Raw genomic sequence first — 144,179 nt, forward strand, 5'->3', positions numbered from 1 at the left:
TTTTTTCACACGTTTGGTGTAACTAGAACCAAATCAGCGTTTTTCACTTTATTTGGTGTTTAAGTAATCAAATCGCATATTCAGGTTAACTTGCTCAAATGGCAGTGCACAGGTGTGTGTGTGTGCAACGGGTAGGAAAGTGTGAATCTGCGTCTCTCCTGACTCATACATAACACTCACATTAATTGGCCCAAATTGCACTTCACAAGATTAGAGTACTGTATATGTCAGAAAATTTAGGGTTTTTTTTTTCTCCCTCAAACCCAAATGAGACGCAGGACTCAGCATAATTGGATAGATGCTCCACTAAATACGCTGAGGACGCTGTTTTCTCCGCTTACACACCTGAAGTCTAAAAATAGAGAAGTAAAAAAAAATTAACCTACCTGCAAATCTGCAATTGAATGTTTCGTTCTCTAAATTTCTTAATCACTATTTTATTTTGAGTATTATTGAGTATTTTCCCTACTAAGTAAAACCTCTCACTGGCTGTGTCCCCACATAGAGGTGAGTTACCACACATTGTGTCAGAGGGAACAAGAGACAAACTGAAAGAGAAAAAGACAGCACAGATAAAAACATACATGTGACCAGAGCAGCAGAAAAAAAAAAAAAGTGACTTCACATCTGTTTGTGTTTCTGCATGTTTATGACTGTATGTTTACATGACTGCACAGAGCAGCCAACTCCACAGTTCAACAGCCCACGTGTCCTGTTCCATTTACTGTGCGCACATTTTTTGTCTTCCATACACAGGGTGGGTTTTACATATGTGACATTGAGTAATTGAGAGTAATTGCGTGTGAGGTTGGAAGAATAGAGAGAGCAAAAGATAAAACATGGATAAATACTAAAAGAAATCCTGAGCCGGGAAGCATCCCTTTGAAAAGGGAGATTAGAAGAGAGAAGCAGTGGATGAATTAAACATGTTTCTGCAAAGAACACTGATCAGAAGTGGAGCATATGGATCTAGGGATAGCTCTGTGTCTTTTTGGCCTTTTGCTTGCACGTTCACTTTGTCCTGCAAAGGACACTGATCTAATTCTTCTCTCCACCTGCTTTTTCATTTTGCTGTCAGTTTTTTTTCCTGTCAGTTGATTCGACTTTTCACCTTTACATTTATATCCTCGGTGCTTCGCCATGTTTACTAATTTTTATCCTTCTCATTGATCCTGTTATTATCTCATCTTTTTTTCAGACTAGAATGCCTGGGAATGACATCAATACTGGATTGGATATTGATTCTGTACCTGGTGATTTGTGTCCAGTGCCAATATTCAGTGATAATGCTTTGTAAGTATTTTAAGGTTGGTGTGTATCGATGTGTAGAGTTTCTGATTTTCACATACAGTAGGAGACTATAGCCATACACTGTACCTCTTTCACATTCACATCCTTCTAGTTGCCATAAATATCTTGCCAACATTTTAGAAAGGCTTTCAAATACACTGGTATTGCTTATAAAAAGTGTGGCCGTCATTGACCACAATTTAGGATTTTCCATAACTTGTCAGCGTCATTGTTCTAGTTTGGGTCATTTTGTTTATTCCCACTTTTCCATTTTGATTCCTTTCTTAGTTCCTCTTTACCATTTTCTTTTATCCAACTCCCTTATCCCAACTTTTATCTCCATTATCCCTGCTCCCTCTTCTACTCTGTTTTGTCTTCCTTATTTTTTTTATCTTATTCTTCACTCCTGCCTTAAGCCATCCTTTCCTTTCATCTTATCTTTACTTAGTCCCATTCTCATATATTGTCTCATTTCTTCTGCTGTAGTTATTCTAATCCATACTAACTACAGCCGTGTCTATTTTAGACATGAATACTAATGTTAGACCAAAACACCTTGGACCCAGTTTCTTAATATTATTATACATTCCTTCTAACTAGCTGTAAGCTCCTTAAAGCATAAGCCACGTTATGTGTTAATGTGTTGTGCTGTGAAGGTTTCAGGTTTCCTCTGCCAGTGTTTTTTTTTTTTTTACCTGATTTTATTGCTGACATTTGCCACCATTTACTGCTAGTCAGTGTGGGAATTTCAACTGAAGTATACTTGCAGAATACCATGTGATTTAAACAGTGTGTTTTTGTCTTTGTGTGTTTTTGTAACAATGTACAGACAAATACAGTACATACTATATGGTAACACAGTTAAGGGGGGTAACAAGCTGGGAAGTAGAACTAGAAGAACAACTAAAATCCATGGACGATGGTTTAATGTGTTTCAGTGGGGATCTTATTTCCAAATTACAATCTACAGGCTACTTACCAACTTACTGAAAGGAATGTCTTCTAACCTGGGCGTGCAGGTTGGAAGGCTCCAGGGAGCTGTCCATGGTGCTGATCCACAGCAACAACATAGTCTACACATTGTCTTCTTTAATTTCATGTTTTTCACCACTTCAACAGAGCTGAACTGCAAAACTGCCAATAATGCATGCATGGCTTGAGGGTTTATCATGACCAACACGCTACAAGTTCTTTTAGGCTGGTGTTTTCTCTAGAGATTGGAAATTACATGGAGCAATACATTAAATTACAGCTGGCATTTTATCTACTCTGTAATGACATGGAACAAGTGAGCAACCAAACTGAGGAGCCAAGAGAAACAAATATGGGATTAAAAATGTTTTTTAAACTTGCTTTCAGAGATGGAAAACCAAAAACAATCAACTGAACTTTGTGACATATGAATTTTCTATGCACTGAGATCCACATGTTGCATTTATCATTTTACATTTGTACTTTATTTCCTGACGTTCAAAGTCATGCACAGAGGTGAATATGTAATATTGCTTTTCACTGCAGTGCAAATTCCTGATCTCCTATGGCGTTCAAGCAGAAGAATACTAAAATACATGTGCTAAAGATTAACATTATTTTAACATGTCTTATGTGTTTTGTGTCTTATTACATGTGTGGGAAAAAAAAAAATTGCAATCCATGAACTGAATGCTGTTTTTTTTTTTGTTTTTTTTGTTCCACAGGCATGATGCTCTCTGTGAGAAGGGAGTCAAAGTGAGTGAGCAACTGAGTTATGAGGCCATGGTACATGCTCCTGTTATGTATTCATTAATAAGTCCAGTTTCTGAAGGGTTATGTGAGGTTGAATTCAGGCAGGGGTCTACAGGACTCCAAGTCTGCATTGCGTTGAACTTGTCCATTTTCAGCCTTGGTGTTGTTGTAAATTGTCCAACCTGCGTCATTAGTTTGCTTTCACACTTTACTTTTCTGCGATGCCATGCTGTACTGAAGTACTGCACATCACCTGCATTACCTGGAAGATCATAGCAATTGTAGAAACTGCAATGTCTCACCACCAGGATATTTATATCGTAGTCGTGACAAAGGCGAACTCCAGTATAGCATGTGCTGTGTACCAGCCTTGTATTGTCTCTGTTCATGTTCTGGTAGCTGGTAGTGAATTTCTGTAGATGAAAAGATTGGAAAACTTTTTAACACGCATATGATTTACAGTATATCTATCTCCATACTTCATACTAAATGTGAAACAAGAACTATAAACATCAGGGTCAATTCAATTAAATGGGCGGCAAGTTACAGCAGATACAGGAAACTAAACTTTTAATATGAAGCCAGTATTGCTTTGATAATATGATGAGGTATTTTGAGGTAATTCCAAAAATAATCACGTACATTTTCAGTAGAGCCAATTCAGGTGCAAAGCAGTGGTCCATTTGCTATATTTTTTTCCCCACATAATAAAAACATGGAAATACAGATTTGCACCAAGTATAAAAATAAATGAAAGGGATTAAAAAGTAAATTCTGCTGATCCCAGAAAAATGAAGTCTGCTTATTATTGTGAACAAGGCATCTTCTGCTTCCCGTGCTCCCACAATTAATTCAGTATGTCATGTGAAGTCTTAATTCTGTCTTACTGTAGCAAGCCTCCTATATATATATATATATATGTATATATAAATATATGTTAGAGTGGTGTCGACAGGCATGCATGCATACACACGTATGTACGCCCACATATGGCGTCTACGTAAGCACACCACTCCCTGTCATGCCCCATTATCATCATGATCATTTATTAAACGTGGCTTCTGCCAGAACAAGTGAGACTAAGAGTGAGGGAGCTCAGGGGAAGGAGGGATTGCTTTCTTAATTAAACGAGAGGAAAAAAAAAAAGAAAAGGAGCACAGTGCCACAGGCTGAGCTCCTTTGAAGAAAAAACATTTATCTCATTCACTGCATTCCCTTGCTCCTCGTTTCTCCCTCTCCGAGTTGGCTTAGTTACTCTGTGGCAGAGAAACGCACACACACACACACACACACATACACACACTGCGGCGCACTGCGGCTCATTTTCTTTGTAGAAGTGTAACATGAGCATTGTTTCTTTCCAGGTCATATAAAACCATTCTAAATGATATAACATCAAACATTCCTGTACACCTGCCAAGTTGGCTACATGTAGTGTTAGTCTCGCTTTTCTCTCGCATACACACACACACACGCACAATTCTTAGTGCTTTTGCCTTGGAGGACCAGCACATGTGCTGGTACTACTGTTTTGTCAACTTTCCTTGTATGTCATATGCAGATGGAATCAACTAAATGCCAAAATAGTCTTTCATGTAGTCACAAAGGATTCAGTGTGAAGATCCACTGTGATGTGAGGATATGACTTCTGTTCGTTTCCTACGGGCTTGTAAGACATAGGATAATTTGCTTCTGAAGACATTGTCGCATAACAAGCAGCACAGGATGTGCCCCAAAAATGGAGAGCTTGAAAGATTGTAAAAAAATGTTAAAGGCTACTTTACGATGTGTTCCGAGGTGGTAAACTGATTGTACTGTCTATGAGTCACCAGTTTGGCTGAAGTCACAGCCAGAGTAATAGCCAGTTTGACAGCGAGGACCTTAAATGAAATCCCCTCAGTTTGCTCAAACAGGACTCCAGAGATCCTTGAGCTGCACCAGAAGCTCCTACTGAGAAGATTTAAACACACACTGTGTCCTTCGCTTCACTCCCTGCAGGACACGTGTTAGGAAGGAGCCATTTTTTTGCCAAAACCCCAAATTATAAGAGGAATGACACAAACACCTGACTGTAGAATGTGACTAGCCTCTGTCCTGAGAAGTAGAAGCTGGGAAATTTCCCTTTAACCCTTTAAGTCCATCCGTTTACCATTTCTGGACGTTCAACAGCTGTTTGATAAACTGCTCATACAGTCTGGCTTATTTTTTTTCTCATGTAAATTATACACTATTCTCTCTGCTGCATTGTGCGTCTGTGTGCAGCTCAATCCACATTAGTGTAAGGAGATCTTTTAAAATAGGATCGCTTCAGTCAAACGGAGTCTTGAGATAAGGTCATCCCCTCTGTTGTGCCATTGTGGGCACATTTGGTTTGGTCTTTTCTAGCTGCTATATTTTGACATGCAACAGAAGTTGGCAGGAAAATTACTGGACCGGGCCATTTGCCAGAACTATTAAACGCTATCCCTGGGTACCTGTCAGATAATGATTAGCCTATTGGGTGATGGTCTTCTCACACCCTGTCTAAATGCTCTACCCTGATTCTGGCTAATGCAGACTGTTTGACAGATCGTAGACAGCACTGTCCCCACAGGTTGGCAGATGGCTATAAATGGCTTCAATAATATGGCCATATGAACACACACACACACACACACACACACACACACACACACACACACACACACACACACACACACTGACTAATGCTAATGTGTCTTTTGCTACACATACTGTACAAAAACAGATCTAAACACATTTATAGACTTTGGCATCATGTGTCCTTTAATACGATTTTACTAAATGAATGTCCTCGCAAAATCCCATTCTGTATCTCCCAGTGAGGTCTCTTAGTCAGATCTGTGCCATCTCCGTCTTTCTCTTCTGTGATCCTGCCATGGGCCAACATAAAACATCTGGGAGTTCACACTATGTGCATGTGTGTGTGTGTGTGTGTGTGTGTGTGTGCTCACCCAGAGAGTGCACTACATTTGCTGACTTTGTGTGTGCATGTTCGTGTGTTTTAGCTTCTCAGCAACCCTGCCAGGCTAAGGGTCCAACATCTGTGAGTTCAGATGTTTTCTAATGATATGCTAATGGTGCTGGAGGGAGACAAGCACAGAGGCTAATGTAGCAGTCACAAACCTCTGCCTCCATCTCTCTATCTCTCGCCCTCCACGCCAGTATGACAGTCTACCCATCCCTGACTCTGTCCTTTATTTTTCCCTTTCAGACTTATTTAGTCGTAGCCGGAAAACATGTAAAAAAAATGTAAAATGTTCATGTTTTCTGCAAAAGAGTAGATGAAAACATTCAACTTTGAGCTTCTATTTACTTTACTTATTTACTTTATTTCATGTTCTGTTTTTAACGGATGCATGCATGTATGTGTATGTGTATGTCTAGTAGTTACACACACGCTCTGTCGGCTTATGTCGGCAGCAGTCTAGAGATCAGGAAGTTAGCATTTTGAAAATACAAAAGAATGCTACAAAACTTATTAATTAAGCTGAAATGATTGGTTAGAAGAAGATTAAGTCTAACTCAAAATCTTGAATGGATGTCTCTGCACTGCCGCCAAATTCCTCCTCTGGGTCACAGGAAGCTTTAACGGCACCACTTCTTCACATTTTAGTCAGGGGAAACACAAAAAGTTGCGGAAATTGTGTTTTTTTTTGTGTATGACATGAAATGCATGACAGAAATTTGGCATTTACACTTCATGGTAAATTAAAATTTACAAAATAAAATGGCAGGCCACGAAAAGAACAGGAATATTCGCCTGGGGCTGTGGACATTGGCGACTGTAGTGAGAGGAGACAGATGATGATGAGAATGGAGAAGATGTGAGAAAGCAGGAGTCTAATGAGCCGGTGAAGGATCCATGAGAAAGTGATGGAGAAATGATGGCTGGAGATGATGAGCGGGAGAACGATGCCTGGCAGAAGACCCATGATGGAGATGAGAGATGATGCCGAAGCTGAGAGTGGAGCGGGGAATCTGGTGAACCCGATGGATGACTCGGCGCTGATCTGAAGAAACTGGCTTTGTCATTTGAGCTGTGAATTCAGCTGTCAGCTGAAATGACAACTGGCAGCAGGAACAGGTAGAGTATCAATCACAAAGCACATTTCTGTCTCAACCTGTCTTGAGCCTGAGAGTGTAGTGGCCTAATTTAACCCAAACCCTACTCATTTGAGTTTGTGTCGAGCTTTTCTGGTATGATCCTTCTTTAGCTCTTGTCCTTGACCTTTGGAACAAAACGTCTGTCTCACCTGATCATTAAACAAAGCAGATAATTGAGTGTCACATGCAGTGGTGTTTCGTAGTTCTCTGCATTAATTTGTCATAAAATGTGATCTGATCTTCATCAAGAGCTTCCCCAAGTGACAGCCAGTGATTTGAAGGGATCATTTGAACTGCCAAGTTAAGATATGCAGGTCTGAGCCACAGCTACAGGAAGCACCTGGTTGAGGTTATTGGTGCCAAGTGTTCAAGCTTAAAGTTCGATCTACCTGAGGCATGCTGTATTATTTCTGAAAAACATGTTATTGATTAAGTATGATTTGTTACTCATAAATACAGCAAAGTGTTGGTACTGTTTTTTTTTTACATTTTTCTTGTAAGAACTTTTGTTTAGACCTACACTTCAAATTATAATTTATTAATTATAATATACTTTATTGAAGCTGCAATCTAGTGCTAGCATGAGACTCAAGTTCAGTCCTGCGCAGCCTTTCCCTCCCTCTGCTTTACTAGGTCCCGCTATACTCTGCACAGTACTTCTGGCATTCATTGTCATGAAATTATAATATATGAGAACTTTTTAATTAAGCAGAAAAAAGGTTACCTGAGGTTAGAAGTGGGAGTCTTGCTTCAAAGGTTTTGGAAGCAAATATTTCAAGTAAAAACCAATAGAAAAAGGCTGCATACTGTAGCTTTTAATTCTTTTGCTGTCACTAAACTAGATTTTTGGTTCTCTATTTAATGAACTTTTCTGCCTTAGCACTTGTTTGTTTGTTTGCTTGTTTGTTTGAGATCTTGGCTCCGACCTTCTCAGCAGTCATTAAAATGAATACTTATTTAAAGAGCAGATGTTAATCAAAATCTGCGCCTACCAAATTTATTACTTTTTCTCTGATCATCTCTGTGTTCCACACCCCCACCTTGCTCCAAAATAACCCGAGGCTTAACCCCAATCATGGCGTACAGCTGTGTGCATGTACTGTACAAGTGAGTGAGGGAGGAATGATTTTTCTGTCATGTGAATGTGCCTGCGGAGAATTGGCCTCAAAGAAATTATTGGATTGTAAGGGGGAGGTGGAGGTCTACATAGAGGCTTTTGTGTCAGCTGGAAATGACTTGTGGTCTGTGTGTGAGTGTGTGTGTGTGTGTGTGTGTGTGTGCAGATCACATAATATGTCATAACCGCATGGTTAGTTACTTGTTATCAATGTCAGTGCTTGTTTATGTTTATGACACTTCTGCATGATTAATGAAAGCACTAACCGCAGCTATGATATGGGTGATGTTTGTGGGCAGAATTAAAAACTATTAACAGTCATTAACATAAACTATACAAGATGCACGTTGAAACAATCTAGAAAGCCTAATGTTCAGACTTTGACGTACACACCAATGACACTGTTGACCTGTACTGTATTAAAATTCATCTCCTCAACCTGCTCTTCAGTACAATCAATCTTTATTGTTTCCAAAGGTTAACACACAGGGCTCTTGAAATGATGAGTAAATATTGCAACAATCCCAAACAAAATCAGTTTTAATGGTAATCATAATGTCATCAGAAGTCCTCATATGGAGTTTATGGTGTCTGGGCTAATATTTCTTCATAATGTTGATAGGTGGAGCCCTGTGGGAATTAATTCAGTGCACAAATGAATATGTGTGATGGTCCCTTCAAGCAACGCTGCCCATAATTTAGGATTTCTAAAAACGTGCATTGTAAGCAAACTGCTGCTTTACAGGGGCCAAATGGCAGCTGAATCCTGATAACTGAAACAGGCAGCGCCACGTACCCCCTTCTCCAATCCTGCTGCACACAGATAAACCACATTTGGAAAGTGCTTATGACTGCTGGGGCAAAACATCCACTAGTTGTGAATATGACCAGGAGTGTAAACATTTGAAGCGATAATGTCACTTAAAAAACAGAGTGAGGGGATGTCTGTTCACATGTCACAACCGTGTAAATACTGGTAAGCAATGTACAATTTAAAAAAGGATCTCATTTTTTTCAGTAATAGATCAGTATGATTGCTTATAACGTGTGAATAAAATTTGAAAAAACAACTTTCTGCATAATTTCATGTCCAATATATCGTTTTTATTTTGCACAGTAATTGTTTTCCCACTTTCACTGCACATCAGCAGAAATAAAAATCTAAATTTCTGGTAAAAAGGTGAATATCCATATGGTTTTAGGCAATTTTCTATATTTTTAATATATTTTAGCATAAATCTTGCATCTTATGTGGTTCAACTTCAACAAAACATACTGCATACAAACGCACGCACGTAAAAGTACAAAGTCTAAGAGAAACATATACTGTATATGTTTGTGGTGTGGCATTGTTGTGTTGGTGATCAAGTATTTTTTAGAAAACAGGTGCTCATGAATATTCAAAAGAAGAGAAATGGCCCGAACGTCAGCTTTTTAACCTAATACACAAACCATATATCCATGCACAAGTGTTAGGAGGTTGGAGCTGTTTTTAGTGTATATGAGGATGCGGAAATGTGAACAAGCTATGTCTGCTTATGCCACTGCGTGTGTGTGTGTGAGTGTGCATGTGTTTTCTTGTATCAGTGCTCTCTTCTCTGTCTCTGCATCTTGTCTCTCATCAGTATGCAGAGTCAGCTTCATCATGGGAAGCTCAATTTAGCAGGAATTGTCTGCAACAGTCTTTAAGACTGTAGGCAACTGTACGTTTTTTTTTTTGTTTTGTTTTTTTTTTTGTCCCTGTAATGTAGCAGTTATTCAAATATCTTACGGTAATATACCTCTCTTATGAAGTAACAAAGGATATTAATTGTGTTTGTGACAACCAGGTATGGACCCCCGTAAAAGCAACTCAGCTCAACAATGTGGAACCAGCTGTAGATCAGTTATGGACAGAAAGCAGTTATGTGCAGTGGCGCCCCCAGAAATTTCCCACAGGGGTAACCAGATGGGGCCAGTGAAAATCTTAGGGTGGCACATGAAATCCCTCCTTATGCAGATGTTTCATAACCTGTTTAATGACACTAATATGGCAATGACAACTGAAACATTAGCTAAGAAAAAACTACAGAATCACATTATACTCTGCCTATCTAACAAAAAAGTCACCACCTTGATTTAACTAAGCAAATAGTTAAGAGCCTCCCGCTGGATAATTACTGCATGGATGGTTATGTTTCAGCTGGCAACAAGTTATTTAACTCTAACTGATGCAATGAGGAGCTTCTCATTTCTTAAACAACCATGTAGAAAGACACATTATGTGGTTGTGGAAAAAGATAGTTAATCTGTTTCAGAAGGGTCCAATTATTGGCAGGAATCAAGAAAATAAAACATCCCTATCCCAAAAGATAGATACGGACAGCGGCACTGAGTAGAAAGGACTTGCGGACAAAAAGTCTGTGCAGCTGTTAATTAAAGGTGGAGGATTTTCACAGAACTGAACAGACCATGTGTTAAAAGGAAGGGAGCAATCAATGTAGTGAAAAAATAATAACAGAAATAATATATATAATCACAATCATACTGTAACATTGGTGAGTTATTGGGATTTTAATTGTTGATAAACCTCTGCCTTCATACCCAATTATGCATTAAGAGGAGCGGATCCCCTGATCCAACATGGCCGCTAAGGTGATGCATTGGCACCAATGGACAGAATCTATGTTCAGCAGGCTAGCAAGCTGCTAGCATCAGCCTGCCTCTGTGTTGTAGTTGTAGCAGGCAGAGAGAAGGTGCGGTGGGGCAGTGGGGCAGCAAGCTATTTCCCAGGGATGCCCCCCCCCCACCACCTTTTGTGTGTTGTGTGTGTGTGTTACTATAAATGCACTAATGGGATCGAGCACATTTGTCATTTTCCCTGTGTTGGTGTCATAGAACACAGAAACAGAGTTGTTCCCTTAATCGCCATCAATAATGAAACACATGCCTGTTTTCACTTTAAACAGCAGGAAAACACGTCTGTGGTCCACACGTGCTTTGAAATGTACTGAGGGACACACGGGGAGAGAGAGAGACTGTAGGTTTGTGTGCAAAGTCTCACATTGGAATATTTTATGCATGGCGGTCATGATGCAAATTAAAGGGATTAAATATTAAAGCTCAGTTTTGTATGTACTCTACAAGTTTGTGCAGATGTGTAAAAACTGCCAAGTTGTTTGTCTGTGTGTAGATTTGATGTTGATACACAGAGTCGTAACATAAAGGTGGAAGCATGTTGTGGAAAGGCGTGAATGTAGTTCAGACCTGTGTGTGTGTGTGTGTGTGTGAGAGAGAGAGAGAGAGGTGTCTGCCAGCAACTCAAGATTCTTGAAGAGCACTTTCTTTGTCTCCTTGGCTGTGGTTTAGTTGGAAACCTGTACCTGTCTTTTTTGATCTCTGTGTTTTTGACGTTTTTCCCTCTTTGTCAAGTCCTTTGTCACTTCACCATTTGCCATAAAAGCTTTGTATCCGCATTTCATCTCTTCATATCTGTCACTCGCCTCCTGCTTCTTTGTCTCCTACCCTCCCTCTGACTCTGCCTCTCTTTTTTAGCATTTAAAACAACACTTCCGTACCCGTTCTCTTGCACGCGGCGTCACATAATGACACTTTGTCAAGTCTTTTTCATCTCATATCGACACTACGACTCTAGATGTCCTGTTGCATCAGTGTGAGGGAAATCCAGTGTCCATTGTGTGTTGCGGTGTTATAACCAGGCAGTGTTTGTTGTCTAATCATTGTTATCCTAAAATATTCATTAATGTTCATCCTTTTGGAGAGTTGATCATATTTTATGTGCATAGCTTCTTCTTTTCTAGATATGAGGTAATAGCAGTCCACAGGTGGAGCCCTCTGATCAGGGTCCATTAGCTTGGCTACTCAGCTTTCTCTGTGCACACAAATTTGAATCTATGAGTAAAGCCTTTCAGGACAAGCTTATGTCACATCATAGGGGCTGATCTTACACACTGAGGAGCAGCTTCATCTTTCATCATCCACTAAGAGCCACTCTCATACTTGAGTTTGGACCTAGATCCATCTCTTCAATATATACATTTTTAAATCAATACGTGTTTCTATGCATATTAGAAGTAGGTCTCATCTTTGTACAGTACAGTGGTCCTATACAGCGTTGTGTAGCAGTAAACAAAAGTGTGAGAAGGAGCTACAGAAAATGAATTCTAAACAGTCTTTTAATAAATCATAGAACCATGTCTGATGAAAAAACCTGTTTGGAGAGGACTTTGTTGGTTCACTGGCAAATCTTCATATTAATCAACAGGATCAACAATATACAGAGGAAGACACCAGATGGATGAGGGAAAATATCTTAAAAGAAAAGCCGTGTTTAAACTCCACAAACATGTTATACAGGATAAACATTAGCAACAATGAGCTGCTCTGTATTATCTGGTCACTAGCTGTTTGTGTCGTTGAAACTGAACTTGATGTTTGCTATTTGTCGCATATAAATCATATAAAAGCTACAGTATTTATGAAGCATTGTGTTTGCTAAGCAAACGGTTTCTTCATTTCCACTGTGGTGTGCTCATAAGTCAAAATATGGGATGCAAGGAGGACGGATACAGTTTATTTATAGACCATGGATACATCATATGGTGTTTTGACTAGCGGGGAAAATTCTCACAACAGTGCTATAGTACACGGTGATCAAAGTGTGATCATAACTAATTTTAACCAACGGCCATGCAGATGAAATACGGAGTTTACAGCAGAGTGTTGAGCAAGTCTTTTATGTTTTACTGTCTCCATTCAGATTCATAACAAGAAATAGTGTGGAAAACACTGTCTTAATACCAAAATTTAAAAGATAAGAAAGAACAGATAGAAAATTTAAAGACAGAATATATTTTTTTTATTAGAATGAATAATATTTTATTGTTTGTGCTAATTACAATACAATTTTACACTTATTTTATCAATATCCTTTGATCCCTGAAGGTAATGTCAGATAAGCTGAATTGCAGGACCCTGGCCTGAATGTTCCAGGCAAAGGGGTGAAAATATGAAAATACCCTTCTTGAATAATCTTTTGCCAGGAAGTTATATACCCCTGGCACCCCATAACCGCGTTGGAGTACTTCCACGAAAGCAATACTGCGGCTCTCAGACCCTGTGGCATTGGAAACTATGTGGGGTGCATGCAAAGAAGCAAAAAAACGAAAAAATGCATTTATACTTGGACAGAAATTGTAACATAAAAAGTGGGACTGCACAAAGGAGGTAATCAAAACAAAAGCTGATGTGTCAGGACCTGGTTGTAACAATTAAGCCATCTGCTGTGCCTGTCTAATTTTAAACCATTCAAGACTTTGGATGTGCACTACTGGAGGCGTGGCTCTTCCAACTGCCTGCTGTTATTTGTGCGGTGTTTGATCATGTTGTACTCTTTTCATTATCAGTCAGTGAACTGCTGTGTATTCTGTTAAAACACCAGGGAGTAGAAGCTTTAACTGACACTACTACTCAGCTGAATAAAACATCATATTTATAAAGCATTTTAAAACCGCCACAAATGTATTTCTCTTTTTACTGCCTCCACCTAATGTCACTCTTTCTCTCTCTTGCACTTCCTCTGCTTCCTAGTGTTTCAAACGTAGCAATTGCGAGGAAATATGTGTTAATAAACAGTCAGATATCGTGAATCCCTCAAGAGACGCCATGCACAGTGAAAATGGTAGTTTAGCTCTATCCTTATGTCTAAACACATCTGCCTCTACGCACACATCAACACCCAGCCATGCTTAATTAGTTATTTCCGGAGGTAGTGGGGAGCTGAATGCCAACCATCCGTCAGTGGTCTGCTGTGTGAGATGCCCTCCCTCTCTCTTAACCTCCTCTCATCTCTGCTTTCTTCTCATTTATGTTAAGTCTCTCTGTCGATCTCTCAGGTGCCCTTGCTTGCTCTTTTTCTCTACGCCGTCCCGATGTTCTCATCATTCATCTTCTCTCTCACCCACACCGGCCTTATTTTTTATGCCCCCCCCCTCATCTTCCTCTCTCACTTTTTCTACATATCTCCTCATTTCGCTCACTCTCTGACAGTGAGCAGTGGAAGAAGTCACTAACCTTTCATGACCTTTACCTCCAGTGCATTATGATATATGTGTGTGTTTGTATGGCTATCACTGTGTGGACCAGCATGATTATTTAACCATTGGACTGAGAACATTTTTATAAAGTGAGGACAATAGTGGTCTAGGGAATGCACTATGTCAATGAGTGTCCTCACACTGGCTGTCATACCAAAATGTGTGTGCGTGCAGATTTATTCTGGTAAATAAATAACAAGAATGTTTTGTGTGTTTAGCATTTTCAGCTGTCAGGGATAGGTGCAAAGCTCGGGCACAGTACTGTATATCAAATGTTAAGAAGAGCAGGGAAAAACAAAGAAAAATGACAATTAAAATACAGTAGCTTGATTGTCAGACATATTTGCCTTCTTATTACTACATGGATAAAAGTTTCTACTTCTAAGTCTAGAAATTTAACTGCAAACTGCTTCAGCACTGAAAGTGTCTCACTTACCATCAGTTAAATTTTTTCCCTTAGTAGACTGTGAGTGACAAATTGTAATAGAAAAAAACTTGATTTAATAAGCGAATGCTGATACTTCCATACAGGGCATGAGTCACCAATGAATAGTCATTAAGAACATGAAAATTGTGTGAATCATATACTATGTCTTTCACTGTTACCATTGGTTTGGAAGAATACTGTTTCTCCCACTACAGTCCAGAGATGTTCTACTCTTTAAACCTGATCTGGTGTTGAGTGATGGTCCGGCATCCCAGCCAGACACCTTGTTTCCTCAAGGTACACTGTCAGCACTAGGGCAAATGTAGTGTTTATTTTTTTTAAATCCTCAGGTGCAGCTATTTGGCAATATTCCTTGCACCAAACTGTAATGACTTGTTCGAGCTGGTGCAGTGGTACATTAAATTCTTCTGAAACCCTGACAGGTGCTGTGTGCACATATGGTAAAGTTAGAAAACATGGATATATTGTTTTAAATTTCAGAAAGTCAAAGCCATAGTATTATTTGTTCAATATCTAAATTCAGGCAGATATGTTGAGTTTAAGTACAAGAAGTACAAGTATAAATTAGAGTAAAAACACTGAACTGTGTCTTGTCGAGACAACGATGAGCACAACTGTGCTGGCTTAATCAGTAAATTACTAGCTACCTCACAGTTTCAGCTGCCAGTAACTCAGCCTGACGTTAATTCTTGCCGGTAGTCATACTGATGTGGCATGCTGCCACTCTGTCACTGAATTAAACCATAATACTATTTATTTACAAATCGTGGTTTATCGGCATAGAGGGCTCTAATTTGACAGGTCTGGGAGAGACTGAGTGGATTCTGTAACCACAATGAGCGCACTAGTCCGGGCATTCATCAGCGTGCACTCTGCAAAGACCTTCAAAGGTTTGTGAAACCACTGAATGTGTGGGCTGTTGTAGCTGTTCCAGAACAAGCTGCAATGACTTGTTATGACACTTTGTTACCCTTTTATTTGCACTGAATTTTAATGGTCAAGGGCCATTGACACCCACTTTAATAGAGATGCTTGTTTTCTGAAAATAAAGCAGTTTTTTTTTTTTTTTGGGGGGGTTTGTTTGTGTTTTTTTTTTTAACCAGAAAAGTTGTGAATTTTTAATGAAAACATTTTTTAACAAGGAAAAGCATAGATTTGCATAACAATGAGACAAAAACACCTGTGCCCACTGCCTTTTGTTCTTTATTGTTGAAATATGTCATGCATGCTTTCAATGAAGAAATAAGCACAAAGTCACAGGAACCTACCAAATGCAGCTGCATGTTATAAATGTACTGTTCACCAGCTGCCATTAACTTGCATTGATCTTCACCTTACTTAGAGTAATGTGATGAATCCTCCACTGCAACCTCACAGTGTAACACCATCAATTGATTTGTATCGGCTAATGTTCTTTTTGTCTGTTTCCAATAAGAAACAAGATAGCTGGTGGGGTAATGGAGGGAGAGAGGAATAGAGAGAGAGACAGAAATTAGTGAGAAGGATGGAGAAGGGTATGGCAAATAGGAGTTATTCTTCAACAGAATTAAGGAGTAGGAAACGATTTTGCTTAGCACAGTAGATTGAGTTAGACAAAAGAAAGGCTTTGGGGCAAAAAGGAGGTGAAAAGATAAAGGTGAAGGAAGGATGGCTACAGAGTGAGTGCTGGCGGATATTGATATTAACCTAATGTTGCGCTGAAGGAAATGCAAAAGTGTTGAAAGAGACAGTGAAAGTTGGAGGAATACAGTCAAGGGGATGAGTCACAGGGCACATGGCTAAGGTGGAGAAAAAAAAAAACATAGGAGGCAAAGACGAGGAGTATGGGGAGGGGAGGGAAGCAGGAGGCGATGGGGAGGAGGAGAAGGACATTTAGATTGATGAGTCATCACATGCAGCGGATGTAGAAAGGATGGATGGATGAATAACCAGAAATGAAAGTTGAAGGGGAGGAGGGGTTTTCTTTCAAGTCGGAGTGGTGACAAGTTGACTGCTGGCACAGACACAACATAACACCTCTGACACAAAATATGATGACTTCATGACTTAATACAGTAGATGGATACAACACACAGACAGATAGATGCTATGTCACAATACTTTTCTTTTTTTTTTTTAGTCTATTGACTGTGGGAGGCACAAGGTTAATTGCAAAGGTCAGATGGAGTGGACAGATACATTGACATTATGCACAGTATGAATGTTTGTTATTGAGTATTATTGTATTGTGTTGCAGTGTCAAATTGTTTGTCATAGCATGATGATACAATTAGCACATTTAGAATGTTAATCTTCATATTGTTGTTGGACCCAAATGCAAAACACGGCAGAGGTACACGTACTTCAGCATAGTAAATAGTTTGTGCCAAAAAATGGTTACAAGAAGTGCAATGCTGAGTAAGAGCATTCCCATCATCTGTATAGACTTTTTTAATAGACTGATTTTCAAGGAGTTTGTCAATTAAAATGGCTTCTTGAGTGTGTTTCTTGTTGAGATAACACCAACATGTAAGATGAGTCATAATGGAGGCTTGACCTGATTTTTAGTTGTGATTTACCAGGTTACCCAATTTGTTTTCTTTCAAATTGACAAAACATATGGTCTCCATTCAACAACACAATGCAAAGTCATCTGAGTTCCTACTCTGGCGTCTATGATTGGCTGACACTGTCATCCCAAGAGCTACGCCGCTAATGTGACTCAAATATTCAATTAGATTCCGGCTGGGATTTCTGAATTAAAAATACATTTATTTGCTTTAAAAGCTCAATAATCTTGAATCTTGTGTGTTTTTCTGTCCTTGTTTGCTTTGGTCAGAGTTGTAAGAGTTTTAAAAACAGCAGAGATGTTGGCATACAGGTCAGATAGGCCACGAGCAAACTGGAGCCAGTTGTCACTTGCTATTAGACTTGTTGGTCTCCTCTCTACACGTGCACTGCTGTAATGCAATATTGACTAATATTTAGATCTGATTAATCACATTTTGCACAATGAAATGAGGTAACAGAGTACAAAATTGAAGTGTTATTTGTCAAGAGGCAACCAAATGAAAGGTAAATATTTTCTCTTTAACAACACGATTGTAATGTCAATTTCCACTCTCTATTTATCTTTGTTACCAAGGTGGTGTATTGACTAAATCAATTTCAGCAGTTTCAAGGAACGCCTCAGAGACAATAGGTATAGGTATAGGAATAGGACAATGGGTATATTAATTTAAATATATTAGATACACATATAGAGATTAATGTTACCACAAAAGTTGATCCCTTCACTGAATTCTAATAAAGACTTCAGTCTGTTGGGTTTAATAAAACTTGTTTTTTTTTTTTTTTTTGCATTCTTCTTAATATTATTAAAGCATTAATGTGTCCAAGGTCCATAATCAATTTTCTGTATTTTCAGAGGAAAGGAAAATGTCAGCTGTACAAAATAGGCAATACCAGAGATACAGGGTTTCAACAGGAGGCAAACAACATGCTTTTTTAAGTGCATTAACATGGCATGCTGAGGTTGTGTGTTTGATGGTGTGTAAAAGAAACAGTATCGTGGCTGGATTGTGTAGTGGTAAGATCTCCTCCATGTGCAAGACTGGGGTTGGAATCCTGCCTGTGGCCTACCTCCAGTAGGGGTCTTTAGGTAAGACCTCCTTACGCTTACCCTGCCTTTGTACCCTGTACCCTTGTAAGTCCCTTTGGATAAAATAATTTATTGGAAATGTTTTAGTTGCTTGCTTGATCAATTTCTTGAATCTTTTATTTAACTCCTCAGTACCAGCCTTGAACACATCCTCTCAAGGAAAAACAAAGAGTCAAAATAACAATGAAGTAATAACTGCATGGCATGTTATTAATTAGATACAGTTTCATCCTCTGCACCTACTGATCCAATGGACATCACACAAAAGAATCTCTGGCATTGTAACAGTTAATTGACTTATCTGATTGGTTCACTGCTCAGGCTTATACATAAACATATGAGCCATATGGACAAGCTGCATCTCTCATCACATTTGTGTGCTTTGCATTGTATAGAAACATTTTATTCAGAATATTATTGGTTAACACGGTTTAATGGGGAGTTTATTGCAGTGTATGTAAAGATCCACCCACAATTCCTCATTGGAAGATCTCACGAAACCGTTCCCATGTAAGACTGTACAAGCACAAGTACTTTGCACTGCACTGAACTGCACACACTACATTGCTCTGTTCATGTCTGGTTGTTTGATCCTTAGGATGGACATCTGCTTCTGCCTGACTTCAGTGTCTGCTTGGAGTTGAAATGTACTGGGATATGATGCTTGTTGAGTTTTTCTGATACTCCAGCAAATTAGAATAGGCATTTTTTTCCCCCATTTTTGTTCTTCTCTGTTTGTTTGTGAAGTGTTCCTGCTAATCCAAATCCACCAACACACTGAGGCAGAAGCTGGTCCATCCTAAGGATAAAACACTCCGACACAAATACAGCAATGTAGTGCATGCAGTTCAATGCAGAGAGGAATAAACAGATTTCTATGTTGGAGGAACAAAACAACCACAGGAGAGCCAGCTGCTCAGGACAAGACTCAGCAGTCCATCTGCAGCTGAAAGACAAGGGACATTATGGCCCACATTCCAGCCAGACAAGATTTTTGGTTTGAAATTCAATTCAGTTTTATTTTATTTGTATAGCGCAAAACCACAACAGAAGTCATGTCAAGGCACATTACAGTGTTTAAGGTTTAAGACCTTACAAAATATAACTGTATACAGAATTATATAGAAACCAACACCCAACAACCCCACTTGAGAAGAACTAGGTGACAGTGGAAAGGAAAAACTCCCTTTAGATGAAGAAACCTCCAGCAGAACCAAACTCAGGGTGGGCGGCCATCTGCCTCAACTGGTTGGAGTGAGAGAAAAGTGGAAATGAAAGATGGTTAAGGAAGCCATCTAACTCTAACCCTAAACTAGATCAACCATCACTGGAGAAGGTGGTCTAACAGACCACTTACTTCCCCTTTACAATGTCATCTTTTCCGAAACCATTCAACCATTCACACATGGACTCGTGTAACCCAAATGACACACAATGAACAAAAACCCACAGATGATTTCAAAAAGCCACAAACTGGGTCCACAACGGAGGAACCTGGCATCGCAAGGATCCTTAATCAGTAAATGCATCAATTAAAACAAACACCTCACAGAGAGCTTTGTAGGCCTAAAGGTCAATATCAACATGGTAACAACATAGCAACATAGTGTCCTGCATTGCCTGCGGCAGCTTGGTGTGTCATTTGTGCACATTCTCTAAAATAAATGCTACTATTGCCAACAGCGACTAAATCCCCTGCCAAATAAAATAAGATTCACTGGGTTGAGATGTGACTCCAAAAGCCAAAGCATGTGATTTGATCATTTTCATACTCATCAAACCATTCAGTGACCCCCTGAGCTCTATGGATGCAGGCATTGTCATCCTGGAAGAGATAACTCTAGTCAGAATTAAAATGTTCGATCATAGGATAAAGGTAATGACTCAGGATAAGTTTGTATTGATTTGCAGTGACCCTACTTTGTAATGGGACAAATAGACCCTAACCATCCGGCCAATGCCCCTCGCAGCATAACAGACCCACTGGATCCCCTCACTGTAGGAGTCAAGTAAGAAGAAGTTGCTCTTCTGTTTTTTCTTCCGTAATCCACTAATGCACAAGTATCACAGTGATCAAACGTGCACTATCAACCACAACTGCAAGTCACTTAGCAATTTTCTTCTTGCCATCTTGACCTAAAATCAACTGCGGCATTTTTATACATGTGACAGCATGTTAATTGAATATGTACATCAAACAAAAATTCACAGTGTAGGTTGGGAAAAGTAACACAAATTGCTTGTATGCAGTGTAAAGGCTTCAGAAGGAAATAAACAAATCTTTTTCTAGCAGGTTAACATGAGTGTTAACACATGAATTGCAGATCGTGTGGGAGTGTGGAGCATGGTAATTCCAGTGGGTTTCATGTATTTTTTCTTGCCACTGTGCATATTTTGCTCAGAGCTTCAGTGAAAAGGGCGGTTTTTGCCTGGATCTGTGTGCACTGGTTAATTATTAATATGAGGTAATATATATACAACAGTGCACTAAATGCACTCAAACATCACAGCAGTCACTCGTGTTTAACTTCATGCTTCATCACTGACCGACTCTGTCCATGGTGCTGAAATCCAAGTTCTCAGTGCAGAATCAGAAATTTAGCCAACTGTACACCTTTTAGTTATTTAGTTTGGTTCATAATAATCCATAACACTTTGGGCATTGATAAGTAAAGAGCAAGAAAGAAAAGAATAAGGCACAGTTTGCATTAAAAGCTACAGTATCTACTGTTACCACAGGTAGTAACCATGGGATCGCTTACTTTTCTTGCCACTAAATCTATTGTATAAGACACGGTTTAGTTGGCTGCTTTAAACTCTCAACTTTAAATTAAACTGGGAGGCGCCCCTGTGTGCGTAATGTTCTATTACTGAAGCAGAGCTGGGTCCAAATCTTATTTTAAGAACATGTCTGTAGGAAAGTTATGCAGCAGACTGAGGAAACCGCTTGAAGATAGACAGACCGCATCTTTCACTGGATAAAGCCGTGAAGCACCCCTTTCGTTTTGCCATCTGGAAAAGCGAAACTGTGTTTTCCGCCGAGTAACTTCGCGATCCCAGACCGTCTGTTGGTTTCACAGACCTGCTACCGACGCGACTCTCAGTGGGATACCGCTGTAACATAATGTAGCCTGCTCTAAAATAATTTATTCCACACTATGATCCTATTCCATGACTCATTTTCTTCTTTTCAACTACACATAATACCCCATCCCATTTATGCTTTTTCTGCGTTGCTGAATGATCACGATGTTTCCTGTGACCAGATGTTTTGTGCTCATGAGGTCGTGGCGTTGAAACAGCGACGACTTTAGCGGATCCCCAGGGCGCCAGAAGAGTCTCGCAGCTGTGGGCGGCGTGAGGTTTCCCTTTCTGTCAGCTGGCCTGCATGCTGCCGCCTTGGTGGGACACAGAGAGAGGCTTGGTCGTGGTGGTCTAATGCGTCAAGATGGATTTGGTCTTTAAAGCAATTACTTAGGCACAGGAAGAACCTTTCTGTAAATCTCCTATTCACACTTGAGCCTGCCCCAAAAAAGAGTCAGCACTCATAATTCCCATTTTCATTTACAGCTCTTTCTCTTTTTTTCTCTTTTTTATTTCTTTCATTTATGCAAAACACGAATGATCTCGTTGAGTGGCTGCATAAATCCAGGAGTCATTTCAGGTTAAATGCTGTTAAGCGTAAAGACCAAGAAGTAGTGCGCGCAAACACGCACCCACTCTGGCGCGGCACCCTTTATAAGACGACTGCAGACAGAAAAAGGAAAAGTGGGAGATGGAGAGGAAGAGAGGGTAGAGAGAGAGAGAGAGAGAGAGAGAGAAAAGGGTGTGTGGGAGAGAGAGAGAGAGAGCGAGAGACTGGGCGCGCATGTCCAGTTCCTCCATGCAGACTGTTCTCCCAGCTCGCCAATCATTCCAGCGAGTTTCCCCACTCTTTCTCTCGCCCCGTCTTTGCATGTGCACCGGACATCCAGCTCTATCTTGAGCGGACACTGCGGGGGAAAAGAAACGAACGAACCCACCATGGAGTAGGAATACTGCTGGGACATAGCGGGGAAAAGCCTTTTTTTCCATCTTTCTTCTTTTTCTCTTTTCCTCACGCCTTTTTTTTTTTTTTCCTGCCCCCTGTATCTCGATGTCTCTCAACAGTTTCTGAAGGAACTGAAGGAAATTAAAAAAAAAAAAAATGAGGATTAATATTTTTTCTTGGCACTTTCTCGGGGTGTATTCCGCCCTTTGGGGGCTGGCCACGGGGGCTTTCCCCAGCTCAGTGCAGATAGGTGAGTTGAAGGATTACTGATTTACGCACGGGCTGAATATCAGTGGATTAGAACAGAAGTCACCGAGGAAAGGGGGGGGGGGGGGGGGGGTTGGCTACGCGGGCACTTCAGGCACCAAAACACAAAAATCAACGTCAAACACAACAAATTCACGCAAGGCTGATTTGACCAAACACGCATACTTGTACTGAAACATTTTCTCTCCCGTGCATCTTTTCTCTTGTTTGTCGATTCTATGCTGAGACTCATGCGCACACATAATATGTCACTTTCTTCACTCGAACCATACTTTAACTCTATTTGCGTGTATTTTACCAGCTGTTGTGGGCTCATCAATGTTTCAGGGAGCTTTGTTCCCTTGTAGTCCTCTTCACTGTTTAGACACTGCAGTATTCTCTCTCTCCTTCTCTCTCTCTCTCTCTCTCTCTCTCTCTCTCTCTCTGCCCTTTTCCAGTTACCCTCCTCATGTCAGTGCGGGAGAAGCTTCTCTTTCAGCCCGCCTTATACATATCAGAGATAAAGTTAACTAAATCGAGATCCTCCTGTGTGCTCAGTGCATATGGACCATGCATGTAGGCAATCGCTTCTCTCGCTCTCCCTCCTTTTCTCTCTCTCTCTCTCTCTCTGTCTAGGTTGTACACACGCACACATGCACACACACTTGTGCAGGCATGTGTGTGATAATGAATGCACTGCATCACTCCTTGTGGGGGGCAGCTGGGAGGTCCTATAATGAGATTCGGTTCCTTAACTCAGTCTTCCTACAGCTGCCAATAAACTTAATGCACAGTATTTTTGGCTTGGCACACACACACACACACACACACACACACACATACTTGCACTGACTTTCAAGGATGCATGTGCACATGTACAGTACATAGATAAGAGTCAGAAAAACGTACACATGCTGTGTGCTGTGCAACGACTGCAAATATACATCCATGTACAGCATCTGGCACACTTCTCTCCCACTAAGGTACATACAAATATACATACGTGATTGGTTTCAGCTCCCCACTAGTTCAGCTCAGGAGTTACTGTCATATCTCTGCATTACCCAAGCCTAATATGCAAAATAGACACACATGCATGCATATGTGTGTGTGTGCGTGTGTATGAAAGAGAGAGAGAGATAAAGAGAGAAAGCAAGACCAACACAGATGACAATGTTTGTGAAATTTCTTTGAGAAAAGAGAGAAATAATACATCATTTCTGAGCATATCTAGACTGCTTGTCTATGAATGGATGTGCTCTGAGGTGAAAATCTACCGTAAAACAGAAGCCGAGATTTTCACTTTGCAATGGGTTTGCAGCAATAAATAGGAAACTTAAATCATGCAAATAATGATTATTTGATATTAAATAATAATCCTGTTAATGCAAACTGCACATTACACACACACACACACATAAAATACTCAAGATGTGTTGTCCTTTTGTATCATGTGTGTTTGGTGTCTGACTTTGTGACTGATCTACAAAAGGGGATGATGATATTTCTGAGAGACACAGAAAGAGAAAATGTAGCATGAATTAAATGATACACACAGATGAATAACATGTTGACATCTGCTTTATTCAGTATGACCAAGTTTGCCCCTTGTCACTTGATTCTGCCTCACGCTCTCTTTCTTAATGTACTGTCAAGGCTTCAGCGTCTGCCGGTGTAATCCATCAGTCTGGTTGAGATAAACTTAAGTCACATCAGCTAATCTGAGTTCAGTTTAAACACTGAAGTAATGGGTGCAGATTAAGCATAACAAACTTATTTTACTCAGCAGTTCAATTTAGTTAATGAAAATCTTACAGACGATGGCCCTTATTCATGGAGACAAACAAAACAGTTGGCAATTGCATTTTTCATGTGCCAGGTGATGTTGGGAAACCGACTTTGCTGCTTCAATTTCAGCATTCAATTTTTTATTAGAATATTACTTGCAGCTCTTTGCATGTACTGTGAATGTTACAATATTGATTATGGCTCTGTTTGTGGTTATTCTATCATCTCTGACCGGGCCATGTCCACTCTGAACACTCTGGGTTGTGTTACACATTGACCTTGCAGGTTGTCTTCTTTTTCCGATATTTTTTTTCTCTTCTGCTGAATATAACATCTATTAAGAAGGGTATTTTTCAGGGTGTCTGAGACAGACCAGTATTCTCAGCCAGCTGATTTGAAAAGCCAAGGGAAGCAAGGACTTCTCAACAGTCCTGAACAGGACTTGATCTGACCAACACATACAATAAATAATAATAATGAGGGTCATACATGGGTCAAATTCCCACAAAAAAGACTACAGTTTCTAGCAGTATTTTGCAGCATTCAAACTGGGATTTAACTCTGCCAGGTTTCCCACCCAGTGGCAGCACCACCCAAAAGGGGATTGTCTCTGGAAGAACCTTCTCTCCTATGTTTTACCGAATGCCAAAAGACCAGTAAGTGGCTTTATGGAAGACTTCAACATAAAAAAAGCCATATAGGCAAACTGGCTCTTAAACACAAAGAAGAACCTATCATCATTCACAGGAAGTCATGGAGCATGGAAATCAGTAAAAGGAAAGTGACCAACAAGTCTGTGCTCCAGATTCCATTAACCAATAAGAACCCAGCCCCATGTCTACTGAAAGGAAAATTATGTGGGAATTGAATCAAATCAAATGGACTATTTGGAACAGATTTCTTAAAGTGTTAGTGACACCCAATCAAGAGGAGTAAACTACACCCTAATTACACCTGAATAAAAATACATACTCTACTTGTTAAACTGTCCAGTGCAAAAAGACATCCAGTACTCCAAGATTGAAAAGGCTACAGACAGCCATGAAAACTATAGAAGGACTTGAAGGACTTCATATCAATAGCGCTCTGGATCATATTGGATCACATGCAGGATAGTGGAAAGAGACTGTTGAAGTACAGAGTCATGACAAGGTTGAACAGTTGGCACATCATTGATACAGACACAAAGAATAAAGATGATCAAGCCAGAAGGTCTGGATGAAGAAACTCACAGGGCAGTCCTGATGAAATAAGTCCTTGTTGAGAGAAAAGTTTTCAGAAAGGAACCTGGAAGTCACCCTTGCACCAGTCAGTGTATGACACCCTTTCTGAAACCAATAAACTGCGGACAGACGGAAGAACCACAGCGCGAAGTGGAAAGGAAGGCACGGTGGCCAACGTCCTGTCATGTTGGAACACAGCAGCCACTCTAGGGACAGACATGCCGCTGCTTGATAAAGTGCTTCGGCTCCTGTGAACTGGTTAAAGAGTTCAACTCAACAGAGCCTTGGAGAACAACGGCAGCTCGATGACTGAGGCTGATCTGCCAGCCTTCACACGTGCTGGATTTCTTTCTTTCCTGAGTGTTTTCACATGTTCATTTACTCATTAACTCTGTTTCTAACATTTAATCCCGAGACTGTGCAGTCTCCAGCTCTCTTATTTTCATTCTGTCAGGTGGGTCATATCGGGCGATATTTGTAAAGGTCAACTGACACTTACCTCACTCTCTCTCTCTTTGTGCATGGCTCACACGCCTCTTTTATATAGCGAACACTTTTTGAGCTGGCCTTCCCCCCCTGTTTTCTTTTATATGCTCTCAAACGTATTATTTCTTTGAATGCCTTCCTGACGGCTTAGTTGTCCCTCTTTTCTTCTCCAGTCCACGCTCCCTCTTTGGCTTTCTCTAGTTTCATCAATGAAATGCATAGTGTGGGTATCCGTCAGTGTGTTTGTATTCATGTTAATGTGTGTGTGTGTGTGTGTGTATGTGGGAGAGTGAGGACGTGCCGAAAGACAAATTACCTTTTGTAACAAAGCTAATGAAGATCTTGGCTTTCTTCTCTCTCCCCTCCTCTGTTTTTTTTTCTGCCCTCCCCCTATCTGTCTTTCTGTCCCCATATTACTTTCCTTCTTCCTGTCTCTCACGCTCTCCACCCTACAATGACTCACTTCCTGTACCCTCCATCATATCCTTCTCCTCCTTGCCCTGTCTCTTTGTCCGTCTAGGTGGATTGTTCATTAGGAATACTGATCAGGAGTATACAGCGTTTCGACTAGCTATCTTCCTTCACAACACCAGCCCTAATGCTACAGAAGCTCCCTTTAACCTGGTCCCGCATGTTGACAACATAGAGACTGCCAACAGCTTTGCTGTCACCAACGCATGTAAGTGTATGAACCAGTGACTGAAAATCTGATTCAAGTTTATTCTATCTTTCTATCTCTTTGGGTTTCTCTTCATTATAGTCTCTCCATGTTTGCTTTTTAGTCTATATCTAATCTCTCGCCACTATACTGATGGATAAAGATTGCTTTAATTAGGAACTTAGGTTGTTTGAAAGATCAGGCTGCAAATTTATCATCACAAACGCTCTCACCACAAGGTATCTTGAGGCAATGTCAGCGGTTAATTTTGCTTACAATAAAAAATGATGACCCACACTAGTTTTAATCATACATTTGCTCCTCTATATTTTATCCAAACCTTTTTTCCAGTTAGTATTATCATTCCATTCACAAAAAGGGAAGGTGAAATATTACAGCTTATTACAACTACAAAATTAGTCACGGAACAGTTGCAGACAGTGGTGGAAACGGCTCCTTTTTATTCAGACTCGAGGGGAACGACAGGTATCCGCGTCCTCTGTGATCTTTTAGAGGATGACAGCTAATCTTTCACTACCCCTGTCTGTTCTCTGGGAGTTCAGATGTAATTCTTCACACTCCCTTTTGACCTGGAAGCTTGTAAGAGAGATTTTGGCGATGTCAGTACTGGGAAGTCAGTGTTAACAAAGCTATGTGGGCAGCCAATAGCTGCAACATTTCAGAACTGCTCAGCATGCTAAGGTGCCTATGCGTGTGTGTCTTGAATATATATTTCATATTTTTTCATATGTTTTGACCTGGGGTTCTCTGGTTATAGCACATTTACCTAGTGTTAGTAATTCTTTCTTTTGCCATGTCTACGGCATATTTTAGAATTGACATTTGTATTTTTTGTGTTTTAATCCAGAAGAATAAGGAGAAAGATTACAAATGATCCAGTGCTGTTCATCATTTTAAGAGACATTTATCCTTTTTGACGTTCTCCGTGCACACTCTGGTTATGGTTCTTAAAGAGCTTAAGAAAAATTAGATTTCCGTGGCTACAAAATGTGAAGATGTTCAATGTTTTTCACTTTTGTGTGATCCATGGTGCATATTGAATTCCTCTTAAGGGTATCACATTTCCTTATTAACACAGCCCAGTTGTGCACCCATCTTATTTTTGGGGAAATCGTCGAGTGATTATACTGTAATGTTTTACTTCCTCATCTCATTAAACTTTAACAAATCAACCACTGGGACTGTTAACTAGGAACAGAAAAAATCAATACAATATTATACAACAATGCAGTGCTTCTCCTTATGGTATTATGTCAGTGTGTTTAACAGTGTTCTTTAAATATCTCCAGGTTGTAAATGTAAACTAATACAAGCTGCTCCATTGCCATCCAAGACTACTGAGGATGGTAAAGAAATGGTTCTCAGAAGAATGCTTAGAAGTATGTTAAGTCTTGAGTATCATCTGGCAATTGATTTATGTTGTTTTGCACTAAGTAAAATAAATAAAGACATTTTATATGCCTGGGTGGTATTATTAGACAATTTCACTGTAGCCAAATGCAAGTTATACAGAACCATAAATCAAAACTGTGTAATGCAATTTCAAAGTTTGTTTTTCTCCCAGCCCCTGTATTGTCACCCCACTTGAGCAAAAAGACAACCCACAATAACTGGAAAATTAATAGTCTATCTACCTCCTCCCTCCCACAAATACCATCTTATGCCACATCTATTTATTTTCACTGGTAAATTGTATGAATTTGAGGGTGCCTATTGAATACACATCGGATGATTTTCTTATAATGTCAGGGGAGGGAGGTATGATTATGACTAGACACAATCAGTTCTGAGTGTTCACAATCTGTGTGTGTGCACTGAAGCCAGTCTGACTGCGATATGTCACAATCGACATGGGGGCGCTCACTGTTCTTGTTGGCTCAGTCCTATTTCTACTATATCCTCTTGACCTGCAAGTGTCTCAGTTATAACAAATTCATGCTGTGCAGTCAAGCATTGTTAAAATCCAGAGAACTCTATTTTAAAACTTAGTGGATACCCTCATGTTTCTATAGACATGACATTTGTCAGACTAAATTTAGGGAACATTTGTTTAAAAAAACAGACATTGAGAATATGTTCATTTGACAAAACTGTGCAGTCAGGGTTTGAAGATTTAATTCAGTGTAAGAATCATTGATAATTTTGATATGATCCTTTCAGATTATGTAAAAATGAAGATTTTATCAATACAGCTACGCAAAACAAATCAAGAAAAGGCCAGCAGTGATTTTGTTTATTGTCAACAATTACCAATAGAAGACCAAAACCACAACAAGAAGTATTGTGTGTGGTAAAAACCTTATATCAGGGCCGACCCAGACACATAAAACAAGTGGATGAGTTTTACTCTACTGTCACTCTCCTCCCTCCTCCTGTATTTTGCTTCTCCTCTCCTCTGAATCACCTTTTTGACCCTATACCAGTATGAATTTATATTTACACTGTGTTTATTATGTGTACTAAATGTATTAAGGTTGATTCTAACAGCCTGTTTCAAAACATTTGTTGTTGTAAAATGTAAGGTACATACATATTATCTAGCTAAAGACTAGTTTCTCAAACAGTTCACAGATCAAATCAATACAAGTCATCCAGTGGAAACATGAATGTACATTTTCCTTCATTTCCAAGAACAGCGTCACTGTCCCTGTCAATTCCACCTCCTGACTGAGTTAAATTTGCTAAAAGCCGCTGTATCCTGTTGTTTGGATAAACAGTTGGATAAATAGTTAATTAAGTAAAGTTAACTTTAATTTAAAATAAACTTTGTATTTATGACCCAATTTGAAATATTTATGTCTTCGATTAAAACAACTGTGCTACAGGCTCAGACCTACAGACAGGAGGATGGAAGTCAAAAAGTGCTAAGGGAGAGATTGAGAGTAACTAATGTTGACAATAGGAGATGCGTTCACACTTATTTTACCCTGGAAGATGAAAAACTACAGCAAAGCTGCACTTTTGTAAACAATGTTCATGAGTCACACCTGCCACAGACGCCTGCCTTCCACAAACTAGATTCCAGGTGGGGTTACTGCTGAGTTAGCCAGGTAAGGGCTAAAATAGCATGCAACAACTTATCTGAACATGTTCAGCTATCAAGTGCCTTTCAATTTGTTTTATATAGAAAGGGAAACAGATAGAAGTCACTCTATATGCCTTCAGTATCGTCCACATTTCCTTCTCTCATACTGTAGGTACACAGACGCATTCATACATACATATTCATGCAGGCATTGGGCCATAAGAGGAGGAGTGCTTGGAAAATGAAGCTCCTCCATGTGAAACATCTGCTTTCTCTCCGCAGGCTACACATAACAAGTGTAACCACTTTGCTCTTTTACTTTGTCCCTCTTTCTCTTCCACTATCCATCTCTCTTTCTGTCTCTCTCGCTCTCTTTCTCTCTCTCTCTCTCTCTGTATCTTTCTCCATTTCTGCGCGTCCTCATCTCTGTCACTGTCGTCGTCGTCTCCTCGTCTCCTCAGTTTCTCTTTTCCTCTGTTTCCCTGTTCTCCGTCATGTTTTGCCTTCTCTCTCCCGCCTCCACACAGGCGTGGTGAATGGATCTCTAAATTAATCCCTGACTCTTGCTCCGGGTGGTGAGCAACGCTTCGAATTAGAATAGGGAATTTTGCCTCTGACCTTGGCTAGTTCCTCTCTATTCTAGTATTCAGGAAGCGTGAACAGATCATAAAAATCCCTGGTCCCCATCGTTTTCCCTATTCACTGAGGAATACAACCCATTTTCTTGTCTCAGGGTCACATAGCCACACATCCTCTGCTGCTGTCAATCCTACTTTGTTGTTTCCTGCATGTACATGTATACCAGTGGGTCTACTTTGTACAACAGGTATACATATATCTGGCTGGTTGTGTCTTGCCTTTATGTACAGGTAATTGCCTATACTGTATGTCTCAGCCAGAGAAGTACTGCACCACTGGGTTCACCACTGCATCTCTATTCACTGGCTTATAGAAAATTAATGCACATGGATTACCATGATTGAAAGCTGCAGAATTTGTCTGTGTGTGTCTATGTGTGTGGTAAGATATCTGTCCAGACAGTGTGTGCAGACCTGTGTGTCAGTGATGTGCAGTGGCGTGTGCGAGTGTGGCTGTGTGTAGTGTATGTGTGCTGTGGGAAAAAAAAAAAAAAAAAACCTGCTGAGACAGAGCATGATGAAGATAAACAGAAAGTGATAAGGTGAATTAGGAATAGAGGAGAAATAAATGGAGAAGAAAGGATTTGTGGCGAAGAAATGGTTTTGCCTGGTTTGTTTTTGCCAGAGCTGAGACACACAATGATGTGCTGCCACAGCCGTAAATGCTACTCCTTATCTGTGAGGGTGATACTTTTATTATGATCCATTTCATGTCCAAAACTATACTAAAATAATAAGTTGTGTTATTCTATTCTATAATCTCTGCCCTGCTATAATGATATAATGATGATAACCTGTAGTGTGGTGGTTTGGGTGGGTAATTAATGCACTGATGCATAACCTCATATCTCAAGTAGAGTTAATATAGATTTTAGTGGATCATTCACACATCAATACTGTTTACATTTTATTGACTACTAAAGATTGGATTTACACGCAGGCTGCACCTGATTATTGTTGGAGGCTAACTGCGTTAGGCTAGAATCTCCTTGAAGTGTCAGTCGTCTTTTATCCCTTTGTTCAGAGCTAAGGACGCAGTTAATTAATGCAAAGATGTGATGGCGATCTGGATTAGGTAATGAAAGATAGACCTGCACTCGTGACAAGGCAGATACTCTTATCGTGTCAGTCTTTGCACTGTATTTGCATAAATATGACATTTTAATGAAATATGTAGACTTCAGGTCCACTGTTGGTTACTTGTTTTTAGAAAAAATATCTTCACAACACACCTCAGGCTCTAAGGAGCACATTGATACTGTAGCTGCACACATGGGTGACTATCACCGTGTGAGTCAGTGGTTTAGATTGCATGTGCAAGTACAAGTATGTGTGCTGTAAAAGAAAGAGTAAGCAGGAAGCAGAAATGGCATCACACTGCAGAGGAATTAACAATAGTGTCACTGGGTGTTGTTTTCAGATCTCCTTTATTAAGGTGTCACAGGTGGAATATAAGATCAAGGACAGTTTGTTTGGTCAGGAGTGTGTTTTGATGATCACATCCATCATTGTTACCTTCAGCAAAGAGAGAAATGCCAAAATAAGAGATTCACTGCATGTTAAGTAACTCAATTTCTGTTTTATTCTCTTAAAAGTTTACAGGCGTCAGTGATATCTGAAAACGCAGGTGATGCTTGAGTTATGCTTACATGGCCGTTAAAGCTGATATATAACTCCTCACAACTGTATCTAAAGTAGACACAGCAGCTAAATAGACAGCCCTGGCCTGCGTGTGTTGTGATATTATTTCCTTTATAACTAAATCATGATCACCTTTAAGATACTCACAGCATTATCTCCAATGAAACACTTACTTAGTAATGATGGTGTTAATAGTTGAGCCCAGTGCTACTGGATGTGCGAAGTAGCAGTGCATACTATAACTATAATATGACACATGTTAATATGGTAATTCTTAAAATAAAAATATAATTCATGGACTTCAGGGCCCCCTGCAGCAGCATTAGGTATCACAGTGGTTCTGAGGATTTCATCCTGGTACTTCACAGCAGTCAGGGTACTAGTGGCTGTGACATGGAGGTCTGTGTGACCCTCCATGAATATGTCTCCCTAGACCATCACTGACCCACCACTAAACTGGTCACGCTGGGTCGTCATTCATTCAAAAAAAATACAAGTATTAAAACATTATTATTATATGATGGCGTTTGCTACAAATGGTAGATGTTGTTGCAGTTTGGTTGCATAGGAAGGTTGGGTCTCAACAGTGGCGTGTGTTTTGGGGCATGTTTCAGGAACACTTTTCTTCTCATTAAAGATGCAAAGTGGAAACACGCCCTACCGGTCTACATTCCCCTGTTGACCAAAAAATTACTTTGGTGATTTAGTTGTTAATTGAAAGGGAGTAAAGAGCAGTGATGGTTTTACAGGTACACATGTAAACACGTACAAACACACCTATAAACCTATACTTTTAAAAGAGTTCATCAGTGCTTCACTTTCACTTTACACATTCAAGCTTGAAGGTTTGATTAAGTACATTCCTGGAGCACTTTGCTACGACTCAGTAACACCCACACCCACATAAACACAAACACATATCTTACACAGTCTCTCTCTGTGTGACATATTGATTTGCCAACCTGTGCGTATACTGTAGTTCCAAGTTCTCCACATACAGCGCCTCTCTCTTCCTTTCTCTTGCTCATTTTTTCATTAACTGGCTCAGTCATCTCGTAGATGATTTGAGACACTTAATAATAACACAGAGCCGTCATCTTTATTGGTGACGTTTTGCACGGTCATATTTCTTCTTAATGGCCACAAAGGGGGAAATAGACTGAAATGAAATCTGAAACCCTGGCAGGGCAAGGAGATTTACCTTGGAACAAGCCTGCGTTTATTCATATTACTGAAAGTGCGTGATGAGGCCGATAGCCACCTGAAATGCTTTCCCTGCCATTTAGACTATCATCTAATCATTTTCTAGCACAGAGCTAATAGCATACCAGTAATAAATTAATTTAATTTCAACTTTTCCCATTTATAGCTACCTTTACCACAGCCTTATGCCGTTTGTTAGTCACCATTTAGTAATAACCATTTGGTAAATGTTTAAATTTAGTTGAGTTAGCTCGAGATTCCATTACAGCTGTTTAATTTCATTTGCGAATTGCACCTTAACACCTCATAATCTCTATTAAGAGGTTTAAAGATGTCTCTCATTTCATCTAGTCACTCAATTTGACTGACATCATCACACGGAGTAAGTAACCAAGAATAGATTTGCATTAGCAACATAACTGTATGCACATGCATTTTTGCTCGAATACCTCGCCACAGTCTCAGTTTTTCCTTTTTTCTGATTTCCCTTTAGTCACCAGCGAGTATCCGGTGAGTTCATACGGCATGTGCACGGTGGCTCATGCGTCATTTTATTCCTAGCAGTAATGACCAAACAGCAAGTGATATTATTAGGCCACGCTGCATGTCTCAATGAACCTGCACATTTGCTCCAGGTAATCTGATTTCATTTAGTGGTACAACAAAACAGACTGTTTCTCAGTGTGTCTCAATTTCATTAAAACATCCGCTGCCAGGGAGTAAAGCTGACATCTGACTGCACTAGCAATAGCTGAGGGCTATGGTGCACACAGGCAGCATTAGACTTCATGTTTGCCAACAGTTATGCCAAAGTATCATCTACAAACAGCTATAACCAGTGTTTCTATATTCATTTATTAACTTGTGGTAATGAATCCAAAGATAAATATCAACTGTGTCTGCTGTTCCCTGCAGCTCTACAGGGATTTCTGATGCGTTTCAACTCGTCGTGTTATTTCAGTCTGCAACTGCTGTGGTTCACTGGGACTACAATATAGATCGCCAGGGTTTTTAAAGAACGTCACTAGCATTTCGGGGCTAAACATGTCAGTTGGCAGTATTTTACAATGAGGGGTAGAGACTAATACTGACACTAAAGCTGCACTGAATCTCATCTTAATGAAATTCTTTTTTTTTTTTTTTTTTTTTTGTGGGTCTGCAGTTCCTTCAGGCAAGATGAGACAGAGTGAGACAATCTTATTGCAGGTTTTACAGAATACCAACCCGGAAGCTGGGGAGATGCTGCAGTGTTTTGTCAAAGTGATTTTAAAGCAACAGAAAAAAAAAACAAAAACATTTTAATTAACTTGCTGTTGTCAATCAGAAGCATTCAGATTGCCGTCAGTGCTGTATTCTATTGCCTGGTTGTCAGAGCCTGTAGTGATGAACGGTGGATAATATTGTTAGACCATGCACTGCGTCTTAATGAATAGCTATGTTCCCTTCAGGTACTCTGACTTAACTGGAATAAAAGGCACACTGTGTGTCTTTAACCTGACCCACACCTACAGACTTGTACCCACACCCTAAGTGCCTTAACTGCCTCTGTCTGGCTAATGCTTTTCATTAAGACCCCTGTATTCCCCACTGGGCATGATAGCTGCGCTGTAAACAGCCAAAAATGTCACTTCCCTCTGTGTTTGTTTTTCATGCTCTAGCGTTTTTGGAAGATGAAAAGCGTGAGAAAAGATGACAGCGGATTTTAAGTGTTACGTGTCGCCTTAGCGAAGCACAGTGGTGTTTATACTGAATGGCTGCGGTAATTGTCTGTGACGTCTTTGTGTTGGTCTTCACTCTCTCGGCTTAGCTGCAGTTGTTTTCATGTCCTGATCAAAGTATTTCCCATTTGCAGACTTTCTTCTCTCTTGTTCTTTCATTCCTCTCACTTTGCTTTTTCATGCTTATGAGCACAAACATGCACTCTCACATCATCACAAACACAAACATGCTGTTTTGTGGTTTCATTCTTCTGCATTTCCTCCTTTCTTTATTTCTAACTGCATCAATTTCCCTGATTCAGACGCTGCATTTATCTTTTGGTTTCACCTTTCCATCAAACTCTATTTCTCTCACACCCCACCTCTGTCTGTCATTGCTCCCATTACTCTCAGCTGTTAAGTGGCATGTGGTGTGGCACATTGGCTGCTGAAGAACACGTTGTACCTAAAACTACGTCATCACGTCTCCCCTACTCTAATCTTAGTGTAAAACTGAACCCCAAAACCCCAAAGTATTAACCCTCAAACAGCTGTTTGAAGTGGAAAAGCAGTGGATACACATGTACAGTAGACACACACATACACATAGATGCTAGATTTGTCTAATTAAAGGTGCAGAGTGGTAATAGTTCCATTTTATGCTTTGTGTGCATTTCTACATGCTTGTTAGTGTGTGTGTGTGTGTGTGTGTGTGTGTGTGTGTGTGTGTGTGTGTGTGTGTGTGTGTGTGTGTGTGTGTGTGTGTGTGTGTCTAAAGGTCATGCCTCTCATTTCTAAGTGAGCCTCAGTGAGAAGGACTGAGTGGCAGCTCTCATCAATATTAACTAATGCCCTTCCTTTCATCCACATCATAAATCCATGGGAACAAATGCACACACACACACTTGTGCACGCACGCACACACACACACACACACACACACACACACACACACACACACACACACACACACACACACACACACAAAGGCAACAGTTTGGCCATGAGTTCCAGCTGTGTGTTTATACATATGTAAGTTATTCTACATTGGTCAAAAGATGTTTGCAAATCGAGAACATTAAGACTCTCCCAAACCTCAAAGCCGCTGTCAGGCTTGAACCAATTTATCTCTAATGGCCCATTGGTATTCAGCGAGGGTAATAGATTTCCAGGTAACCAGCAGGTAATTCATCACACTTACAAATAGGAAGAGACAGAGGAGGAAGCAAAAAGGCTATTAAACTGATCAGGGCAAGAGTAGGGCTCATGCAAAGAGAGGGAAAGGCTTTCATGGCAATAGAAGAAAATAACTAATTATGCAGTCTGTGGCAATTATCATGGGAGAAGCAGGGAGAGCAGGCATGCATGAACACATCAGCATAGACACACGCACACACACACACACACACACACACACACACACACACACACGCACACACAGCAGCAGCAAGTAATCTAACCTTTATGTTAGACAGAGGGATGGCTTCTGTGTATGTTTGGATATGTTCTGGGTTATGTGTTTACTGGTCTCAGAGGTCAATTTGTTTCTGATGGCTTTGGTATTTATCTCCTTAAGTTCACTGGTTTACCTGTGTGTGTTCATGCGTCTGTGTGTCAGAGCGTGTGTGTGTGTGTGTGTTTCAGAAGTCACATCATGGGTTTCCCATCACATCCTGGCTTTCCTCTGGCTGAGGTAGTGGAGTGCATCAAATAACGTGCGCGCGCACACGCACACACACACACACACACACACACACACACACACACACACCCACACACAATCGATCCGGCCCTTCAGGCTTTCACAGTGATGGATGGACACTCCCTTGTTTCTATTTTTACCCATGAGCACTCTGTGTGTCTGCCCTCTTATCTTCACAAGTATAGAAACATGATACCAGATCCCTGCATCATAATACAAACCACAAGCTATTCAGTGTGTGTGTGCTGGGAGGACATTTGTGATTGCTGCACTCCTGTGGCTAGTGTGTGTTTTTTCCACCCTGGTAGCAGCACAGCAGGTTTTTCGTGGCCGAGCCAACACCTTTCTTGTCTTTCTAGCCTTCTTTCTCTCTACTTCTGAGGCAGCAGTGTGGCAGAGCTCCCCATGGCACCATTTGCTGCCGCACAAGGAGTTTGCCGAGGAGTTTTTTTCTTCTTCTTCTTCTTCTTCTTCTTCTTCTCTAACCACAGAGAAGCCTGTCAAACCAAAACACAGTGAACAGTGCTGGGAAGCCACACACTACCCTTTTAACCAAGCTGCAGAAGAAGCTCAAGCTTCTTGGATATGCAGTGGTATTTCTTCAGAGTGTGTGAGATAAACAACCCTATAATTAATTCAACCATATGGCAAATAATAATGCAGAAATATCACGATGGGCTTCTAAATAATTCTCTTCACTAAACCTAAAACCTAGGAGCAGACAGATTTAGCTCATAGTTGAAACTCTTTGACATTTTGAGTAGTTGCTTCACCTCTGCCAGCTACAACGTTAAAATGCTGCCTATACTTAAATGCATTACATTAACAAATCAATCAAATATATTATAACCCTGCAAATGATTTGGGTGCTCACTGTTAATGGTGGGTGCCCATGAACCTGTGTGACTGTGAGCAATGACTGTGATTTTAAGGGCTATTGTGAATCAGGAGCAGTAACCAAACGATTCTTCCACTGGCCCATCTATGACACATTTAAGAAGTTTGGGGCAAAAAGACAAATTGTAGTTAATAATCATATTTTTCAAATATTTTTCAAATTAGAAATTAGAATTTCTCCACAGGCAGTAACATTGGCAACACTAATACTCATGGACAGTAGAGCTCTTTACCATTTAATTGACAATTCACCACAATATGTTTCTCCTAATTGTAAAAAAACAAAACAAAAGCAGGTGATTTGAGACCAATTCAAAAGAACGTCTCACACTTAGCATTGAAGAGCAGTCAGATCTGTCAACCTGTGTGTGTCAAACGTGCCTGTGCAATAGTCATAGTCACAAATTTGCTCCTGTGACGACTCCATTAAGGGAGACGTTGAGTTAGGAAATGTAAACTAGCTGAGCATCCATATTACCTCTTGGCAGTGCAGAATGAGTTCAAAACAAGGTCAAAGCCGTCCCATCTGGGGCCGTTTTAGCTGGAGGAGTCACCAGAGGGTGCTTACTAAATGGGATCACCAACTGCCTGAAGGACCCCACTGCTGTTGTTTTTCCCCCCCCCCCCCCCCTCTAATTTTCTGAAGTTAGAGGGCACTGCTCGCTGCTCATTCCACATTTAGCTAATAGTCTATATTGGCTCTGTCAGTATGTGGAATATCCTAAAAATATGTATTATTTATAAAATGTTGCCTTTCCGTCCATGGTGTGTGTCCATCTATCCATCTACAGTGCATACTGCATGCTAAGTGGCTACTGTAAATAGCATTCATTAGCAGCTATTATTGCCAGTTGACTGAGCAGATGGAGGGAAACACTGCACTCTGAAGCCCTTGATTGCTATAGCTGTCAAGGTACAGTTAGTAATTACACATATACAGCTCCCATAGGTAAATGTCAAACTGTGTGTAGGAGTGTGTTGTTTGTTTGTGTGTCACAATAGTGCCTGTTTTCTCCATTACATTTTTGTGATTAGTCTTTTACTTTATTTCTTTCTTTCTTTCTACCTACTTCCCTACTACTACTTGCATTTAGTGCTAATTAGTAACATTATGCATGTGAAATAACACGATGTTACCATTATTATTGTGAGCAGGTGCTGATGCTAGCATTTCACTCAAAGCACCATCATGCTTAAGTACAGCCTCAGAGAGCCACGACCATGGACGAGTCTTTTTTACTTATTTATTTCTGAGAGAGAAGATGAATATGGTATCGGACAGCTTTTGTGTTTGTAAGGCAGTAGGTGAGACTGGAAAGGAAAGATTTGGGTCAGTAATACGTTTGGTGTCTGCTTGAGGATGGAAAGGGAGGTGGTGGAGAGGATGAGAGGGAAGAGAAATGAAGACAAAGGCAATTCTTCGGCTTACCAGGAGATACAATTTAGAGCTTTGCATGTGATAGTACATTGTATAATATGCCATTTAATATACAGGAATCACATCTATAAATAATCACATCACACTTTCTGTGTGTGATAACACATATTGTTGTCTGTGATATGATCTTGAAAATAATGTTTAATTGTCTGCAGTTGCATGAAAGCAACAATGTGTTTCTGAAGACAGAGAAAGTCATGTTATGAACACTCTCACAGACACAGTGCATCAACTATGGATTATTACACATCTTATCAGGGCAGTGTTACAGACTCTGAATCATTGGCACCAGTGCACATGCACTTAACTTCTCTCTCTCTCTCACACATACACGTCATACTCTTTTCACTCATGCTCCCACAGGCTCTGATTGTCACACACACACACACACACTCAGACACACACACTGCCACACGCTCAGGGGGATGTTAGGATGATAGTACAGATGGCATAGTAGAGTAATATTCTCCATATGGGAAGGTAATATCGTCAGAGCAGTCGTCTGGGGAGAAGGCGAGAGAGGGAGAATAGATTTGCAGAGGGAGAGACGCAGAGACTGAGGTTCTGTTGTTCATGGGCAAAAGATCATGCAGGGCTGAATATGCTAATGAAGAAAACTGCTGTTGCTCGTAGTACAGTAGTAAAATTCACATACATATATACATAAGAAAGAGTAGCTCAGTACACTCAAGATATGGCTTGTTACCTTAAACTGAAATACAGCCTTTCTTAATGACTCCGTGTTATTAGAAAGACATTTGTGGAAGAAGAGCTAAGTTTGGATCATGGCTTAGACGTAGAAACCACCCGGCAAACTAGGCCAGCAGCAATATCTTGACCCGAACATGAGCTGCAGCAGGGACAAGGCAAATAGGGTACGACTGATGACTTCCGTTATTGTGGTGACAGGCAGGAATACCGGCAAGAACAGTGGTGCAATCCGGAGCAATTGAAGCAGTTTACAGAATCAGTACCATGGACAGCGCTTGTGACACACAACTCTACTGGGCCATTGGGAGACAAGCGTCAGCCCGATAGGAATCTACATGATTATGTATTTGGAAGTGAATACAGAGTAAGGTTTATTTAAAAGCTCTATCCAGGTGCATATTGCTAATTTACCAAAATGTTTTAATTGGATTTGCATGTGAAACTATTAATTATTACCAGAAACCACTATGTGGTTTAGTTAGTGACTTCCACTTGTAATATTGTACTTGAGTTAGATGCCTCAAACCTAGTCCTGGTCAAGAGCTCTTTCAGTGTTTTAAATCAGACGTATTATCTGAACACGGCTTTGTCTTTAACTGTTATAAGTACCAAGTTCAGGTTCTTGTTTTTTGGGTATAATTTACATTGGAGCCTGTATATCACCCATTTACCAAAACCTGCAAGTAACACAGCTGTTACTTTTGAAAAGTGACTATGATATACTAAGATTTAGCAGCCTTCCACTTCATATGGGATACTTAAAACGATGAGAATGTTATTAGTCTACGTACTGCTAAAAACAACTTCCAGTTTTGTATAAACAACTCGGAAAAAAAAAGAACTGGGGAGTATAGATGATATGCTTTTTAGCAAATCTATTTTTCATGAGAAGACTTCTGCGTGCTAAGTTTCCTGGACTTGAGTGTTTGCCAGCTGTGAACGCCACATACAATCCTGCCAACCAAGAGAAAATGACAGCTGGGAGAAAGAGATACTGGATAGCCACATGTGACACTATCTACACATTAAGCTTTGGAAACATGTCTTTCATCATTAATTGTAACAAATAGAAAAGAATAAAGTATTTTTGTTCAGCAAGATTAGAAGCAGCAAAGTAATCTTTCTATGCGTGTTTGTGTATTCATGTTCATCCATCTGTCCATCTCAGCAGTTGTTTATATCGTGCACATCTCTTTGCACATTCATATTTCACTTTGTGAGAGCAATTATCTGCCCTGTTTGTTAGCGGTTATCATCATGCAAACAGCTTAGCTTCAAGAAAGAGAGAGACCGAGTCAAACACTGCTCCTGAAAGCTTGATGTACAGATAAGGCTTTGAATGTGTGTGTATGTGGTAAATGTGTGTGTGTGTATAGGCCCAGCGGTGTATGTATATATAGCATGGTTACTGCTATAGGGAAATTAGTGTGTCTGACCACTTAACAAATTCTATTACACAGCACCGAAATGCTGCTTGTCTGGTAGAGAATCACCAGTGAATTAAATTAACACTGCCACCTAAATGCAAAAAGATATGAAGCCCGTATAGCAAAATATGCATAAAAGAAGTTGTTATTGCTTGTTTGAGGATGATTTGTTGTATAGAGATAATAAGCTACCTCCTGCTGTAGCTGTATAAAGTAGACTCATAATGACAAAGTCCTTGTAAAGCAGACTTGGCCAACAGCTAGAGGCTTTCTGCTGACATAAAGTATTCTTCTACTAGCCCTCGTCACTGGTTTGGCTCAACTTCCCAAGCCAATTACTTGTAAATTGATTATGTTTACTGAACTTACTGGGCTAAATTATATCTATTTGTGTCTTTCCTTTGCCGAGTGTTTGTTTCACATGCATGTGGCTGAACTTCTAATTGAAAACCGCAGTTTTAACTGCTGCAGTGTCTAAAAACAAAACTTGCTCGAATTGCTTGTTGCACAATTTCTATGTCGAGGAGAAATGCATTTCAGAAAGCATTTCCAACTAGGACACTCTGGTGCTGTGATAAAATTTTTTATTCATTGTATTGAATAGATAAATCCTTGGCATTACATTCGCGACCCGGAGGGGGAAAAAAAAGCATAAATCACAGAAAACACTCAAATAGAAAGGTGTGTATTGTCACTCACGCTGTAAACACAATCTCATAGGTAAACATGCATTTGATCATTCAGCAGCATTTATGTTTTATTCAAAACGGTAAGCTTCTTTAGATCTGTAGGTTATGAGTTATCAATTTTAACTGTGGCAAACTGGAGATGTGCAACACTTAAGAAAAGTGTTTTCCCACCTCGCATTAAGTGTAAGAACACCATTCTTTAATTTGTCCATTAACTTAACTGCTTTTCCTGTTATAATGCTGCAAGGTTTCTGGTGTCAATCCCAGCGGTCACTGGGTAAGAGGCAGCTACACCCTCACAGTCTATCATAGCGCTGACACACAGAGACAGACAACCATACACACATTTAGAGTCTCCAAATAAGAATATCTTTAATATCTTTACTAAAATCGATGACTGTGCCTGAAATTATGCATTGTGCTTATGTTCATAAGACAGCAAACATTGACAAAATTAATAATAGTAGCGCAGAGGCTTTATTGTTTTACATGTTTTAATGGAAAAGTGGACTTCAGCGTTAACATGGTCTTTATTAAATAAGTATGGAAGTTTACAAGTGTGCAACCAAGTGCAGGTCAAGTAATGCTCCTATTTCCACACATGTACCCTCACTTATGCATTCATTGGATGCTTTTTTCGCACAACCTTAGCTTTTCCCTACCACACTTGAACAAGGCATCGTCTGGTCACAGTTCTCTCACTTAAATATACCACTACAAGTGGTTTCACTTTGACATTTAAACATGTTAGCTCAGTCAAGTCACCCCAGCATTTTGACAGTTATATTAATAACTTCAGGTTCCTGGTCTCTTGTTGCTCAAAATGCTTGACTATCATTCTGAAAGTCTAACTCATTGTAATTCTCGGGATGACAGCCTCAGCAAAAGGCTAAAATGTAAATGGAGATATTTTATAAGGGAAAGGGGGTTAAAGAGTACTCAGCCACCATTAGGGACGACCTTTGAAACCAATTCATTATCCTTTAACTGAGAAAGGCCAACATAAATCTGGACTTGCAAACCAAGGACAACCTACCAAATAGATTAGGCTCACAGATTTGCTTCAGATGTCAGTTTAACACCATAAGTAGAAAGCCTACCAGTGACTGAAATATAAAGGTTTCTGCAGGAAATGAGAGAGCCTTTCCTTTGTGTATGGGTTGGTTTAGTGAGACATGGACACAGCTCTTTTAATTACAACTATGCAACTGGGGATTTTGCTCAATTATGACTTTTGTTTGTTGATATGTCAGCACAATACGTATCATTGTTGCTATGAATTTTTTCTAAGGTTACCTTGGCCCTTCTCTAGGGAAGAGGGAAATTTAAAAGTGTACAGTGTTGGCGGATAAGACAGTGTGTTTAGCTTTTAGCAGAGTTCGACTTTTAGCTTAGGGACATGGACTGTTCACTGTACTGCTACCCTGCAGTGTGTCTGTGTAAGGAGACTCCCAGGGGAACTGAAACTGAACTGTAGACACTCACAGGAACAAAGAGAGAGAAAGGTCTCTGTCTCTTCATCTATCCTTCTTTCATTTTCCTTTATCTTGTCTTTTCTTTTTTTTTTTACATTATGTGTGCCTTACTAAACCATTTGAGCTAAATGGTTTTGAAAGTCCAGGACATAAATGCAGCAACAGATACATCTGACAGCTTTGCCTGCGGCAATTTGAAATATTACTGATTACATCATTTCATCAAGCATTAATCAGTCAGAGTGTTGTGTGCAGGTGCACATCAGAATTAAGGCAATCACAGTGTTGGGTAAACAAGTCTAAACAATATCACAACCTCCTCCCACCCATGTTCAGTTTTTCTTTTTATATACTTTAAACTTTAACAGTGATCCATATGTTGCAACAACCTTAAATTCATATATGTGTTTCATAAGCAATAACATGATTGTCATTTGATTTGGTAGCAGCAGTCAGCACCATCAGAAAATCACCATAAACCATTATTTACAGTATAACCAGATACACATTTAAATGTGGCCCATATGATCCAGGGAGGGAAGACAGGGATGCAGCTGCATTCTGATGCTAATCCCGCAGGACATCACAATATGTATTTTTGAGCAGCCATGAATGATTTTATTTTAGCATTTCTGAACAAAATAGTGAAATCAATAATAGTGCTGTTTGAAGGCAGTTTTCCCAATCATGTGATGCATAACTTTCAATTAATTGTTAATGCATGTTAAAATATTAATATAATCTTTAAGCTTGTTTGATGAATATTTCTCCAGCTGGAGATGAGGTACAGTGGCAAAAAAGTATGTGAACCTTTTGGATTAGCATTCATTTGTCATTAAACGTGATTGATTCTGATTTTCATCTAAGTCACAAGTATTAACAAATATAATGTTCCTAAAATAATAACACAAAAATTCAGACCTTTCATGTCTTTGTTGAGAACAACCATAAAAACCACATAGTGCTAGTGGAAAAATATGTTAAACAGTGGTATTGCCAAAATGTTTTGTGGACTGATGAAACTATATTGAACTATTTGAAAAGCACAAACAGCACTACATTCGGTGGATGGTAGAGGAAACATCATTATTTGGGCCTGCTTTTAGCTGCACCAGGACCTGGCCAGTTTGCAGTGATTAGGGAGGAGATTAATTTCAAGTGTAAAAAAAAAAATGCTACAGAAAAATGGGTAAGTGTCTGTACGTCAGGTGAAGGAGTGGAGTGGAGTGTCAGAGCCCAACCCAATAGAGATGCTATGGAACAACTTGAAGAGATTTTTTTATTAATAAATAAATTAGATTAAATTCCAAAAGGTTTGATCAGTCATCACTAAAAACATGCTGTTCACTCATATATATGCTGGTCAAGACAATCTTGATTAATAAGGCTAAAATCAGAAAATAAACTTTGAACAAGACACAGTAGCCACTAAATAGTCTTCTATGACTGAATACAGTGTTATTTTCCTATATGTGTACCAGATAAACGCTGAATTATAGTACCCAACAGCCTTCATGGCACAGTAGGATAGTCATTTACCCCAACTTCTTATCCAGAAGAAGGGACGTGACTTTATTAAACTGTGTTTGACTCTGAAAGCGACAAATCATATAAGGACTTGTATCTTTGAGTATCAAAATGTACAGATGACATGTTTAACTCACTCAAAGTCAGCGATATGTCACTGATCTGTGTGACATGCTACAGCAGGTCCAGGACTGCAGGGTCAGCTATGAAATGATGCTCCAGAGATTCAGTGTCTGCAGGAGCAGTTGGCACATCACTGAAATAGGATAAATACAGACAAATAGGATTTGGTACTCCTAATTAAATTGCTGTCTTTGCTCATTCTAAGAGAGATATGAGGTGCTTAGGGCTTGTGTCCACCAAGCACCTCTTTTTATAGCTAGCAGCAACACTCAGCAGATGCTTGGGTAAAGTGCTAGTCATGGTTCTTACTGTTGCTATGAGACGATATGAGAGTACTGGAAGCACAAACCTCTTTGGGTAAAATTGGTTTTTAACTTTAATCACACTGGCACATTGAGTAAAAATATGCTCAGCTCTTAGCACTTTAAGAAGCGAGCATCTTTTTCATTGCAAGGAGGCTAAGAGGCCAGCGGAGAAGGTTTTAGCTTGACTGTATGCGCAGGCATTCACAGCTGAACAACATACTTCAAACATCTTTCCAATGCCTATTTTTAATTGTCAGACTAGGCTGTGTCAATTGGAGCAGCTAAGTAGGTACAGTAAAAGTAACTGAATGGCTCCACAGCACATGATGTCTTTTGAGCTGACTGCATGACTAACGAATAAAACTATAAACAACACTAAAATAAGGACTTGCTAGAGTTTATAATAGCAGTAAAGTAATACATAAGTCATAACTGATGCTTTTCCCCAGAATTATTTATTATTATTTATCTATTTTTTATTATTAATTATTAGTATTTTTTCACACCTACCTTTTAATCTTGTATTTGCTTTTAATTAGCTGGACAAGCACAGACAACCCTTTTATAGCACTTTTCCACCATAGTAGACAAAGCAATTTACAATTTGCCTCTTGGTCTTCCACCAATAACCGTGGCGCTGCTGTGTAATGCGTGGCCATCAGAAGCAATTTGAGGTTCAGTGTCTTGCTTAAGGACACATCGACATGTGGGCACAAGGAGCCGGAGTTCAAACCACCAATCATACAATCAGTAGGAAACTGGCTCTACCTCCTGCACCACAGACACCCAACATGTAAGATAAAATAAGATGAGTGTGTTCGAATTGAATCGAACCGAATTGGCATAATCCGATCAAAACGTGTCAAACGGAATTGGATTGAATGGTAGGGTGCAGCAAGCTGGAGATGAGCGGCCAGACGATGGAGAGTGAGGGTGAAAAAGACAAGCACGAGAGTGAGATGGATGGACTGAGGGAAGAATGAGGTATAGCGAGGTGAGGAGTGAGACAGCAGGAGGAATGGGTGGTGGGATGTCATTTCCTCTGGTAAATTACTGCTGTGTTTATCTTGTGAGCACACTCAATCACTGTGGACCGACTCATTTGGAAGGGCATACACACCGAGCTGTGTGTCTCTGCTACACACACACACACACACACATCCACACAGAGACAAGGACATATTTTTATTACTTTTTACAACATGTCATCAAGTTGTATTCTCACATTCTTTGTGCTTATAGCAATACAGCAATCAACATTCCCACCCATTTCAAACTCAGTACTTCCCTCTTTACTCATACATGTTATTGTCAAAGATTGTCAGTAGTGCCTTTGGAATTCAGATTGATAAAATGTACCTCATTTTGAAGTCGATGCTTTTAAAACTGTCCTCTGAAGAAAAGCAGCAGCAGCATCTGATTCAACATATGGCCCAGAACAGCATATGATGATGAAGTGACAAATACTTTTAATTATTGTATTGTATAGTAATTAGAACTCCTGTCCATCAGCAGCAAAGGATGAACATGGACTATGTTGTAACCCTATCCACTCTGTTGATATACCCCTTCTACTTTCTCTCAGAGGTTGGACAGGGAGAAGCTTGGGGCGTACATGCACAGTTGAGTCCACAGAACTGAACCGTTTCTTGTTAGAAATAGTTTTTTTTTACATTTTCAGCATTGCTGCCATGTACACACTGTAATATTTAAGCCCTAGTTAGCTTTCTGTGCAATTGTAGCACACAAAACCCCATATGTGAAGCATGTGGTGCAAACTTGCTTTCTGGCCTTTGAGCCCAAGTGTGCGGTTGAACAGATGAGAAAGCCTGAAGGTTTATGCATGACTACAGAACTGCAAGGAAGGAAAAATAAAGACCATCACAAGAGAGGAATGCATTCCAAGTGTTCTGTATCATAGGAAAGTGTTGGTTTTTGCACGTTTCTCTGTGTGATCGTTCCCTTGGAGAAAGATAAAAGCACAGCACTTTCATACAGTATGAGTCTAGCACAGTCAGTGACTTTCTCCTCCCCTCCTCACTTTCTTCTCATCTCCTTCTCCCCCTGTCTGCTGTGATGAATGGTTTTGATATCAAGTGTGTGTGTGTGCGTGTGTGTGTGTGTGTGTGTGCGCTCGTGTGTGTGTGTGCGTGTGGTGTGTGTGTGTGTGTGTGTGTGTTTGTATGAGATGAATGACTGTGTTCGTACTGGACAGGCCCATAGGGCTTTAGCTACTGTTCATAGTGCTTAAAGATGACTTGAGTAAAAAGGCTTTCTGTCACATCTTTTTCTCTATCTTTCTCATCTCTCTCTCTCACACACACACACACGAACACTTGTGCACATACAGATTAGCCCTGTTTAAAGAACTTTTTCCTAGGGGTACATAATGTAGCACTGTGACAGGTGGCATGTAGGTTCCTTCTCTTTTTCTCTCTTATCAAGCTCTTTTAATTTCCCTGCCTCTTTCACTCTCCTGCTATCTTTAATCTCTGCAGCTGCAGACCTCACTGGTGAGACAATGTTTCTGAACATATTGTCTATATTGTAAGTGTATGTGTTTGTGTGTGAATGCATGGTGCTCTGAACCCAGTTTTGCCATGATCCTCTTTTTGCCAGGCTCAGTAATACAAGGAACACAAGTGCAAGGGAAGAGAGGCTACAATTTGAAGTGTTTCTAGATAATCTTACAGATATGACCATTACGAAAATGATGTGTCCTGTAGATGCTGCATTACATCTTTAGTCCGAAGATCCAGCTTGTGGTTAATTACCTGAAATCGTCTGAATATGGTGCGACAGGTGCTTAACATGCAATAGATTGAACCACTTTACTTCACTTGCCCCTCGAGGCATGTAGGAGCTCCACTGGTTATAGGAGGCTCTTTTTGTCATTATGATAGAAAAGCACCAATGGGCCTCAACTCTGTCACGGCGTATGTGATGAGCCAGATGAGTCTGATGTTCTAATGTGCTGAGCTAAGAGATATGAACTTGGGGCACTAATGAGATGTCACTGAAATGTGTTAATTTCCTTATGACTTTACAGAAAAGGAAGGGATACCAAATGCTGTTTGAGCGTACTCATGGCTCATTGGACTGAGATAGTACCAATTACAACCAACATAAATGTTCAGTTGCTTTTGCATGTAATTCCCTCGCTCCCATTTTCTTGTTACATTTTTTTTTTCCATCGTTCACAGTGGATGTTTATGAAATGTCATTTTCACAGTTTTTATACCCTGTTTGGTATTTAGAAAGCACAGGGTCAAAATAATATTAATTCTTCTATAGGCATGTTGTTTGCCAGTAGAATTTACATCATGTTTCAGTCTGAGTCGATCAGTTCCACTGTTCATACAAGCAGGAAATAAAGCAATAGTTTTTAAACCACTTGTTTAAAAGGCTGGAGTCTTTCCTAGTTAATACTGTATTTGAGCAGTTCTCTCTATTACATCAGGCATAGTATAAAGACATTGATAACCAAACATAATAAATAAAAAAGTATAGTGGAGCATTGCGAGCTTAAAGATGAGGGTTTTATAAACTATAGCAGTTTGCTAAAAGTTGAAGAGTTATTGAAATTATAGTTCAGTAAACATGTGCACAGAGAAGTCACCTATGGAAAACAAGTTAAATGTATTGTCAGTAAACGATTAGCAGATTCCTATCATGTTCAACTGCAAGTTAATAGTGGCACCTATTATGCTGATAAACTACCTTAAGAACAGATTAGCTCTTTATAAATCTATATTTTACTGGATAGACCTGCAACTTTATTCAACCATATAAAAATATTTTTAGTTTATTTTATTATACTGCAAACATATAGCCATTATCATAGCAGCAGCAAATATACACATCTCTGAGGACTTGTATTCCTGCACAGTTAATAAATCAATAGAAGAAAACAAGTAGAGAAATAAGTAAATGAGTAGGCATACTGTAGGATACCATGCCAAAGAAAAACAAAATAATGTAAAAGCCGGCTGGAAACTCGATTCGAGACATGTTCAAAACCAGTATTTATACTCTTTTTCAGCCTTACATTTACTTTTGTGAACAATGTGGAAATCATTACATCCCCACCGCCTTTAAAGTTCCATACACTTTGTAACAGTTCTTACTTCAGCTCATCATATCCAGTTGTAAAAAAAATAATTTAATAAAAAATATCAAGTGAGAACTTGCACAGTTGGGTAGTTGACTGCCGGTGATTTCCTCTTTTTTGATGTTTTTTTTTTCTGCTTTCTTATTTGAAAGCAGGAAGTCATAAGTCAGCAACTATTACCATGCAGTATTTACTAATAGCGACATCACCAAAGGCAATAGAGATAACTGCCACCCTCTTGGGTACCTGCCCTCATTTCCCCCAATCAGTGCTCTTAGAAGATGTATTCATGCAGCCTGAGGGATGAGGCCTGGAGGTAATGTAGGTATAGAGGAGGAAGTAAGAAGAGTTGAAAAGAAGTGAAACAGTGGAATCAAAGAGAATAAAGAAGTGACAGTGGAGCGGCGGTTTTACCCAGGAGCCTTTTCTCCTGCTGTCCCCTCACCTCTGACCTCATATTCAGTCTAGTATTTAGTCACAAGTGTCCCCAAGAAAATACTATACTATACTATACTATACTATACTATACTATACTATACTATACTACACTATACTATACTACACTATACTATACTATACTACACTATACTATACTATATTACACTATACTATACTATATTGCACTATACTATACTGTACTATACTATACTATATTACACTATACTATACTGTACTATACTATACTATATTACACTATACTATTCTGTACTATACTATATTACACTATACTATACTGTACTATAGTGTACCATATTACACTATACTATACTGTACTATACTGTATTACACTATACTGTACTATACTATGCTATACTATATTATACTATACTATACTGTACTATACTATATTACACTATACCAAACTGTACTATACTATACTATCCACTCAATGAGCTGTGAGAGCATGTTTAGTTCACTTGCTATGTTGGCCTGTGTGGCAGCTTCTACTCACTTCCTCTTTCTGCCTCTTTACAGACAGATACCATCAGCATTATATTCAATTCCCTCTTTTTTCCTCCTATGTCTACTTTCTCTCAATGTAGAATGAACTTTCTCTTGTCACTGTCACAGCTCCTTGTAGGTCTTGGAAATACTCCCTTCCTGCACTACCTCCTCTCTGTGTCTTCTTCCTTTCCCTTACTGAGAGTAAGTGAAGCCCCCTTTCCTCTCTGCTTGAGGCAGATTTGTGAAGAGGAAAGACAGACAGGCGGAGGAGGCAAACACAGGGCTTGAATGGCCTCATTCACAAGCGTAGCCAACTAAACACACAGATAGAGCACAGCACAGAATACACTATCACTCTCAATAATCACTGTCCTGTTTATGAAGCTGTTGCAGCTCAGTTATCTTATAAACTATGTTCTTGTGGACAGGATTAGATATGAAATCCATAAGGTGGCTGAACTCCCCCCTGCCAGACTATTGATTGTCAAGCTTTATCTTTTATCTTGGAGGACTGGTGTCAATATTAATGCCTCAGCAGCTCAACACTGCATGTTGGAATAGTTCATATTATAAACATATCATATTATATTAGATAGAAGTCAATTAGAGCATATAAATCTAAACCAAGTTTAACTATGTTGATAGCTACTAAAAAAGAACAATAATTAAAAAAGGTTTTAAGTGTCCCCTTTGTTCCTTCTTATTTTTGTCCTATATTTTATATGTCTACGAAAGAACATTGGTTTTTTGGCTTTTAGCTCATGCTTTAAAAGCATCATAGTGAATCAAATATGATCAAGTTTCATAAAATATTATGCTTGACATAGTTCCTTTTGTAATGTCTGATGTTTTACCCGATGTTGTTCCATTTTGCCACAGTCTGTGTTATATTGTAGAGGAACAAATATGAAATCCATACAGCGACTGAGCTCTCTGCCAGATACTATTGATCTCCAGACTTTGTGCTCTGTCTTGTCTCTAAAATGCTCCTCTTTAAATGAGGTGGGACGCCATTGAGTGTATAAAAGTAACGTTTCATCGCCTTGCAAAAATAACTTTTACACTGGTGTGTTTTCTATGCAGTCTGTCACAGTGTTAACTAAAACGTTATCATTGATTAAAGTAGATACAGGAAAAATACTGAACTTTTAAGGGAATGCCGCTAGTGGTTGTCTTAGAACTTAATAAGCGTGTTGTTCCATAGGGTCATATTAAATAATTGTATGTTCTATTTTATCAGCTTCTGTGTTCTCATTATGTTATAACTGTTTTGTTTTTAGGACTGAATGAAGAAATGTACCGTGTTCTGTCTGCGTTATTATTGAACTTTGAGTTGATCTTTTGTCTGTTTTTATAATGCTAGAGTTTTGAGGAGCTGAATGGAGCTATCAAACACTAAAGGACAAATAAGCAGTGTTACCCAGAAAGCATCATCTACCTAGTGAGAGTTATGCTATTGAAATCACTGAGGCATGGAGAGCCTCCTATTCCTCTTCACTGACTTTTCATCAAATTAATGCTGCTCAGACATCTAAGCTGATGCAAAAACATTTAAAATTAAGTTTCTGACTTTAATATCATTACCTTTCTTGTTTCTTCTGACTAAAAAATATTGCTTATTGTTCAGATATGCATTACATCATTGAACGTGACACCAATCCCATGGATTGATGTAAATCATGTAAAATATTTCACTATATATATGTTTAACATGTGAAACGCAGTAGATTCACTCTAATTATACTGCATACCTTGTATAAGCTTAATGTTGGCATTTACCTTTCCTCATCCTCCGTACTGTAGCTAGACCCTGGGCAATGTCAGGAAAGATACACCCTATGGTTTTTAAACAAGTTTGCATTTCTCATTTACTCAGGTGCTTGTTTTATCTCAGCCTTTACCTGCAGATAATGAGAGCTCACCACATTTTTCAGTGGGGTTTAGTGGCTGTCTGGAGAATATCTCTGTAGCTACAGGGTTGTTATTCAGGCTAATGGTTCGGAGGCAACTGCAGCATTAGGACAGAAAGTCTAAAAGTTGTATGTAGAATAGCAACAGTGATATCAGTTGCAGCTTATCTGTAAGCAGTTGTTGTTGCTGTCATGTAAAATACAAACCTGAGGTCGGAAGAGAGACTAGAAAAAAAGAAATAGGAACAGATAGGATAGGATAAATACGAGAGAAAGTGGACACAAACAATACCAGAGACTACGTATCAGCTGCACATGATTGAGAGTGCTTCGCAAATGCAGAAACACAAATGGAATTAAATCAGAGAGAGGCAAGAGTAGCTGCAGATGAAGCTGGTAAGGATCCAGAAGTTGGATAGTGTAGGTTGTGTAGAATAATGCAGATGTAGGAGAAAGAGATTTTTGTTGAGGTCTGCACAGGGAGAGAGAGAAGTTTGATAGACAGATCGAGCAATTAAAACCCTGAGAAAGACAGGAGATTGCACACCAAAAATCGAACATATGGAGGTGCTGAGAGAACAGGCAAGTAGGAGGCAACAAGACATAGAGGTAGAGGAAGTCCCAGGAGACCTATTGCGTCCGATGCTTTTACTGTGGTGATGATGCACCGTGCCTCTGGTCCCCTCCTCATTAAAGCTTTATGAAGCAAGCTTAGCACACATTTTATTACAATGACGCCACTGTCTGGCACATTCCAGCCTTGCGGCATGGTTGGTGGTGGTGATGGAGGTGGAGAGGGTTGCAGAGAAACAAGCCCATCGAGACATACATTAGAAAAAGAAATGTAGAGGAAAGAAAGAAATGAGAGCCAGCTTCAGAAGACATAAGGGAAAAAGGGAGACACAGAAGAGAGAAACAGAGAAACAAAGAGCGGATGAATGACGAATGAGACGTACACGGGGGTTTTCGTTATGTGCTCTGGGCCTGTGCGTGTCAGAGCATATGGTTGAAGATGTCTAGTTGTTTAAAAATACAATGTTTGGGATTATGGCTATCAATATTTCCTTAAGACTCAGGAGGTGGGCAAAAAAATTGCAGACAGTGATGTCAGAAACTGCATCTAGGTCAGTAGTTTTAGTCAAGTTTCGAAAAACTCATCAGTTGGCATGGGAACAGCAGTCAGTTGACATATGAAATGCCTTCTTCTGCTTTTTTTTTTTTTTTCTCTTCCACAAACAGCTGATCCCAAAAACACAAATTCATTTAAATCGAGAGAGGGCTGGCATATGACATGACACTGCTGTCAAAGAAATTCAGTGGTATGTGGATTTAGGTCTTACACAGTGTAAGGATATCATTTTTTCAGACTCATACCTATTTTTCATCAGGAAGCTGCCATCGTAAATGAGTGTCAAGTATGATTTGAAAAGCTGTCTCTGCTTTGCAGCTTGGTGCAGTCCTTCACTCTTTCAGTACCAGGTACCAGTCTGGTGTCTCGGTAACATACAGAATAAACATTAAATAGTTTATGACGCATAGTGTAGATCTCTATAATTGTCCTTCATGTTGCTATTTCGGAGAAAAGTAACAAATAAAACCTGGAAATGCTGTAAAAATCATCTCTGAAGGCACTAAGTACGTTGACTTAAAGGATACCATGACTCAGCTTCTGCTGAGTGATGCATGCTAAGTACGTAGTGTGCTAGTTCTCTGAATTGGAGACATTTAGCTCCTGTCATAATCGGAAACTAAATCCCTGTCTTATCGCCTCTTGGGTGCAGGGGCCTCGGCTTTGTTTAATTGCCACAAGCCAAAGCGTCAAAGCTGCATCTCCCTCAGTGTTTACCCCCACTGAGGCTTAGAGCTGATAATGGAATTACTCTGAGTCCCAGAAGGAGGGAGAAACAGAAAGAGGAGGAAGTCATACAGGAAGAGAAAGAAAGAGGAAATTAAGGAAAGTATATGGTGGAAGCTGAAAGCGATGGGATGGATTCACTGTCCTTCCTGAAAATAGAAGAGGAGACGAAGAAAAGGTATGAAATCAGCTGATGCGCAAGGAGTTGAAAAGAGGGAGAAAGAGGGATGAAGGAAGGGGGGGGGGGTTACAGAATGATGGTCGGTTGTTGCCAAAAGCAAAGTCTGCAGTCATCCTGCTTTCCTGTTTACTCCAGTGTGACGTATTACAGGCTGAAGAGTGAATTATGGTGCAGGATAGAGCTCAAGCTCAAAACATGCCCGCCTGAAAGACTCCAGCTGAATGGATGAATGGGGCAAAAGAGAGAAAGGAGAAGATGAAATAGGAGGATGAAAGAAAATGGGGGCAGACAAAGACAAACATTAAAGACAAACGAGTTGACACACATTTTCAGTCGATTCATTTGCCGATATCTTTGAAAGTGAAAGGTTTTTGTGCACATCTCAGTTGATTTGTCAGAATATGTAAGGGTTCTTTTTTTGTTTTTTTTTTGTTCAAAAACATTTGTGGTCGAGTGACAGACGCAAGCACAAGAGAGATTTTTGTGGAAGCGAAAAAGCGGAATACGTCAGTGCTTTTTACTCTCTCCTCTCTGTCATGGTTGAAAGCTCCGGGGTGTTTCAAGACTGAGTTGCTGTGTTGTAGTGGAAAATGACTTCACATTTAAAGTGAGCTCGGTCAAGGCTTTTTCTATCTTGCGTTTGAGTGTTTGAATGGATGTTAACTGTAAATTTTACATACTAGTTTTGACTAGTGGGAAAACATTAGGAAATTGCTTGTCAGTGGCTTAAATGATAGGATTTCCATCTATATATGTGCAAATGTATAGTATGTTGTTATACTTATGTATGCACTGTTTGTCAGGTGGCAGAGAAGAATGCATCTTGCGATGTTCTGGATCAAATCAAAGTTGGAAACTTCTTTACAAGTGCATCTTAAAGATTGATCCCGGTTTCATTCGACTGCTTAGTAAACCAGACACACAGTTCTGGCTGCTCACACACACTACAGTAAAATGGGCTGTTTGTGGGTCTAATTAGGAACGAGAAGGTAAAGCTGACACAAGCTGAAGTTGTCGCTCATTAAAACGGCTGACATGTTTATCCAGACTCCACAGTGTGAATTTAATGAAGGACCATGTGTCCTTTTTTTCCATTCCAGCCTGTTATTTGCTCATTTGCAAAATCAATGCATAAAAAAAACAGCGTATAGTCTAAATTTGCATTTTCCATTTTTTCTCCTTCTCTTCTCCTTTTTTTCTTCTTGTTTCTTCCTGTATCCCCGACCCTGCACTCCGTCCTTCCTCTTCTCCTCCATCCTCACCTCAGTCTGTTCTCAGTATTCAAGGGGGGTCTTCGCAATCTTCGGCCTTTATGACAAGCGCTCTGTGAACACGTTGACGTCGTTCTGTGGGGCCCTGCACATCAGCCTAGTGACACCCAGCTTCCCCACTGAGGGAGAGGGTCAGTTCACTCTGCAGCTCCGGCCATCCATCAGAGGGGCTTTGCTGTCACTGTTGGACCACTACGACTGGAGCCGATTTGTCTTCCTTTATGACACAGACAGAGGTAAATGCATATTGACAAATACGTTAACAACACATACAAAGAGTCACTATAAAAACAGGACTGTTTTGTTGTAACTAAGACTTTGTTTCACAATGTCTCATCTGTTTTATGCTCCATTTTCTTTCCTTGTTGGTTTTAAAGGCCAACGTAGGATTTAGGAAGTATGCAAAAGGGGCTTTAACTCACCATTATAGTCCTCATTTATTGTCTACTATAACAGTGCAAATGGGTGTAACTCTCATCACAAGAGATTCATAAGCTCTGCTGTGATAACAACACACACGTGGGTAGATCTGCTGTCTTTTATCTCTGTGCCAAAATTCAAAACTTAGGTGTGGGAGATTAAAACAGATCAGGGTTCATTTGGGTTCAGTTTGGGACACACTGAGAACAAAAGAATACAATCAAACCATAATCATCTCCTTAAAAGTCTATTTACCCAATATCATTTAGCCTTAATTTAGGGCCCAAATTAGACCTTGTTGGCACATGAAAAAAGTACAGAGACTGTTTCCACAGTTGTATCCTATCATTAGGTCAGCACAGCTCCAGTGCCACAAAGGTGTAATTTATAGTCAGTCAAATGCCAGGGTTTGGCGTTAACTCTTGCAGTATTCACCTGATTTTAATATGACCATCCCATCATGCAGTGCACGTAAGTTAGTGGAGCAGGCATAGCTGAAACCCTCAGCCCCTAACCACTGTCATGGGAATGCTTAGTACGCTATCACTGTCTCTCTCCCACTCTCTCTCTCTCAAACACACACACATACACACTAATTCCCTGCCACAGGGAGAGAAACACAGGTCAAACATGGCACAAAGTCCCCAGTGTAGTGGTGTGATGGGGAGTGGGCGAGCTGCAAAGAATGTGTATATTAGTGTGTGTCTGTGTGTAGTTGTGTCTGCTCTGTCTGTGACTCGGCCATGCTCCCTCTGGTCCAAATTACCTAGGTTAGTACTGAGGGAGAGCAGAGGGACAAAAGAGGAGGGATGAGCGGGTGCATGAGAGACAGGTTAGGTCATTCGAGCTGGTGGAGCAGCCAAAAAGAGAGAAAGTATGAAAGGTAGGTGTGAGACTGGGGTGGGAAGGAGGGGTGGTGTAGGAGACAGGGGAAGTGGAAAGATGCAAGGAGGAGAGTAGAGAAAGGGCAGGAAGAGGTGCAAGAGGACAAACGGGATCAGAGGACCTCTGGGGATATACAGTAGCATACAGCAGGGAGAGGGGGTGCAAGGATTGAGAGAACAGGGGAAAGGAGGGGGGGGGGGGGTGCGAATGGAGCGAAGGATGGATGCGTAGAGTTTGGGCTGTGCTCAACCGTGACTTGGCCAAGGCAGGGCCCTTCATTATAGGCTCCCATCAGGCCCTGCTGCTGGTAATGTGCTGGAAAATGGGCAGTAACGGTGTGATCTGTTTTATGCTCCCCGCTCTGCTCCGCAGATAGTGTGCAGACTTACTCACACACAGACACACAGAAAGCTGAGCCATGTCCCTGTGTCACACCTGCACTCAAAGACGCACGTGCATACCGAGTATAAATTTACATGACCACTTGCCACATGTGAGGCTGGAAAGGTGAAAGCATAATGTGGCAGCACGCATAAAAACAGAACCCACTTTTTGCATTTTAAACCACAAACACACACTTACACACCTTCAGAAATGAATGTTGCTGTAACTGAAGCATTAAATAGCTCCCAACACAAAAGCAGAAAAACACATGGCAGTGTTGCACTGGGATGGATGTCATTTTATGTTGTAGTGTAGTTATTCATGCCACATGTTTCATTGTGTGTACATGAGTTTGAGTGTAATATGTTTTGTTTTGATTCATCCTATGAGACATTTGGAGGTTTGATGCAGATTTCAATGATCATTCTAATGCAAATAAAGAAAGTGGCTATATTACAAATGATAATTACTGTAATATTGTTTGTCATTATTGTCATTATAGTTTACTTGTTTTGACCTAACTGGTACTACCATAATTCATTGCTGGTTATGTTGCCACCTGCTGCTCGTAGGCTCATATTAACTTCCAAACTCATCTTATATTTCCCTGCGACACACACTTACCCTATTTAAAACTGTACGCCATGATTGTGTAGAAATAGAAACTTCCTCTCTGTGTTTTGTTGTTCCAGTCTATAACGCTGATAAATGACAGTGTGTTGTCAGATTAGTTGCCTTTAAATCAAAGCTCACTTCTAAAAAAGAAGCAATGGGAAGTTCAGTTTCAATAAAATGTCAATTTTAACATTACCACAATTTTAACATTACCACTCTCAGTGGTACTGGCAATCTGTTGTTTTGGCTGATAACTGATAGGCTTGTTGAGTTGATAAGGTGACATTCAGGAGATGACTGTTACTTGGTGTGCTAAGCGCTTTAACCTCACTTCTGAAGACAAGACATCAGAGGATTGCTTTGATAAATTAGGCTGTTGAATCTGCTCTGAAGCAATCCACTCCTGCTGATTTTAAAATGTTGTGCAGACAAGTGCTGGTGGGAATTTTTTTGGCTTTAAATATTTCTGCAGAAATTGTAAAATGCGATCACTACTACTCCTAAGTACAGCCTCTGCCTAGTACAGCATTCATTTTTTTTCTTCCCTTACTCTCTGTTGTCTAGGTTATGCAATACTGCAGGCAATTATGGAGAGAGCGGGTCAGAATGGATGGCAGGTCAGGACACACACAAACACAAAAGTTCCAGGAAACAGGCCAAACAACACACAAGCAATAGCACATCTCAGTCTGCATAAAATACACACACACTGCATACATAATTACGCTTTGGTTCTTATCATTAATTGGTAACTGGCTTGTGGTTTGTATGTGTGACCTTGTTCCTATTTGTGTTTACATGCACATACACTTTCCATGCGAACACGTGTACGGTGCGTAACACAGGTGAGTGCAATCTGTGTGGAGAGTTTCAATGAGGCGGCTTATCGCCGACTCTTAGAGGATCTGGATCGTCGCCAGGAGAGGAAATATGTCATTGACCTGGAGCCTGAGAGACTGCAGAGCATCCTAGAACAGGTAATGTTGTAGAAGGGTAATTAACAAATTCAACCAATCGACTTTTTTATTGCAGTGGTCATGTGGTACATTCCTTAACACTAGAAATATACATAATAATAATAATATATATAGTAAACATAGTCCCTAGCGGCAGGACAACGCAGGTTAAAAAAGTAACCACAGGCAAGATATTTGACTGATTACTGATCTGGAAACTGAAAAACTCTAAAAAGCATTTTAGATCATGAAATACTGCTTTAATAGAGGCCACTACAGTTTTATATGGCACTGTTAGTATCACTGAGATTATTGCAGACAGGGCAGAGATTACATCACTGACCTGGACTTAACAGCACTTAACATTTAATAATGAGGTACAGAACCACCACAGCAAAGTGACACGTTATTACCACCTTAAACCATAGTCAACAGAATCGACTGTGGTAAGTAATGAAAGTAAGACCCTTTGAGAAGATTTTAAAAACCATTAGAGTCAGTATTATATTATAATTATTGTAGTGTTGCATGATGCGTTTTTGATAATTGCGAAGGCACTGCTTATGCTTTTTGACACCTGGAAATAAAACAGGATTTTCCCAGGAGTTTGTATTGTGGAATGAAACAACATGACCTCCCCATCAGTATCTGAGTGCACTAAATACACCATACTGTCCATACACACAACATATAGGGAAAGGTAGACACTCTTACAGCTAGATAAGGTCATTGCATTATCTGTCTTGCTTGTCTTGATTTTTGAATCTTGAGCTATGACAGGTGGCACAAATAAACGTCTGTGTGGGTGTGTGCCCTTTGATTCAGGGTTCAGCGTAACGCCCCGTTGGTTCTGACACCTATCATCAAATCTGATCGTCTATGTGCACATCTGAGAAACTATAAATAAATGCTCCAACAGCAGTAGTGCTTGAACATACGAACACATGCTATAAGCTAAAGGCAAACATACACACACCAGCACATTGCCATATAGCTACACAAACACACCCCAGGAGCAGCAACACAGATAGACAAACCAACAGACTGTTTCTTAATTGGCTTCTGTGGTGAGTGCACAGACAGACGGAGACACACACACACAAACATGCACACAGACACACGAGTGTGCACTTAGACAAAGATACAGACACAAACACACACTCCCATCACAGTGGGCTCTGCAGTGCTGGCACTGGCTAGCATTGCTGTTCTGAGACACATACTGCTCTGTGTGTCCGCCCCTGCCAGCTGCACTCTGTGTGTGTGTGTGTGTGTGTGTGTGTGTCGATCAGACGATCAGATTCGATGATAGGTGTTTCTGTCTGTGTCAGCATATAACTGTTGATATGTGTGGGACAGATGTTAATAACTTATTAATTAGTTCCGTGCGTCATGTTAATGTGAAAATGTGCCACGTTCCACTTCATTCTGTTGTACAGCACATAATGAAAAGTGATAAAAACATTGCAGACTTCAGTGAACAGAAAAAACACTTTTCACTTCACTACAGTGCCAAAGCATCAGTCATGCGATTCCGGCACAACTGCCAGACAGACAGGCAGTAGTAACTCCTGTTCCATGTCATCACGCATTTACAGTGCATGAAGTGGAAAGCAAAAAGGTGTGGATGTCTAAGTGGTGTGTAGTGGTTTTAGGCTCTAGTTTGAGTAAGCTGATGGTGTAGGAAAAGCAGAAACGCTCTCAAAATGGGTTTTTGCACAGTACATATACTCACATGTAACATATATCTATATTTGTAATGTCTTTATATTTCAATAAGAACATAACTACTATTCCCCTATTCGCATACAAAACATAGCCTTTTGTGGTGACAACCTGTCACTACCATATTAGTTCTGGGCACGCGCCACCGCAAGTTCAATGATCTCTTTACAGGGTACCTTTTTTTAAAATCAAGTTTGGCCAGGCTGCAGTCTGAGTCAGCGTGGTACCAGTGATCAGTGAAGGCCTAACATGTTCATCACTGCCTCTGCTTCTGATCAGCTAAGAAAATAACCACAGCTATTGTAGGGGAAGACAAGGGACCCACAGATGGGATAGAGTCTCACTTATTTACCTGGTTGACTCCCATGACCTGTCCTGTAAGACTTGATTAAAGCTGCTATGAGTTAATTGTTAAACCTACATGGACGTCAGTAAATAAAGCAATGATGTCTCTCTCTCTCTCTCTCCCTGTTTTTCTTTTCAGGCTGTCAGCGTGGGGAAACATGTAAAGGGTTATCATTACATCATAGCAAACCTGGTAAGAACATGTAATGGTATTATTTTCTGCTCTTATTTTGAAATGTTTCTTATATTTTGTTTTACTAGTCAACATGAGAAGGACAGAGGAGAGCTGTCATTTCTTGTATTTATTTCTGAATAATATATTACCGTTGGCCTTTCCTCAACAATGTACAGAAGAAGTACAGTATTGCTTCAACCTTAATCCCTAAAGTCTGTCCACCAGCAGTTCCCTGCTGGAAGGTGAAAAAAAGGGGCCGGTGAGTGCAGGTCAAGCTAGATAGGCTCTCGGAGCTTTTGGCAATTAGCATCCATCAACCCAGGATAACCCTTACATGTCTTTACTCTCTACCTCTGTCTCTGGTCGTTTATCCCTCTTCACAGCAACTTCACTACAAAGTGTCACTCTGCATGAAGTCGCACTTGCAGCTGTGGAAGCCACTCCATATTGAGTAGGGGTATAAATAATCAGATAAACTGTGGGAGTATGAGGTGCATGATACATCAGCGCACTGTTGGACACTACTGCTCTTTTAATCTACTGCATCTGGTGTGTGTTGGTTTTTCAGCTTGATCTGTATGTGCATCATCCCTCCATCTCGTCTAACTTTATTTCCTCTCCCAGGGTTTTAAGGACATATCTCTGGAGAGGTTTATGCATGGTGGGGCCAACGTGACTGGTTTCCAGCTGGTGGACTTCAGCAAGCCCATCGTCATAAAGCTGATGCAGCGCTGGAACAAACTGGATCAGAGAGAGTACCCTGGATCTGAAAGTCCCCCAAAGGTAATAATAACATGCAGAAAACCTGTGTCTAACGCTATGCAAACGCAAGCATGCAAACAATTAAAGGTGGTTGCATTGGTGTGCAGATTATTGTTAGTGTCTGCATTGGAACCCCTGAGTGTGAGTTAAGTGGAAAAAGCAGCACTTGTCCATCAGTGCCACTGTGGTGCCCTTGAGCAAGGCCCTTAACCGGTGCAGCTGCTCAGTGGCCATAAAGATTAATAAAAGATACAACATATTCAATAATGAATCAGGGCTAACATGATGCACACAGATCAGAATAAAGATTTTTTTTTTTTTTTGTCATGATGTCAATCCTGCATAATATCTCTAGTCCACACCGTTACAACCAGAGTATGTGTCCTTCTCCACAGTGTTTTACATTTGCTGTTCACCATCCTCAGTGTCTACTTCCTCTCACTGCCACATTAGTGTGTCTCTGTTTAGCGACTTCCTCCCCTCAGCACTTCTTCCTTTCTGTCAGTTTATTTGCCCCTTTCTCCACCCTCAGCACACCTTCATTGACCGGGTACTGACCAGCGGCCAATTGCAGTTGATTTGTGCATATATTAACAGGAAATGTGTCCACCTACCCATTAAAAATGCATTATAGCGGGTCTCTCTGTCCTTCGCTTCTGCAGTTAAGCTTAGAACACACACATACAACACAGTAACTATTAAATGTTGATTCAGCGTGTGAGTCTCTCAGCGATGACGCAAATAATATTGATGGTCATGTTCTTTTACTATGGGCGTGTCATTTTTCATCCAGAGACCAGTGGTAATTGGCTAATCATTGTTCTCAGATTCACATGATGAATTCTCATTACCAGTTGCAGGCTGCATTAATCGTCCTAAAAGTTTACACAACATTTAGTGTGTTAATTGAGGTAAATGTGCTTTGAAGGACCCAGTGCACAAAATAGGGTCACTACTCAATTGTCAGAACTACACACATCTTTGAGGAAGTGCATTCCGAGTTTCTCTTCCCACTGAAAGCACAGCCATCATGTTTTGCCTCTGCCTTTTGCAAACAAGGAAACACAATTTTAATGATTTAACACGATAACCAAAACTAGATATCTCCAGTGACAACAGATGCCTCCAAATTGCTTTAGGCTAATTGGTGCTGTGTAAAAACTGTGCTCAGTTAGCCTTGGGCCAACTTGTAGCCTCAGGCCAAGTAGTGCTCTGGTCTAATAATGTGCAGTGTGAAAAGCCCTGTTGGGACTTGTCCCTTTTACACAGGAGACTTGATATTGAGCTAGATGCTTTTAGCCATCAACCAAAAGTGAGTCTCAGCTGGTGTGCCTTCAAATGAGCTCTGGTGTGCCTGGAGATTTTGTTGAAATGTAATGAAAATGATCAGTAATCTGGCAAAGTAATAGAAAGATTTTAAAAATTCAGCTACAATTAAGATTGTTTCCGTTAGATCACACTTATCTTCACAAAGTTAAAGCCTTTTTTTGATTTTTTCCCATCCACACTTCCGTTAATTGCATGAGCCTTATGCCGACAATGTGATTCATAACATCCTGAGGATTTATTCCAAACCCTTTATCTGATTTGCATTATCCATATATATCCAATATTACTGTACGACGTGGATGACAATCTCATATATACAAGTCTGTATCATTCATGCTTTGAAATTTTATGTCGCTCAGTAGTTCCCTCATAAAAAGTCTGTTCATGTGGTGGTGCAGATGTATACGTCTGTGTGAAAAGCAACACATGCCTTCTTTTATTGCATACATCATTTATAAACCTAGGTCTTGGTCTACTCTACCGCTCTTGACATGGAGTAGAGTAAACTTGAATCAGCCTAAATGTTTTATTTATTCAAGAATTCACATTTACCGACTTTTGTGGGTTTTACTGCTTACAGAAATATTATCCAGACTTTGGTGTTTTTCAAAATCTGTACTGCTTTCTATGTGTCCCGGAGGTGTTTCTGTCCTGCCCCTGACAGACAAAGAGACGAGTGTGGTCGTTTGGCTCAGTTATGTTTTTGTTTTCTCCTTGATTTGGATTCTATAGTCATCATCTGTCAGTTGCAAGCCTAAAGGCTTCTTTAGTTTCAAAGGGGGGAGATGAAAAGAGGGATGACATGGTTGTGCAGTCAACACGCCTTATGGGATACAAATCAGCGATGTCAGTATGACAAAAAAAAACCTACCTGCAGAGGCGTGGAGTGCACGGGCAGAGTTTTTCAGCCTCCCTCCCATTTTCCTCTCTCCACTTGTTTCCGCCATGATGTGAAGACATCCTGCTGTGTGTTTGACTGCCTCTATCTGTGTGTGGGCTGGATGGGGGTGTTTCTGCTGATTGTGTGGCGATGTTCCCTGCTGCGCTGTCTTACCTATAATGAATTTGTCAAACAATCTGTCAAGATCACCGCCACTCTTAAGAGTTTCATTAGAGAACAAGTTCAGCTAATCACCCTTTCTTTTACGCTCCCTCGCTGTCACATTGCTAAGATCCATTGAAAAACAGCATTTTTCTAACTTAGTCCAACTCATCTCTAATATTGTAAGTAGTATTTTTATTTTTTTTTTTCATTTCCATTTGTTTTTGTTTATTGCTTTGTGGTCATTTTGTGTTTTCATTGTCATCACTTTGTGCCTCTGTATTAGTTTTCTTTCTCTTTGTAGTTAGGTGGAGTCATTTGATTGATGTCTTAATAAGAAATGTTAACTGCCTGATCCAGCAGAGATGCTCACCCAGTGTCTGGTAGACCTGTTTAGTTATCTATACATGACTTCATCCTTTTTAAGACTACAACCCCATAAAAAACACATTTATAAATCTTTACAGGTGTAAAGTTGTCACTGGGAACTCCCCGATCAAATGGGTTTAATGAACAGGTTTACAACATGATTTAAAAACATTTTAATTCCATTTTAATGGTTATCAGATCCTGCCTAGTGACTGTATTTGAAAAAAAAGCTGCCACATTTACAGTGGTGGTGATTGATGTTCACTGGTGTTAACTGTGGAAGTCAAATAAAAGTCAAAGTGGTGACTGATTTTCTAGTCAGCATGTTTAAATACCAGTGAAGTTAGTTCATATTGACTTAAGGTGGTCTGAGATGCAATAATACAGCTGTTAAGATTAAATTGGCTTTCCTTTAAGGAGTAAATCACATACGCCTACTGTAAACATGCCCTGCAGTGTCAACATTTTCTGCTTTGGCTTTAGTACATCACAGAAAGCATCTATTCAAATGCTGTTTTTGTATTACTGAACTAATGTACTCATGCAGTGTAAGCTACAGTACCATCATACCAGCCTGCATTAATTGGCTCTGAGAACCAAACTTGTTAGACAAATTATGCAGATGTTTTCCTTTACAATGCCTTTAGCTTTCAGAAGCAAGTTGGCTTGAATACACTTATGGCCACATCTACATTCAAAATACACACAACATCCAGATTTTAAGCGTATGATGTACATTTTATTGTAGATATGAACAGTAGCGTCTTTATTTGGTCAAAAAATCATCTAGTAGTATGTAACAGTAATTTAATCCCAGGTCTGTGTCAGTGTACAAACAGGACATTATTGCGTTTTTACAGAAAACTCAATAAAATGCCTCTCTTCTCTTTCAAATATCCAGAATTCAATATGTGAAATTATTCATTTCTGTCACACTGCATACTTGAAAAAGAAGAAATATTTATTTGCCTGTCAAAAAACTTTCAAAATGATGGCATCTTCTCTGTTTTTAAATCTCTTGCCTCTGTGTTTTTTTCTCAATCATCCCCCAGTATACCTCTTCTCTAACGTATGACGGTGTCCTTGTGATGGCCGAGGCCTTTCGCACCCTCCGTCGCCAGAAAATTGACATCAGTCGTCGTGGCAATGCAGGTGACTGCCTGGCCAATCCTGCTGCTCCGTGGAACCAAGGAATAGATATGGAGCGTGCACTCAAACAGGTTGGCACAAGTTGGATGTTGAATAGTTTAGTATAAACAGAGGCTAATTCGTAGATACACACACTGACACATACACACACACAGTCAGCATAACAGTTGGCATGGAAAAGAAGAAAATGTTTCAGAAATCAATGCTGATATTTTTGTGCCCTAAATGCTTGTTTAGGGATTTTGATGCACTCACACACACATTTAACACACACACTTACTAGTACTACTCTTCTCTACCTTTACACTAACAATAAACATTTACTCTAGCTTTATGTTAAAAGCCTTAACCCTAAAACCAAGTATTAAATCCAAAACATTTAAACTAAATGTCATCTTTGCTATTTATCAGTCATTTCGTTTCTGCTAAGCCAACATTTCTTCTGCTGCTAATCATTCCTCACTTCATTGTTGATGTAAATCCAGGTGCGCATTCAGGGCCTGACTGGAAACATTCAGTTTGATCACTATGGTCGGAGGGTCAACTATACCATGGATGTGTTTGAACTGAAGAGCAACGGCCCACGCAAGGTAGGCTCGCCCCATGGATTGGAAACAAGGTCAAGTAATGTGTGAGTCGAACCCCATCAAAAATATACCACAGTCTGTTTATTTCATTCAGGTTTTCTGGTGTTAAAAGCCTGGGAACAAATGAATATGTCAGCCAGTTTTTCAGAGTTACACCACTGGAATAAGCTGTTGTGGTTAAGGGGTCTTGTAGTTTTCCATGTGCACTGCATTTGTGTTGTTATCATGGTTCATTGTTAAAAAAAAGATTAATTTACTGCATAATTATCTCCATAATTCTTAATTATCAACTGTCTTACTGCAGTCATAAATATATTTGGATAACTGCTATTGAACCGTCGCAGCATGTGTTTTAATAGCTTTTTGGAGTGTGCACTGGAGAGCAGCTCCCAGACAACCCGGGGGTACATAAAGATCTACAGTGACGTAAATAAGAAAAGTCTGAACATAATCCGTCTTCATAATAGTAAAAATGTAGGAGTAAGTAAGGCTCAGCTTGGAATTACTCATAATTTCTCTTTCCTGGAAATAAGCACACGTGTATCACCTATAATAAAGAAATAACGCTGTGTTCCAGCTTCTCAAGTGTTTCTTCGACAGCAGTGTGTGTTTATTGAATGTTCTTGGCTCGCACTCGACATCTCTCAATATCTTCTACAGTTCCAATGGGAAATTTGCTGGAGCTCATTCTGCTGCCTAATTTTTTTTATTTTTTTTTTACTTTCCATTTCTTTCTCTCCGTTTCACTGAGGTTCTATTTATTAATCTCCACCCTGATTTTATTGTACTTTAATTGATTGATTGCATTTTATCTCCTCTCATTCATATTTTCCCTCTGTCTTTCTCACTATGTTTCTCCCAGATTGGCTACTGGAATGACATAGACAAGCTCGTGTTGGTCCAGAATGAAAATGCTTTGTCCAACGACAGCTCAGCAATGGAGAACCGCACTGTAGTTGTGACCACCATCATGGTAATGTACCCTCTGACTGCTTTTACTGTATGTCTTCAGAGTTTGGGAACTGTTTAATTGTCTGCTTCACCCAAATCTTATGCAGATATATATAGGTGTACACGTGTGACACATTAGGTGATTAATAGAGAAAAATAATTACTTCTTCCTCTTTTATCCTGGCATTATCAGGCACATACAGGGAAAGAGAGGAGAGAGAGGTCGATTGGTATTCAACATGTTTCTTACTAAATAATGTAGCATTCTTAGCTTGAGTGGGAAAATCCCTACAGGTACGACCAGCTGACCGGTTGCACACATCATACGCTGAATGTCAGGCTTTAGTCATGGCCAGAAGGCTGACGTTCATTTGCGTTAGTGGCTGCCATTAGATGCATTCAGCATCAGAAAACCAGGGGACAAGGCATTAAAATCATGTGACGTGGGTCATGTGGCTGAAATTTGTTAATGTTGAAGAAAAATCAGGTTGGTACTGCATGAGCTGTTCAAGCTGAAGAGAGCTCTCAGAGCACAGCCAGGAGCGAGTGGCACTTGTCCAGCTGGAAGATTACACTAATGTCTCATTAGTAGGCAAATCTAAAACTGACCTCAGATCACCATTTGGAAATGACCTCAGTCCAGTCTGTTCTAATGGCTTTCACATAGACAACGGTCTGTAGCCGAGTTTAATTATTCCTCTTTCTTCTTCAAACAAGGATAGAGGAAGGCTAATAGGTGGATTTGTGCACATCCTCTGATTACATTTGATTTCAATTCACCCATCTGCAGCCTTTTTATGGTGGCCATCCCCTTCCTGTAAATGCAATCAATTTAATTCAATTGGGCATGCAAAATGATGCAAGTGAAAGCAACTCAAAAGTCTAATTTCAGCCCAGAGATAAAACAAGCCACAGATGCTTGAGCACTGGCAATTCAGTATTTTTGTATCAACGCACATCCAGTGAAGTCGTGTATGACCAACATGTGTGTGGTTGGACATATTATTATGTGATGGAGTGAGCAAATATCTAAAAAGGGGCCCTGTTCAAAGATTTTGCTTTGATAATAAACTAAAATACCAGAGTGCCTCTGGTGTCTTAGAAGCAGCAGAAACAGTCCGATCTGCACACATGAACACCACACATGCTGCAGCAAAGCATGCAGTTCAAGGAAAATTAATTCAGCTGGAGTAAATGTCCCCAGTGACAGCTCCACCTCCACACATGCTCACTTCAACTGGCTGCATATTAAACCCCAGTGCAGTGTGTGCTGCGGTGCCTAGAGCCAGGCGCAAGACAAGTACATTAGATGCAAACACATTAAAGCAATCAAATAAATTCAAAAGCAAGTTGTTATTATGTGACAGATTATTTCCTTTGAATGTGTGTATAATATGCTAATGTGCAGTTAGCTTTAGATTAGATATATACATGTATCTCGACCTCTGTTGTTTGAACCACTGTTGGGATTGTGTCTCTGATTAAATTAATTTTACATGGTTGCAAAACTGATGACTGTGCAAAGCACAGTTGGCGTTACTGCATACATCTGTTCACTGTCTGTTTCTTCCCATGTCTGTCAGTCATCTAACTTTTTCTGAACGCCACTACCCTTTCTATGTCTCTATCACACGCACACACACACACAAACTGTGTCTTGTTGTATTCCTTCAACTTCACTCTTTAACCCCCCCCCGCCACACACACACACACACACACACACCCTCCATTTTTACCTCCATGCCTCCCCTATCTGCATATATCTCTGTGGATGGTGACCTCAGCAGCCATTGGCTAACGTTAGCTCAGCCACCTCCTCCTCTTTGCAGCCTCTGATGATGAGGAAGCCTCTGCTGCGACACTGATGCCTGGTCTGCAGACAGAGCAACAGACTGAAACAGACTGACCTGAGTTGTAAAACCCGGAAAAGGGCGAGGACAGAAAGGCTGATAGACTGAGTGTCTCTAAAGCTCTGTGCAAAGACATGTACTCTGTATTTGTTTTGTCACACCTTTTCTCTTTATGTATTGTATTTGAAAAACTGTTTTTGTTTCCAGTTTATTGCTTTGCTTAGGGAGGGAGGTGTTACTGTAACAAAGCAGCAACGACAGAGATTGGAATATAAGACTACCATGTTTCAAGCCTGTGAGGCGCTGGGAGGACTTGCTCACTCTGCTCCCCTCATGACAGAAGCCACAGTTGGACAAGAGCTTTGTAAGATTCTGTGGCTGCTGTCAGGATTTGACATTCAGCCACATAAAAATCACTGGACCATCAGACAGCCCTGTTAATTCTGATTCTGTTCACTGTCGTGAGGACGATCACGGCCACATTCTCTGTTGTGCTGCAGAAACCACCAAATATACTGCTATCATTTTGTTTATTTTTGTGTTTTGTACATTTGTTTGGAAAAAGAGGGACTCAAGGGTGGGTCTTTGTGTATTTTGTAGCCCTCGCCTTTTGGTATCACTCTCCATCCGTTTCCATCTTTCTGCTCCGTCAGTCTGTAAATCGACTCAGTCATGCCTACTCAGTCAACTTTCCACTACTGTATTTCAGTTTCTCACAGAGGGTCTCTGAATCTCTTTATCAGAATGGGAAAGATAAAATAAAGAAGTTTCTCCAATTATGTGTATTCAGCACTAGTGGGATTTGGAGAAGGATTTAAAAGGCGACATTGAAATTGCTAAAACCGTGTTTTAACTTGTTTTTGATGTTACTTTTCACACATTGACATTGCGAGTGTTTTTAAAGGTGAAAAAAATATTTGCACAAAAGTGCTTGTGATAAACACAACTGATACAACAATACGCTGATGTGATGTGACGCTGACATTATCTGTCCCTAAATGATAAATGGAAAATGATATGCAGTATGCACCCATATAAACAGACACATGCTCTGTAGGTAGCTTCTGTGAATATGTCTGACAATCTGATATTTATTGTTATTATATTTATTTATGTGACCTTATTATCATAGGTCAACTCACATACATGAAAAACTAAATAAACAAGTTGATGGCTTTGGAGAATATAGTTTAACTAGTTAAATGAAACAGTGGCTAATGAATAGTTGTATTTATTGTGGCCGATGAATCATTGGCTAGACTTACAACAAGGCACATTATTGGCCAGCTGGTTAGTTACCTAGTTAACCTGCTTACTTGGCAGCCGCCGTACTTGTGACTGCGTTTGTCACTAACCGTTTGCAAAGCTGTTTAACTGGCAGGTTGACTCAGTGACAGAACAGCTGACGTGGTGACTAACAAACACAGCTACTACCCAGCCTCTCCAGACTGACCATCAGCTAGGTCAAATCACTATGTGAGTGCCTTTCTGTCTTTATGACTGAATAGCTGGGAGATAATTATGCTGACTCACTGGGCAAATATGTGGCTGGATAGATGATTATGTACTGTAATTGCGGTAATTGTTTAATTAATGGACTGATTGACCAACTGACTGACAGGCTGTGACTAACAGACGGCTTGGCCTTGCCTTTCTGGCCATCTGAATGGATGGCTCACAGACTGAATAAATGTCTCTGTGGTTGCTAAGTTGTTACGTGACAGTCTGGCTTTTTAAATGATGAACCGTTTAAACGTCTGGTTGACAGACTGATGGAGTGACTAGACAGATAGGTTACTGTCCAGTTGGGTGCCTATCGTTTTCACTGACTGGCTAACTGGCTTACATAGCAGGCCCTGTCTGCCTTCTTGGCTCCAGAGTGAAGTGTTTAATGTCTTATCAGTCCCAACCATTTGCTTCTACAAAGCTGTTCTACCTCTTTCGCCCACCCATTTTCCCTCTTTACGTCTGCCCAAAACTCTCCCTCTTTCTCTCTCCTGCTCTCCTTTCCATTTTTCATTTTGTCATATTTTCTCTTTATCTTTATCACTCTTTCACACTTTCCCCTTTCTTCTTTCTTCCCCGTAGCTGTTTGTATTCTGATCTGCTCCTTCATCTTCCTTCTGTAGTTTCATGCAGCCAACGTCCTCCACTCCCTCTATGAATCCACATTTTTTCATATTTTTCTTTTCCTGCACACCCTCCATTTTTCCCTTTGACTTTCCGTTCCCGCTTGCTTTCACTTCCCCTTGCTTCACAATGCCCTGACTCACAACGACACATAGAGTGACACCCAAACTTGATGCTTTCATCCCAGCAGTAAATACATGTACTGACATCCAGAAAACATACAAACAGACTCACATGCACCACTGACATTGCTACCTTCACACTGAGACAAAGGCATCTGGGGCAAAGTGATAACAAGCCTTAAGGAGCTAGGCTTTTAAGTGAAACAGCGCTAGTGTTGGCAGAGCTCCCACTGATATGTGGTGTGTGTCTGTTTGTGTGTAGTTGCTTGCATAATGCTAAATTAACTCAACAAAGTAGTCTGCTCTGATTTCAAACACTTGACCTTCTAACATGATAAACCTGAGGGGTAATTTGATGTAGGAGGCAACTCGGGTGGTTGCAAATTCAAAGTAAGTAAATAATTCCCCTTGAGAATCATTTATTTAAGATGAAAAGTGAAGCACTCAAGGAACACTTATAAGAATCATTTTCAGGTACCATATTTATTCGCTTGCTTGCAGAGTTTGAAGGGACGATTGCACTAACATATTCATATCTAATCATCCAGCTGTTAATTAGCTTTGCTTAAAAAAAAGGAACAAAAAAAGTTAACACTTTAACTCTTCTTTATTTTACATAGATCCAGACGTTCTACATATTTTTGTAGGTCAACCCAAAAGTTAGCATCACAAAAATACAAATGTCAGATTGTTTTTTTTTCTTTAACTCTAGCTAGTTAATACCCATTGCAGGTTGGAAACCAGCAATCAAACAGCAATCACTGATACAAACAGGATGTAAGTTAGACCTTTGCTCCTCTCTTTATTTATTTCTTCTAGCGTTCATCCCTGTTACGCAGCAGCCTTGATGGTTGTGTTGATCTATTAAAGGGAATTGACTTGAAACTGTTTTGCTGTTCATTAACAGTGTGATTCATGTTGAGTCAATGGAACGAGCGCCCCAGGACCTACTAATGTCCCTGTTAATGACATTCTAGGGAAATGTTTTTATATGTTCTGACATTAAACAAAATGGGGCAAATTTTTTGCATTAGATGATGATGATGGTGATAAAAGTGTAATGTGAAAAAAAAAAAAAATTTAAGAACCAAATCCTCATTTGTGTGGTTGGTTTTGGAAGGAATGTATCTTCTACTAATATCTGAATAATGGTTTGTAAGAAATGTTAATTATTTCAAATGTGTTTGTTTCTCATCCTTTTGTGTGTAAATGTGAGATTTAAAGATATTATTGGATATCTGTTATTATTTCTTTCCTCACAAAGGAATGAACATGCACATCCCAACAAAAATGTTGCTACAGTTGTGACCTAATGATGGCATGCTGATGTTTATCAGGTTTGATATTGGGTTTAGTGTCTTAACACTTGCTAATCATCATGATTTTCATTGAATTTCCTTGTAGAGAATAATTCCTCCCTGTGAGTAAATGGTTCTGTGAGAAAACAAGGATCCATTCACAAATCCAGTTTCCATATGTAGATTTGTTTGTATAGTTCAGCTTCCTTTGTATGATTTTTGTTTAATCCTTCTGCCTGTCTCCTTCTAATCTAGCCTTGCTTTCAGTGTTATTCAATTTCCTGTTCTGAAGATTGTTCTGTCAATTTTCTCCAAATCTGTGATTTTATTTCTCGTTTGGCCCCCATTTAAAACGTGTCAGTCTAAAAATCCACTTTGATTAAACTGTTCTTGTTTTCAAAGTGAATCAATTTCCTGAATGATAAATTCACTCCAAAATATTATATCGTTTTTTATTGTGCTGTGTGAGCATCAACTCTTTCACAGCTTGGGAGTGTTAGATATTATACAAGCCTATTTGAATAATTAGATGAGATTAGTCTTTGATTAAAAGGGGTTTGATAGCATTTTAATAGGCTTGGTTTCAGTTGGATTACAGGGTGAGCAGCCCCAGGCATAATACCATAACTCACTGCTCCTGATGGATGCACTGTCACTCAAACGTCTGTGTGTGTGTGTGTGTGTGTGTGTGTTTGTGTGTGTGTTTCTTTTCTCTGTGGATATCCTCGCTGCTGTAATGAGTGCGCATCTTATCTTGCGACTACGAACTTGCTTGTGTCTGTGCGTGTTATTCCAAATACTCATCCCTTCACCAGACGGCATTAAACTCTCTTTACTTTCATCTTCGTAAGCTGCATGCACAGACATCATTCTACCTCTTATAACTCATTTTCAAAACAGCGCATTTTTCCTCTCCTTTTTTTTCCTCCCTGTAGTTTTCATCTCCCCTCATTTCTCTCCCCTCAACATTAGGGGTGTACTGAGTCAGGTGCAGATCCCAGTGGAGTCATGTAGGCAAAGGCACAAAACAAGGCACCACACGTCAGCCTGGCTCAAGCTCAAAATATATATGTAAAAAAAAAAAAAAAATCTCAGATATGGCCTGTCTCACATTTTATAAACTGTACAACAATTTCTATCAGAGTTTGGTGGTTTTCTTAACAAGAGGGTTTCTCTGTGAGGGAGAATGTGGAAATACATACAACTTTATGACTTTCAGTTTGCTTTTATTGTCCTACATACATACAAAAGTCAGCTTGTCATAATAATGTGCATCTGAATCCTAATGTTTTGATCAAACGCTGGTTTAATTTTTAAAGCAGAATTTAACTCTTTATTTATTGGTGTATTTCCTTGAGCTGGCCATCATAAAGAAGTAAATCTGTTTTGAGAATATACATGTATAAGTGTTTTTCACAGGAATGTGCATTTGGTACAATGTTTACAACCAAACTGATGTCTCTTTTTTAGACGTTTTCATTCTCCTTATTTTAATTAATCGCTGCTGTGATGTTCCTCCAAACAGTTGTGTCTTTCTCCCCTTTTGCTGGTTTTGTAGGAGGGCCCTTATGTCATGCTGAAGAAGAACTGGGAGCTTTACGAAGGCAATGACCAGTATGAGGGCTACTGTGTGGACTTGGCCTCAGAGATTGCAAAACACATTGGAATCAAATACAAGATCTCTATTGTACCAGATGGGAAATACGGAGCCAGAGATCCAGAGACGAAGATATGGAATGGCATGGTCGGAGAGCTTGTGTATGGGGTGAGTATTGCAGGAAAACATGTAGACTCTGAATATTTCACTGTTTATTTTACCAGTTTCTCTGTTTCGTTGTTTAGTTTATGTAGAAACTGTGGAGAATTGCCACAAAATGTCAAACCACAAAAACCTGTCGTGTAAAATGTTTCTATTTACAAGATTTAATACAGTCAAGAACCAAATTATGGACGTGCTAAATCGCCACTTCTTTGGCACAGCCTAAGCATAATTTCAACATTGTAATTACACAGGTCAGATAGACCACAGGGATGTTACATTACACTTTATGTGTTCCTGCTATTGTAACCTCCACCAGAGCTCATTACACAAATGCTAAACTTCTCAAGCGCAGCGCCTCCTTAGTTACCATGTGAGTTTCCTGAAGAGATGCCGTGTACCAAAGTATTCTCACATATTTTCTTGAGAATTTGCCAAGCTGGCTAATTATGCCATTGGTGCCTTCGCATGGTCTGAGACTATTTCACTTTGCGGAAGAGTTCAAGTGGAGATGTTGCTGCAGAACAACGACAGAATTAATGAGCTTCCACCATCTGCATAGATGAAGGTGACACAGCAGAACCGCTGCGGTGACTAATCACGTTTGATTTGTTCCACACACTTGCAGTCCTTTTTGATGACTCTTGCGTCACATAGAGAAAATACATTTGTCAGATTGTTTTTGTGGCTTTCTTATCCCATTTCTTTCTTATTCTGGTGTATTTTAGTTTTCTAACTCAAATTTAATTTATTTCTTTTTGTTTAGTAGTAGGTGCTGGGTTTTTGATATTCCTCTGCTCTCTCCTTCTCTCTAATCTCTTCACATCACTTCTGATTCCTTGTATTTCGTTTGCTGTTGATTCCCATTGCAACATCACTCCTTGTAGTGAAGCAATACTTGTTATTTGATATGCCGTTGTTGTAGCTTCATTTCCAGTTAAGATGCCACTGCAGACGCTGTTTAGACACACAAAGATATTCTGACTGAGATACTCAGTGTGCTGAATGAATGATGTTTTGACTCTTCTACAGATTTTTGCATGTGTGTGAGACATTGCCGACTTATTTATATTCTGACAGCATCACTTACTTTTGTATGAATCACTCCTCTGTCACTCTGCTGTCTCGCTCTCGCTCGCGTCTTTTTCAACCTTTTCTCTCCCTCTTTTTGCTTCTCCCCACTGTACCAAGTCCCTTTTTTCATGTTGCTCCTTCTAACTCCACTGATCCTTTACTGTGCAGAGTTCACAGACAGTTTTTCTCATCAGCATTCACCTATAGCTAGCTGCTACAAATTAACTGCACATTTCCAAATGAAATTCATAATATACACCACCTTTTTCTTTTTTAACAGAAAGCAGAGATTGCAGTTGCCCCATTGACCATCACGCTGGTGAGAGAAGAGGTGATCGACTTCTCCAAGCCCTTTATGTCTCTGGGAATTTCCATCATGATCAAGAAACCGCAGAAGTCTAAACCAGGTGTTTTTTCTTTCCTGGACCCACTGGCCTACGAGATCTGGATGTGCATAGTCTTCGCTTATATTGGAGTCAGCGTTGTGCTGTTTTTGGTGAGTGACTGTTGGAGTTATTTTGCAGAACTGTAACAGTTGGAAGAGCCATTGAGGACTTTGGCTCAGGAATAAAAGATGAGCTGTCTTAACTAGCTCCCAGGGTAAAAACATATTTCTGAATCACTGATTCATCTATGGCACATGGTGCTTTGTCCAATGTCATTTTGGTCAGTTAAAAAACATAAATAGAGGAGGAGATAGCTGTATTACTAGATGTCTTTGTCTGATATAATAACTTGGAGTAATTTTCCTTCTCGATGCTTTTGAGAGTACACTGTGGATATGTTTACAGATTATTAAAGCTATTCAATAAATAAAAACAGTAAAATGGGGGTGGGCTTCATCCCCTCATCCTTAATTTATTTAATAGTTCTAAGAAAGTTGTGACTCATTTGGTATTTAAAGGCGTCCTATCTTGACAGAAGTCTCATGCTGTGTTTTATGCAAAATATGCAAACACATAAAGTGAGTGTACTTAAGAAATGCGTGTTGTGCAGGTTAGACTACATCACGTCAACATAACTGCAAATTCAAGGAAACTTGTCACTAAAAATACCTTTGCAAGTAATCTCTGGTATTTAGCAGTTAAGACCATAGCTGAACACATTTTGTTCAGAATAATGCATTTTTCTTTATTATTATGATGTACCTGTACTGGGCCTCCTTTCTTTGCAGACCTCCAAATGATCCCTGACATATTGTCTTTTCTATAAAAAAGTAGTTTAATATGGGCCTGTAGATCATACTTTATTACAATATCATGACTGACACCTTTCTCTGCTGTCCCAGGTGAGTCGTTTCAGTCCGTATGAGTGGCACGCAGAGGAACCAGAGGAGGGTGCCACAGAGCAGGGCCCTACTGACCAACCTCCTAACGAGTTTGGCATCTTCAACTCTCTCTGGTTCTCACTGGGAGCTTTCATGCAGCAGGGCTGTGACATCTCACCACGGTAAGAGAGGGAAGTGGAGTGGGTGAGGTAAATTGAGTGTGTTTGTGAAGGCGTGCGTCAGAAAGTCTAAGTATGTGTTTGAGGCTGCATTCAAGATGTGGGGATAGCGTGCGTGTTTGTCTAACTGTTTGAAGTGTGATAGTGCTGTAGTATTAGACTGTAGTGATTCACACTGTTAACAATGTGAATCACCTCTTTTAGCGCTTTTCTAGCTTTTACCGAACTAGACTGATACTCTGAAATACTGTGTATTACAGAAGCTGAAGAAAAACACACACGCACACAAAATACACAAGTTAGAAGAAAACACCTGCACACAGTCTAGTGGTCATGTCCATATGGAAGCTGTTTGCTAGGTGTGTATGAATTTTTAATGCACTACCGAAGAGACCAGCAGTTTTTTCAGACTATTTATAAGAATACGGCATTTTATTATTGATAACCCGAGAATGCAATTTAGTGAATAATTTATGGCCGTCATCCTCAGGACCTTTGGGGAGCGAATCTAAAGAGAAGAAGAAGCAGCAGGGAAAGCTTCACACCAAAACAAACAATGGAAAGTAGGGAAAAAAAACGATGAGCTGAGAGAAAGAAAAACTTTGAGCAGTTGAGTTGCAAAGTGTGTGTGTGTGTGTGTGTGTTTGAGGGGATATTAAGAACTGCTAGCAAATGTGTGAACGGACATGTCAAGTCATTTCACAAAGCACCTTACACATCCAAAGGCAATGCAAAATGCTTTAAATCAGCATAACAGCTGATTACATCATTACAAATTAAAATCTTTTTTAGTATTTAACCTTTTTGATTGCGTATATCCCCAACATGATAATGTGAGGGAATCTTTTTTGTCCAGATTTTGATGACCCCCTCTGTCAGAAGCAGTCATTGCTGTGATGTTGTGAGACTGTGCAGCTCAGTGCTTAATTATCTGTTTGTTCCAAACAATCTTCTAGTACCTTTAAGATTCTCTACATTGCCATTTAGTTTAGGAGTAAGAACAAAACTTTTACATCCACTGCCCAAACTTTCTACCTCCTACTCTTTTGCTCTTCTGCCCTTCTCCTTCTCTCTTTCATCCATCTCTTTCATGTTTTTTTTTTTTTCTTTTTGCCTATCTTCTCCACTCCCCAACACCTGTCGTCTCCCAGTCCCCCTCACTTTACTGTGACTGACAGGCCAATTCTAGCCCCAACACACAAAATGTACCACACTAACACCGGCTGCACGCTCTTACACAAACATCCATAATGTGCACATGCAGATACTTCACACTCTGACATTGTTCACACCCACAACCAGTGTGCAATTTCACAGCAATCCAACACACACCTAGACCTCTGTCACTCTTATAGATGTATGTATATAAGCTACAGCTGTCATAGCTATAGTGTAATACTTAACATGAAGCCAGTGTTCATCATATAAATCACTTGGCCCTGTCACCCCAACAGGACGGGATTACTGTAGTCATAAATGTCAGATTATATTCGTAGAATAAGAAATGTGTCACTTTTAAACTTTTCTTTCTCCTTATTCTGTTTTATTTGTTAGACTACACAAGCAAACCTACAGTAAGTCTCATAATCATTAGTCATGTAGATACAATATGATGTTATATATATATCACATTTTAGTCCCAGGAGATAAACTGTTTTGCAACAACATGCACTATAGCAACTGTATATTTAGTGGTGAAGCTCTCAGGAGGGGAGTAACTTGATGAAAACATGCTGCAGATTTGGATCAGGGTATTCAGTCCCCTGGTGTGTGTGCAGAACAGAGCTTCGGAGAAACCATACTCTAGCTAAGAGACACACTATATTACTGTAATTCTAAAATGGCGAGAATCAAAATCTGTGATCAGAATTTAAAAAAAATGTTAACAATGAAAAAACACTGATAGATGATTACCTGTGTACTTTGTCTAAAGCATATTAACGACAATGTAAGATACAGTAAGTGATTTAATTCAGAGTTCATTGTGATTATCATCCAGGTCTACTGACAGACGCTAATGAAAGCTTGCAGCCTGGATAACAGTTGTTAGTGTTTCTCAGTGGTTCTGGGGTAAACATAAACAATATGCAGATTGAGGGAAACTTTGCTGCACTCCATTTGCACTGCCACACTCATAGACACATACCCAGCACACTTGTCTATTTAATCTGTCTCGCTCTGCTCACTTTTTTTGCTCTGCCTGAGCCACTACTGCTACACTACCCACTGTGAGCATCACTGCACCATCATCATCGTCCTGCATGTAGGCAAGGCCTTTATTCAGCCTCCACCTCCACCCCAGCATCCACCTGCAACCGATGATTGTAGTGAAGGAGTCTGAAGGACAGGGAAATTGTCACTTCCTAATCTCTGCAAGTGCTGCTGCAGAGAGTGATGTTTCACAGAAGAGTATTCAACATTAACTGGCTCCATCAGAATCAGTTTTATTAAACACGTATGCAAGCATACAAAGGATGTGTTTTGGTGTTGGCCTCCCAGATGTACATTTAAGACAAGAATAGAATAAAAAATAAAACTGAACAAATGACCACCTAACAAAAAGTCAGCAGGATGTTGTTGTTGAAACTTAAAAAACATCAAGGAAAAAGTTGGAAAATTAAAATGAATGATGGCATTTGTGATTATGCAAGAAGAGGCAGGACTGTCTTAATAGGGAATTACCAAAGAGTTGAATTAAATGTTTTTATTAATTGATGAAGAAATGAATCCATAAAACCATGTAGTTAATATTAATGATACACTTTATTGATTCCCTTGGGGAAATTGTGGTTGGACAGCTGTTAGACAGTACATATCAGCGCTACTACAGGGTTTCAGGATCTTATCCAAGGACACCCTGACAAGTAGCTAAGAGGAACCAGGTATTAAATCACTAACCCTGGGGGTAGTGGGGGTTACCAACTGAGCTACTCCTTACATAGGGGATATGTCATGCATATACCTTCATGTTATATAATTTTTCTGTCCCTTCAGCACATTTCCTTTAATCTCTTCTTCCCTTGCACATCTTTGTAAGTAATGCTAACTTCATTTTATGAAAATGTACTTTAGTTACAACAGTCAACTACCAGATTTACTACTGCACTAACACATATCATGTTCTTAATTGTCTCAGTCCACTGCCCTTTATAGCAGCATAGAAGTATCTACAAACAACATTAATTAATCGTTGTGAAGGAGATAATAGAAAAGAAACATTTCTTGCTTGTGTAACTATATTTTTAAGACATCGAATTTACAGGGACTCCATCACAGACAGCAATACTCTTCTGTGTAATGTGTTGGTTTAGGCCAATAAGGCAAGTGCATGGAGCTGCTGGAGCTTTAGTTTCTGCACACATTCATTATTAACTAAATTCCTTCAAAGTATCACGCAGGGTGGAAGTGGTGAAGAATTAATAAAAGTGAATGAATAAAGAATTAATTATAGGTCATTTGTTGGGACTTCAATGCAATGATGGCATCAATGTAGTAATTTATCATCTATTTTTATTTACCGTATGTCTTGTTACATTAGTCCTGTGTTAGGTAATTGAGATGTTAATTAATGCCATCCACACATCCCTACTCTGCCTATTTGCAAGAATCTGAAAATACTTTGGACCTTGCAGTGCTGTAGCTGCTCTATTAATTCTAGTTATATGTATGTTTTTAGAAATATGTATGTTTTTATTCCATTAAATTACTTCACACTACTTGCTGTGCATATTCTCCTGCAGTAATAAAAAAAAAGAATTGAAAACTGTAGCCAGTATTGCTACAGGTTGTTACCCAGTAGCATTTTCCTGTACACAGTCATTACTTTTTCCATCTCCCATTCATCTGCCCACCTTCTCCTCCGACCTGCCACTTGTGTTGTCTCCAGCTAGTCAGCAGGGATCAGAGTACTGAGGGTGACATTTACCATGGCTCTGGGAATAGAGGGAAGGAGGCAGCCTCCTGGATGAAAATGTCTTACACAATGGCTGAATGCCTTTCCATCTATTGTATTTTCTTATTTCTAAATGTGTGTGTGAATATGCTTCGGAGTGTGCCGTGCAGGCTGCTTGTATTTTCTCTTGTTGTACAATGTGTCATCTCAATCTGTCTTACAGCCTTTATGAGCATTCGTTGGTCAGCTGGTCCATGTGTCAACACCGGTTGTTTGACTTTATACGCTGTGTATGTTGTAGGTCCATTGGTATTCAGTGTGGGTCCCTCTCTCCCTGCTGCAGTCATCTCTGCAGTCTGGGAGACACAGCATAGCACACCCATTCAACTCCTGCCGCATGCTCACTCCTCTTTATCTGTCTGTCTGTCTGGTCTGTGTGTCTGTCTGGTCTGTCTGTTTGTCTGTCTGTCTGTCTGTCTGTCTTTCTCACATATGCTATGTCTCTTGAAACACACACCAGCTTGAAAAACACACCAGCTTGTGTTTCCTTCACCTTTCCAATCAAGCAGAAGGTAATGGCTGGCAGCAAACGTGAACACTTTCACACACTCTCACACACATTAGAGTTAGAGTGAGAGTGACCTTGAGATGGCATTTGCGCTACCCAGCAGTCATCTTTTAGCCCAGGCATTCGAGTTTCTGATGTGAGTCTGGTCACCACACAAAGGGTGACAAAAATGTGACAGACAGTTAGGGGGTGGGACTATGATTTTTTGCAAAGTGGAAATGAATAAGTAGCAGAAAAGTGGCACGGTGTACATTAGGAAAGATGAAAAACAAAAAGTGTGGCAGAAGGTGAGAGAGGTAAACTGATCACCTCAGAGGGACCGGATCTGTCTGTCAATAAATGACTGAAATTACATCTCTTTTGTGTGTGTGTGAGAGAGAGAGAAAGAACACACAGGTGTCTGCTGCTGGGTGAGGGCACCTATGTGTGTGTGGGCATGTGTGTTTGCCAGTGTCAGTGTAAGTATTGAGTAAATGGCCTTGAGTGTGTTGAATAGTTAATGGTATCTAGCAAATGGCATGACCGCCTGATTACTGTTCAGTGCAGCACTGAATCTCATCTCATTGACTAACTCCATAGGTTACTGAGTCATACTGACTGAGTGTGTTTATGAAATTTACCATCGGGTAGTACTTTTGACGAATTCAATGAATAATCTTTTCACTGCTCCACTCTCTGTGGGTGTCTCATATCTTTTCTGTGTCACTTTTATGGTGCCTGTGTTTATAATATAATGCTTTTCATTATCTGCCTGCTGCACTAATCTTTAATCTATTAATCTAATTTTCTTTCATGTGAGTCTGGCTTCCTTCATACCCTTTATTCTGCCTGTGTTTGTTGTTGTCTCTCTGCCTGTGTCTCTCTGCCTGTCTCAATAAATTTGTGGAATTTATTTCACATCTGTAGTCCATGTAGAGGATCATAAAAGAAATAAAAGACAAAAAGTAGTGAAGGAGAAGTGTATGCCACTATTTTTCTGTCCTTTTCTGTTGTAATCAAATATTCATTTCTCACTTCACACATCACACTAGTTAAAGACAGACTCATTGTTTGTTAACATGTCTATCACCATCGCTTTTATAAAACGTGTTTTGTTTGTTCCCCAATCAAAAAACAGCAAAAAGTGAAGTGCTTTTCCCCTGTTGGCATGTCTTAACAAACTGGGAAATGAGTTTTTAACAAGCTTGTGATTTGCATAATCAAAAGACCCGTCTGTGATGTCTGGTGTGTCCAAAATAGTTTGACAATATGATTCAAATTGAATTTTCTGTTAGCAGTGCTGTACAGTAAGGTACATTAGCACGTGAGCAAAAAATATGAATGCTATAATGGCAACAAGTTAGTGTTACTTAACAGTAAAAAGACTAAGAAGTTATTATACACTGTAAGTTACATTCAGCAAGTGTAATATTTAACCATTGCAGTTTAGCATGCTTGCATGCCTAATAGCCTATAAGCAAATAACACACAAGTACAGCTGAGGTTGATGGGAATGTCACTTTTCACATTCTGCAAATATTTAGTCATAAATTATAAGGACATTTTTGAAAATACAAAGTACTCCACGGATTCCTGCACAACACATTTGTAACACACCGGTCAGGATGCCATTTGTTTGGGTATGTCTTCCACAACCATTCGCACAGTTGATGTGCGAATCTTAACCATTTGGTTAAGATTTGGTTACTGTAGGTTTAGGCACAAAATACCTGTCAGGTGCAGGGAAAGGTTTGAGGAAAAATGACTACTGTGTGTGTGGGACAGGGAGAGTGAGTGTGTCTTTGTTGTGGTAATTGCATTAACAGTTTTGTTTTCTTTTCTTTTCTTTTCTTTCCAGATGATTGTGATTACTCTCATACTCAGCAGGCAAACAACTCAATAAACAAGCTCAGGGTTGATCTGCAGCCTTGACTTACGCTTGTTGTCTAAAAGATGAAAAAGGAAACACATGCAAAAGATGTATTGCCCACGTGGTTGTATAGCTGTCGTTGTGAGGACACAAAACCTTCACACCAGCATGCATTAATCCACCTACTATTTAAACCCAATCTCAACCTGAACCCTAAAACCAAGTCTTAACTCTTAAGACGCCCTCTCAAAGTGTGACAGAAGGTGAAGAAGAAGGCAAAATGTCCTCACCTCTGCCATCCGGTCCTCACAAAGATAGCCGTACAAGTACACACACACACTCTCAGACACATGTACACCCATCCTAAAACTGTAGCCTCATCTGTTAGGTGAGAAAATCCAAATGCATTGGATGAAAAGAAACTGTGTAGCTCCGAATTGTGTATGCGTGTGAGAGTGAGATAGAAAGAAAGAGGAACAGCATGCTATTAATCTTTCACACAGAGGATTGGGGAGGCAATCTGTTGGCTATCATAGATGATACATGACCTGCTATAGAATGATACGCCTGTTGCATACCAACACACACGCTGCAGGCACCCGCACTGTCTCACAAACACATACACACTTCCACAGATATGTTCCAAAAAAATACAGCGTGTCACTCTAAAATTGTTGGACACCGAAGATGCACTCACAGCAGCAAGACGTGCACAGTACATATGCAAGCACACCCTAACACATGCTATCATCAGAATAAAGCATGTAAATAAACATGTTCTCCACCTTCAATCCGAGGTCAAACACCGGTTTGCTGACCCTTTCTTTTTCATTCAAACACCTTTACACACACACTGTAGCTGGACACATTAATCATGCTCAACCAATCCGTCTCCATTCTTTGTTAGTATGGCTGTCTTTCGCGTCCCCTGGGACACTGTCACACTGTCTTAGACTTAAATCTCTAATAAGTCGCATACGATGTGGGCTCCCATTATGATGTGAGCTGACAACTCTACTGGTTTTCATTTACACAGTGATTTATTTAGTCGACATCAGTTTTTGCTTTAAAATCTTTAAATTGACTATATAGAAAGACTGATGATTTTTTTACTCTAGATTCATTTTGCAAACGTGTCGAGAGTGATTTATTTCAGGTTAAATGCACTGTATGGAGCTAATGTAGTCGTGTCACTATCCTAAATAAATGGGTTATAAAAATGCACTGTATGCATTCAGCTGATGCAGGCACATTTACCAAAGACGTCTGAGAAATGCATCAGTCAAGCAGATATCTTATCAACGAAATGCAGCTAGAAATGTAGTTTGGCGATGATGAATGCAGACTATTCCAAACAGACTCAATCAACATAAAGTATTTTAATTATACTTACTGTATATTTTACCAGTAATCTGATTTGTAAAATATATTTACAAAGTTGATTTCTAGAAAAATCAAATGTAAACACAATAATAATTCTGAATTTTTGAATTTCCATGCATAATATAAGGTTTGAGCTGTTGGGTGAGGTTTATCTTCTTGTAAATGAACAAGAGGTGTTTTCCTGTATGTTTAAACTGTTTTAACAAATGCATATTAAGGTCTGAGAACGATAGTGATGTTTCATGAAGTGAGCCAAAGCTATGTAGGAAAGCTGTAACCAGCATTGTTAAAAGTTTTGTTACAATCTGTATTTCTACACAAACACAAACTACTTGTGGCTTTGTTTTGCTGTTGCCAAACTTCAGTACAAAATCTGGCTTCTCTCTGCCAACTCAAAATTAGGGGCACTAAATAAGTTCATTTTCACAGCTGAACAGTTGGCTGTAAAATGCGGTGTGCCTTCCCACTACAAACTCTCACAGTCCTCTCGCAGCTTACAAAAGTTGTGTTTGCACTGCTGCTATATTTGTGTGGGCTTCGTCCTGCTGCCACATAATCATATAGGTACCACTACAATTCATTTAGCATTTGTTGGCAATATGACACACTATAACGAATGTGTGGGCAGAAATAAAGGAAGCTGAATGGCACAGGGTTTGTCAACTTCTTCTATGAGCACATATGAAATGTTACAACTGGGTTTTGCTATGTTGTTATTAATGATCTGTTTATACACCAGCACTCCGCTGATCACAGGGTAACCACAGGAAGTGTTGTGGTTTTCGACAAATAAAGAACATTCATACACTTGTAAATGTAATTGCAGCTACATTCTAGTGTTTGTATTTATTTAAATGTTTAGATCCTGTTATGAATGCAAAATTAGAGAGGGTTAAACTAAGGCGACACCACAATACGTTTGTTATCGGTCTTGCCTAAAGCACTGACCGCAGAAATAGAGACTGTGGCTGCCCAGTGCTCTTAGTGTTTGGAGTGGGTCAAATACAGAGGACCACTTTTACTTAAGTGAGAGATAATGTGTAACTGAAACTTTCAGATTCCTTTCATTTTATAGTGACTTTAAGTGACATTTACAAACCTTACCATTTAGTGCATAGCCCTGCTCTCAGGCTCAATGGGTCCATGACAAAATAGCAATGTGTTTGGTTTTTTTGTACTAATAATATAACTTCATCTCCATATCTTCATCGGTATCCTCATCTTTCTGCCCTGTTGTCATCCTCTGTTGCTTTGCTGGCTCTTTACTCCTCCTAGTTTTTCTGTTTGGGTGTCTACTTAAAATTACACACTCACTCCATCAGGTGATTTTAATATGCTGTCACTGTTTGTTTACCAGATAACCAGTCAGAACATATGCCGCAGTTGGACCCTGTAGGGGACCTTGTAAAACCCATGAAATAAGTTTCTAAATCTGACATAAATGTTTCTCCCATCATTAAAAAGGAAGACGTCTCTTCTGTCTCCTAATAAGTATAAAACAAAACCCCAGCAACTTTTTTTTTTTTTCTCAAGAGAATCCATCACAGTATATGCCAGCTCATTTATTCGGGTAAACAGATCAATGCCTCAAGGACAACACTATCAATTCATATTTGTGTATGTGTGTGTGTGTGTGTGTGTGTGTGTGTGTGTGTGTGTGTGTGTGTGTGTGTGTGTGAGGATTGAGAGGTGTGTTAGCTTTTGAACATCAGCAGAATGTGAAGTTGCTTCAAAAGGTGAAAATTTATGCCGAGTCAGGCGTCACTGCACCTCTGAGCTCTCACGCTCCTTTCTCCTCTCTCACACACTCACACACTCCTCAACACCCAGCTCACCCTAAAAATAACCTGATCGCTGCTTTATTAGATATTACCAGTTACCTATCTAACAAATGTTACACCTTATTGTCTGTTTGCCTGTAACAGGATACGAACAGAGTAACATTCACCGGGTCTCCTGTGATTCAAATCACAGATTTACTGTGCAACGAGCTGACGTTTTGTTGTGATCTGTGAACTACAAAACGTATGTGCTGTATTTGCATAGGGGAGACCTGTAGGGGAAAATATGAAACCAAATAAGCTGTTTGTTATCATCTTTAAATGTGATGTACAGTAATTTTCTACTGTAAGTATGTGTCTTACCCTCTTCACTTTTATCTCAGTCTTTCTAAAGTGTGGATGTTTTATGTTGCATTCAGTGGCCATTAGAAATTCAAGGCCTTTTATTGAGTGCAACACATAAAGGTAAACTTACTATTATGCTCCTTCCTTCCATCTTTCTCTTCTCTTCTCTAATGTGCTCGTTCTTGTTTGCTCTCTTCATTTTTACTCAGTGAAAACAAGTTCAAATAAACAAAACGAATTGCCACTTACTTCAGGGCTTCTGCTCACAATTGGTAGATAAAGAAAGCAAACATGGGAAAAGAGAAAAGGTAGAAGGAGGACAGGGTAGAATGAGGAGCAACCAGATTTCACCCTGTTTCATGTAAGCCTTTCTTATTGTTAGGGCTGAATTGGTTCGAGGGTTGAAAGACAATCACTCAGTACTGTCATTTTCTCAGCACAGTGTTAAAATTATTGCAGCTGTTGTGTTGTGTATCTCTGACTCGGGAAATAACCTCAATTATGTTTCTTTCTTATGTCTCATTCTTCCGTCTTTCATTCTGTTCCTTTAACCTTCACCTTTGTCTATTCTTTCTCTTATCATCTTCTGTTTATCCTGTTAATTTCTCATGTACAATTGCTTTCCTTATTACCATGATCTTACCATCCCTCCTGCTACATTTCGCACCCTCCCGCCTCCTCTTCCCTTTTTTTCCTACTTAACTCGTCTTCGTCTGACTTTTCTCCAGGTCTCTGTCTGGACGTATTGTTGGAGGCGTGTGGTGGTTCTTCACCCTTATCATCATCTCCTCTTACACAGCCAATCTGGCTGCCTTCCTCACTGTGGAGAGGATGGTCTCACCCATAGAGAGTGCAGAGGACTTGGCCAAACAGACAGAGATAGCCTACGGGACACTGGACTCAGGCTCTACTAAAGAGTTCTTCAGGGTATGGACTCAACAATCTGCTCATTTACTGTACAACTCCCACTTTGTTTGTATCAACAGTAGTGCAAGCAGTAGCAATTCATTAATTAAATGTGATAAAAACAAAAAATCTTACTGTATTTGAGTGACATGTATTCAACAAACATATTAACCCCTGAGGATGATCTTTCCAGGCATCTACAGTATAAATGTAAGGGGTTCACAGAGATAATGTATGTAATTTAATGCAAATAATGCACTCACCAGAGAATGCCTATCTGCTTTAGTTTGTAACATTCTTTATCTTTACTTTATGTGTGATTGCATTGTTTCTCATTTGTAGCGTAGCATTAAAAAGGTGGCATGGAGATATAGCCAGTGTAGGCAGTTACAAGGAACAAACAAGGAACAAAGTTATAAGTAAATTGGCAGCCAGTACAGGGAAGCAAGGATCGAAGTATGAGAGAGTTATCGACTCTTCAAAAGCCAAGCGGTGAAGTTCTTCTCTGACTGTAGGTGGAACAAGGACGAGTGACTAATGACGGTGTAAACCAGTTCACAATAGCCCAGGTGGGAGGAGAGGAATGAACGGATGAGAGGCTTAAATTGTGGAAACGACACTAAGCTGGAATGTCTGGCTTTCACTCTGCAGCTAATTTGTAAATGAAACTTGACGACTTCAGTTACCGAATTAGAAAAAAAAAAAACATTCAGCTTTCTCAACTAATGGCAATTAGAGTGGCACGATGCTGGTTTACCAGATTCCTGTAGCATTTCATCACTCCACCACACTGTCAAACAAAGCCATAATAATAAAAGAGAAAAGAGAAGTGATGTAGAGGTGGAGGTAGATTAGGTGGACAGAAGAGGTGGACAGAGCTGGAAGAAAACATACTACAGGGACTTGTTGCAATTAAACAGTGAGAAGGAAATGAGAGCAGAGTGGAGTGAAGTAGCTCAGAGGAGACCAGGAGTGGCTTCATCCAGTGACCTATTCACCCATGTGGATTGCAATTATATGAGTTATCATACACAAATGTACACACACACACATGCACACAGTGCTGATGAAGAGAGACTTTTCGACAAACAAAACACCAGTGTCATCACATGTTCACGAACAAATCTGCTCCGTCACATAGTCACGGTCTGTGGGAATATTATTCATATATATTGTTCGTGTGCTCCTGTATTTTGTGTCTGCATGTGTGTGTGTGTGTGTGTGTGTGTGTGTGTGTGTGTGAGTGTAGATAACAGTTTACAGTTATGCTTTGTAAAGATGCGCGCACTAGTGTGTGTATTTGGGAATGCAGAAGGAGGCAGTGGGGTGGGGAGGGAGGTTGTAGCAGACAGTTTGTGCTTCTGTGAGCGGCTCTGGCATCATCAACATAACGAGCGGGCTGAAATCTGTGGAGGGTGAAAAAGCAATTTACTCTCCCACAGCTGAGGGGGATTCACCACCACCATTAATTATCTGTGTGTGTGTGTGTGCGTGTGAGTGTGTGTGTGTGTGTGTGTGTATCCGAGCATGTTCGTGCATGTATGTAAGCATGCATCCATACATACTCAGCCACGTATGGGCGTGTTTACATACGGCATGTGAGCGTGTGCAGCACTTGTCCCTCAGAGCAGATTTGTGCGCTGATGTATATTTAAAAGTGTCTTCCATAGCCCGAATGCCTGCAGGTGATGTGCAGCATCCATTTCCTCCTTTACAGCCTCACTCATTGTTAAAGAATCTAGAAAGAGTCATAGCGTATCGTCACACATCCATCCCTCCAAGGTCAGACGCTTCTTTAGACGTGCACGGCCATCATCACCGTCTCTCACTCTGACACACACACACACACACACACACTGACAAGTGCACACACGTTTTGCTATGGCCAGACAGAGAAATTTGATAGAACCTGAGGAATACAAATGATAGAACGGCTGGAGGTGTAAAGAAGAGAATGAAGGGTTTTTTTTTTTTTTAATCTGTGAGAGACTTTTGGCAGAGAAAATCTAAACGTAGAGAGCAAGGGGAGAATGGGGAGAGGAGGGACCTGCTCATCCTTGTGGATGAGAGTGACATTATTATGGGATAGGTGTTCGTCACGCACTGGCAACACACACACACACACACACACATACACACAGTCAGACACGCAGCCTCCCCCGGGCGCTGGATTTGGAGGCTGAGGCCGTGGCTTGTTGCTTGCAGAGCAACAGAATAACACTTTATCACTGAGAGAGAAAGAGAAGAAAGGAACAGGACGCTTGTGGAGGATGACAGTTTGACTGTGCTTGTTATTTTCACTCTTGAGCGCACACGGTACACACACTCCACGCACACACACGTGGAAACACATCAATTCACACGCACATACTTATAGACTAGTGCACAGATTTGCGCATAAAGTCACTTACACACATTCACATGCACTTATGCATGGTATATGCACATTGTAATACCATCTATTGCATCATGGCAAACAGATGTCGCCTTTGCTGCAAAGCACTTCTGTTCGAGCAGGTGACCAAATTCATAAGTGCACAACCAGATTAGTATTCCACCATTCCCTGTCATAAACTCATTTAAAGTGAGATTGATGCTTGCCTTGTCGGGGGAGACATAGTGTTACATTTTAAATGTGGTTATAAATGCCATTATATGCCAGAGGATAAAAATGGAAGATGGAAGACTCAGCCCTCCATCAGCAGTGTAATTTTGTTCAAGGACTATAAGAGTAAGAATCAGCCATTTGATCTACATAATAAGGAACTGGAACAATAAATGAAATGCAGTTAAAATATAGCAGCAATGCCCTGAAACACTCATGAGTTTGAACTCATACTCGCCACTATACTGTTGTTTCTATGGAAATAAAACACTTGCATCTAATCATTGGCGTCCTTCTTCTTCTTCTTGTTACAAATAGTTTTTAAAGCAAAACGTTGTTCAGTCAGGAGTGAATTGGTTCACCGGGGATTACTTTCAGTGAAATATTACAGTAATCCACATTTGACTACTCAGTATTTACAACAACAGGCCGGTGTATGTGAGGTGACAGGGCAGTCATTTGACTCCCTGATGTGTTTTTAATAGTTTTTGGACAACAATAGAGTTTATTGGCACAGAGGTAAAAGCTAGTTACGAACACAGCCAGTGCTTCTTACTAGGATAAAATAAATTGTTGGTTTCGATGGCTTAGAATTAGTCATGTAAATATAACCAACTTGATCTTTTAGGAGTATAAACATGCAGCCAGCTGAGCATTCGAAAGGTTGTTAAAACCTGTTCCCTGCGACGTGTTATTTACTGAAGGTCACTCAAATTGCTCAGTAGTCTCAGTGAGCCAGACATTAGGCTCCCACACTGTTTTTCCTTTTAATAATCCTGTAATCTATTCAGGAATGAAATGACTATCTTTTGATCTATTTAATCTGTCAGCTTCATCCCCAACTGAAACTATTTAAAAGTGACCTTACCAAACTAGGGCTCTGTAATCTTGACATTTTCTCTCGTCTATGACAAAATCCCGTCTCACTTCTAATTACCCTCTGCTCTTTCCCCCCTTCCCCATCCGCCATCCCAGAGATCCAAAATAGCCGTGTACGAGAAGATGTGGTCATATATGAAGTCTGCCGAGCCAACCGTCTTCACCAAAACCACTGCGGAGGGCGTGGCAAGGGTCCGGAAGTCCAAGGGGAAGTACGCCTTCCTCCTGGAGTCCACCATGAACGAGTACACAGAGCAGCGCAAGCCTTGTGACACCATGAAAGTCGGGGGGAACCTGGACTCCAAAGGATACGGCATTGCTACACCGAAAGGCTCACAGTTAAGGTAGGTGGAATAGTGTAACAATAGGAAACAGTAGCAGAGCTGATACTGTACTATTGCTGCGATATTCCACCTACCCTGCTGTGTCTTTTAATCCTAAAGTTAAATCACTGTCACTGCTGTCAGGTGATAACGTCGTAGTAGTAGTGGTAACAGTTGTTGTTACAGTGTGGTGGGTTATGAGGATAAGATAAAAGTGTGAAAACAGTGCACTTTACTTCCTTTGTTTGTGATTGAAACAGTCTTCACCCTGCAGCAGTGATATAGAACAGTGTGTGTCGTACATGCATTACGTGTATCGGCACACTTCTTTCCTTCATGATTTCATTCTCTCTCTCTCTCTCTCTCTGGCTTTGTTTTTCTCTCTTGTGTGTGTTTTCTCAGCCGCCTGTCTCTGCTGTGCTTCTCGTCAACTCTTTTCTCCCACCTCTCTGTTAATTTAGGGCCTCTTAGCTCCATTTCTGTGTCCTGTGTCACTGTCGGTCATCCATCTCTTTATGGCCATATCCCTCCTTTCTCCCCCCGCTGCTCTTTCAATCACTCTCTTTCTCCACAGGGCCACCGTTCAGGTAACTCTGTCCATTTGTCGTGCGTCTCGTCTCTTTGTTCCTTTCATCGTCAGAGATGGTAGTCATGATGATGATGGCGATAATGGTGATGATGATGATTATGATTATTATAGGAGAGATTTATTAACTGAATATGACCATGAGGAGGGGCAGAACCTCCGACTGCTGCCACAACATCCAGAGCCACAAAGGGGAATTTATAGACAAACAGGAAACAAAACAGAAAGTAGAGGGGCCTGGCCAATGGGGGGACTAGAAAAGAAACATGATGCCGCATAATGCTAAGTAATAAACAACGTTACTGTGATTCTTACACCAATTAAATTGGTTGGTAATTGAACAACTCCAAAAAAAAACCCAAATCACGAAGTAATTAGTGCAAGAATGCTTGGGATGACAGTGTGTGTGAACCTTATTAAAGAGAACAGAAGATGGAGGAAATGAATGAGAAGGCGACTGAAGTCATAAAAAGGGTCCTTTCATTTTGATTTGCCTTCTGCAGACACTTGTTTATTTGGCTTGTTAACTTGCAGTAACCGTCCCACTGAGGTATGCAAGCAATGCAAATAATTCATTTTTCAGGTGACTGTGACAGAAATATAGAGAGTTAGTCTTCACAATGTGACAAGTGCCTGCCGAGGGGAAATAATTGACTAAATTCAGTAAAGCCCGGCCACTTGCTCTCTCATCTCTTCCTCTTTTTCTCTCTGTCAGCATTTCAGACTTGCCTTATGAAAGGCAAAATGCAAACAGCACATCAGCCTCACATCCTGTCCCTATAACTTTCCCCTGCGTATGGTGCAAACAAGTCCTTCAAAACCTCAGTCAACGTAGTTTTGTGCCTCGTTTCCAGAAAAGGTTTTTTCCGTTTATGGGGGAAAAGTGACAGACAGCGTGTGGATAGGTCCCTCTTTAAGCCCCCCCAGTCTAAACACATTCCCGGGACTATCCATGGTTGTCTCTGGCTTCTCTCAATCACCGGAAACCTGATCTTCCAGGTGCACATATGTGGCTGGGAGCGTGCATGTCAGGTGAGCCTGTCTCTCCTCTCGGCGCAGTAAACGCAGTGCTAGATTGATGCTAATGAATACTCCTGACTAAAGTGAATGTGAGGTTGTTGAGGTGTTGTTTTCTGAGGTGTAGCTTCTACTGATATCTGACTATGTGATTATCATGACTCGCAGATATGTTTGAACTGTTTTCATCCATACTTCTTATGTTGACAAGATTAGTCATGGGCAATTGATTTGATCACCCCAGAGAACACCATCTCTCTCTGAATCTCTTGATTATCTCCACTAGTCGTTAAACATAAAGACAAACATCAATTAAGCATTACCAAAAGTAAGATTTTCTTCTACTGAACAAACACAACTATATATGTAAATAGAAAAGTATTTGTGGACTGGGGGTGGGTGTTTTACTTTCGTACGTGGTCAGCCTCTGAGACAGCCTCTCAGCCACATGCCACCTCTTGCCTGCAGTCTACCATCACTCTCTAAGATGTGATAGGACTTTGAGATAGGCAGGTGTACAGACAAAAGGGGGCAGACCAACAAACAAGCAGGCAGCGACTGCACTGACCTTTATGTAAAGATTAGCCCAGTTGATTACAGCAGCTCACAAACAAAAGGGTGGTCAGCAGAGGGTAGTAGCAGAAGGGAAGAATGACAGGGACGTCTTTCACAGGTAGCTGTAAAAAGCAGAGCATGTACCAAAGGAAAAGAAAGATGAGACAAAATGAATCCATAAAGGGCACGCAGGGAATAAATTGACATAATAATTGAGCCCCTGCTGATGTGTTTTTAGACACTGTTCTGGACATTACAGTAAGGGAGCAGGCCACATAGTGAGGCAATCAGTAGACATTTGCAGGAATAGTGAAGAGGGAAAAATTGGGTAAATTACTTTTCACTTTGTTCAGACACATAAAAAGAAGGTATTATATTCTGGTAGAGTGGGTTGGCCACTAAAGATCTTAGCATTCACAAAGTACAGTATGTTGCTGAAAAATCGTGAACAATCACGCAAAATTCTGCATCAGTCTTGTGCCTGTGAGTTTTATTTGCAGGTTAATCCCTTCAGGTGTGTGAGCAGGAGGGCAGCAAGAAACAGGAGCCACCACGCAATCATAAACACACACTGTGACTGACAGGAAGGTAGGAGAGCTGCAGGAAGGGACGAGAGCACCATCAGCAGGCTGCAGAGACCGGGGTGACACACTTTATGCCAGTAATCTGACACGCACCAGGGTGTTGCCTGTTTTTTGAAAAAGAGCATTAGAAGCAAAATACATAGAACGCGTAACAGTACCTGTAAATATGTGTCATGAAAAAGAAATTGGAAAAAAAAGAAAGTCATAGAGATGGAGAGAGCGTTGTCTGGGGTGCATTTTTCCTCGCTAACCCACCTTTCTCCCTTCAGCTTCTCAGATTTCTTCTCCCTCATCTCCCTCTCCTCCTTGTGTCCCTCCCCTTCTCCCCTCCTGGCTGTGGTCCACATCCATCTTGTCTGTCTGTCCCTCCATCGTCTGCTCTGACCAAACTATCTTATCTGTCCCTCCCTTTTTTACTTAAAGAAATGCGGTCAACCTGGCCGTGCTAAAGCTCAACGAGCAGGGCCTGTTGGACAAATTGAAAAACAAGTGGTGGTATGACAAAGGAGAATGTGGCAGCGGGGGAGGGGATTCCAAGGTTAGCCCTCTGTCTGCCCACCCCACCACTAGGGGATGTGGGCCACTCACTGGCTGGGAAGCCAGCGATGGTCCCCGTCCTGGGAGTGTAATGCACGCATCTGCCCTAGCAAAGAGTCGAGCAGTCAACAGGAAAGGCCAAAGTGACACCCTAAAATCTCCCGAGTCACCCTGCAGCTTTAATAATAGGCACAGCGTTGTATCTATTGTCAGTGTGTGTGCCTTTTGATATAAAAGGTTCAGACAAAGTGACAAAGGACACAACACTTGAGCTATTATTTTCTGGTATAAACAAATAATGGCTTATTGTCATTTAAAGAAATCAGTGGGCTGATTTTTAAAGACCAAAAAGAGAGCCAAGGGGCTTTTTTAAGACCATTTTGTATTTTATTCTTTCATATTGAGTCATCAAAGAAAAAAGTACATTTTCAACATCATGCAGGGAAATATGTCATCTTCATGGGAGAGTGCATGCCAAGATAAATCATGCACACCTCGTAATAATAAATATCAAATGTGTTTGGCGCTAATGTGGTAATTCCCCTCCAAAAGGACAGAGTGAGAGGTAATGAGAGGAGGGTGCACTGATGGATCTGGGGAAAAAGTACAGAGCAATTACTGTCAAGACAAGAATATCTGCCCCCTAGTGGCACAAATGGGGAGAAGAGAGATAAGCGGGAGAGCTGCAAAATAAGACCCAAGTGACATCTCGCCTCAGATTCTTTTAGTCTCAGGTTGACTCGAGGCAGAGGGAAGGATGAATAATTGTTAGAAACATAATGCAATTACAGAATAAAGTCTTTTATCCTCCTGCTCATTTGTAGGTAGAATTACAATAGTTATATTTAGTTTTTTTCTTTTTCAGTTCAGTTTTCTCTGTTAATGAATCAAACTTTTATAGCACTCACTTAATAGCACTTATTTTTACTTGTACGCCCTGAAATTATTTATTGTCTGCAAGTTCTAGTAAAGTTTGGATTTAGTTCCCATTTGTTCAACTCCTACCTTATATATATTATATATGTAGGTATTTTATAGCAGTAACCTATAATAACCAGCTGTATATTCAAACCTGTCTCATTGTATCACACTCTCCCAGTTGTAGTTCGGTGTAGTGTGATCCTGATGCCAATAGTCCTGTCTTGACAGTACTCGCCTCTTGTTCAGTGTAGGATGAGCTGGGGCAGCATGGGTGTGTTACTTGAAGTGACAAAGGTGGGTCCCACTCATATGTCTGTAGCTCGACTTAGCTCCTCGCTCCCCCCAGCCCCTCCTCAACGAGCATACACACATGTACTCAGTGGGATCCATGCTAGGTCACTTAATTAAAACAAAACGTTTCTATATGACTGAGCTGTGCAATGCAAATGTGAAATACCCTAATAACATAAAATAACATGACCTATGATGTTATTTATGTTATTTTTACACGCGAAGAACCCCAGTAAACCTTGCAGTTTTGAAACTGAGCGAAGCAGGCGTCTTAGACAAACTGAAAAACAAATGGTGGTATGACAAGGGAGAGTGTGGACCCAAGGACTCTGGAAGTAAGGTCAGTCTCACGCTGCTGCGGCCCATAGAACGCTAGCCTGAAACTGTCATCCTGAATACACTCCAGATCAGTGCAAATGCTGTTTTAGTAATAGCAATATAATCATTTAGGCTGAAATATGTCTTGAATGTGCTCCACAGTAGATTAAACTGTTCATTTAGTAATTTGAACATGTTTTGGTGGATAACATTTACCTAAACCTACATCAGAAAAAATTCCATCTTTATAATAGACAGCATTAGAAATATAATGTACATTCTGATAATCATCAGCCTACGTTTACTTTCACATTAGCTTGTTTTGATGACCTTAAACATATCCAACAGATGAGAGTATCATTATCTCTAGCTTTAGCAAAAGTAACTTGATAACAAAATTTGTCTAGACTACAGTTATTTCCAATATTTGGAGTAACACTTGGTAACAGTTTATTTTACAGGTGCATGTTTAATAAGCATGTTGTTTTCTGAAAGAACTTATTTTAATTATACAATCAGACAGACATGTCAAATAAAGAAATGTGTTCAGATCCTACACTGGCAATTAAATATTTTGCCTTTCTAGTTATTCACTAGTGTTAGCATGTCAGTGTACAGCATCACTGAACAGGAAAAACAATGCCAATAGGTCAGTATTAGGTCATTATAATTATAATCTTTAAATAAAAACGGCACTTGATTGAGTATTGTTCTCTTTTGAGAAGTTGCAACCAAATTAACCTCTGAATTTAACCAGTGTTTGGGGTAGTTCAGGAAGTTCCCTTCAAAATTAATAGAAATGATGGACCTGTGAAATAAAATGTCGATATATATATATTTTATCAGCATTTGCTATATAGGTGCTATAGCTAATGTATCAAGTGAAAACATAGACTTCAGTGTCAGGGTAGAAAATAAGAGTTTTTTTTTTTTTTTTTTAATATACATCAAAGTAGTTGCTCTACAAATTTGAACTAAGCTAACAGAACCTCTGAATTTCAATACAACTTCTATTAAGTATCATCACCGCTCAGATTAAAGCTGCTCTGTGATCTTTTTAATAGAAGCTGTTTGATATGACAATGTTTCAGTAGAAATGTAGTGTGCTGTACTTGTATTGATTGCTGTTGTAGTGATGGTAGCTGTAGCAGTAGAATGTCATAGTGTGATAATCCTTACTGATGTCATACTCTAATAACATATTAGAAATTGTCTCTGAATACTTTTTTCTCTGGTGAACTCCAGTTCTTTGTCTCTAATGCTTTGTACCCTGTTCTCTCTGCTTTTTTTCCACCTCTTTACCAATACTTGCCACACTCCACCATTTCCTGACATCCCCTTGCATCCTACATGCCTCTTCATTTCTCATTGCATCATTTTCTCTTTCACGCCTCCACCCAAATCTAACCCTGCGTCACCTTCCTACTTGCCTCCTTCCCTCATCTTTCCTTTTCATTTTTCAATTTCCTGCTTCTTGTCACGTTGTCCACCCACCCTTCTTCCTCCCCTTCCTGCACACCGATCTGTTCATTTCACCAACGCTCGGCCTCGACTCCCACTCCACTCCTCCCCCAATCCTCCCCATACCTGCCCGGCACAATCTCTCCAGGACAAGTCGTCCCAGGCTCTGAGCCTGTCCAATGTGGCTGGGGTGTTCTACATCCTCGTGGGCGGCCTGGGCCTGGCCATGCTGGTGGCCCTGGTCGAGTTCTGCTACAAGTCACGGGCCGAAGCAAAGCGCATGAAGGTGGACCTTAGCCCCCCCCACTGCCCCAGCCCCTCCCCCAGCACCCAGAACCTAGCCACTTATAGGGAGGGGTACAACGTGTACGGCTCCGAGGGGGTCAAGATATAGGGGTAGGATTTAGAGGCTCCCATATAGGTGGGGTAATGGTGATGTTGATCATGGTGATGGTGCTGTAGATTACTGTACTGGCCATGCAGAGGTTGTTGCAGCAGCCTCACGCAACTGTGTTGTTCGACATGTACATGTGGTGATCACGATGTGGTCAAGCATTGTGGAACCAATGTAGCTTTTTATGTTCTGTGAAAAGCTTATTTATTATTATATTGTTCACACAGTAGAAATATATTTTATTTAGTTATTTATTTATAGTTATTTTACATTCTTTAGCACCTCACTCCATGCTAGTTTGGGTTTAGATTTGTGTGACTACAGATTTGGTTCCATCGTCTTTGGCTGCAGATGATGATGGTGATGATGGTGGTGGTGGTGGTGGTCATGTTGATGACAGTGATGGTGATGCTTTTGGCTAATGACTTGACTAGGCACCTGCATTGTAATTTTAGCTTACAGGTAAAAATATTGATGAGGCACGGATGCAAAACTCCACCCTCAGGGGCTTGTCATATATATATATATAATAAATACAATATTCTATATATGTCAGAACCAAAAAATATTGTAATACAAGTGGATGTTCCAGTTATTTTTGCTATCAAATTATTAAACATATGTTCTGTCCAACAGTGCCAGAGCCCCCAAAATTACATTTGCTTAAAAATTATATAAAAAAATTGACACTTATTATAATTACAATAGTTCCACATTAACTTTCTATTAATCCACTTATTTATTGACTCATCATAATCAGCATTAATTCCTAAAACTTCATATTATATAAAATTCATATACTGAGATTTTATTTTTGCATTTTTTGTAGAGAGAGTCTACTTTGCTACTTCACTGTCTTGAGCAGGAATATGTGTAGAGTAGTGGTCCTCATTAAAATGTGCAACTGCTTCTAGCTACAAATTAATTAGCCAACGTGTGGACACCAATTATTATGGATTTGGATCTGGCTAACACTTTTTCACCCATAATGTGATAGATATGTCAGGAAGAAAAACACTGTAAGATATTTTTATGCCAGTGGATGTCCACCACAATTTTCTTAACCGAACTAATAATTTCTCAAGAGCCGCTGCAATTTCAGAAGAACATGTGGGTGAAGTAGTTTGCAAGTTGAGCACGAACACAGCAAATATGCTGTTCAGTGCCCATTAAGGCCAGTTCACAGTGAGCCTATTGAATCCAATTTAAGGTGAGACTGGGGTTTTGACAACCTGAGAAGTTTCTGCTGCACAGTAGCTACTTCCTGGAAATACTACACCATTAATACTATGCATCTTAATCTTGTCCTTTAAAACAACATAATCAGTGGAACTTAGTAAAGGAATAACTTTTTTATTAGTTGATTTAATTCATTATAGAGAGAATTAAATAATCCTGACTTCTAATTTTCTAATCAGACAAACCAACAGTAGGAGTAGTTACTTTAAATATTAATTTACTTTAGTAAAACCTAACAAGGATGTTTTTTAAAATCTTCTTCTGCACATGTAGCGGGAGTTTATTCCCATGGACTCTAGTAGTCGGCACTGTTTCGCGTCTTCAGTATGTACTGTAATTTTATTGTTGTCATCCACGAACAGGAGTTTTGCACCCTTGCTGTAGACTGGCATTTAGTCAAACTTCAAAACAGCCCATTTACGTACCTGAAGCAAACACTTCATATAGAATGACTACTTAGTGATGTTATTGTGAAAACATGACTCATGTTTTACAATTTAAATTTATAATGAACAGAAGTGATAAGAAAAGCTGGACTTAATATCGATTATGTGTTTTTCAGAGACATTAGAAGGTTATAAAGTATCTAATGATCATATTGAGATACTTATGCTGCAGTAAGGCCTTTCAGAACATCTATAAAGGTTCTATGTCTAATACATTTCTTTAGAGTAGCCTATTCAATGTTTTCCGTTATTTTTTTAATTGAGCTGTACATCAGCATGACAGCATTTATTAAAGAGGCCAAAAAACATATTGCCAATCACAGCTGGTGCATTGTGAATGCTGTTATATAAGTAAAACAATATATATTTTCATATACAGTGGCAAGAAATTTGGAATTTCATGGTTTTCTGCATTAATTTCTCATAAATGTGATCTGATCTTCCAAGTCAAGCGTATTAGTAATAACACAAATTGAATTCCAAAGTGTATCAAAAAATTCTTCAGGATAATGTGAGAATGTCTGTACGTCAGCTAAAACTCTGTAGAAGTTGGGTGATGCAACAGGACAATGACCCAAAATACAACAGAATGGCTTCAGAATAACAAAATCTGCCTTTTGGAGTGGCCATCAATCTGAAAATAAAACTCTGACTGTCAGAGATGAGGTTTTCATCCTACAGCAGCAGACCAAATCTTACTGAGACATCACAGAGTCGCCCATCTATGTGAAGTGTCACCCTACTCTGAGCAGTATAGTCAGTCACTCCCTCTCTATAAATCTGAAACCTTGAAAGAAAAATCACTCCTTCATGTTTTCCTTTTGTCTTTCCAAAGTCCTCACCTTCCAAATCCTGTGCTTTCAAATCCTCACCTGAATCTGTCAGATTACTGAAACCCAGAACCCAGACATGCATGGTCCTTTAAGAAATGCAGATGTCTACAACCTAAATCCTGTTCTCCACTTTGTGTGTTTGTTGAGTATCGCCTGCTTTTTTTTATTTACTAGAACAGTACCAGTATTTGCAAAGTATAATTAATTTGAATGTGTTTGAGGTGCATTCACACTCAGCTTGTTTAAATGAATAAATAAAAAACAAATTACACACATTACGTGTGGAAAAACAAAACCTAAAAATGTCTAGTGAAGCTTTAGCCCATTATTATTGACCCTTTTTTTATGTGATGTTCACTCCATGCATCTGTGTATATGGGGTGTATGCACAAAGAAGCAAACATACAGGAAGCATGGTTTACATCCTACTTCAGTCTGACGCTATTTCACCAACAGATTTATTATTTTACTAATAATAGTTGATGGCAGTAATGTGCCAAGAAACACCGATCAGCTATGTTTTCTAAGTGAAAAAAGCTAAAAGCAAAACTATCCATATTACTATCTAACTATGTGTGTGATTGCACTCTCAGACTTTGAGAGCATACCGCGTCTACAGGCACATGCATGTGTAAATGTTTCTAGCGCATGGGATTGTAGAGAAATGTCTGTGTTGTAATGTTTCTGTTTCTATGAGATTATCTATTTCAAACAAATTCTCCCCTCTGCCATCTTCTCCACCTTTCGCCTCAATCTCTCCTCGTGTAGCTGTCGTTCTCTGAAGCCATGCGGAACAAGGCCCGTCTGTCCATCACAGGAAGTGTGGGGGAGAATGGGCGCGTCCTTACGCCAGACTGCCCCAAAGCCGTGCATGCTGGCCACACATCTCTCCGACACCCCGGCCTTGCAGTGGTCTCCTCTGGACTGCCCTGAAAACCAAAAAACACCTGCCGTGCCTTAACGTCACACAACAACATATGTTAACAAACAGACTGACAAGGACGTATACACACACACACACACACACACACATATGCACGCATTTATACATACAGTGACACATACACCATATCGAGCATACCCGCACACAAACATGCATATACAGTAGCTACGAAACTCAAATACAGAGATACAGCAACACTGAACACCCATTTTTACACACTTGAACACACAGACACTCTGCATCCTCATCTCACCTTCCTGCTGCCACTGACCTACAGTATTTTACAAGATACAAGTGAAATACAACTATGGAGTGAACAGTGGAGAAAGAAACCGACAACTATGACTATCAAACTTGCCTGCAGCATTATATATTTTTCATTTTGTTGGGGGGGGGGGATACCATCCTGATATCAACAAACGACAGGAAAGCCAGCACAGACTTTACAACAAAACTGATCATGATGATGATATTGATAAAGACGATGATCACAGCTGGTGAGGTTCAAAAAAAAAAAAAGGCAGCCCAACAACTTTCGTTCTGTCTTCATTGGACACCGGTAGCCAATAAGCCACATCCCTTGACAATGCCTTATTAAGACTGCAAACATTGTTTTCATCATCATCATCATGGTCATCATCATCCTAACTTGCCTGCAAAGACTGAGTGTCAGGTATTATCACCCTTAGAAGACCAGAAAACTGTAAGCTCGAACGGACTGTGCAAACTCGCTACTTTGCCATGGACTGTACAAACTGAATGAAAATGCTTTCTTACCACGCATACTAGTAGAATGATTTCTCACCTCAAACCAGCGAGATAATCAGCCAATTTAGAACAGAAGTAACCTCGAAACACATAAGCGTGGCTGATCTCAGCCACAGAATTCACAGGAGTTTGTAAAAGAAAAAATAAAGTGAACAGTAGTAATTAATTCAAGTCCATCATTAACAGTATCATCATGACAGTAAAAATACTAAATAGCAAAGTAATGATTTCTCTTGACAAGTGGTGAAGATGGGATTTAAGCTGTATATTCAGTGATAAATGGGAATAATATTTAAAAAAAAAAAAGTCTGGGTAGATCTCAAATAGCTAACACTAACTGCTACTCAGCCTTAACACTGGGAAATAGGTGAGAATGTGGTGGATGGGATCAAATATTTTAACTATGGAAACTAATTCATGTCCTATATAAAGATGAAAAAAATCAAACAGTGGGGTGTGTAGAGAACTAAATGCGTTTGTTTAAACGGGTTGACAACAAGTGGTGCGTGCTGTGTGTGCGTTTCTCTGGACTATAAAGACGTACAGGAACAATTTCCAATTCAATTTCTGATCAGCAGTTTGGTTGTCATTTGAAATCCTCAGTCTTTTCCAGTGGCCAGGGAAAGGTACCATATCAGAAAGCTTGCTTTTTAAAAGTGTTGTAAATACCTGCGTAGCAAAACAGAACTCACCTGTCTTTTTTAATCATCTTAGATAACAATTCATTGCAATAACGGATATAAAAGAAAATGCCACTACTTGTAATTAAGATCAAATCTTTTTTTTATAAATCTACATTATATATAATACAAATAAATAAATAAATATATATATATATATATGTCTATAGAGAGCTATAGAAAACATTGATCACTGATTGTCAGAGGCCGTGGCATACACTCTGTTATATGGCTGTTTTTTAATAACTTGAGAAAATTAAAATGCCACAGTCTCTGGGTGTCCTGCTCGATATTGAATGTCCATCTGGCACTCACACGGACACGCACGTAGAAGTGCACGCACACACATTGTGGCATCCACAGGGACCCCAGCACCATAGGAGGTTTGGATGATTTTGTTTTTACCCTGTCTTTCTGTTTCACCATTAGTTATTCACTACTTTTCATTGTCACATTCAGTGTTTTTAACCCCGAGTTATTTGTTGTTAAACTGCAGAAGCCCCTGAAACAGTGTGCAGACGCTACTATTCAACACTGATGCCAATACAATGGAACCACGTTTAGGCTGGCCTCTAGAGCAGATAGGCCACTGTGATTACTATACTGTGGGGAAACAATGCTGTCTGACATTTCAGGAGTGCAGCGTTTGTATTGCTTTTCATATCACCTCACTGCTTTTTGTTATTTGTCATCTCACCAGAAGTGAGTCAGCTACAGATTGAAATCCAGAGTTCAGACTGAGGGGCATTTGTACATTTTGGGGACACGATTGGATCCATCATGCTAGGCAAAAACAATCAATCCAACAAAATATTTACAATCTGTTGCAAACTGTTTTGGCATACCTACTTATTACCAGCATTGGGGATAAGAAAATATACAGTGGCTTTACAAAGTAATTACTTTCCACACATCATTGTGTTGTGGAGCATTTTTAATTGACAAAATTGTCATTATCCCATCTGTGTTCACTCAGTAATCCATAACGACTAAGTTAAATCATTCTTTACAAATGCACAGGCCAATTATTTCAGTTTTTTAATTTGTAATTAAAGAGGTAAATCTGCAGTTTTGTGTATTTGATGAACTAAATGCAAAAGGTGAAAGGGGTTTGAATACTTTCTGAAGCCACTTTATGTTGCATTAATATCTGAGAACTAATTAGTGAAAGAATAACACATATATTTATGGCCATATATTGGTGCAATGTTACTTCTTGTACTGTAAGTCAGAACTCCCTGTAGAAAGTGCATCTCAGTTATGACAACTTTTCTGCCCTGGTACACAAATTAATGGGCTAGATGGTTGGGAACATTAGATGACAATCCACGTTTCTTCTGGCCCCTTCTTCAGAACACTGCATTCACTTTTGTGTGTAAGCCTTTAACTTCAATTTTACACAACATTTGAAATCTAAATTAGTACATCTCTGGTACATTACACATTACTTCATCACACATCTGTCCTGCATCAGATGTATTTAATTAGGAGTCAACAGACGAGACCACAAATAATAATATATTGAAACAGGAAACGACTCAAATAGTAGGGTAACATAACTCTCCTTATGAGTGAAAATGAACAGCCTAGGGGGTCATTACAGCAGTGCTGGAGAAATCATGTATGTGGGAAATAGTGGAAATAGTGTGGGCTTCCACAGTGGATTCATTTGTGATGGGACAGATAACGCTCATTTCACTATCACCAAACCAGCCACTGGGCAGTAAAACTGCACACGATACTGTTGTATTTATTTCTCTGCCCCTTTCAGCACATACAATTTCATGCGTAGACGGCAAAAAGCTGACTGCTGGGCTGTCAACACACTGGCTTTAACACTCTGTTTCTTTATTTCTTTCTTTCCATTTGGTATCTTTTTCTAGTAAAACATTAATGCTGAACCTGCTCGCTTTGTGTGGTTATTTATCCACTGACCCTCAAGTGCCTGCGTTAGACATAGTTTGCAGCCAATCATGGAAGTGATGCAATTTTCTACAATGTATTGCATTGCATGTAGAAGCATTTAATACGACACAAAGGGGTGTAAAAGTTTAATTTTGCAGGTTGCAAGTTGAACTAGCAGATGTCAAACTTGGGTAATCAATACTGATAACAACTGTTAAAAGCAGTGACAGCTGTGTAGCTATAAGGCCTCAAATTTATTAAAGACAGGGGACGGGAAGTTTTAAACAGCTCATTTTACACAGATAAACATGTTCACATGTGGTACCATATGTTGTTAGCCCTCCAGAATCCATACTACAAGTCATTGCTATGTGACTGTCTCACAATAAATAATGTCAGATGATTAATCAGAACTACTAGACTACTATGAGCGGATTCATGTTCCAGGTGTGTCAGACCACTGTGAAAGAAAGGTTGCCAAAAGGTACCAGTAAAAATATGAGACCACATTACAACAACAACACACTGCCTGAATTCCATTACTTAGTCCTATTTAATGCCTGCTAAATGTGTGAATGTGCAATCCAATGCATTACATCCAGTATTGTGGTCTAGTTGTTGAGATAAATTCAATTTGGATCCAAAAGGTGGACCAATCATGTGATGGTGCCATTTGCCATTGCATGTCTTGCCTCACAGCACACGTGAACAGCCGACTACTTGGCTAAAATTAGCATTTGTTGAGTTAATAGTATAGTAATAATTAGTTATGTTCTTCCATCATGATAACACAGCTATCATGAGCAAATTCAAAATAAACTGAAACGCATTTTGCAGCTATCAGTATAGCAGTCCCTGCTATTGTAGAGTAGCAGTAGTAAAGGGTTAAAAACTCCCCACAGTGATGATGTTTGTGCTCCCTTTTCAATTCATTTGGGACGTAACACTTCTAATGCAGAGCTATCACTGACAAGCATTTCCCATTATTTCCCATCTCACTCACACACACTAACGTATATGCTTGGTTATTACTGACAACTATTTCCCATTCACCCGAAGATGAAACTAAATAAAAATGTTAAGGTGCTTCTCTCACCCTTTTAACCTTGCACCTTCACATGCAAAAGTGCTCACGCACACACACGCACGTGCACGCTCACCTTCGATCTGCTTATTTTATCATCACTGCAGAGTGAACACAGCCTTTTCACCTTCATATTTTTATTGGTTCATTTCATTTCTCTCTCTCGGTCTCTGTCTTTCCACTTCTCAGCTCTGCATCATTCCTCGTTCTGTTCAGCCCCTCCTCATTTCTCTACTCCTCTGCCCGTTCTCTTCAACCCCTCTCTCCTCATATCACACTTCATTTCTCCATTTTTGCATCCTTCTCTCAGGAGAATCTATCTTAAACCCTTCTCATCCACAGCTCTCCTGCCATCAAGATCATCTCCCCGACTCTCACCGTTTCTTTGAGGTGCCTCTCGTGGTCGGATAGGAAATTAAATTCCACCAATATTCTCAGCACACAAGCAGCTCCGCCTTATGTCTTGTTGCTGCTGCTGCTGCTGGGCCTGTGTTCTATCCTACTTCATGACTGCTGAGAAGTGTATATAGGCTTTTACTATATAGGCTGTGTGTACACCACACAAAGCTGTGCTACAGAATTGAATTAGTACAAATATAATTTTCTGACTCATTGAAGAATAAATCACACTGTTATTTATTTTCTTAACCAAGTGCGACTAAAAGATTTTCATTTTAGATTCATAGACTGAATCAAATGGAAATGATTACACGTTGATTAAAAAGCAAAGGATTTGTTTCAGGATGATTATTGTAGATCAGTTCACTCACAGTGAAATTGTAGATCGGCTTATAGAAAAAGACTTCAGCAATGATGCACAAAGAGCTTGGTTCAAAATGCAGAATATCCCTAAAGACAAGACAACAACTTTTGAGTTGTTTAATTAGAAAACATTACTTTCTCTTGTCAGTTCTCCTGTTTCTGAATATACACTGACGTTGTTGCATGTGTGGTGGCACACACTGTACAAAGTAAACCTCATGTCTTCATGTTCTTTAATAAAATGTGTAGCATATACATTTATTGAAGAGGTGCCTAAGTGCTTTCAGATGGCTCAAATTCTACAAACAAAACTAGAGATCTAGATACAAACAATTGTAATGAGAGAGAGTGGAGGAGCAGAACACTTTGACTGGAAAATGTCTATTGTTGTTAGAATTTTCTAGAGCAAGAAATACACTGGCATACGAAGTCACTTTGCATGATCTAGAGCAGTGTGCGTCAGTAATACTGATTAAATCATCTACTTGCACAGTTTGTCAGGTGTGAAACTCTGGCTATTCACACTCCAGTCAGCTCCAATTTGAGTTTTCACATTAATGTTGCAAATGTGGTGTGTGAGGCATCTCTGATATTTCTAAGTGCAATATGTCAATACATAAAAAACCAGACTGATGCACCAGAGGTTTAAACACCCTGAGAATGACAACAACTTTTACACTAATGTTGGCATCATAAGGAGTGAAGTTCCATTTCTTTCCTCTGCTTTAAGTTGAATGGTGAGATTACAGGGAGCAGAGGTATAGATGGTGCAGGACTTAAAGTACTTAGGGTCAATGGTTTAGAGCAATAGAGAGTGTGGAAAAGAGGTGAAGAGGCATGTGCAAGCAGGATTGAATAGGTGGAGAGGAGTGTGTGGCGTGTCATCAGCAAATCAGGAATGAGGAATGAGTCCATCAGGGGGACAGCCCATGTCAGATGTTGTGGAGACAAAGTCAAAAGGCCAGATTAAAGTGGTTTGGACGTGTTCAGAGGAGCGATTGTGGACATATTGGTAAATGGATGCTGAGGATGGAGCCGCCAGGCAGAAGAAGACCAAAGAGGAGATTTATGGATGTAGTGAGAGAAGACATGAAGTTAGTTGGTGTGAGAGGATGCAGAGGATAGGGTGTAATGGAGGCAGATGATTCGCTGTGGTGATCTCTGAAAGGGAAGAGCCGAATGGTAAAGAAAGACTAGTTTCTCTAATGCAGCTAAAATAGAGAAATTAACAGTATTTACTTCACCTCTGGTCAGAGTGGCCATGTCTCAGATATACATGTACTGTACAGCAAACAGCGGTTGGATGAGTTGCTGCATACTAGGGGGACACTGAGGGACCCTCAGGGACTGTTTCCATAACAATACAGTGGATTTTCACACCAGTTCTACATCCAGTCAGAGCAAAAGATAGACCTATATGACTTTCATCTCACAGGCAGATCACAAAATAAACCTTAGATGGAAAAGTAAACAGGTCTTTGTCATTCGACCTGCCTGTCTTCAGCTTAGGTGATTTTAGAGTTTAAAAGAAGTCTCACTTACGGATTTAAACGTTTCCAGCTTTGCAATTTTTACAGTTAAACCCACACTTTCATGCCACTGGGACATAAATTTCAATATTTTAAAAGTGTCACTGAGTTACATCAGTTTTACTGAAATCATCTAAAGTTGACACTTTAGGGATGGAGGGTCTGTGTCGCGCACCAGTGTTATGCTCTTGAAGTCATTTTTAACGCTTGTCTCTTTTAATTTACCTAAAGTGATCTTGGAGCCCGTGTTGGGTTTCCTGAGGAGCATCAGTGCAGAGGAGACAAAACCTTTATTCTCAAAATGATCCTTTTATTCTTTCTTGCTATTATTCAACAAAGGCAATGCATGAGAGAGACTACAGAATATGGTCATCAGAAGCAGGACTTTGGGTTTTGAATGTGACTCTGATCAGTGCAAATTTTGTCTCGAAGCCACATTTCTGTTTCAAATGTAGTAATATACATCCATGCGGACTCAGTTATATGTAGGTACTAATAAATACATACTATACACATATTTCAGGGATAGATTTTGAAAAATAAGACTGTATGTTTAATTTTGCTGGACAACATAACCTTCTTAAAGAGATATTTAACTTCATTTCTCCAGCATGTAAACATCCACTAGTTGTTCAGAACGGGTGTTCAGGCTCTAGTTCACAAATCTTTCATACAAATACATTAAATCTTTGCATTAATATGTAATTTTTCATGAAAAAAAGTCTGTGTATAAATAATCCGTGATGGTATGAATTCCAGTTAAATAAGTAGCTTTACTTTCATTGTTCCTCTTAGCTCACTTTCATGCTGTCCTAACTTACACAGAAATGTTATGACAATGACAATATCTGCTGTGAATAATAGTAAACGTGAAACTCTGGTTTAAATAGTAAGATGAAAGTACAAAGTCACAGGTATTACAAAGTCATAGGAAATGGTGTTTTAACAAAGGCCCTTAACAGCAAAAACTCTAGGTGTGACAGTTTTGTTCGTTTCACTGTTGGAAGCTAAATTATTTACTGCAGGGAGGAAATCATGCAGTATCCACGATGTATTATTCTGCATAAATGCAGAGTAATACATCATGATCCCAGATGTACCAATATTAAATATCTCTACACGAGTAAGGATGTGTTACATTGATTCCACACTTGCATGTGCATTATTTGAATAGGACACAGGACATCCGTTCACATAGAATATGTTCATTGCTAACTAGCTGTGTGTGCCAAACACATCTTCACAATTTCATCGTCTTTGTAAGAAAACATCCTAAGGCGCCACTTCATCATGGTGGTCATCTTGGCCAAATTCCAATCAGAAGTGATCATTTACTGTAAGTGCCGCACGTCTTCCGAGAGTATATCTGTGTATAAAATTAAGTTGCAGCTGCTGATCCAAACATTTCCGTATTAACATCATTTTGAAAGCTGGTTAAATTCTAAAATCTTAAATTGCCTTTTCAGTCTCTGTGTCAGTGGCTCTGATGGTCTTTGTGCAGCTGCATTCTCTCTTTCTCCACTTGGAGGCGTTCCCTCTCAATCTGCAGTCGTCCGGCCTCAAATTTGAAGAACTGCAGTCTCTCTTTTTCTAGCAGCAGTCTTTCCTTCTCCAGTTTTAACCTTTCCGTTTCCAGATCTACCACTGTCATCCGCCCTTTACCTTCCTTCTCTCTATCTCTTGGTCCTTCGTGAGACGATAAACAAGACGTGGAAGACGGCAGCGGGCCTTGTTGTGGCGGCAGGTCGACATGCTCTGTTTGGTTAAGAAGCAGAAACCTCAGCCTCTCCCTCTCCACATGCAACCTCTCTCTTTCCAGCTGCAGCCTTTCCCTCTCTATCTCCATCTGACAAAGTCGCTCCTTCTCCACCACTAGCCGCTCTTTCTCCACTGCCAAGCGTTCGGTTTCCACAGCCAGACGTTGTTTTTCCAGCTCCAACCTCTGTTTCTCAACAGAAACCAGAATCCCTGTCCCCATGGTGTCATAACTGCTGAGTCCACCCACAGCATGAGCTGGAATTCCCGTCAGGCCACTAGCTAGAGGAAGGTCTCTGCTGAAGGTGGAGGTCGGAGCCTTAGAGGGGCCAATCATGCCCAAGTCATTGTGGGTATAAACATCACCAACATGCCCGTCACCACGTGACTCGATGTCGCTGAGGAGGGAGGGGATATCATCTTCATCTATTTCTCCATCTCCCACATCCCCATCACTATCCAGCTAAAAGGGAGACAGTGAAATCACGAAGGTCATATGTGAAGCTTACTCATGGTGAGAATGAGGCTATTCAGCAGGTGAAAACAGCTTTAATATGTTCTTCTGGAGGAAGTTTACGAGAATTAGAGAAAATTATGGAAGATGAGAGAGAAATGCGTGACGGGAAATGTACAGTGTTTCTGGAACTAGAGACTAAAAATAAGGACAAGAGCTGTTGATCAGACCACATGACTAGTTCAAGATAGCGTAACATAAAAAAAAAAAAATAACATTTAAATGTCCTGTTTAAATTAAGTCCTAATTAATTAACAGGTCCTTTAATTAATTTGATCACTAACTTTTGAATCTACAGCTCAATCAAAAGACCAGATTAACAAGGGCCTTATGAGCTACATAATGTGTTGCATAATCACTGTGATACATTAAATATAACTACATCTGCTGATGAGGATATTAATTAAGCTAATTACTCCATTAGCACGTCAATACAGGCTTCCTGTATTTCCATAACACAAGTGTCTTTAACATGTTCTCTGTTCAAAAAGCGCAGAGGAGTTTGGGGAAATAATTACATCCTCATTTATATGTAAATGTAATTAATGAACACTAAGATTTTATCTGAAGTTCCAATCTATAGAGTAAACCTGTTATATAAAGTAAGAATACACCTTATGTACACACTCAGGCAGTACTGCGGCACCATCGTATGGATGATGAGTTTCTGTTTCTTACCCTGTATTCACTGGCATCGTCTTCCATCTTCATGCCCGGTGGTGCCATTGGTGCCTGACCGCTCACTTCACTGAGAGCCGCCAGCTCCGGCCAGTCGCAGTGATAGTCCTTCGGGAGGCCTGAGAGGTCAAGCAGTTGCTCACTGCCAGCTCCCAAAGAAGAAGCCTCGTGCTCAGGGGAGGACTGGTCGTACTCAGTCTTCAGGGCCAAAGAGGAGGATGAAGAGGAGGCGAGAGAGAGCTCAGCCTGAAGCTGTTTTCTCTTCATCAGAGTGCGCCAGTCGAGGTAACGACGCTTTACCTTTAGGCGAGATGAGAAAGTTAAGGAACCGGCAGATAAGAGATTAGCAGGGGTGAGATATATCTATAGATATGTATAATTTGAAGTGTAATGTGAATAGAGAAATAAACACACCTCTGTAGCAGTTCGCAGCTCGCCCTCCCCCAGTGAATTGACACCCCGTGCCACTTCCTCCCATGCCTGTCTCTTCAGCTCATTAATGGCTGTGTTCTATTTATACAGAGGAAAGAAGAACGAGAACCAGCAATTACAGTAGTGTATTAAATAAGGAGTTTCTTGAAGCACTATGGACTAGTGTGGATAACGCTTCTCACAAAATAATGACCGGTTTTACATAAAACATCCTTTGGTATTTAATCTGAATACTTGATCAGGCCTAAAATAATCTGATAACAATATAAAGGCAATATAGAGAGCCAAATTAGTTTTTCACATGCACAAACATAAATATTCTGGACTAGGATCCCTGAACTATTAAACTGTGTTCATGCTAAGGAATATGTAGCACACCTTGATACTGAAAAACTGCATAAGTGCTCTCTGGTGGACAATGGAGATAATTAATTTTGTCATATATAAATCTTTGTACACAAAAAATTAATTTAGACTTGCATGAAAGAAGCTGAAAAATTAAAAAACTTATTTCACATATTTAAATTTGAGGTTAGAAAAGATGAGAGGGAAATATTACTAATTGGGTACAGTAAGATCGGAGAGTTAACTAATGCACCCAAGTTTGAGGACAGAGATCACAGCGACCTTTTCTACAGTGAATGAGAAGAGAAGAGAAGAGAAGAGAAGAGAAGAGAAGAGAAGAGAAGAGAAGAGAAGAGAAGAGAAGAGAAGAGAAGAGAAGAGAAGAGAAGAGAAGAGAAGAGAAGAGAAAATCTACACCTGCTGTCTGGAGAACAACACATCCCTCCTCTTGTGGATCTCCCTGATGAGAGTCTGTGTTTCTCTCACGCTGTAGTTGCTCTTCCGCTTCCTCTTCAGATGCTTCACTTGCAGGTAATCCAGCTTGGCAGTGTGGAGGGGATAGTAACCCCAGGAATACAAAGAGAAAAAGGACCAATGTATCAGAAAATAGAGAGGCAATGGAAACAGGATTATAAAACAGACAGATCACAGGTCAGAATACTGCAGGGACTCAGTCCTCAGACGGTGTGAAAAGTGGCTGTTTGTTGCAAAAGTTAGTTCACGTGTATCAGTGTAGCTTTTCTTCAGAGGCATAGCAGTTTTCATCAGGGAGGAATTCCTCTGTGGCTCCAGTGGTTCCAAAGACGTTTTCCACATGGAAGACTGATTCCAGCTGTTACTCCAGAGGCCGACTCTGTGTGAGACTCGATGCGAGACGTAAAGTAAAAGACTTATAGAGATATCAGGTGGAAAGAAGAGCGTGGTGTTGCAGAGGTCGCGTAGACGAGAACCATCCCAAGCTGAACGAGCCTGTCGGTAAAAGAATAGTGAAGTAAGTGTGTTGTGCTCAATACATAGAAATATATTATCTCACAGATTAAAGTTCCTCTGGAGGTAAACACAAGGGTGTAACAGGTACAGGTTGCTTAAACAGACCAGAATGTATTTTGTGCATGTGTGAGAAAAAATGTACATGTCAAGTATAAATATATTTGTATTTTTAGTATTATTGTATTGTAAATGAGACAGAATCGTTTCTAAAATATTCAAACACTGTTCAGGAAACTGGTAACAGGTCAGGTTATGACTGGGTATAAAAGGAACATCCACCAAATGCTCAGTCTTTGCAAAGCAAATGGGTCATGGTTCACTTTGTGCCAAACCTCATGAGAGAATTGTGAAAAGGTTTTGATGTCTCTTCATGCTGGTTACTGTTCAAAAGGAATATTCCTCAGGGCAGGATTGCAAAGACTTTAGGTCTTTTCCTTCCAACAGTATGTAATAGTTTTAAAAAATGGGGACTCTGGAAATCTCACTGCATAACGGCCAAGTGCAGAAACCACCACAGTGTGTCCCCTCATAAGGTCAGATCCCTCGTGTATCACTGCATGACAAACCATCGTGCTACCATGATTGCTATCACCACATGGGCTCTGGATTAATTTGGAAACCTTAACACAGAGGCCATCAATTCTGTGCAGAAACAATGCCACGTTTTGTGGGGACCAAGTTCATGTCAGATTGACTGAAAGAAAGCGAAAACATGTTCTGTGGTCAGGAAAGTCCATGTTTCAGTCTGTGTTGGGGCAAAATGGACATTGAGCTTTTAGTGCCAAAGGCAAAAAAAAGATCACCAACACTGTTTACAGTGAAAGATGTAAAAGCATCAGTGATGCAGCATGAAGGCACCATCCTGTTGTATTAATAAATGCACGCTGCATCATGAAGAGGAGAATCAGACAATGATGACATTTTGTATCCAGCAATAATGGGCAATATTCCACTTTCAAAACAACAACATTTAATACCCTCACCCCCAGACGATTAAAAAGTGTAATTAGAGGGAAAGGTGATGTTGTGATCGTGGTCTCAATCCTTTACTTTTTATGAGTGTGTTTCAGGCATCCAACTCCAAATGTGCTCATATTTACAAAATACTATTATTTTCTCTTTATCTTTTCTGTGGACTCCAACATCCTGTATGTAATATAAATGTGTAGGGTTGGGCGGGGTACAGTGTGTTCTGATATAAGTTCTTCACAGAAAATGAGCCGAGGCCAATGAGTTTGAGTTTGAAACAATAATCAAACATATCATTTTTTTCTTTTGATATAAAATGAAAACAGATCCCACAGACCCCGAACCCCATACAAGAATTAAAGGAAATCCACGGTGCGTGACGAGCACATTTATTAGTGAGCATGTGGAGAAAATGCACAGTGTGTAAAGCATCTATACTTTTGGGTTCTTCCCACCTGCATCTATCCTCGGGAGTGGGCTGTGTGTTTTGGTTTTTTAACAGAATTAACACATGATTTTCGTCATCGCAACCAGAAATGTAATGTTTTCTTTTGCACTGCCGATTCCTCCACCACCACCTCCATCAAAACATCATTTGTAATATATTGTGAAAACAACTCACCTTCTGTAGCCTACAGAAATTTACCGCAACGAAAACAACATCGTTGAATTGTAATTTTCGCGCTGCTTTGAGGGACGCCTCGGAAAGTGGTAATACTAACGCTCGAATTCTTCACGTGTGAGTCAAATATAATTGGAAAAGCAAATTGCTTAGGGAATCATAATATATAAAGAACAGCATAACGGGATATGCTCTGTTCAGTTGCAAAGGGGCAATCGTGTTTTAAAGATTTAATTCAAGTGGTGGCTAAGTGAAACATGTTACTGCTCTTGGGATATTTCAAAGCAGCACAACTCGCTGTGCACGCGTATTGGCAAATATTCTGTGAGCATTTGAAAGCATCGTCATTGGCGCACGGTTTCCGTCGCTCCCATTGGTCAGTCCTCCGCCGCGCCCACTTATGACGACATTAAACCTCGCCGGACTCTTGTGGGCATGTGCAGCGCTGTCACATCCCAAACGTAAACACAGAAACTGTCCCAGTAGTTCAGTCAACATCTGTAACTTAACCGCTGCTGTTTGGCTCCACGGCGAAAAGCTGAATGTGTGAGACACTTCATTTTCAGAGCTTTGTTGTTTGTCCGGCACTGCATGCTAACGAGCGATGCTAACGTTAGCTCACTAACAGTTTGTGAGCAGCTCGAAGTTGCGATAGAGTCCAGATGACAGGGTGGGACCGAGCTGAGGACATGGGGTCTGTACGGTGGGCTTTTCGCTTTGGGTCGTGGACACCGAGCAGGTCCGACTGGCTGTTCGCAACCCGCTCTGTTCAGAGGGAAGAGAAAGACAGGATCGGACAGTTTATGTTCGCCAAGGATGCTAAATCAGCCATGGTGAGGATGATGCCAACTTTCTATCACTTGTACGCTAACCTACTGTATACTACCACCAATCTTAGCTTGTCCCTTCAACTAAGATGTTTAATACGGTGTCTTTGTGTCTTCAGGCTGGCAGACTGTTGCTGAGGAGGTTTGTCTGTGAGAGGATGGGCATCCCCTGGTCGGAGATCAGACTGGAGCGATCTCCCAGAGGGAAACCGTACCTACCATCAACACTGAAGGTTGTAGTACGTAGTGTTAATGTAGAGTCTTTACATTAACATAGAACTAATGATAGTAATTGACCTTATAATGTGGCGCTTTCTCTCACTGATTTATGTATCTCCTCCGCATTTGTTGTTTTTGCAAACTTTGCGTTAATGTTTTATAATTAAATCATTTCAGTTCACTGAAGGTGCCTAAAGGTGCAGGAGAGTCCAGATAACAAGATGAGACGGATGTGAGGAGATGGGGTCTCTGTCTGGTGGGCTATTTAATTGAAAATATCTAATCTGTCTTCTTGCTGGTTACATCCAGGTCAGTTCAGATTCGGATCAGACCTGGAGTTTCAACATCTCCCACCAGGGAGACTACGCTGTGCTTGCTGCAGAGCAGGGGATGCAGGTGGGAGTGGATGTCATGAAGATCACCATGCCAGGTAACAGATGAATATATATTATATATATATAAACTTTTCTACTCTTTCATTCTCACATCTCTTGAAACAGAAACACTTTTTCGATAGCACTTTGCTTTGATGTTGTTTCTTCTCGACTTAGATTTTGTTTGCTTGCCTTGTTCCTCACTTGTAAGTCGCTTTGGATAAAAGCGTCTGCTAAATGACTAAATGTATAAAGCAGTATATCAATCAGTGTTTCTAGGTACATGGAGATAAGTGTACAGTATACAGTACGATTATTAATTATAACTTTTACAGTGTGAAATTACAAGTGGACTAAAAATATAGAAACAAGAGTACAGTGGTTCAAGTTTAAAATGAAAAGACAAAAGACCTGATTGATCAGACTCACATGACAGAGCATGAAGTGGCAATTGGACGTTGTTTTCGTTTTCTCCTTCTGTGCAAAAAAGCACAGAGAGCAGTGATGACAGTGAGAATCCTAATTTATCCTTTAACATTAACACATTAAGTCTCATTTTGTCTTTGTAACTGTTTCTCTCACGAGCAAAAGTCAGGCTCCAGTTAAGCAAAGTCCAGCTTCAGTGAAGCTTTGGATAAATTACACGACCAGTTTTGACATTAGACTTTGTGACATGCAGAAAACAATAACAACCAAAGAGTGACTCCCACAATAAGCTCTAGTTCTTTAATTTGTAGTCTCTAGTGGGGATTAATAACTGCAGAATATAATAATTCTGGAACAAAAACACAACTTGTATAAGTTGTATAACTTCACTGTGACCACAAGATGTCACTGTTGTCATGTAAATGTAAAATGTTGTAGCCACAGCTGCCTGTCTATGTAAATGTTAAGGTTTCTGCATGTGTGTCTGTTTGTGTGGACAAATTTTATTTAATTCTTTCAGCATTATAGGACATTTTGGCTGGGCCTTCAACAGTCTGTTAAAGCGATAGGCTTGGTTTTCAGGTTACTGTTACTATAGTAATATAAACAGGTTTCTGTGCGATACAGCCAAATTTACATCTGGGATGTTATGAGGTATTTCTAAGAAACAGTCTAAAACACTTCTGTTTAGCATCTGATGCCTCCCCTCCTTCTCTCCCCGTCCTCTTCGTCTCTGTTTTCCTTCCTCATTCGTCTCTTCTCCTTCTTTCCTGCCCTCGCGCCTTTTCTCTTCCTTCTTCCAGGTAGCAGCTCTGTGCCAGAGTTTTTCCGCATCATGACTCGTCAGTTTACAGCGAACGAGTGGAGGGTTATCCAATCAGCTGGCTCCGAGCGCCGGCAGCTCGCCGCGTTCTACCGCCACTGGGTAACCATGACAACCATACTATCCTGTCGTCACATTGCATTGCTACTGGGCCCCGCAGGTGGTGTTCTGTGTGTGTGTGTGTGTGAGTGAGTGTGAAGGAAACATTGGGAGAAAATGACATTACCGATGTTCTTTGAGACACATAGATTTGAATTTCACATTTTTCTCTATTTTTCTCTTTTTCCACTCATTTCACCTCTATTTTGTTCTCAGAGACGCACAGTAGTCTCTTCTTTATCCCTTTTCTGTTGTCTCCTTTTTTCCTTTCATTTTCTGTCTTGCAGACACACACACATGCGCGCACACACACACACACTCCAACACAGATGGACAGCGACAGCAACGGTGGTGCTAAGTAAAGATGTGAGATTTAGAGGGTGGCACAGAGACGTCAAGCTCTGATATCATCACCACACTGTTGACTAATGGCAGAGCTCGATGGTTGCCATAGCAATTAGCCTTGTAATACTCTTATTGTGGCTATTGGCTGCCGAGCAGGGCTGGTTTTGGCTGGAAACACACATTCTCTCACACACACACACACACACACACACACACACACGTAAAGTCCCTCTTTTGTATACACACACTGTTATACATGTGTGCATAGATTCCCATCTGTTGCGGTTTTAAGTTTTTGTGCGACAGAGCCAAAATACACAACACACACACACACACACACACACACACACACGTAGCAGCTCACACAGACTGTCCTCCTCAGCTTTGTTAGAAATAACCAAATGTCCTTGTTCTGCTCCTGTGGTAACCTATCGAGCTTCCTCGCTTTCCATCAAGGCCCTGAAGGAGAGCTTCATCAAAGCCATCGGCACAGGTCTGGGCTTCAACCTGCAGAGGGTGGAGTTTCACCTGACCACTGAGCCGCTCACACAGGGCCGGGTGCTGCGCCAGACCAAGATGCATCTAGATGAGGATGAAGAAGAGGGCTGGCTCTTTGAAGTGAGTCTGTTTGAAGACAGCTGTGAAAACAAAACCAAAAAAAAAAAAAAGCTATTTACCAAGATTTCTAAAAAGACCGACATCGTGTTAATCGTCATGTTCTGTTTAACCACAAATTGAAAACAGACAAAGTCGAGTTCTACACTGGTTTAGTGTGTAAGCATGCACACGTCCCAAAGAGAAACAGCTGCATGATGTTTAGCCTACCACTTGCAATGCTCTCACAAGGTTTGATAAGAAACAGCATTTGAAACTCAAAACCTGACCTGGAAGCAGTCTGCTGTGTTTCTCCTACAGATCAGTTAGATCCGTAGGAGATGTAAAAGACATTCTGCCAAACTGTCTTATTGTCTATTTTCTACTAGTGGCATAGCTAATGGGCTTTATTCACATTTGATATATTTAGTTTTGGTCCAGATCTTTATTTGTAATCTAAATACAGAACAGAAAATTAGCATCATTTTGGTCCAGGGATGAAATAAGTTTTTATAACAGCTCAACCGTCAAGATAATTTGCTTTTTAATCTGTTGTTTTAAAATTAGTTTTAGTTATTGTATTTGTGGATCTTGTAGGATACATTGACAGAGGAAGCACCCTTTAGGAAATCGGTGAGACTGAGATCAGTAGTTTAAAGGACTTGGCTAGGGTCCTCCTTGGGGTCCTCCGTACTTCCTAGTGGCTGCCGTGTTGAAAGCATCTGGAGAGCGAATCACAGAGGAAAAACACAGCAGAGTTTGGGTCAGGGAGGCTCTCAAGTGACCCTCCAGCCACCTTACACGATGACACGAGATTAGAGCAGGGCAGCATCCAGTGAGAGTAGGAGAATCATGTGTTTCCATCACTGCGCTCCTCTCCTCTTCTCTGTCCACTTTTATTCCCTCTCTTCTTTGTCCCCTGCTGTTCTCGTCTTCTTTCTTCACCTTCATTCCCCCCTCCCGTCTCTGATGTTGTCTCTAACGCCCCCTCTCTTTCTGCTCTCTCGTCACCTTCCTGCCTTATATTTACTGTAGCTCCCTCAAGTCCTCTCTTCGCTCTGTTTCCCCTCCACTTTGTCCTCTATACGTAGTGGTGGAGCATTAACTGCTAAAAGGTTACTTCTCCTCTTTCTGTCCCTGGTGATGTCATGGAGGTCTGCAAAAATGCTAGACATAGAAATAGAAATGAGGTCAGTTGTTGAATAAAAATACACCCATCCCCGGCCAAATATGATAATCAATTAACCATCTAGGGCCACTGTCAGGTTAGTATATAGGTTCTGTAAGTATTTCCTGTGTTCTGCATTGTATCTACTGTTATAGTGAATGTAATATTTTTGACTGCTGGGATGACAAAACAAGACATTTGACCATTTGTAGGCAAAATATTTATGTAGAACAGGAATTACATGCTTTACATATGTTAGCAGTCGTTTCAGGCTGCATTAACAAACAGCGGTAAAGCTGGTGGCTGTGTCCTTAAGAGCAGCGATCATCAACACATCATTATTTGTAATCGGTAAATGACAGCAGTGCCCTTGAGAGGTCACTGTGAAGTGAATCTATTTTTCAGATGTGTCTATACAGACAGACACTCATGGGTGTTAACACAGAAATGGGTTGATCCAGTGTCCTCTGGCTCGAACAGGCTTGATCAGAGAGCAGCTTTGAGACTTATTACTTCCTGCTGACCTCTGGTGATTTCAGCCCCACGCCCAGCTACGCACAGACGCGCCGAGTGACACAAACACACTTTCAAAACAGGCTTTAACAAAGCTAGTACTTTTTCTTTTAGATTTCGAAACCAGTATGACAGAATATTTAAATTTAAACGCTGCTCCTGGTGATATTTCTCTGTGTCCCTTACTCTGAGCTATTTTGTAACCAACCCCTCACAACACATACACCACCACCTGTTACTCCCACATATACACATTCAGCTTCTGGTGTTTCATGTCCAAGCTTATAATGCCAGTATCAAAGGCAAGTGTGACACACCAGTGGTATTTGGAGTAGAAGTTATATTGTGAGCCCAATTGAAAAAGAAAACCCTTGTAGTTGGGTTTTAAGACACATGAGCCTCAACAGGAGGTTTTTTAAAAAGTGAATATAGGATGAACAATAGCATGATTGTAGAAAGGTTAGAGAAAGTAAAAAAAAAAAAGATTACACCTAAATGGAGGCATGCTGGGTTGTATAAATGAGCATCTTATGTGTGTGTGTGTGTGTGTGTGTGTGTGTGTGTGTGTGTGTGTGTAATTGTGCAGGAGAGTCTGCTGGACGCTGACCATCATGTTGCTGTAGCACTCGGACCAGCCGACAAACCAGGCTCTTCAGTAAGGACGCACAACATTTGCTCTCATTTACAATGTTTTTAGGAATCATGGTTGAAAGGAAGCAGGGTTTGATGTTCTATTGATTTGGTCGCTACAATCGGTGTGAACATGCAATGGACATTTGTCCCGAAAATGTCATTTTACAGGCAAAACAAGGACTTAATGACCCTAATCAATAGTTGCTATGTTATTAGACACTACTAATACTCTATAAAACGGGAACCTTGCTTCTTCCCTCTCCGTCTCAGCCTCTCCCTTCAGCTCGTCCTCCACCCGCTTCATTTACGCTGCTCTCCTTCAGTGACCTCATCGCTTCGGCTTCACCGCTGACGGAAGAAGACCCAGCCGACTGGGAGAACTTCAAGTTGAAGGCTGAAGCTCCGCAGAGACAGAGAGAGACACACACGTCCACATAACCGCCCGTCTCACGCTGACACTCACCTGGAACACACACACACACACACACACAGATATGTGCCAAAAACCGAGACACACGTACACTGACATCGAAGCTGCTTTCTCATTCAACACAAGTCCAGTCAAGTCCTGTCAAGGTTATTTTTAAAGCCAAATGTAGCTTTCTCTCGGAGGACTTCAGAATCTATACAGCGTCTGACACCCTCTGTCTTTAGATTCTCAGTTTGGATCAAGAAACTTTTACAAACAAAAAGGCAACTATACAGTACATCCAAATATTTAATGTGTATTTCAATAACTTCATACTTCCACAGTGTTTGAGTTACTGTTAGAGGTGAAATAAAAGCTGTGTTTTACAGATTGCAGATTAAGTCATTTCAGTACACACGTAGGGGAGGTTCAGTGATTCTGAATTGAACTACTCACTGTTGGTCCATTTACTGTATGTCCTTTTAAAATGTGATTTTAAAAATCTAAGACGGGGTGTTTTTATTCTGCTCTGTATGTATTTTAATTGACTAGTATATCTGAATTAGAGATTGATGTCCTTTCCATTGTATTTTAATCCTTTCCCTTTTAAAAACCCTTTTACTAACTTAATGTCTCACCCTTGCTTCTCTTTTTAACCTCTTGCATTCACTTCACTCCATCCTTTCTGCCTCCAGATTGTCTCTGCCATTTTGTCTCTTTTGGGTCTCTAGCTTGTCTCCGTCTGGTAGCGCGTCTATTTTAGTCGAGGACATTTAGCTGACCGTTGCACTCTGTCTTTCCTTTACAGTTTATTTTCTCCTGCATCCTGTCCCTTTGTTGAACTCAGATGTGGTATCAGTCCTAAACATTTACCACTTTTCTTTTTCTTTTATGGCAGCCTATGAGCATATGTGTGTGTAATTATAGCATATTACTCGTTCAGTGGGAATGGGAAGTTGTAAATAACAGGCCGCACCAAAACAAGTGGATAAGAGACAGAACACAAAAACTTGGGCCCTGCACACAAGCAACACTAAACATCTAACTGCACTGCACATGCAGGAGAATTACCACTCATACAACAACCAATAGAAGTGTTTGAGACCTTCGCAGCCGTCACTAACACAGCACTATCTCTGTGCACAAACATCACCCTGCAGCCACTGGTGTTTTGACTGAGTTTTGAATGCCTGCCTGTATTTCTTGCCCTTCCGTTAACCTGAACCCTACCTTAATCTAACCCTGATCGCCCGGGGGAGGGAGCTACATGGAACCTAAGCTACAGTGAGGTAAGGATGATTGCATGTGGAGCACTGCTCCCCAGGACGCCTGCTCTCTCTTCACACACCCCTTTTGTTCTCTCAGGTAATCAGCCATTCACTCAATCGACCCCCTCGTCTTCACTCTCTGCTCAGAGGTTCTCCCATTATGCTGCTGATGCAAAAACGTTAACCCTAACAGCAGGAAAAGGAAATAATTCTGATCATGTTTCTCATTATAAAAGCATCCAGTTGAACATTTGACGTGTGTTTTACTATTTTCTCAACGTTCATTTGGGAGTTTGTAGCTTTTACAGACAACAGAGTGGAGTAGACCTATCGATGGAATTGCATCAGCTGTTTGTTGAGAGAGCTTCCATCAAAGTAGTAGTAATGGCAGTGTGGAGAAAAGATGTAGTCCGTTGTGTCTTTGTAGGTGAGCATGGGCCTGTTTATTCAGTGAGTCAGTCACTGCCTCCACATGGAGTGAATTTGTTTTCCTCCTCACCGTCTTAAATCTTACCTTCTCCGCAGCAGCGAAGGAGGAGTGAGGAGGCAGCGGGGTCAGACTGGAGTCACGCAGGCTTTCCTCAGCAAGAGGCCATTTTTAGTTGCTTCAGGTTTACTGCGGTGTCAGAGACAAGACCACAGGAATAGATTTTTTTTTTTCAAATGTGGGATGGAGACAAGAGTGCTTTTGGGCATCAGACTGAGTTTAGCCTGAGGTGAGAGATGAGATTCAGCTCTGACGATGAGAGCAAAGTTTCTGTGGGTGAAAAAGATTTTGGCCCTATTTAGAGTTTCTCTGTGAACACTACAAATTGGATTTTGCTTTTTGGAAATTGCCATGTTGCTTCCTTGTCAGGTATTAATTCATACACTAAGTTTAGAGTCAGTTAAAGATGTCCCTGTTCTTCCATCAACAAACACTTTCACAGCACAAGAACCTACAGTACTGTGTTTGTCAGATCAGATTAGTGTACTGTTTCTGTCGCTGAATCTTCAGGTATTTGTGTGCTTATTATTCAGAGGACAGTTACAGTAAAAAGTCTACGCAGTGCTGGGTCTTTGGGTTTTTAAGGTAAATAATTCCTCTCACCCTGCAGTGAGCAGCGGTTAAGCAAAAGCCCAAAGTGATTTACTGTGGTGTCAAAGACCAGACTTTGTTATGTCTGTCTGGCTGACTGAAAAACACATTGGAAGGGTTTTTCCTCATGGATACTAGCTTCCTTGGCACTTCTAAGGATGTGGGGCGCTACTTTGATGTAGCTGGCAGCCTGGAGTCAGCACAGAGGAGGCTGACACTGCTCCGATTGAAGCGTTCCTTTCTCAGTCCCAGCTCTGGCCTTCGTGTTTGCTCAGATATGAAACAGTGTCGCTGCAGTCGACGAAAAGACTGGATTCCACGTGTCACTCAGTCGCACGGGGCTGTTTACACTCCAGTTTTGATTTGGGTGTTTCAGTGTCTCCATTAGCTACTGTCACTGAGCTGAGTAGTTTGCAGTAAAAACTGATGAAGTGAAGGAGCAATTAAAGAGCAAAAACCTGTGCTTGATGCAATAATAGGTGGTAAAGGAGACTCCTATCAGACGGGTCAACATAGTAGGCTATGTAGTACCCTTATTTAAAAACACTACGCTCTGACCACCTCATTTATCTTTTCCAGACCAGTTTCTAGTAAATATGAAAATCTTTCCGATATCAGCTGGATTCAGTTGTTGTTGTTGTTGTTTTTTCTCTGTTCATGTGTGTGTTGTGTGTATGTCCTGTTTTGTTTTTTTTTAAACATGCCACACCACACTGTACACAATCAAAACACACACTGCCACACACAGAGCAGAAAGGTCATCAGAAAGATTAGCACATGTGTACTCTTGCATCCACTGTGATCGTCTGCTGCGTGTGTGTGGTTCTACATACATATATTTGCAACACTCTATGTACTCTATGTACTGCATGTGTTACGCTAATAAATTGCAGACATTTGATGTACAGTATATTCATTTAATCCTCTTGTTGAGCCTGTGGGGCTGCCATCAGTCAGTTTGTTAATTTGATGGCTATTGTAGGTACACAATGGAAGAGCACTGATTCTGATAATCCAGAGTATTAGTGCATATTGCATTAAATTACTGCACGTGCAGCTGAATCATGAGGAATGACAAGGATAGGAGATTAGGATTTTTTGTGCGTGTGTCTGTCTGCAAACATTAGATTTGCTGTGCTGCAGAAATCACCTGTAAAATAGCTGTGCAACCATCTGTAACCATCATATTATGATGTTCCCTCATTACTCTATGACTAATCAAACAGATAAAAGATCTGGAGGTGGTTCTGATTGTTACAATTGCATGTGGAACCTGTTCACTGGATAAATTCCCAATATGAGGTTCAAAGAGGCATCTACGAAGGTGGAGGCCTCCATTAGTCCAAGAAAACTAAATAGGCAGGAAAGGAACAACTCCATCATCTAATTATGCCTATTCCATTATTTATGAGACTCCAAAATAATTGTGTGTGAATGAAAATGGCTTTAATTCCTAATTGGTTAATGCCAGTTTTGTCAAACTTGAATTAAAGCTGAAAGTCACGACTTTGCTCACAAGTGTTTCATTTCAAACAGTGTGGTGGTGTACAGAGGGCAGATACCAACAATGTAACTGTACTCCATCACTTACAAACCGGACTGTATATACTGTTTGTTGTTGTTGTTGTTGTTTGTTTGTTTGTTTGTTTATTTGGTTGGTTGGTTGTTGACATTTTACAGTATATTTCTGCACATAGTAAGGGCTCTACAAGTATCACAAACTTTAAGTTACAGTACAAAACATGTTTGATCTTATTTCACTTCACTAGTTACTACATAAAATACTTGCTGAGTTGAATTGACAGGTGTCTTAAAGGTTATAATCATACTTCAATCCTAAACCCAGCACCTAACCACAAATCATCGATTACTAGAGGAGTAACAATGTAAAGTATTTAATTTGGAGACACACACAGACACACAGAGAGACTGCACGCATCTCTTACATGTGCAGAATCGCAGCCTTAAACATACAAACACACACTCTCACAACTTAATCACAACTACTGCCACTGTCCTATTTTACAAATGTAACTGGGGCATCTATCCACCTCTCTCTCTCTCTCTCTCTCTCTCTGTCTCTCTCTGTATTTGTGTGTGTGTGTGTGTGTGTGTGTGTGTTCCCAGCCATCTGCACAAATGCAATCTAGTGCTGCAGGTATCAGTCACAAGGCCATGACCAAAAAAAAGAAAAATCTGTTAAGGAACGACCGCCACTCCAAACAAACAGACATCCTCTTCTGTGGTGTTATAACTGTGGATTTACTTCTGTGGGATTTAGAAATTCACACTAAACTCTTGCAATATTGTCCTGTATGTTTTTTGCTGAGTATTCAGCCCTCAGAGACCCGTAAATTTCAAAACCTCACACGACAACAGTGACATGCATGAACCTTTTAATAATTAGTCTAACGTCTGAGTCTAACTCTTCTGTCAGGGGAGTAGGCTTAGAGACAGGAAATGAATGTTAAGGAAATAGAGATGGAATATAAAAAGAAAAGTGTAGTTTATGAAGAATTGAACTGAGAACATGGGTAGAAAAGGATGGGAAGTGACAGAAGTGACAGCATAATTAAAAGGGAAAGTATGAAGAGAGAAAAAGGCTGAAAAGAAACAAATGCATTGTGAAAGATAGAAGGGCAAATCCAGCGTGTAGGCCAGGCACAAATCTTTAGTTGAGTTAATGAAATTTATCGATAGCTGATTTAGAAACAACTCATTAACACACAGAGACACATGCATGTGCCCATGAAGCTGATCAGTGATTGATGACGGGTGCACAAAATCGATTCCGCTTCAGGCACTGACACACACAGTGTTAACATCGGATCGACATTAGAGTTGTCGCTGGGGATTTGACCTCTTGATCCCTGGTCCTTTGTCCCTCAGTGATGTTGTTTTTATATGATAATAAATAAGATAGATAACAACATCTATTGGATACATACTTATTGTGGAACAAGAAGATCACACATCAAATCAAACCTCACGACATTATATATGTTAGGTTATGATAAATATGAGCTGATGACGGCCAAAACATGGAAGAAAACAACTTTGTGTTGTCAAGTGTTATATGTTAAACAAAAAGAATTCATAGATTGAAAGGAAAAACATTCCACTTTATCTCTGCGAGCTATACTGGGTCACAGGCCTTTGGATAAGATTCGATGGTTGCCAAAACTTTCTGTGGCAACAAACGCACTCACACACGTGCACACATGCACCCACGCATGCACGCATACTTTCTCCTCCATTCTGACCACTGGAGGTTGAAAAATTATCAAAACATCAATAAATTCCCATCATGTTCTTTATTAGCGTGTGTTTAAAGGCACGTCCGCGCACACACACACACGCTGAACACTCCTTCTCACCCTCAAACGCAGTGCGGATCGCTGAGTTATTGTTGCAGCTGAGGAAGAGAAGACAAATAGATTGGGTTCACGAAGGTCAAATGTCAAACAGGCCGGGGGAATGTTTACTGTTTGACTGCATGGTTAAACTCTGTGCGTGCTTGTAAGCGCACAGGCATGAACGATATGACACTACATCCTATAGAGTGTGTTTATAGTGTAAGTTTTAAATGCATGTCTGAGTGTATACGGAACACCTGCCGGGTTTGAATTTGGAAAGAAGCAGCAGAACAAGAGGGATGAAGAGGGGGAAACAAGAAGAGATGTGGAGAAGAAAGAACCTCAATCAGCTTATGACTTGGAATTTTTTTAATATTTAAAAAAATTTTTTTTTAATTTTAATGTAATTAATGTAACAACATATGTTGGTAATACGTAGGAGGTTTTAGATCCGTGAATGGAAACCAAAGAGATACTGCTTTATTTATTTAAAGGCACAAACGTCTAGGGTCTTCTCTAACGTCACTTAGGGTTATTTCTCAAAAGATTATTTCATAAGGAGGATGTCGAAGTCAGTCTCCTTGAATGACATGTGTCTCAGCTCATACTAGAAATCGTCCGTTCCGCTTCTGCACAACCCAGTTGCCTGGTTTGGGATGTTCTTGCTCCAAAGAAGGAAAAAAATAAAAAACTGTCAAGTCTGTGAGAAGCTTAAAGCTTCAAAGTCTTGTAGAAATCGGGCAGGAAGTACAGTACATCCATGTTTTTCCACAGTCGATGGTCTTAAGACTGACAGCTCTTTGGTGACATATCTGGTTTGAAAATAACTTTGGCTACAGTCTTCTTGGAAATTTCAACTAAACTGTCCTGATGTTAAGGAGGCAGTTAACCTCCACTTGTACAGTTGACAGAATGCAAGCAATATAAGTAAGTTATAATATAAAGTATGCTGAGTGTGCAAAGTTTTAACAGATGGTAACTATACACTTAAAATATTTATTATATCATCACTGTAGAATTTAGAGCTGCCTCTGTGATTTCTCATTTTTACTCAGTTGTCTGACAGTGGGTTGTACATCAACCGTTTGTTTCACAGATACAGACATGCACAACGCACTGGAAATACTTAGTTGAAGAATTTATGTGTTTCTCATTCCTCCCTTTGACTCTGTGAAATGTTCTTTTCATGCCGGACTTTGTTTTTTACTTTCACCTTTTCTTTCCTCCTCCTTTTTTTTTTTTTTTTTTTGCCCATTTCCCACTAATCTCTTATTCTTCATCCCAATAAATTCACTCTTGCGCGAGTTCCTCCCAAAACAAGCATCTGCCATATTACCAAATCTCATTTCTGCTCTTCCTAATCACATCTGCCTTCCTCTTGTTGCTGATGTTGTTTTATTAAGGCAGTGAGAGGTTCCTGTCAGTTATCAAAATGAGGACAAAAAAATAAAAAAATAAAAAAGCACGAGAACACACACTCTTCTACACACAAGCGTGGTAAAATGAGAACACACACGCAGGCTTCCTGAGTCATCAATGATCAAAGCTTAGTTAAAAGCAACTGGCAGCAGACCACACAACCCGACCATCATGTGCTGAGTTAGTATTGGGTCAGGGTGACCGTGTTGTTCCCCCCATTCATAAGTCTCACTTTACAAGAGCTGGTTATTCATCAGTGCATAAAACAGAGCTCATACATCTACACGGTCTCTCTGTGTCCACATGAAATACGCCGTAGCATTGTTCTCCTTCTCTGTTTCCAAATTAAAATGAAAATCAGTTCAGCGAGGAGGCGATGGCTGTGTAAAAACCCACTCACTTGAACAGTGTAAAACACCCAACAATGTACAAACACATGGCAGGTGGTGCGTCCCAGCTCTAATTAGCTGGATGTTTGCAGTAATAATGGATTTCTCTCATAATTTATGCGGAATGATTTGATTACGGAGCAATCTGATTGGTCTAAATGAGCATCTAATGAGAGCATGGTAATGAAGTTATACGATGTTCCAGGAAGTGGGACAGTACTGAGAGCAAGTCCTTAAATCACAACCCTCAGAAACACACACAGAGTTAGGTAAAGTGTGTTTCATCAGCTTTGTGTCTGCTTTATGCTTGTTGGACCGACAAAGCCTGACACACATGCGTGGACACACATTTAGACACATACAGTCTGCGGAGTGATAAATTAGGACATTGTAAAATAGCTCCTAAATGCCAAGCCTCCAAACTGGCCAGTAGAAATGTACATTTTACATATGACTTTCATGTTTAAGTAGAACATCTTTACTTCCTTGCAGGGATGTTCCTCATGTCTATACAGTAAATCAGTAGAGCAGTAATCACAAGCAAAAAGGCACACGTGCATTCAGAGACTAGCTCTCACACAAAGAGGCACTGAAACATACACACAAAGACACATGTAGCTTCACGCAAAGGGCAGCCTACTCACACGGCCTTGTGAGGTCGCATCTATGATCTTTTAATTTGCATGGATCAACACTAATCCCAAATCCCACTCATCCTTTTCCACTCCGGTGACCCTGGTAGACAATATCAGAGCAAGGCAGGATGTGTGGATTATTGTTTTGGGGTAATCTGAGGTTTCAGTGTCTCTTTCCTCTCTTTCACTCTGACACAAACGGGAACAATTTGGCTATAGATCTCATATGTGTATTCACAAACATTGTTCTAAAGGTCACAGACACAGCCTACAATTGTGTCTCTGTTTTTCCCCATACTGCGTGAACACTGTAGAGCCAATGTAAAACAAATGTGCTACAGCATTGTTTAAACGAAGGCTGATATTAATCATATTAATCACTTAAAGAGACATTGTATGAATCTATTACTAGCATCAAAGTGAATGGCTGAAACATCACTAGAAACATTGATAACAGAGGATCATATAGGCTGAGGATGAGAGAGGGATGTTTGTCTATAAAATGTCTATAAGTGTTTTGTCTGACTAACAGTACCAAACCCAGAGAAATCCAGTTTACTATCACATTTCACTAACATTGTAATATAAGTAGCAACATAAACTATTAGTTATTATCATATAGTTGTAGACCCACTACTGGAATAATCAGCTCACATAACTTTACCCTTGTGCCAACTGTGTGACCTGCAAAGAATTAGTTTGGTGCTTTGGGAAATAAGTTGAATAATAATAATAACAATTGATACTTTATTATAACAATTTATGGACGGGCTGTCCCCTTGAGGCGTCAGGAGTTCAGGGTTCAATATCTTGTCCAGGGACACTTCAACAACGAAGAGTGAAGCCAGGAATCAAAGGGAGCCAGTAAGCAAACCACCAACCCTGGGGTTCTTAGACAAATAAATCCTAGGAGACGAAAAAGCCTAAATATTTTTGAAATCTCTGAAATAACTAGAGACATAGAGTATTTCCTAACAGTAAAACTAATAAACATGAAATGATGTCAGGTTCTGATTAGGCCAGTGTGGAATGAATGTTTAACAAAATAAGTAGAATTTGCATGGGTAGGATGACATATCATCATGTGATTTTATACCAATAAGCGTCTGAAAATGGCAAGAAGGCAAGAGGTGTGTCTGGTAATTGACACAAATGCTGCCATACAGTGTATATGGGCTAAACCAGCTCACACAGTAAAAAACACCACGCAGCTCTTCAAACACAAACAACAACTTAAAATCGAACAAACTAATATTGCAGAATTGTACACAGCACAATAGTGTGTAATTCAAAATAAAAGGAACCATATCACAGATTCCATTACATTTAACATTTTAAAATATTGTATGTGCCCGTATAAAAACAAATTATTTGAGAACTGCTAACCCTAACCCTCTGGATATTAACTCTCGAGACAAGAGATGATAAATGCCTCTGTCTCCTTTTGCTACAAAAGTGAATATTGCTACCTCTTATTCAGGATACCTCATTAAAATGTTTTGCAACATTGCATCAGTTCCCTTAATAATACTACTGTGTTCAGTAACGTGCTCTTCAAGGAAGCCTCTCCTCATGTTTTTTCACATGGGTATAGTCTTGAAAAGAACAACATGTTTCAAGACTTTTTGAATCAGTGGGTCTCTCTGAATGTGGATAGCATTAGATTAGATCTTATATAAAAGAATTAAGAATTATAAAACCACACCTCATGATTTACACACAGACAGATCAGAGGGCACCTCCTCTACAGATACATCCAAGAATAATGACTATATACTTCACACACACACACACACACACACACACACACCCTAACCAGGGTGTCAGTGTTTAAACGTCAGGTGCTAGCCACTAGTTAGCTGGTGGAACATTTATGGTTTATGGCCTTCAATAAGGTTACAGAGTTAACACTGTGTCACTGGTGATGCTTCACTTAAGATTATTCTAAAGGAACCTACAATACACAAATACCTTTCTAACATGAACCACCATGACTAAATATTCAGGTGAGTGAAATGACTGAAGAACAAAGTAAATTTAAAAAAAAAAACTGTCTAGCTGGACAAGAATTTGAGAAAGAGGTTAAAATCTTATCATGCGGCAGACGAAATGTTGTTGAGATGGCTTTAGAGTCTCAGTGGGTCACCTGATACCGAGGTTTAGGTAACGGTTGTATGCCTCTGCCAACCGGTAAAGTTGCAGCTGACGTGTGTCTGTCACAGTTAGATTCTGATAAGTTTATTCATGAGTCCAGAGAGAGTAGTGGGTATCTACTGTACGCATCAGTCTATCTACACACCCATGACAAACCTATGGAACCAGCTTGAAAGCCTGAAATGCCATATCATCTATCCATCTAATGGCTAACAGTCACACCATCAATCAAATACAAATGCACGTGTCTTAGTGATATATAAATGCATGTACAAACAGCACACAGCCAGTCTTTCCTTCTTATTAAAGATACTTGGTGTTTTTTATTTACATCATATAAGACAGAAGATGTGCCCTTAATGTCAGTCTGAAACCAACAGCAAGTCTCTTCCACATACACATCTACTTTCAACAACAGGGTCGAACCAGGTTCATGTCCAGGGTCAGCTCTGTATTTCTAACACATGACATCCATGTAGAAAACTCGAACCAGATTTCTGACGCGTGACATCATCCAGAGAGTGAGATCTCAGTGAAAAGATGAACTGGTAAATGTTACAAATATTGTGTTTTAAACTAAACTAGTGAATAAATGTTATGGAAGCTACTATTCTTTTGTGGATGAATCTTTATAGACGTGGATCCCTCTGGAGTTAGATTTTTTTGTGGACCCTGGACATTATGCCAAGCATCAACCATGTTTGTGACCACTGTAAAAGTTTCCCATCACTTTAGACTCATCAGTGGGAATGAAGTGGAGACAGTTTCTAACAATGTCCTGCAAAAAAGAAAAGAAAAGAAAAGAAAAGAAAAATAATAAAAAGTTTTAAAATAATGTTATTTTTCATGCTCTTTAAGTTGAAGAAAATGTTTCATAAATCCATCTTAATAGGAATAATTCAAAATGTGTTGTAAAGTTGTAAAGTAAAAAAAGTTTTTTGGGGAGAATTTCATGGGACACTGTCATGTTGGAAAAACCACGCTGGCACACACCTTGAAATAGTGTACAGTATCTGTCTAAAATAGAAAAAAGGACAAAGCAGTAAAAAATATGAGAACATGAAATTATTTTGTGAATTATACCAAGAAATGTTAGGTACAATTTTAATACAATTTCCATTTTTCAGTTTCAGTATATGAAATCGATCTAAGTTGTACACATCTGTTACAGGTAACGAAGGCCTTTATTAATCAATTATTACGTTTCTACAGCGGCGAACTCAGTCTGTTCTCATACTGTTCGACACGCACAGATAGACTCACACTGGTAGGCACACAGTCAACAGTTGCTTGAGTTATGGATGTATTTGGTTTTGTCTCACTGGACACTGGACCATCCAACACTTACCTCAGGCTCATGACAACGTTAGTTCACATTCATTGCTTGACACAGCTTGTCGTTGTTGTTGTTGTTGTATTGCCACTGCAACTGCAACGTGTGCCTGTGTGTGAGTAAGTCACCTACAGTGTAGTGAGCACTGCAGTGTAATGGACCATGACAAGCAAATGTGTAGAGAACCAGAACCTGAAACAACTCTGCGTTATAACGGCGAGACTTGTCAAATCTGACCAAATGTTAGTATGCCAGCAATTTACAGACTCGAAGGCGTGAGCACTGGGACCAGTTGTGTCGGTGTTGCGCTGGTGTAATTTCTTTTTCTTAGCCTAAATGCAGAAATCAGCTAGTCTTTTTTGCTTGTTTGTTTGTTTGTTTGTTTGTTGAAGTCTTGTTGTTTTCCCCATAGTAGATTTAAATTGTGCAGTCAAATAGGTTTGTAATGGCAGACAGTCAACTAAAAATAGCAACCATAGCACTGGCTACTAACACTGTAGTCGGAAATGAACCATCATTAATTGGCCCTTCCTCGTCAATATTCAATTATATGTATCTAATTGTGTTTATTCAGTCTCTTGTCTGGAATGTACCATTGATTTTGCACTATATGACACCGTATACTGTTACGAGTAACATACGATTGCTGCTTGTCCCGTGTTTGTAGTTACACTTTAGGCGCCTCTGCGAAAACTGGCGTTCTATATAAACGTCAGCTGTGGTCACTCAACCATTTTTGAAATGATACTTTACATTACAATATCAACAGCACGAGACGATGATCACCCAGGTCTTAAAGACATTAACAGATTTCACAGTTGTACACATGGACGAGATGTTTCACTGATGTCCAAGAGGCGGGTTGCAGATTCTGGTTCTCTATGATATCACAAACACTTTTGTTATAGTTTTGGCCGCAGAGCAGCAAACTAGATTATGCTGCTTTTTAACAGGTATAGCGAGACCCCACAGAACTGTGGATTCAATTCTGAGTGGCCACTTGTCTTCATATCAATTTAAACAATAAATAGATTCTCTAGGATTAAGAATACATGGTCGGAAAACATTGTCACCTATTCAAAACACTTATTTCCCTCGTGGTACATTTTTTGGCAGAAAAAACTACAGTAAGCTCCAATGTGTGTGTATGTGTTACTGTTCTTGTCCATTGTTACTTGTTTACTGCATAGTGTACTTTAAGCAACAGAAAACACATTTGAAAATAGGTTAGAATTATTTGAGCTTACAGTAAATATGGACAAGATCATGGGGAAAAAATATTCTCTAAAATAGATTTGCCTTTCGTCGTTTGCAACATTGTCTATTTATATTGTGAAAAGTTTATCAAGAGCAAGAGCTTCAGGCTTTCTGATGCTACTAAGCTGTTTATAGAAATATGTATGGAAATATTAAACTATGCCCAAAGGTTTCTAGCACTTGTAACCCATCTCCAGTTCAAACATTATCATATCCAGAAATAAAATCGTCCTCCCATCATTTCTTCTAATATGGCACATTGTAATGCTGGTGTCAGTCTAACTTAGAGGACTCACTGCGTGTTAGTGGCCAGACAGAGATTAGTATCATGTGTTCCTGAATCTTTGTTCTTTGACTGTCCCACCGCTGAACAGACAGCACGAAACAACCCTTTACTTGAAAAGCAAGCTGAGTCTCTGCTTGTGGTGTCATAGGATAAAGTTTGGCACATTTTAAATCATCTTTTAGAGATTCAATAACAAACATGTCGTTCCCTATTTGTCACAGGTGGAGGGGAATGAAAAGTGGAAGAGTTTTCCACAGTCGAAAATGAGTTTTGCCTTTTTGAAGAGCAGTTTAGCTCAGTGACAACATTTTGAGAGTATCTGAAGCCATAGTTTTTGACTGTCTTACCACTTATTCTATAACTTTTTGGGTCACCCACAGCACAATTAGGATGTGATATTGACAAATGTCTGGATACATGTTTTATCACAATAAAGACATTTTTATCAGCATGAAAAATGTAATATATCAAATATACCTTGTAATGTACCTACAAATCTTTTTTTTTTTTCTTTCTCCACAGACTTGGAAGAACCAGCTACTCAATCGCTGATATAAATTTGATTCGCACTTGTACTGATGAAAAACAATTGCAGCAAGGTAATGTAAATTACATTAAATACCCACATGCACCAAGTCTGTGAAATTTCCACCCACTCCTCACTTTCTGATGACAGTTTATGAAGATTCTCTTTCTCACGTCAGGATTACTGAGCTACGCTGAAGCATTTGGAAGGCCTGAGATTTCCACTGAGTGAATCGCATTCAGTCTACCAGCAAAGTAGAAGACTTGAATTTCAATCCTGTTGGTTATATTTGCATGGGGTTACTATATCCATATGGTTAAAAGAAAACAATGCAATTAAAATAGATTACATGTGTAAATGTGAATCATGTCCACTGTGTGACTGTGTTTATAAGTTATTGTAGTATTATATCATTAGTACTATACTTAAGTATTATTGGTTCTTCTGGACAAAAAAGAGATGGACAGAATTTCAAATATTTATAACTTTTCAAGGAATGCTTGATTTTTCTTTATAGCCACTCACTGCCATCGCAGAATGAAAGACGGAGCTAGTCAGGACTCCTCGGGGCTCTGTGGGATACACCACAGGTTCAACTGCGGCACATAAACTTTGGCACATTTCATTCCCTCATTCAAATCTTTTAGTCTCCACTGCAGCTGAAGACACACAAATGCCTTATAATATCTTTAAACAAGTGGAATTATAAGAAAAATCAAGCGCTCCTTAGGTTTTTGTTTTCAAATATTTCAAATGAATCCGTCTTGTATTTGTCCCGATTTGAGCAGTTAAAAGGCACTGAGCTGGGAATAATCTTCAGTACTGAACATTTTACCTGCAATGAAATGGCTGAGCTGTTGTTTCTACTTTGCTGTGATTTAGAAACAGAAAATGAGATCAGCTTATTGTTTTTTTGGCATTTGTCCCTTGATGACCCCTTTTCAAACCTATCTCCTTATTTAGGCCTGATAACTGGTTCTAGGTTGGTGGGTGGATGTGATAAGCAGCAGATGTTAGGAGTATGTTTGGTAAAGCATGACATGATTTAGGGGCATTTGGAAGGGGGTGTACTCTTCTTCAGTAGTGGTCTTTCTTCCTTGTACAAGAGCCCATGATGCACAGCAACATTTGTGACCCTGTTTCCACCTTCCCGAAGTTCACAAACCTTCATTCTTCAGCACCCGCTTTGTTAATGTAAAGTGGGTTTGTTCTATTTGCACAACTCCATTGTTAATGAGTGCAACACTTGTGTAAATGATCTCTCTTCCAGGATCTTTCCAAGCATTGTTGCCTCTAAACCCAGGTCGGGTACTGGGTAGCAGGAGAGAGGACCGCTGGAGAGTTAAAAACCAGGTACAGAGCTGAGTAATCCAGCTAGATCATTACGTTTTTTATTAAGGTTTCTCCTCTAACTGACCCCTCAGCACACTAGCCTGGTGACTGGTCCATGTGAGACTAGCACAACAACTGTCCCTAAATCTCCTTGCTCAGCAGAGATGAGGGCAAGTTCTTCTTTTTTCACCAGTAATGAAATATTTTGAAAGTTTCATTCATGACGACCATTCCAGAGTTTCAAATTGAAGTTTTCATATAATGCATTTGCATATCCAAAGATCCATGTGATCCGGTTCCCTGCATGAGCCACAGGTTCAAATCCAGCCTTTCACGTAATGAACATCTGTGTACAGAAGTCCGGTACAGTACCTACAAACTTGTTTCTCTTAGAAACATGGTCCCAATACTGTAGGAGACTTTCCTCATAGAGGCTGGGGGAGCGGAGCGAGAGCTGGTCAGCGAGGCATGACTGTGAGATGTCCCTGCCTCCAGGAAGTAACATGTCCCCGGGATCTCTTTGGGAAAATTCTCAGGGAGCTCCAGCCGTGAACGAGGGACAAAGGAAAAAGCGCGGTCATCTTTCAGCAACCTGTAGTGGAGAGATGAGTTTTATTTTAAAAATAAGGTAAAATTAGTGTGATTTTGATTTCATTTTAAGTATAGAATCATAGTCCAGGAAGCCTAGGTTTAAATAGAAACCTTACATAGTATATATGTATGTTTGTGTACATTAACACCTGTATGTTTATATGTATCCTACAGTTACTTACTGGTACGTTGTGGGACTAACATTGATACACCTCGGATGACTTCCCGACTCAAACTTGCTGGCCAGTGTCACATTGTTCCCAAACAGGCAATAACGTGGCATTTTAACCCCGACCACACCTGCCAGCACCGAACCTGTGTGGATACCTATTCTCAGCTGAGATAAACAGACAGAAAGAAGGAGGTGTGAGAACATGGTAGAAGAAAAGAAAAGCATTAGAAGGGAAGAGAGATTAGAGCAATAACACACGATTAGTTGATTAATTGCTCTACAGAAATGTAACTATTATATTTTGATACTAGTTCATTATTTTATTCACTTATTAAGAAGCAAATTAGCCATGGAGAAGGTGAATCTTTCTGAAACACTGAAACAATATCAAGCAACTGCATTGAAAGGCGTTTATTGTTTCAAAGCATCTGACACAGTCAATAATTGTGACACCTGCTGGCTAAATCCTTGATATTACATTTATATCTGAGACCATGATCAAACAGACGGTTTTTATAAATGGTTTTAAGCTTTAAGTAATATTGTTACTATATATAACACATTATACAAAATGTTCAAAACGTCTTGTGCTATGAAATCAGACCGCTCTGATCACAAATTAGATAAATAAATCTATCTGCTGAACTAAACAAATGACATTCATCCATGTGCTGCTTATCCTGCAGCACAAATCTTGTTTTGAACCAGAAATGTTTACACAGTGATTTGCTAAATGGAAACTGTACAGGAGCAATCATAGTGTTATTGTAGTGTAGCTGTTCTGATCTAATCTGATTCGGAGTGTGATGAAAGTCTTAAAATAGAGGGAGAGAGGGAAATTAATCAAATAAATAATTGCTTCCATCGCCTCTTGGTAACAGATATAGGGCAGAAACATGGTGCTCATATTATAATTTGGATAACGTATGAATCTATAAATAGCTGTCGGCAGAGTGAAAGCAATCTACCTAAAATGCATGGTCACTCAACCAACTTTATATTTCCTTGAGAAGAAATGAGCACACATGCAGGATCGTGATGTTTGAATCATAACCTTACCCATCACAACTAAATGTCCAGTGTGTTTAACCCTAAAACAGCTCTTTGCAGTGTTGAGGAAAAACATCCTCACAATAATATAAATACAAAACTACAGTCAGTCCATAAAATCAAACGATGAAACCCAGTAGATTTCCAATCAGCTACTTAAGCATCTAATCGCCTAGGCAACCAACTCCACTATGTGCATGCCAGCACACTGCGTGGTAGTCATGGCAACAACGGGCAATGGGGGTAGTGAGGTAGAAAGAGCACAGACGCACAGAAAGACAGAAAGAAAGACAATGGAGAGAGAGAGAGAGAGAGAGAACGAGGCTAAAACAAACCTATAATTAGATGGCGAAGCCTTAACGACGTGAGGCGAGCGATAAAGAAGACAAGAGAGACAAAATGTGAGAGAGAGAGAGAGAGAGAGAGAGAGAGAAGGCCCCGGTAGGTGCACCAGTGTGACCTATTTTTCAGCTAAACTGCTTACAGATGGCCATGCACTTGTCTGTCTGTCTCTACAACGGACAGCCACTCACAGAGACACACAAACAAATCTGCATCCAGCACACATTATTTCTTAGTCTCCAACACAGACACACTCATACCCTGTTCCCCTCCTTTTTCGCTGTGAGTCAGCATCCACAGCACATGGCCCTCAGACAGGCTATGAGCAAATGGCGCAGCAGCACAGACAGCCAATCACATACATATCCACTCATTTGCCAGTTTATTAAGTACACAGGGAAAGCTAATGCAGTCTAATAGAGTCCTGCAGTAACCATCATAAAGGTTATAGTGGTTCTACTGCTCTATATTTAGTCTACCCTTAAGGCCAAGTCATACTGTCCCAGTGTCCGCTACACTAGCCGTGGCACAAGTTTGACCACCTCCCCAGTCAGTGAAGGAGCGAACGGACGCTCTTCCGATGACTGCAGTGCCAGTGCCAACTGCACTTGTGGCAGAAAAGTAAAGTAGCAGCTTGTTACATCCATCAAAGTCAAAGTCAAAGTCTGCCTCAAAGGGCTTTTGCGAACTGCTCAACAACAACAACGCCCCCTGTTCTTAGACCCTCGAGGTCTGTAATCTTTATTTCAACGTCCTTGACACTGTCTTTGTAAAGCAGTTATACATGCTGTTTTATGCTTATCACTTAATCAAACATGAATACAAAAAAAAAAAAACACTAAAGAGCTCTTTTTCTTGCTGTTGCTACCACCCAGCGTTGCCATCGTGTTTCATTGGGCGCATTTGTGGAAGATGCGTGTGTAAGTATACCCAGGTGTGATATGAAACACCATCACTATCTAACACAGCAGCTCTGCTTTGAATTCTACTTTTACAGGGTTATAATTTTCTTTTTTGCTGAAACTGTCAGAAAGTTCATAATTCTACTATATGCTTATTGGTGTAATACTGGGTGGTTTAGTCGTACTGGAGATTATTATATGAAGAGGTTTTTTTTATGTTTTGACCCCCTCATTTATGCAAACATTTCGATATGATGGTTTGCATACATTTATCTCTGTGTCCCTGGATCAATCTCTCCGTTTCTTTCTCACTAAACAGTTTCTCTCAGCTCTCTCTCTCGCAGCTCTCATGCTAGTTTGCATAACAGTGCATCATTGGCTGGAGTTGAGTGCACTCAGTGAACAGCATTTATCATGCTGGAGTGTGGAGTATCTCTGTAACTCCTCTTCATACCAACGTGAAGTGAGGAGAGATAAGAAAGATGAGAGAATAACAGAGAATGCAATATATAGAAAAGCCGAATAAGAACAAAATCTCGCAGAGAAAACAAAATAAAAAATCAAGTCAGCAGCTGAAGAGGAAAATGAAAGGAGTGGGTTGGAGAGAGGCTGCGGAGGAGAGAGTGAGGGAAAGAGAAGGGGGGAGTTAAAGATAAAGAGGGCATGAGTAAAGACAGAGAGAGAAAGGAAGAGCAAGAGAGCAGGCCAAAAATGCTTGGCAAGGCCTTTCTATTTTGAGACAAATGGACAATGTTAGGAGCGCAGCAGTACACAGAGCAGCGTCCTTGTCTGTTATTCAGCAGCTATCTGTCTTAGCTTCTCTCTCTCTCTCTTTCTCTCTCAAACACCTTTTGTTCCCATCTGAACCGCTGTCCATGCATGTTTTTCATCAGCCATAACAAAATGCACGCAGGAGATAACTTAATTCTGCAAAGCCTTATGGATGAAAGCAGGTTGATTAATTTCGACGTGGTTGTGATGTTAAAAGCACAAGATTTGTCTGATAAGGTTGTAAAATCTGAGCCATGCCAGAAATAGCATGAGCGTATACAGTAGGTTCAGTGCAGTATAGTATGTGTTTGACTTTCTAATTTAGTCTCATGACCTGCACAGGTACAAAGGCAGCTTAGTGGAGTTAACCTTGACAGTGACTGGACTGATGATAGACTCTCTAGATCTTGAAGACATATTTGGTTTAGATGTATTTTGTCTTAACAATGAATCTGAGCAATAGTGCCTGCTAAAGGTGGATCAGCACTCAAAATTGCTGCAGCGATTGTAATGGGATTTAAACGTTTTTCACAAGTGGGAGTCATTTCACTGGAGCTGGTAGTAGCTACAATAACATACACTTCATAAAAACAGAAGCCCACATAAAAAAAAAAAATATTTCCTGCAACAAGCAACCCCTCGAGAGGTTGTGTAAGGTGAACGCGCTGTAGACACAGCTAAACCATCTCCTCGTAAGTCATCTTGATGAAACACAAAACGGAAAAAGGGAGAAAGAAAAAATGAAAAGAGAAAAGAGTTAAGGAAAGGGGGCAGGAAGGAAGAGGGAGCAGCTTGGAAAAGAGAGTAGACAATAAAAAGGCTTTGTTGAAATCAGACACTCTCAAGTATAGTAGAACAAAATATCACACAATACACATGAACATCCCCCAGTAGAAACACAAACACACTTACTGTACATCAAGACATTTCTAAAGATGCACACACGTATTAATACTCTTCTTCTCAAAGGCTGTAAAGTAATATTTAGCATAATCCCTAAACTCTAAGTAGCCGCTGAAGTTTCAATCACAAACTCCCACTTATGCTTTGCTTCTTCTTTTTTTTTTTTTTTCCCACTGTTAAATATGCAAATTGCCATGACCTGACTCAAGATTGAGACAAATAACGAGGAAGAACACATGAACAATCAGTGAAATCAGCAATGTGGGCGGATGCATGAATGAGTAAAGAATGTTGTGTTCTAAAAACTAACAAAGCCAGTCGGCCAAATAAACAGACAAACAAACAAACAAGCAAACAAACAAAAGCAACGATGCGGGAGAGAGAGAGAGAGAGAGAGAGAGAGAGAGAGAGAGAGACGACTGATCTGGCCGGCTTTTAATGCTTCCACTCGCTGTTGAGCACTGCGCTACTCCGTCAACAAGAAGGGACGCTACGCCAACCAGAGCAGACTGTCACAAAAGATTGTATTTTATGGATCAAGTTGTCCTTCAGAATACACAGTGGAAATCATGGCAATTATGTGGAAGGAATAGGGCTGAAATGCGAAATAGTTGTGTTCTTTTTCCTCTAAATGGGAGACATTTCTCTATTGCTGTCACCTTTTAATGGAAATTTTAAAAGATTGAGTTATTCCATTCTTCACACAACATAAATTTAGTTTTTTTATAAATGGTTTTTAAGCTGGCAATATTGTTACTATATATATAACACATTATATAAAATATTCAAAACCTGTGACTCTGATGATAAATTAGATAAATAAATCTTTCTGCTGAACTAAACAAATGACATTTACCATGTAAATACAAACAAAAAAACAAACACATGCGCATAAATACACAAATTATTTTGCTCTACACTTGTGCAATGATTACAAGATCACGCGGATGTCAAAGACTGAAACACCTGCTAACCTCACACGATTCTTCATTTGATTATGTTTACGCCACAATGGCCGACAAGCAGCTTTTATGATTTTCGGAATCATCAGTGGGACACAGAATTTGCCTTTTGTTCCATAAGAAGTCCTGTGAACATTGACACCTCCCGTACCTTTGAACCGCCTCGTACATTGATTGCTGTGCAGTGAATTTAAGCTTACCTTAATAGGCTTCCCATCTGGTGTCAGCACTTCCTCAGAAAGTTCCATCATCTTCAGAGCCATGTGAGCAATTGGCTTTGCATGGCTATCAACCTTCTTGTGAAGTCCTCCTGCCACACAATAGGCATCACCTATTGTTTCAATCTGTGCGAGAGACGGATGGAGGCGGGGAAGAAACAGAAATCAATATATACTGAAGTAAATGTAATCCAATAATTCATACAGTATCCACTGAGGAATAGAAACTATTCCTTCATTCTTTTTGTAATATGAGAACAACAGTCTCTGTTTCTCAGAAGTACCATGACTTCTGATAGTATGTCGCTTGACACTGTTTTGCATTAATTATTTGTTCCCTTTGCACATCTTTGCAAAATTGCAAGTTGACAAGGCAAAATGTTTCAAAATCGGGCTTACTTTACTTTACTTTACTTTACTCCCTTTCACACTACGGGTTAGCATCATAACATGATAGCAAATTGTCTTTAAAGTCTGTTACATTTGGTATCTATCTTTAAAATTACATCTGCATAAATAAATAGACTGTAAAACAACAAAGAAAGAAAAGTTGTCCCTGGAGCCTGTCTGAGCCAGCGAGATTACAATAGAAGCCACCCTCCTAAAGCCAAACTCAAAATAAGCACACGTTAGAAAGGCGAACAAGGAGTGGCGCCGCCAGGGACGTGTTGCCATTTTCCTAGTCAAAAGAGCGAGCTAGTTGTCATGACACATGACACGGTCCTTATGAGGAAAAAAAAAAATAGATGGCACAAGAAGAGACAAAGGAGGAAAAAAAGAAAACCGGGAGACAAACTGCTCTCGTTTAGACCTGCCACTGGCCGAATCATTTCGACAGTAACCATGACAATGGCCACATATGGGTACCTCGATCGCCTCACCATGTCCGCCTGTTCTTGCTTTCTCTTTCTCACACACACTTATTCTTCCACTGCCATGCACAAAAAGCCTCTCTATCTACCTTCTTGCATTTCTCCAGACATCTGATACATGACATTTATGAGAGATAACAGAGAGGAACCATGAGTTTTGACGGGGTTATAAGGAAGATAATGACAGCGCTGGTGATTGAGAATAATATGATGGAAAGCGTAAAAATGGGCCGAAAAGATGCGATGAGGATAGAACGAGAGAAAAAGAAAAAGAAAAGATGGCAGAGCACCGTAACTAGGCCCAAAGCCACACTGTCAGATGGACAATATTGACACATCTTTGTTAAGCTCCCACCGACTGGCCATTAATCAGTGGCTTTTTCCACGAGTACACACACATTGAGTGTACACTTACACACACATACACAAGTATATCCAGTGCACACAGGCAGTGATACATCCTAAAGGTTTTGCTGACCTAAGTCAACGGGCAGCACTTAAAAGACTTCAAGAAAAGAGACTTTTTCTGGGAAATGGTCGCTCCCTGGAAAAACAACCTTTATGATAAATACTATTATGTGCATAATGTGGACACATTAACCAAAAAAGCTACAATTTTTGTATTATTCTAATAGTCATTAAATGCATCGTGCCAAAACGATGGCCGGATCTTTGTGTCTACTGACCTTATAAACATCCAGAATGCCGCACTGGTAGTCAAAGCGTGTGTAAAGCTCATTCAGCATGGAGATGACCTGCATGGGAGTGCACTGGGCACACACGGCAGTAAAACCCACGATATCCGAGAAAAGCATTGTGACATCATCAAATTTGCGAGCGGGCACTGGCTGACCCTGCCACAGTTTCTGGGCCACATCTCCTGGAAATATGGAGTAAAGGAGATCCACGGTTCTCCTCTTTTCCTCCTCCAGCGCCTGATGAGTCCGCTCTAACGTGGCCTGGGGGAGAAAGAAGACGAGAAAGAGATGACGAGGTGACGAGGTTTTGTTCAGTGGGAGCACTGCACCGAGTAGAAACTGCCGTTCACATGTGTATGAGTTTTATATTTTATTTTCATTGTGTATCTCTGCATATGCTTATTTGCGTCTGTGGGTGGCTTCTTCATGTCAAGTCTGTGCCATTGTTCGAGGAGGCAAGTCATCTAAGATATAGTTATTTTTAGACGTAGCTCCAGTGGCCTGGGGGAG

The 144,179-nt window shown here is 40.1% G+C and overlaps 4 protein-coding genes across 10 annotated transcripts in view; 2 read left to right on the forward strand and 2 right to left on the reverse strand.

The window, feature by feature from the left end:
• Positions 1-22,610: 22,610 nt before the first annotated feature.
• gria4a (glutamate receptor, ionotropic, AMPA 4a) lies at positions 22,611-101,777 on the forward strand. 4 transcript variants are annotated; one of them, XM_026369433.1, is made up of 18 exons: positions 22,611-22,720; positions 26,734-26,892; positions 55,660-55,899; positions 58,532-58,584; positions 58,813-58,944; positions 61,133-61,186; positions 61,793-61,951; positions 65,723-65,890; positions 66,305-66,409; positions 67,269-67,379; positions 74,316-74,522; positions 75,871-76,086; positions 76,879-77,039; positions 87,583-87,781; positions 91,341-91,588; positions 94,733-94,847; positions 97,986-98,123; positions 101,518-101,777. In XM_026369433.1, the coding sequence occupies exons 1-18, from the start codon at positions 22,627-22,629 to the stop codon at positions 101,680-101,682; spliced, it is 2,724 nt and encodes a 907-aa protein (XP_026225218.1). In that variant the 5' UTR covers positions 22,611-22,626; the 3' UTR covers positions 101,683-101,777. The 4 variants fall into 4 exon arrangements, with proteins under 4 accessions (XP_026225218.1, XP_026225216.1, XP_026225207.1 ...); XM_026369431.1 differs by lacking the exon at positions 94,733-94,847 and adding an exon at positions 96,284-96,398; XM_026369422.1 differs by lacking the exons at positions 94,733-94,847; positions 101,518-101,777 and adding an exon at positions 96,284-96,398 and having other exon boundaries at positions 97,986-98,231.
• Positions 101,778-108,636: 6,859 nt separating this feature from the next.
• msantd4 (Myb/SANT-like DNA-binding domain containing 4 with coiled-coils) lies at positions 108,637-112,789 on the reverse strand (the record flags this gene model as incomplete). Its single annotated transcript, XM_026369449.1, has 4 exons — positions 108,637-110,638; positions 111,368-111,667; positions 111,782-111,877; positions 112,562-112,789. Coding segments are annotated over 4 exons (1,368 nt in total), but the record flags the coding sequence as incomplete, so codon positions are not given.
• A 2,360-nt stretch (positions 112,790-115,149) lies between these two features.
• aasdhppt (aminoadipate-semialdehyde dehydrogenase-phosphopantetheinyl transferase) lies at positions 115,150-131,110 on the forward strand. Of its 4 annotated transcripts, none has more exons than XR_003299423.1 (8): positions 115,150-115,558; positions 115,672-115,785; positions 116,081-116,201; positions 117,375-117,496; positions 118,295-118,456; positions 120,700-120,768; positions 121,017-121,237; positions 131,080-131,110. XR_003299423.1 is itself a non-coding variant. In XM_026369437.1 (7 exons), exons 1-7 carry the CDS (start codon positions 115,388-115,390, stop codon positions 121,182-121,184), a joined length of 927 nt encoding a protein of 308 aa, XP_026225222.1. In that variant the 5' UTR covers positions 115,150-115,387; the 3' UTR covers positions 121,185-124,891. The 4 variants fall into 4 exon arrangements, 2 of the variants coding, with proteins under 2 accessions (XP_026225222.1, XP_026225224.1); XR_003299417.1 differs by lacking the exon at positions 131,080-131,110 and adding an exon at positions 122,521-124,891 and having other exon boundaries at positions 121,017-122,444; XM_026369437.1 differs by lacking the exon at positions 131,080-131,110 and having other exon boundaries at positions 121,017-124,891.
• Positions 131,111-131,780: 670 nt separating this feature from the next.
• The window catches only part of gucy1a2 (guanylate cyclase 1, soluble, alpha 2), a 28,534-nt gene continuing 16,135 nt past the window's right edge, over positions 131,781-144,179 (reverse strand). The window contains exons 6-9 of the mRNA XM_026364218.1: positions 143,658-143,930; positions 142,082-142,225; positions 136,962-137,116; positions 131,781-136,780 (exon numbers count right to left, since the gene is read on the reverse strand). Coding sequence (XP_026220003.1) covers positions 136,561-136,780; positions 136,962-137,116; positions 142,082-142,225; positions 143,658-143,930 — 792 coding nt within the window. The 3' untranslated portion in view covers positions 131,781-136,560. The remainder of the gene's footprint in view (positions 136,781-136,961; positions 137,117-142,081; positions 142,226-143,657; positions 143,931-144,179) is intronic.

This window comes from Anabas testudineus, chromosome 13 (assembly GCF_900324465.2).
Source record: "Anabas testudineus chromosome 13, fAnaTes1.2, whole genome shotgun sequence".
In the NCBI taxonomy this organism is placed as follows: domain Eukaryota; kingdom Metazoa; phylum Chordata; class Actinopteri; order Anabantiformes; family Anabantidae; genus Anabas; species Anabas testudineus.

Bases quoted from the DNA above. Each gene is read 5' to 3' on its own strand.
- aasdhppt (XM_026369437.1), top strand. From the start codon at position 115,388: ATGACAGGGTGGGACCGAGCTGAGGACATGGGGTCTGTACGGTGGGCT. The intron at 118,457-120,699 runs GTGAGTCTGTTT...GTAATTGTGCAG, and splicing joins AAGAGGGCTGGCTCTTTGAA to GAGAGTCTGCTGGACGCTGA. The intron at 120,769-121,016 runs GTAAGGACGCAC...TCTCCGTCTCAG, and splicing joins CCGACAAACCAGGCTCTTCA to CCTCTCCCTTCAGCTCGTCC.
- gria4a (XM_026369433.1), top strand. From the start codon at position 22,627: ATGAGGATTAATATTTTTTCTTGGCACTTTCTCGGGGTGTATTCCGCC. The intron at 26,893-55,659 runs GTAAGTGTATGA...TCCTCACCTCAG, and splicing joins CTTTGCTGTCACCAACGCAT to TCTGTTCTCAGTATTCAAGG. The intron at 91,589-94,732 runs GTAGGTGGAATA...TTTTACTTAAAG, and splicing joins CCGAAAGGCTCACAGTTAAG to AAATGCGGTCAACCTGGCCG.